The sequence below is a fragment of the Lytechinus pictus genome, unplaced genomic scaffold (genome assembly GCF_037042905.1).
Source record: "Lytechinus pictus isolate F3 Inbred unplaced genomic scaffold, Lp3.0 scaffold_19, whole genome shotgun sequence".
Classification (NCBI taxonomy): domain Eukaryota; kingdom Metazoa; phylum Echinodermata; class Echinoidea; order Temnopleuroida; family Toxopneustidae; genus Lytechinus; species Lytechinus pictus.
The window spans coordinates 16,054,948-16,156,072 of NW_026974140.1; the positions used below are offsets into that span (position 1 = coordinate 16,054,948).

Sequence of the window (101,125 nt, forward strand, 5' to 3'; positions counted from 1 at the left end):
TCAATTCATTACCCTTTAAAGTGAGTCTGTGGCATTGAAAATACCCCTTTTCCCACTTTGATGCATTCTCACTCATCCATGAATAAACAAATCGATTTCATTTTTGCACAGAATTCTGCCCATAGGTTGATAAACATTACTGCCAAATGACATTGCTAAAGACAGCCTTGAAAAAAAGTTCCACCATATTGAATAAGGGATTACTTATTCTTAAACATATGCACCCATAATGTACATATTGTCTATGAGAGAGAAAGTCAAAATTTTAACAAATGTGAAATGAGGGTTTGTTTCATGAACGGTTTTTGTTACTTCTGCCAACAGTTATTTCATGAAACTTCGCACATGGCTTCAGAGTAACACTATCCAAAAGGCGCGCACACCAAAATAACCATTCGATACGGCACAGAGTGGGGCCAAGGTATTGAACTTTCTTCTCATTTGCATAATTTACGAATATTGTGTGCTCACTGACGCATGAAACATCGGAATTTTCATAAAAAATCAAATCAAATGAACTATGCAAGGTTTGTGGCAGATATCCATAGTTACAAATTGCATTTTTTTCAATAACGTAAAAAAGAGCTAATCACATTCCACATGTTCATTCAAGCGTGAATGTTTAATTAAACGCCTTTGAGTCATTGAAACATGTTAATTGGTCATGAACATAAAGCAAAAGTTGAGAAAAGATCATTTTCAGTTACCAAAATGAAACAATACTTGCCTATGATATTTGTAAATCGTATTTTTTTGTTTTCAATAAATGTTCATTGAACCGTGAAACGATGAATATTGTTGAAGATACTCTTCCCAAAAATAACTGTCATCATATTCGATCATTAAATTTTTAATCGATAGAAATGTGTAAAAATCCAATTATAGCAAATTTGGACTTGTGTTTATTTAACCGTGAAATTTAGCCAAAAAAGTTGTATCGTCTTTTAGAAAGTACCTTTTACAAGCCTTCTGACTTTTTTTCATGATGAGAATGTGGAATTAGTTCCAATAAAATGGAATCAAAGTCATGATATTTGGCTTGTGACTTTTGAAAAGTGACATTTTTGCCTTCTGACCAGCGGCGTAACAGGGGTCGGTGGCCAGGGGGGCAAGAGCCAACAATTTCCCGGTCATATCATGTAACAGGCAATGGCGTCATAAGGCAACAATTTTGAGGGGGCGATATGGCGTATCGGGCAAATATATATATATATATATATATATATATATATATAAACGAGCGAGCGAAGCGAGCGAGCAAAATTTTTTGACATTTTTATTGCAAAAATCAAATTTTGTGATAGATTTTGACATAATGTTAAAAAGATGATATCATATTTCACCCTCCTCTCTTTCCTTTTTCCTCTCTTTTTTGTACGCCACGGTGAACAGGATTTTTGTTATGATTGTCAGCATCAGGGCGAAGCTCTATATGCTCGAGGGGGCCGAGTATGGTGCTTCTGGCAAGAAGTAGCTTAATATAGGTCCCGAGCGAGCGAAGCGAGATGAAAAAATCACCTTTTCATGAGAATCTAACATGAAGATAGATTTTAACGTGATATTCAGAAAAATATAATACACTTTCCTTTCTTTCCTCATTTTTTTTGTTTGGTTGTAGAACTTTTGGGGGCCATGGTCCAACTCATCCATATGGGTGGGGTCCAGGGCAGAGCCCCGGAACCTCTTGATATCAAAGCCATTTTAAACCTTACAGATGTCCTCTTATTTTAATCAAATTGCGTGTAGGCCTATATTTATATAGCTTTAACACAACACATAAATTCAATGCAGTTGTATATCGTAATCATCCAAATATTTTGAGGGGCACACCTAGCAAATGTGGGAAAATTTGTAAAAAGTCGCCAGCGAGCGAAGCGAGCCAGAAAAAAAATGGCCTGTTAAAATGAAATTCTAATTATGTGATAGATTTTTACATCATTATAGCAAATATCATGTCATATATTTTTTTTCATTCATCTTATTTCGCTGCCTCCTTTATTTTCATTTATTTCCCCTTGGCTGTGGAACCACCCCCCGGTACGCCAGTGCTTCAACGTAAAGCTTAATGCAGGAAGGGTCCATATAGGGACCCGTTATAGAACCCATTAAAGGTTACAGATGAAGAGCCCCCACTGCACGGGTCTTGACTCTTGGACAGAGCCTTTGGAGATTTAGCAAGTTTATGATAGACTTTCATACGACATTATGCTATATACCATCCATTTTTCTTCCCGCTCGTTATCTCAATCCTCGACAGCCCGGTAGTGTACGTTATCTTGTCCCTATTCTTTATTTTCCAATTTAGATTTTGGCTAATTCCATTTTGCCTTTATTTCCCGCTTTTGTTTGCCTTTTTGTCATCTTTAATTTATTTCCCTGTCTTACTAATCATGCTAATGTATTATATCGGGGCGAATTGTTCTTTCTCACTTGTTTTTTTTTTCCTTCCTTTCCCCGTTATCTTTCCATTGTCCCTTTTTTTATGTTTTTTCTTAGTTTTTCTTTTCCCTTTTCCTTTCCTCTTCCCCTTTCCCCCTTTTTCTTTTCTTTCCTTTCCCTTTCCCTTTCTTCCTCCCTTTTTTTCTTTTTCCCGTTTTTTTTATTTTCCCGGTGAGCTCCGCCAGGGGGGGGCAGCTTGCCCCCCCTGCCCCCCCCCCCCCGCCTGTTACGCCACTGCTTCTGACGGTGCTCACTGAAGCATGACGTAAAATATGTCCATAACATTTACTCAGAGGGTAACTTATAAAATTACCTACACGCTCATCATGCTCATGTACAAATATATTAAAAACTCTCATTGGTTCGGAAATTATTGATGTTTGTTTAAGGGGGGGGGCTTACTTTTTTTGTTGTGTATATACAGTATAATCGATATATATGCCTATACTTTATATTTGATTTGAATAATTCATTCGATGAGCAACTATCTCGTCATCGATAGTCCTTCACGGTGAGTTTTTGCACCCACCAGCCCTAGGCCCCGGCTCTACCCCTCCGGATCCTGGCGACATGTATTAACTGATGCATGGTTTTTATCCATTACCAATTTTTTAAAATTCTAGATCAAATAAATAATAATGAATGGTGTTATATTACAATAAATGGACATTAATTAGACCAAGTGTGAATTAGACCAAACGAAAAATAGACCAAGTGACGATTAGCCCAACTGGGCATTAGACCAATTGGCGATTAGACCAAGTGGTCATTAGACCATTTGGCTATTAGACCAAGTGGACATTAGACCAATTGGATATTAGAGCAAGTGGTAGCGTCATTAGACCATGGACCAAGTGGAGAGACCAATTGGATATTAGACCAAGTGTGAATTAGACGAACTGGATATTAGACCAAGTGAGAATTAGCCCAACTGGTTATTAGCCCAAATGAAAATTAGACGAATTGGATATTAGACCAAGTGGGAATTAGACGAATTAGATATCAGACGAACTGGTTGTAGACGAAATAAGTTTAGACTATGTGAAGTTGGACGAACTGACAAGTAGACAAAGTGGTATTAGACCATCCGATAATTCACCAAATGATGCTCCCAGCATAATCAGTAGACCCTAAGTGCTGAAGTGCTCGATGGGAGTGGGGTTCCTCACCCCAGAGCCCGGTGGTTGAATAGGTCTATTATTTTATATTTTACTTTATAAATTTTTAATTTAATTAAATTCAGATGGCTCGATTAACTGCAGGAGCGAATTTGCATTTACGATTTAGGTCTTAAACCCGGGAGGGGCCACTTTCATTGACGAGTGGATACCATGCGCGACCATGGGGTCTCGAAAAGCACCCTAAACACGTATTTTCCATATTCTGAAAATGCACCCCTTAACAGGTATTGGCGTGTGAAACCCTACCCTTCACAAGTATTGGAAACACTACTATTGGCAAGTATTCCCTGAATTGAACCCCTAAACAAGTACAGCGACATTTCAATTGTTTTAATATGTCACGGACGTCGGTTTTACCTTTACCGAGTACAGCCCCACCTTCCACACCTCGCGCAAATCGTACCCTAAACACGTAATGTTGACTCTTGGGGCAATACATCCTTTATAAAATATTTAGTCTTAATTTTTTATACCCTCGCAAATTTGACCCTAAACACGTAGCCTTCCTAGCGAAAATAGATACCCTTTTTTCATTATTTTAGTGTTTTTGACACCCTTATTACGTTACGTAAGTAACGTGCCCTATCTTGAAAAAGACATCCTTTTTACGTGTTTTTTGGTCGCGCATGATATCAACTCGTCAATGTAAGTGCCCCCCCCCCGGGTCTTAAACCTCAGTGACTTCGCCGCATTAAGTCAGGCTGGAGTCTGGACATCAGTCACAAAATCATTGTTTGATTTGTGCATGGGCGGAAATCCCAGGGGGGACAGGGGGGACGTGTCCCCCCTACTCAAAATAGTAGGGGGGACACAATATCAAATGTCCCCCCTACTATTTTTTGTCTTTTATGATGGTAAGAAATACATCATTCTAAATCGAAATAAAACATGTATTTTGGGACGAGTTGGGACGAAATGACCGTACTTTTGGGATGATAACCTTTTTTTTTGCTTGTCAAATTTTCCCGCCCCTTGTCCCCATAGGCGGATCCAGGGGGGCCGAGGGCCCCCCCCCCCCCTATTGGCGGAGCAAAAAAAGAAAAAAGGGAAAGAAAGAAGGAATAAAGGAGGGAAAAGAGGAGAAAAAGAAGAGAAGGACGACGAGTGCATAAAATAAGATGAGGGGGAAGACTTGGAAAATAAAAATAATCTTTCGTGCCACGATATAAAATTTTCGCTCGCGCTTCGCGCTCGCATTGCCTGTTAGGTGATTTATATATTTTGTTCAATATGGAGCTCAAATATCAAGTTTGGAAGTCAATATACAAAACATATTTCACCTCGGAACTTTCATTATTTTGTGTGATTTACAAATTGATTTTTTAAAAGTGCTCTGTAAAAATGTCAGTTTTATGGTCTGAATAGTTTTATCAACATTTGCTGCTTGCGCTGCGCGCTCGCAAATTTTGATTTATCAGGTTCCTATTATTTTCGTGTATTCCATAAAGTTTTCAAAATATCCCTTTTCAGGTCTGATTGTCAAGACGTATCAGCTAGCGCTGCACGCTGGCATTTTGATTGGCGAGTTATGTATGTTTCAATATTGATTATACAAAAACTACTTAAAATCCCCTTTTCATGACAGTTTATCAAAAATTTTAGCTCGCGATTTGCGCTCGCATTAATGGCTAAAAATATATTAACTGATGCATCCTATTCATAATTACAAAAGTGAAATGTCCAGTTTTTATGCCATAATATCATCAGATTTCGCGCCCTCATAAGGCATTAATAAATATGATATTAATCTAATAATAATTGTCCCTTTTGTTTCATCTCGCACCTAGCAAGAGGAATAGGAAGATAATCATTTACATATGCATGCCCTAAGGATGTCACGGTCCTATGTCAAAACTCAAAGTAATAATAATGAAAATTTTAGCTCTTTTTTTTAAGTGCGATCCATATCCACCTTATAATTTTCTTACAAAGTGCTTGAAATATAAAGCTGTAATTGACTCTTTTTTCAGATCGGAATATCAAAGTTTCATGATTTTCATGATTAAAGATGTATTTAGAATGCCTAGATTCTAGGTCTAAATATGAAACACGCGCGCGCATGTATATTCAAATACTCAACTTGTTCTCTATTTAAATTATTATCCAGTTTCAGATCACAGTATCAAAATTTTTCTGCTCGCGCTTTGTGCTCGCATTATTAATGTAGGAAGACCCCTATTACTCATCCTTTTCATGATTTACAAAACATTGATTTTGATTGATTTATTTTATTTAAACACGTTAAAAAGCCCTCGATCAGCCTATGGCTGTTTACAAAACATGAACAGAGTGGCCCATTTTTAGGTCTAAATCTCGATTTTTTCTGCTCGGGCTTCGCGCTCGCATCAATTGTTGAATTATATAGCTATCCTGTTCACGATTTAAAAAAAATGATTAAAATTTTCCATACTTTCTTTAGAAATTTTCAAAATTTTTCAGCTCGCGCTTCGCGCTCGCATTTTTTGATTGTTGAAATATGTAACGCCTTCATGGCTAAGTGCAAGCGGTCCTTAACAGGTACCAGTTCAAAACGTATATAAAAATTTTCTGCTCGCGCTTTGCGCTCGCATTATTAATACTCATCCTTTTCATGATTTACAAAACATGAATAAAGTGTCTCGTTCAGTAAATATTATAGGACTAAATCTCGAAATTTTCCGCTCGCGCTTCGCGCTCGCATCAATTGTCTTCTTATATACCTATTCTGCTTGAGTTACAAAAAGTGCTTAGCATTTCCATTCTTTAGGTGAAAATGTCAAAAAAAGTCAGTTCGCGCTTCGCGCTCGCATTATTTGATTGTTAAATGCTAACTGCATGCAGTCTTTAACAGGTATCTTTTCCATCAGTTCATTTCTGCTCGCGCTTTGCGTTCGTAGTAATTATTAAGTTGCATACACATTTTTTTCAGGAAAAGAAACATTGCCCAGAATGTTCAAATTTTACTGAGGAAAAAATACATAAAATTTCCAAAAAATTAGCTCGCGCTTCGCGCTCGCATCATATAAATAAGGATGATATTATATATGAATTTATAAGAATAAAACTAAGAAGTGACTAATGAGGACTACCCCTTCAAAGAAACAAACACAAATCATCTTCGAGCTGCCGATCGGGGAAAATATGGCTGAAACCCCCCCCCCCCTATTGGCGAAGGCTGGATCCGCCCCTGTGTCCCCCCCTACCTTTTGGGAGAGATTTCCGCCCCTGGATTTGTGTAGTATAAGTAACGTCACTTTACTTTTTTAACTGAAATTAAAATTAAAAAGTTTCCAATATGATGATTTCATTTTTATGATTATGAGGGCGAAAGTCTCGATTGAAATCGAGCAAACAGTCAAAACACATGCATATTTTCATGTACAACCATTATCTTCACTTCTTATATTCGTGTAATCCTGCTCACTCACTAAGATCGTACCCGATCGGACCCAAGTGAAATTGACAAATCAAAATACCAATCGAAAGCTTATAAACTTATACTACTTAAAGGTCAAGTCTACCCCAGAAAAATAAGAAAGTTATGTCACTTTAAAGTTTCACAAAACAGTGATATACACAACGTGACATGCAAATGAGACAGTCGATGATGTCCCTCACTCAGTTCTTTTTGGTTTTTTCATTGTTTGAATTATGTTTATTTTATTTTTTATTTTTACAGATAAGCACATAGTATTAAACAATGCTAATTCCACATGATTGTTCAGGGATGAACTATATGATTGTTGTTTTACTTGAAAATGAGGAGAAAATGAGAATATTTCATATGAAAATGTACGAAGCTTACATTTACGTGTTAGTAGCTTTAAGCTTTCGATTGGTCTATGATTAGTTTCACTTTTGGTTCCGGTCTGGGCCTGTAGGCCTGTTGTAATCGATTTTTTTTTCATTAATCTTTGTCATAATGTCTTCAGTTTGGGTACCGTTTATGTCTATAACATTATGTTAATATGCCCCGCTTGAGTTGGTATGGCTAATTGGATCTCTCTTGTGTTAATGTAATAATAATAATAATAATAAGAAGAAGAACAATAGGCATTTATATAGCGCCATCTATCTATAAATATTCTGTTCAGGGGCGCGATGTTAATATCATATTACCACGGCTTAGCAATGTATATGAAATATTGTATCTATCTTGTTACTTAAAGGTCAAGTCCACCCCAGGAAAATGTTGATTTGAATAAATAGAGAAAAATCAAACAAGCATAGTGCTGAAAATTTGATCAAAATCGGATGTAAAATAAGAAAGTTATGATATTTTAAAATTTCGCTTATTTTTCACAAAACAGTTATATACACAACTCTGTGGTATGCAAATGAGAGAGTCGATGATGTCCATCACTCACTATTTCTTTTGTTTTTATTGTTTGAATTATACAATATTTCAATTTTTACCAATTTGACATCAAGGACCAACTTCACTGAACCGTAAAATGTAATAATAATGGTAATGCCACATGTTCAGGGAGGAATAAAACTTTGTTTCACAGGACAAGGAGAAAATTAGAATATTCCATATTTCATATAATAAAACAAAAAAAAAGTGTCAGTGGAGAAAAAGAAGAATGCAGTGGTATATAGGTGAGCGAAAAAAAAGAAGGAAACTAGACAAATGTAATTGTAAGAGGTGGAGGAGTTGGTTTTTACATTCGTAATAATGTTGAATACTCCCATGTAACAGAGTTTGATATCAATGAATGCCACGTAGAAGGTATATTCTTGGAATTGAAACTTTGTAATAATTCTATATATGTCACATCTATTTACAGACCACCTTGTCAGCCCATTGGTTTATTTGTTGATTCATTATGTGCAATACTGGATAAAATAAATATGTCTTGTAAAAAACTGTATTTACTAGGGGATTATAATATCGACTTGTTAAAAGTGAATATGAATTATGAGGTTAATATTTTTTTAGACACTTTGATATCTTATTCCCTGAACACTTTAATTCGTTATCCAACCAGAGTCACCGATCACTCTGCGACTCTGTTGGATAACATCTTCACCAATGACGAAAGTGTTTTTTTGTCAGGTGCATTGTTTTCAGACATAAGTGATCACTTTCCTGTTTTTTGTTTAAGTAACACCATTCTTAACTGTAATAAATATAATAATATATCTGGGAAGCGGCGTAACATCACAGATCAAAACATTGCTAAATTCATTCTTGAATTAAATGAAGTTGTCTGGAATGTTGATCATGAAGATCCTAATAAGTCTTATGATAAGTTTTTAGACAAATTTTTACATGCATACAATGTATGCTTTCCATATTCCTCTTTTTCCATAACCAATAAGAATAGGAGCTTTAAGCCATGGATGACAAAAGAAATACAAAAGTTAACTAAAAGAAAATGTAAGATGTATAAGAAATTTATTAAGAATCCATCTGAATATAGGAAATGTGTTTATAAGAAATCAAGAAATAAACTCACAAATTTAATTAAAAAAAAAAAAAAAAAGAATATTATCGATTACAGTTCCAAAATGCCTCTGGTGATATGAAACAAACATGAAAAGTGATTAACAAAACACTTGGTCGTTCTCAAAAGAAAACTGGTCTTGATAAAATTACATACCAGGATCAGGTCTTAACAGATAATAAAGTGATATGTAATACAATAAACAAATACTTTGTTAACATTGGTCCGAAGTTACATTCTGAATTTACATCTAATATAAATACTCAATCTGATTTATTAAAGTATATTACTAAAAACGACAAATCTTTATTTTTGTCCCCAATAACTCCTAAAGAAATATTGGATATTGTAACTGGTTTTAAAAATAATTTCAGTGCTGGTGTTGATGGTATTGATGTCAAGGTTGTAAAGAAGTCAATACATGTAATTGCTAAATTATTATGTGATATATTCAATTCTTCTTTTGTTACTGGGATTTTCCCAGACCAGCTTAAGATTGCAAGAGTGGTCCCTGTTTTTAAATCTGGTTCTCCTGACATTATTTCAAATTATCGTCCAATTTCCGTTTTATCCATTTTTTCAAAAATATTAGAAAGATGTATTTATTCTCGTTTACATAGTTTCATTTCTCAGTGCAATATTCTTAACAATAATCAGTTTGGTTTTAGAAAAGGGCACTCCACATCTTCGGCCTTAGCAGAATTTGTATATAAAGTCACAAGGGCATTAGATAAACAGGAAACAATGATTGGTCTTTTTATTGATTTAAGCAAAGCTTTTGACTCACTTGATCATGATTTATTATTACGTAAATTAAGTTATTATGGAATTAGGGGGGTTGCACTCAGTTTATTTGACAATTATTTTCAAAATCGTAAACAGTTTGTTTCGATTGATAATTTTTCTTCCTCGTTGCAAGGTATAAGATGTGGAGTGCCTCAAGGGTCGATCCTCGGCCCACTTCTGTTTATAATTTACATTAACGATTTAAGTAATGTCTCCAAAATTGTGGACTCTATATTATATGCAGATGACACCAGCTTGTTCATGTCCCATAAAAATGTTCAAACTTTACAAAATATTTTCAATAAGGAACTGAAATATGTATCTAACTGGCTTACTGTTAATAAATTAACCTTAAATGTTAAGAAATCAAATTTTTTGGTTTTTACAAATAAAAATAGATCACAATTCAAATTTGAGGTTTGTTTAAATGATAAGCCAGTTAATGAAGTAACATTTACTACCTTTCTAGGTGTTAATGTTGATAATAAGTTAACTTGGAATGAACATGCTGGTGTTATCTGCAATAAAGTTGCCAAAATCGTTGGTGTTATGTATAAACTCCACACATTGCCGAAGAATATTCTTCTTTTATTGTATAATACCTTGATTTTACCATATTTGAATTATTGCAATATAGCCTGGGGTAATGCCTTCCAAACACATATTAACATAATATTTCTTTTGCAGAAAAAGGCAATGAGAATTATAACTCACTCTTCTTATCTCTCCCATTCTGGACCATTGTTTACATCTTTGAAAATTGTGAATATAATGGATTTGAATAGAATGAATATTGCACTTTTCATGTTTTTCTATAAAAAAGATCTCTTGCCAAATTCACTTAAGAATTATTTTTTATTAAACACATCTGTACATACTTATTCAACAAGAAATGCCCAAAATATCCATATTCCACAGTGCAGTACTTCCATCTTCAAAAACAGCATATTTTATCAAGGACCAGTTATTTGGAACTCAATTCCTTCTGACATTCAATCAAGCCCTTCGGTATCTGTTTTTAAAAGGAAATACAAAACATTTTTATTGTCTAAGTCTTAGATTTATTTTTGGTTCCCCCCCCCCATTCTCATTCGGTTAAGGTTTAGTTAGGTGTTTGTTTGTTTGTTATGTTTTTTTTTTTTTTCTCATTGAATTTGTGATTATATGATGTTTTTAATATTTCTTTAACTTTAAGTACATTTTTTGTTATGGGTTGGCCTCACACAAGGTTTCTTCCTTTTTGGTCATTACCTTCCTCACTTTCTTTAAATTTGATGTTCATTGTATTTACATTGTTTATTTCTTTATGTATTTTTATCTTGATCTCTTGAGGAGAAATAAATGAAACTTGAAACTTGAATTGGGAGTCGTGAAGATGTAAGGATATAAATGGAGAGAATAGAAAAGAGAGGAAAGGATTAAGGGAGGAGAAACCAGGAGGAGAAAAAGAGGAGAAAGGAACAGATCACGTTCATCACATCTTGACATGTACACATCATATCCTATCACTTAAAGATGGTAGCAGGAAAATTGCAGTGAGATGTAAAAACAATAAAAAGTTCAATATATTTACATATTAAAATAGTAAAATGATGATAGCAAACGATGTAATTGAACTGTGGAATCGTCAACATACAAAGTAAAACAAAATTAGATTGATTACATGTTATTTAAAAGATTTACCAAAAAAATGGAAGAGAGATGGAAGAGAGAAATGATTGAATAAACATTTTTTGGGGATCTTAGTCTTCCATTATATTATATTATATAGGCGTATATGGCTGACTGAAAGGATCATTCAAAACATCATTTCACTGAGAAACCAAACACTCTAGATAGAAGTTGCAATATTCTTAATATGTTAAACAAGCCTTATCCGTGATAAGCGAGGATGGGTATATATAGATGCTCCCCTTAATATTATAACGTAATCATTATTTACCCCTCCCCCCACCCGAAAAAAAAATGTCATGATCCTTTTATAGAGACATGACCTATCTTAACAATCATGAATGCAAAACGGTGTATCATTTAAGAAAATGTTACGATACTTTGTATGAGAACTTTATATATAACTTCATGTTTGTAAAATTGATCACAATTCGGCCTTTGGCTGCGATGATCTTTTAATAAACTATTTTATCTATCTATCTATCTATCTATCTATATATCTATCTATTTATCTTATCTCTCCCCACCAAGTTTCTAAATTGTAATACTTTTTTTCGTGACATCATTTTATCAATATATATGTAGCCCTCCCTCCTGGCTGCTATTGTTTCAAGCAGTTTCCCGCTTATTATCGTTGACCTCTGCATTTTTTTTACCCAACTTACTTTTACATGTTTATTTATGATACAGTTTTGAGTCTTATACATTATCCATACATCTTATACATCTTATATCTTATACATTTTTCGATTGTCACACAAATGTATTCATCTTTGTTATTGTTATTGTATGAATTTTTTTATTTGTAGTTCATCTTGAATAAAATGCAGAAACTCCGGCTGCCAAAAAATCGCTCACCGCATTTTTTTTTTGCTTTGCTTTCCGAAACCATGACTCACACATTGTACTCTCATCCTACACAATTTTATCATTCGAAAGAGAAATGACTGTTTTCACTTCAATCAGCTTACTGATTTCATATTTCTCGGAATCCTCTCAAGATAAGATTATGATGTCTTGCAAATAAATTCGTCACAATCCATCCTTATCACGGATAAGACCGTGATTTCGTGAATTTTCATGATATTCATTTTAGGGAAATTTGATTTTCGGCGGTGATTGAGGTCAAAGTCAAATTCGATATAATCAGCCCATTATTAGATTGTTGACATATGCCTACTTACCGAATGGAAGGACAGTGACAATGGCAAGGCTCATTATCTTTCTTTATGTGTCACTGTTTGTAATGAAATAGATATGATCACATGCATATCAGTGAACACAGAGCAATATGCTTCATTCTTTCATATACATAGTTGTCTTTGTATTGTGCATATATTATTGTTGAAGCACAAGAAAACAAGTAATCACAATTGGAACGGTTGAAATTTGAATTCATCACTGGCAGGTTTTGGTATCAATCATTCACTAATCAGTGAGTATTATTATTTCGTTATACATAATTTTCGAATAAAACGGTTATTGTGATGTTAGAGAAATGAATGCAATGTAGGTGGAATAGAGACTTGTTGCTCCCTGTTCGCAAATTAAACTGCGATCCGTTTGGGGTGGCAAATAGTGATTTTACGATATAATATTAATAAGAATTTATATACCCACTCTCGCTTTTTAAAGATAGGTTTGTTTAACATATAAAGGAAACTACAACTTCTATTTAAAAGTGTTTACATTGTTTAGTTTGTTTTCAGTGATCTTGTCAGTCAGCCACATATTAGGTCTATGGTAGACTATGATCAAAATTTATTACCTCATTACATAAAATTATACTTGATAATTTTCGAAAGAAAGGTTATTGTGATAGAGCAATAATGCACTGTAGGTGGAAGATAAACTTGTTGCACTCTGTTTGATAAATCAGACTGCGATCCGTTTGGTCTATATTTAAAGAAACGTTGAAGATGAGTATAATCATGAACCAATATTTCTTTGTTGATGCTAGTGGCAATTAGTTCTGTTGCCCTAGAATAAAAGAAGCTTTAAAAGTTGAAGGGTTATTCAATCTTCCCCATGTTCCCAGGGGAGATAACACTTAATATCTTGTTAGCTCGAGAGCACTAGCGTTTCTTTTAAAAATGTAACTGAAGTTCAAATGTCAGTCATATAAATAATACATGATTTATTCTTGTGGTTTATATTGTAAATTATTAAGTAACTCTTTAACTTAAATTTGACACCTTGCTTGCGTCACAATTGGAACGGGTCACAAAGTTATGGTCATTCGAATGCGAAGGGTACAAAACCTACTTTTTCCAATATTTTTTTCGATGTACGTGCACGAAACCAACTTGTTGCAAGGTTTTGATTTCATCAGAGTTTTCCCTTCAAACTTCAGTGAAATGCTATCACCACTTTAAAAAATTTTGTGAGTGACTGGCATTTACAATATGCTTCAAAAGCTTCAATCTCTGTCAGGGGCGGAAATCTTTCATAAAAGGTAGGGGGGACACAGGGGCGGATCCAGCCTTCGCCAATAGGAGGGGGGCGGAAATTTGTTTCAGCCATATTTTCCCCAATCGGCAGCTCGAAGATGATTTGTTTGTTTCTTTGAAGGGGTAGTCCTCATTAGTCACTTCTTAGCTTTATTCTTATGAATTCATATATAATATCATAATCCTTATTTATATGATGCGAGCGCGAGCTAATTTTTTGGAAATTTTATGTATTTATTCCTAAAATTTGAACATTGTGGGCAATGTTTGTTATCCTGAAAAAATTACTACGAACGCAAAGCGTGAGCAGAAATGAACTGATGGAAAAGATACCTGTTAAAGACTGCGTGCAGTTAGCATTTAACAATCAAATAATGCGAGCGCGAAGCGCGAGCTGATTTTTGTTTACATTTTCACCTAAAGAATATAAATTCTAAGCGCTTTTTGTAACTCAAGCAGAATAGGTATATAAGTAGACAATTGATGCGAGCGCGAAGAGCGAGCGGAAAATTTCGAGATTTAGTCCTATAATATATACTGAACGAGACACTCTATTCATGTTTGTAAATCATGAAAAGGATGAGTATTAATAATGCGAGCGCAAAGCGCAAGCAGAAAATTTTTATATACGATTTGAACTGGTACCTGTTGAAAAGGTACCTGTTAAGGACTGCTTGCACTTAGCCATGAAGGCGTTACACATTTCAACAATAAAAAAACGCGAGCGCGAAGCGCGAGCTGAAAATTTTTGAAAATTTCTAAAGAAAGAATGGAAAATTTTAATCAAATTTTGTAATCGTGAACAGGGTAGCTATATAATTCAACAATTGATGCGAGCGCGAAGCGCGAGCAGAAAAAAAATCGAGATTTAGACCTAAAAATGGGCCACTCTGTTCATGTTTTGTAAACAGCCATAGGCTGATCGAGGGCTTTTTACCGTGTTTAAATAAAATAAATCAATCAAAATCAATGTTTTGTAAATCATGAAAAGGATGAGTTATAGGGGGTCTTCCTACATTAATAATGCGACCACAAAGCGCTAGCAGAAAATTTTGGATATTGTGATCTGAAACTGGATAATGATTTAAATAGAGAACGAGTTGAGTATTTGAATAAACATGCGCGCGCGTGTTTCATATTTAGACCTAGAATCTAGGCAGTCTAAATACATCTTTAATCATGAAAATCATTAAACTTTGATATTCCGATCTGAAAAAAGAGTCAATTACAGCTTTATATTTCAAGCATTTTGTAGGAAAATTGTAAGATGGATATGGATCGCACTTAAAAAAAAGAGCTAAAATTTTCATTATTATTATTTTGAGTTTTGACATAGGACAGGGACATCCTTATGACATGTAATGAAAATGATGACTATCTTCCTATTCCTCTTGCTAAGCGCGAGATGAAACAAAAGGGACAATTTAACTATTAAATTAATATCATATTTATTAATGCCTAATGAGGGCGCGAAATCTGATGATATTATGGCATAAGAACTGGACATTTCACTTTTGTAATTATGAATAGGATGCATCAGTTAATATATTTTTAACCATTAATGCGAGCGCAAATCGCGAGCTAAAATTTTTGATAAACTGTCATGTAAAGGGGATTTTAAGTAGTTTGTTGCATAATCAATATTGAAACATACTTAACTCGCCAATCAAAATGCCAGCCTGCAGCGCTAGCTGATACGTCTTGATAATCAGATCTGAAAAGGGATATTTTGAAAACTTTATGGAATACACGAAAATAATAGGTACCTGATAAATCAAAATTTGCGAGTGCGCAGCGCAAGCAGCAAATGTTGATAAAAATATTTAAACCATTAAACTGACATTTTTACAGAGCACTTTTTAAAAATCAATTTGTAAATCACACAAAATAATGAAAGTTCGATTTCCGAGGTGAAATATGTTTTGTGTATTGACTTACAAACTTGATATTTGAGCTCCATATTGAACAAGATATGTAAATCACCTAAAAGGCAATGCGAGCGTGAAGCGCGAGCGAAAATTTTATATAGTGGCACGAAAGATTATTTTTATTTTCCAAGTCTTCCCCTCATCTTATTTTATGCACTCGTCGTCCTTCTTTTCTTTTCCTCCTCTCTTTTCCATCTTTTTTCCTTCCTTCTTTCTTTCCCTTTTTTCTTTTTTGCTCCGCCAATAGGGGGGGGGGGCCTAGGCCCCCCTAGATCCGCCTATGGGGACAAGGGCGGGAAAATTTGACAAGCAAAAAAAAGGTTATCATCCCAAAAGTACGGTCATCTCGTCCCAACTCGTCCCAAAATACATGTTTTATTTCGATTTAGAATAATGCATTTCTTACCATCATAAAAGACAAAAAATATTAGGGGGGACAATTGATATTGTGTCCCCCCTACTATTTTGAGTAGGGGGGACACGTCCCCCCTGTCCCCCCTGGGATTTCCGCCCATGATCTCTGTTGAACACGTCATTCAGGGATACTTTTTAATCCTTTTTGCACCAAGACCTTCAACGTTTTCACACTACTTTCCCTGGCGACGCCCATAGTCTTGCATTGAGCTTTAAACCACTGCGGGATTGGGAAGAAGAACATCTATCCCATGCCAAATAATTATGTACAAGTCACCAAGATGTGCTCAATCAAAATTCTAGCGAAACACCAGTTATGTGACATTCACTCACAAAAGAATTAAGCAGAATGGATACAATTTCACTGAAAAAAAAAAAAAACCAAAATCTTACAAAGTTGGTTTCGTGCATGTACATTAAAACCAAAAACTTGGAAAAAGTAGGTTTTGTACCCTTCGCCTTCGAACGACCATAACTCTAACGGTTGTGACACAAGCAAGGTGTCAAATTAAAGTTGATGAGTTACTTGGTTATGTGAAGTAGAAATCACAAAAATGAATAATGTATTTTTGATTTAGCTGACCTTTGAACTTCGGTTACCTTTTTTAAAAGAAACACCCTGTACTTTCTTTGCTTATTATTTGATATGGAAATTTCAACAAGTCTGGAATCTTGAATCCTGAATGACTATCCATTAGTCCTATATAAATACGAATCTTGCAATACTGAGATACAATTTTGTGTGTTTTATTCAAACCAATAAGATAAGATAAGATTGATTTTATTTATACATTAAAAGCCCAAACAGTTCACAGACTGATTGGGGCCATGTGGAACATAATATACAGTTGACATAATAAACATTTTAAAACCAGTATTTAACGAACAATATAATGAAAAAAATACGTTAACCTAAACAGAAGCATCAATGAAATATTACAAATGAATCATAGAAAGGTGAAGAGGAAGGGAGAAGAAAAAAGGAAGAAGAAGAAGGGAAAATGGAGAAGGAGAAGAAAATGACAACGGAGAAGAAAAAGACAACGGAGAAGAAAACAGAAGAAGAAAAGAAGAAGAAAAAGAATAATAATGATAACAAGAAGAAGACGAAGAAATGATATACCGTTCTCAAAAACATCAATGATATACAAAATAAAATATCTATCGGTAATTCGAACAAAGCGGTGCATACAAGCCTATATTACAAGGTAATAGTAAATGTGAACATGAAAAAGTAAAATGTCAAAGTAAATTCATGTTTCTACATAATGGACAATCGAGCACAAGAAAATTAATACATGAATTATCAATGTTAAAAGCTAAACATATCAAAATGACTGGAAAATTTATGATAACTGAACATGCACTGAACATAATTATAAAGCATTAAAAACTTGGTTTACTGAAGCTTGCCATTACAATTTTATTTCAAGGATAATCATCAATGATTGACAATAATTTGAGGAGATATAGCGTCATCTTTAGTCTACTAACCAGCATTTCAGTCATTGACTAATTCATTAGAATTAAAAAATAAATCAAATTCCCCTTCCGATTCAAATTTTGTGCACAATTGTATAAAATCAGTAACTTTGTTGAAGTATGCTTGTTTCTGTATAATGATCATACACATTGAAAAATATTTGTAATAACGCTGGTAATATTTTTTAATTTTCATAAATGTATTATTTTGGGGAAAACAAATTTATGATCATGATGAGGATTTAACCATACATGCAAACTTATCGCCAGTGATGTTACTGATGGACCCTACTTTATATGAATTCATTTCCCTTCTAATCTGTAATCGCTTACAGCAATGCCACCCTTTTCTCTAGTGACATTGGTCATTACCACACTATTGGTCCTATCATCCAAAGGATGTACTGCTTGTAAATGCATTCAGATAGCTGATGAATCCAAGATATGCCTCTCTGACTTTGGTAAGTGGAAATAAACAAAGTAGTATATTATATATATATATATATATATGTGTGTGTGTGTGTGTATATATATATTTATATATATGTGTGTATACATATTCATTTCAGCTTCTATGTTTACACGAAAGATGATGACACACAAGGAGCCTCGGAGGCGGGGATGACTTTTTTTTCAAATACCCCTCGACTTGTGATGAATGCCCCTTTTCATTAAAAATTTTACTTAGATTTGCCTTTATGAAAAATATCATACTTTACACCGCATGCTTCATTTCTTTTTGATAAATTGACATCTTTACCTCTGATTGTCATAATTATATTCCATATTCTAAAAGGGACCATTTTAGCAAACGGATACTTTTTTTAATTATTCAAATTGAAAAGTGTCCCATATCTCCCACACCTTCACATATATGATCGAGTTCCATATTTACACAAAACCATTTTGTTTTTGTGCATGTGTTTAAAAATATTATAATAATTATTGCCATTCTGATGATTTTATAAGTAAACCTGCATGCAGCTATATAAAGTTATAGCTATAATGTCCAACTTTGAATTTGGAAACTTTACATTATGAATTCCTTTATCATATCATTCCTCATGGCAAAAAATGAGATAAAATGAAATAAAATATTAAATTAGTAAAAGTATAAATTTTATTTTACAAAAAATCAGAACAATTTATTTAAAAATATCCACGTAGGTTTGATTAAACCCTTCCTCACTAATTGTATAGGCCTACATGCATACAAGTTCGGATTTGTTATTCATTACGTTATTATTGAAATCAGTGAGCCCGAATGAAGGCTAATCTTCAATCCGGGGGGGGGGGGGGGCACTTCCATTGACGAGTGGATACCAGGCGCGACCAACGAAACGCTTAAAGAAGATTTTTTTTTCAAGATCGGGCACGTTACGTACGTAACGTATTAAGGGTGTCAAAACACTAAAATACTGAAAAAGGGGTATATATTTTGCTAGGAAAGATACGTGTTCACGGTCAAATTTTTGAGGGTATAAAAAGACTAAAAATGCTTTATAAAGGATGTACTTTTTGCCCAACATGCACTACGTGTTTAGAGTACGATAAGCGAGGTGTGGGAGGTGTGGGAGGTGGGGCGGTACTAAACCCAGTGTAAGTATTAAAAGGTAAAGCCGACGTCCGTGATGATGGCCTACCGTATCATAGTAATTAAAATATCACTGTACTTGTCAGGGGCGGATCCAGGTTTTTCCAAACTGAGGGGGGGGGGGCGCATTTTTCCGAGGAAAAATTTAACAAGCAAAAAAAAAGAGGGTTTTAACCACTAAATCAAGCGTATTTCGTCCACGAAAAAAAAATTGACAAGCAAAAAAAAAAAATTCAAAGGGGGGGGGGGGGGCACACCTATTTTTAACAGCATTTTTACATTACAATTTTAATTGTACCTTTCAAAGGGGAGGGGGGCACGGGCCGGCTTTGCCCCCCCCCCTGGATCTGGCAGTGGTACTTGTTTAGGGGGTCAATTCAGGTGTACCGTTTTGTTTCCAACACTTGTTAAGGGTAGGGTTTCACACGCCAATATGGAAAATTACTTGTTTAGGGTGCTTTTCGAAACCCCGTGGTCGCGCATGGTATACGCTCGTCAATGGAAGTGTCACCCCCTGGGCCTTCATTGCTTTAATAACTTTTGAAACTTCCCAATCTCTTTCTTCAACTATTGTTGACCCATACAGCTATCTCTGGCACTCTTCTAGAGACGAACTCAATAGTTGGAACAAACTCATCCCACGACGACCTGATCGACTACCGTGTCTCCGTCGGTAATGTACATCGTAGTTCTCGAACACTTCCTTCTGAGATGACCATCCGTACAGAAACACATACATGTGGATTCACCGACCTCCAGACCAACAGAACTTACTTCATCGCTGGACAAAGTAATATATTTTGATATTTTGAAAGGGTTTCAAATTGCTCTTTTGTCTCAACTTTCAGTATGGAATAAAATTATGATTTTGATTAAGCTTCATTGCAAAAGTTTGGTCTACTTGCTCAATTCAGTAAGAAAATCCTGAAAATTTAAGCTAAGTACATATATTTTTCAAAACAGTTTTCCCATTCTCTTTGACAGCCCCGCCCCTAATCTTACATGGATCTGCTCGCCATTACGTAAAATTGATTAGATTCCAAGGTCAATTCATAATAAGCAGGGGCCGCGGAATGGTTTTCAAAGTGGGGGGGCTGACCATGCTAAAAATCACAATCGTATGGTCATTTTTACATTTTTGTACAAGGTTTTGGAAAAATGTGGGGGGGGGGGGCTGAAGCCCCCCCCCAGCCCCCACCCCCGGTTCCGCGGCCCCTGATTAGGTGAGGGAAGAATTTGAAAATAATAAAGAAAAAATCTTTCATTTCGCTATATAATTTTTTTTGTAGAGGTATAAACGAGGTTCGCGCTTGCATAGCATGTTTGATGAGATACATAAAATTCTTGCTCAATAGGCTGATATGGAACTCAAAATATCAAGTTTTAAAGTCAATATACAAAACATATTTCAGCTCCGACATCTTTGTTTGATTTACAAATTGATTTTCAAAAAGTGTTCTGTAAAATGTCCGTGTATTGTCTCAGTATCAACACTTTCAGCTCGCGCTGCGCACTCACATTATTTGATTTGTCAAGTACCTATTCTCTTCGTGTATTCGTGTATCGGGGGGAATAGGAATAGGAATTGGGTGCGTCGTGGTCTAGTGGTTCTGACTCTCGCCTTTGAAAACAGAGGGTCGTGGGTTCGAATCCTAGCCATGGGGTGTTTTTCTTCAGCAAGAAATTTATCCACACTGTACGTGCCGCACTCGACCCAGGTGAGGTGAATGGGTACCCGGCAGGAGTAATTTCCTTGCATGCACTGAGCGCCGGTGATGGTAGCTCGAGCTAAAGCCGGGGTAATAATAGCAGCGCTTTGTATCCTTAGGCAAAAAGCGCTTTATAAATCCAGCTATTATTATTATTCCATAAAGTTTTTAAAAATATCCCTCTTCAGGTTTGCTAATTGCCAAAACCTAAGCTAATAGGGCTGCGCGCTCGTATTTTAATTGGTGAGTAATGTATACTTCTATTAAAAAAAATTACCTCTAAATCCCCTTTTCTTGACAGTTTCGGCTCGCGATTTGCGCTCGCATTAATTGTGAAAAATATATTTACCCATGCAACCTATTTATAATTACAAAAGTGCTTAAAATTTCCAGTTTTCAGGCCTTAATATCAACAAATTTTGCGCTGTCATTAGGCCTATTGGATTAATGAATAAAATAATAACATTTTCATGACTTCCTAATAATCAAATTGTCCCTTTTTTCAGAGAAGGAATATCGACAAGTTTTATCTCGCGCTTAAGATGAAGAGGAATAGGAAGATATCATTTTCATAATATAATGACAAAATGTCCTTAGAATGTCCCGGTCTTAGGTCAAAACAATAATAATAAAAATATCAGCTCGCTCTTCGCATCATTTATTAAGTGCGATCCATATCCACTGCACAATTTACTTAATCAAATATTTTCAACTCGCGCTTCGCACTCGCATTATTAAGTTATTTTTTTTTTGGGGGGGAGGCCCCTCTGGTCTTCCTTCCCCTTATATGTCTGTCTCTCTCTCTATATATTTTTTTCGGGGAGGGGGGCATTGATCCTTCGCCCCCTTGATCCTTTTCTCTACCTTTAATATCCTTCTTTCCTCTCCCACCTCTTCCTTTTATTTTCTTCTTCCTTCCCATTTCCCGTTTTTTTTTCCTTTTGTCTCGCCTGCGTAGCGGAGCGAGACATAGGTATCACTATTTCCGGTGTCGGCGTCGTCGTCGTCGTCGTCAACCATTGTGTTGTACACCCAATAACTTTATATAGCTTCGAGGCGGGATCACCAAATTCATACCAGAGGTCCATCTCCTGAAGGCACAGGTCAAGTTCGAATATGAGTCGAATTTGAATAAGGTCAAAGGTCAATGAACTTTCCATGACTGGCACTGTGCTGTGTTGTACACATAAATAACTTTCTATATCTTCGAGGTGCATGGGATCACCAACTTCATACCAGAGGTCCATCTCCTGAAGGCACAGGTCAAGTTCGAATATGAGTCGAATTTGAATAAGGTCAAAGGTCAATGAACTTTCCATGACTGGCACTGTGTTGTGTTGTACACATAATAACTTTGTACACCCAATAACTTTCTATAGCTTCGAGGTGGGATCACCAAATTCATACCAGAGGTCCATCTCCTGAAGGCACAGGTCAAGTTCGAATATGAGTCGAATTTGAATAAGGTCAAAGGTCAATGAACTTTCCATGACTGGCACTTTGCTGTGTTGTACACATAACTAACTTTCTATATCTTCGAGGTGGGATCACCAAATTCATACCAGAGGTCCATCTCCTGAAGGCACAGGTCAAGTTCGAATATGAGTCGAATTTGAATAAGGTCAAAGGTCAATGAACTTTCCATGACTGGCACTGTGCTGTGTTGTACACACAATAGCTTTCTATATCTTCGATTAAGGATTGCCAAATTCATACAAGAGGTCCATCTTTTGAAGGTGCAAGTCAAGTTCAAATGTGAGTTGAATTTGATTAAGGTAAAAGGTCAATGAACTTTCCATGACTGGCACTGTGCTGTGTTGTATACATAATAACTTTTTATATCTTCGAGGTAGGATTGACAAATTCATACAAGAGGTCCAACCATGGACCTAATAGGTCCATGGTTGTACACACAATAACTTTCTATAGCTTCGAGGTGGGATCGCCAAACTCGTAACAGAGGTCCATCTAAGTCATATAGCATACATGTAGTTTTGACATGCAGTCTCTTCATGACTGCAATATGCAGGCGAGACAACGCTTGGCGTTTGCCTTGTTTGTTTGCGTCTGCCTTTTTTTTTGGGGGGGGGGGGTGAGAGGCCCCTTTTCTCTCTAATCTTTCTTTTCTTCTTCTTTTTCTTTCCTCCCTTTCTCCCCCCCCCCCCATTTCCAAGGCCTTCTTTTCTTCTCTTCATCTGTCTGTCACCCCCTTTTTTTTTTTTTTTTTTTTTTTTTTTGGGGGGGGGCTTCGCTTCCAGCCCCCTGGATCTGTTCTCTATCTTTATTTATGTTCTTTCCCCTATTTCCCCCTTTCTTCTTCTTTTTTTCTTCTGCTACTGTCTCTCTTTTTTTTTTGGGGGGTGGGAGCAAGACCCCTCTGCCCCCTTCATCCGTGCCTGTTTAAACCAACTAAACACTGGACAAATTTATGCTTTGTTCTTTGAAGGACCATCATAAAAATTGGCCCGCTGGCTATAGCTTCTACTCCACTTACACGGCCGTTTAATTTTTGTCCACATGGCTCTCCATTAATTTACCGGAAACTTACACGCCACTTAGCAAGACCAGGAATTTATATCACAACAAAACCATTAAAATATAGCAATCGAAAAAAAAAATCGTCATAAGCATTTAACTGGAAGATGGTAGTATTATAAACACGGTTAATTATACCCCCGTGTATACCTTGATGTGTCCCCAAAATTTTGAATGTTTAGGTAAATATATAGCTATCACTCCCCCCCCCCCCCCCCCCCCACTGATCGGACCGGATTTACACCACTCACCGGCGGCGATCCTGGGGGGCACTGTGCACTTTTTGAAGCACTGAAAAGTGCCTTTTTACGCAAGAAAAATGCCCCCTCACTAACGTGTAATTTGTCCCTTTCACCCGATGAGGACCCATTTAAGGTGTTACCAATTGCCCTTATCGTATAAGTGCCATTTTTTTAAAGCAAAAAGCCCCCTCTCGAACGTGTTCTGTGCCCCTATAACCTGAGAAGGACCCGATTTATGTGTTAGAAAGTGCAATTTCTCGAAACTTTGCCATTTTTTTTTACCGAAAATGCCCCCTCTCGAAAGTGTTCTGTTCCCCTTTCACCTGAGAATGACCTGTTTTATGTGTGAACAAGTGCCCCTTGCCTTCTTGTAAGTGCTCTCTCTCTCGAATCAGTGCCCCTTTTTGCCCAAGAAAGGTGCCCCACACGAACGTGTTCTGTGCCCCTATCACATGAGAGGAACCCATTTTACGTGTTAACGAGTGCCCCTTTGAAACATGAAAACAGTATTTTAATTTGTATATGTTACTACAAACTTCTAAAGATAATCCTACGTGCCTTAAGCTTCATTGGTCATGTGAGTGGGGTAGATAAACAGAGGCGTACAGATGGGGCTCTTGCCCCATCTCCAAATGTTTCACAACCAAGGAAAAAAAGGAGAAAAGAGTGAAATATTATATTATTTTCGGAATATTAGTTGTCAAAATCTGTCACAAAATTTGATTTTCATTATAAAAATGTCAAAATTTTTGCTCGCTTGCAGCTTCTTATAAATTTACGTGATACGACATATCTCGCCCCTTCAAAATTTTTGCCCTATTACGCCACTGTAAATAAGTCTTTTTTTAAGATAGTGCCCTGTTCAAAATAAAAGGTGCCATTTTCCCCTGTGCCCCCCCCCCCCCACTTTCAACTTCGCTCCGCCGCCCCTGACACCACTGGATTCAGATGTTTAATCAACTTTTCCATAAACCACTTGCCACCACGGCAGTTTATAATCACTCGCGTCGCGTGCGGGTTCGTAATCACTCGCGTTTTCAATTTTTGGCGATTTTTTTTTTATATTTCGGTGCGATTTTTTTTAACGGTGTCTTCAATGGGACAGACATGCAGGGAAAATAAAATGAAATTGAAATTCGAGTTTCGTTTTAAGCCGGCAATTAAGTGCCTTAAAATAAAATGTACTCGACTACTGTTTTAACATAACAAACAAGCAAATCAGCCATGTGGCTCAACTAACTTAGAATAGATCCGGACTTCTACTGTGTCTTATATACGAGGACTCTGAGTCGGAACTTGCCATATCTGCCACATCGATATTACATCGTATCATTCCCATATGCGGACATGCCTGCATGCAATGGCCACAAGGCGGCCGGACCCGGCCGCGGTCGGACACGACGTGCATCGGTAGCATGGAGCAAGCTAACGTAAGTCGAGCTGAGTTAGATCCCACGTTATATATGAGCGCCGATTGTACCAATATTATATAGAACAATTATTTGTTATATAATCATTATTCATTAAATAATAACTATTATTTATATATAATTTACATTCTATTTGTAAATAATTACTATTATATAAAATAACATTTCTAATTATTTATATATAATTCCAAGTAATACTTCATTACTTGTAAATAATAGTTCGACATTTCATTATTTATAAATAATGATTATTTGTTTTTCATTATCTATAAATAATAATTTTTGTGTTTCATTATTTATAAATAATGACACTGCATACTTCATTATTTATGAATAATTGCAATTCGTTTTTTTATTATTTATAAATAAGTTTGTCGAGTTTTCTATTATTTGTAAATGATAATTATCTATTAACAATGCCAGTGCACATTTCTTTATTTATAAATAATTTGTTGAGTTTCCCATTATTTATAAATAATGACAATTCATCGTGTTTCATTATTTATAAATAACATTTTTGTTTGAATATCCCATTATTTATAAATAATAGAATGTCGAACTATTATTATTTACAAATAATGAAGTATTACTTGGAATTATATATAAATAATTAGAAATGTTATTTTATATAATAGTAATTATCTACAAATAGAATGTAAATTATATATAAATAATAGTTATTATTTAATGAATAATGATTATGTAACAAATAATTGTTCTATATAATATTGGTACAATTGGCGCCTCATATGTAACGTGGGGTCTAACTCAGCTCGACTCACGTTAGCTTGCTCCATGCTACCGATGCACGTCGTGTCCGACCGCGGCCGGGTCCGGCCGCCTTGGGGCCATTGCATGCAGGCATGTCCGCATATGGGAATGATACGATGTAATATCGATGTGGCAGATATGGCAAGTTCCGACTCGGAGTCCTCGTACAAGACACAGTAGAAGTCCGGATCTATTCTAATAAAGTTAGTTGAGCCACATGGCTGATTTGCTTGTTTGTTATGTTAAAACAGTAGTCGAGTACATCTTATTTAAGGCACTTGCCGGCTTAAAACGAAACTCGAATTTCAATTTCATTTTATTTTCCCAGCGTGTTTGTCCCATTGAAGACACCGTTAAAAAAAAAATCGCACCGAAATGAAAAAAAAATCGCCAAAAATAAAAAACGCGTGTGATTACCAACGCGACGCGAGTGATTACGAACGCAAGTGAATATAATAAGCCCTTACCACTATCATGCTCGTTGTAAAAGTTGTTAGCGTATTTAATTGTGTAATTAGCATTTCTAATACGTATATTTTGTTTCTTCTTTAAAATCATGCATAATTCATAGTTCAAGATGGACTGTACAGAATCAACCGTTGTTCATCAGTGGTGGCTAAATACGGTCCAGACAACGTCCCTTATCGTTACTCTGATGTAAAGGTCAATGTCAATGTCACATGTCCCATAGAGGAGGAGGAGGAGGAGAATAAAGAAAAGGAAGAGGATGATGGTGACAACTCAGCTGTTCTTTCAACATCTAATTTTGGTCTTCTGACTTTCTTAGTTTTGTGTGCCGGGATTTTGAAGAAATTCTAGATCGACCGTCATGATCATCTTGATAGGACCACAAAAATCTAATTAATTGTTTTACTTTTAATGTGTTTTCCCGAGGTAGCTGTATATCAGCAGTAGGGGAAGGGGTGTGAGTGCCCTTATATCTCTTCAAGTTGTGAAAAAAAAAGGAAAACAGGTGGAAATAGAATAAAGAAGAGGATATAAAATAGGCTAGGTAACTTTGTGATTGCAAAATAATATGACGTCACATATAGGTCGGTTTGCCACCCTATCAATAATCCTGGCCCTGTCTCGAGGTTTTAATACAGTATAAGAATTGCCGAATCAAAGACAAATTAATTAACAACCGTGATATGCCCTACATTTTACTCCCGAGTCATCGCAATATCTATATATCATGATTGATGAATATTATCATGCTGTGTAGGACACAGATTCTGGCTGTTACCAATGCATTGTATTGAAATCTATTTTAACATTTACCAGGGTTTTTTTTATTCGAAATGTGATCTTTTAAAAGACCATCTATGGCCAAACAATGTATTCTGATTAAACACGCAATTGAACCACACAAAAAGTTTGAGAAAAATCAAAATATTATGATAAACGCTTCTCTCTCTATTTGCCCCCTCCCCCCAAAAAAATGTTTTGGGATATAAAGTATATATAGGGCCTAATCAAAGAATGAAAGAAATAAATAAAAACTCAAAATATAGGTAAGTGCATGTTTAGAGAGAAAAAGGGAATGAAAATTATTTTGCCTAAATTAAGAAATCGGAAATTTGTATTTTTTAAAGAATGTTTTATTTTGTAATACTGTACTTATTTTACTTTATATCCACAATGCTATATAGGCATGGGTATACCTGTTCGTCGATTGTAGTCTCTCCTCTGGTGGTAGTACACTATCCATTAAATTGATTATAAGTGTATTTGGTTATCTTAATCCTACAAACTTATAACAAACATGCAACATGCACCGACATTATATCTGACTTAGCCTTGCAGTAAACAATTGTGATCGGAACATTTAGATTCATCGTGGTAAACAAAGTGAAAATTGTTCTTGTAATATCATTTTTTTCAACAGGAGTTGTGAAAAAAATCAATTAAATGGTTAAAAAAACTATTGATAAAAAAAACTTCTTGAGTTCTGATATTACTCTATGAAAACATAATAAACAAGGGCAAGGTGTAGGCTAGGCCCTTACTATATGTGCATTCAATAAATAAAATTTGAAAGAAAGTGAAAAAAAAGTTGGAGAGTAAAAGTTTGGGAGAGAGTGGAAGAGAAGGGGACAGAAAGGAAGAGAGAAATTCGGGGTAGGATCTGAGAAACTCGAATATCAAATTAAAACAATAAATTAAGTCACAACATTCCAGGCAGCTGTTGAAGATCATCTTCGCCGGTACTGCTAATCTTCATAAGCCATCTCTCTCACCCGGTGTACTATACCAAAACGGTCCTGCACTGTATCCATGATCCAGAACAAAGATTTGAACTTTCTTTATGTTGATTTTTGCTTTGTTTTTAAGCTTTGTTCTTTCATCAACAATTAATCTTCATTTAATTTTATAGCCCTAAAATTTTAAGCAAAAAAAAAAGATGAAAAGCAATTCAAGTAGAGATACAGGCGCCCACTTTAGTATCAAACTAAGAATGAGTATTGTATATAAATACATGTAATGAGAAAATGTAATCCCTTGAATCTCGAAGTATCCTTGAGAAATCCTTGAAAATGCTCATTTAAAAAAAGAAAATAAATAACAAAAACCTTAAAACTTATGGAAACTCCTGATCAGAAGTGGAATCACGTAACTGGTATCATGATTGGGCCTAGTATTAGGCCGAGTTGTTCCCCAACTCCGCCACAAAAGAAAGAAAAAAGAGGAAGAAGGAAAAAAGCACAGGGACCGAAATTGAAAACAGCTGTAGATCTAGATCCGTAACCGATAGAGCGAGCTCTAGCCACGGATCCGGAAAGAAAATGAGCGCGAGCTAAGCTATAGCTTGGTGTTGTTATAGCAGCGACTATGGCACACCAATGGCGGTGACGTGGAGGTGTATTTAGCACATTGAAATTATTTGAGTTTAGACCAAGTTATTTTATAAAAAGCAATTCAAAGCAGATCAGTTCAACCTCAAACTATTTTATAAGGTGTAATAATAGAATTATCAAAGGATATGATGAAATTTAACTTTTAGTGAGAACAAAAAGTGGATATGTCCAAATTATAAACTTGCGCTCATTTTAAGCTTACCATAGAACAACAAACGATGTCGTCGTGGTGTGCTAAAAAAAGTTCAGTTCTTCTGCCTGGCTTTGAAGTTGGTTTGATTGATGCGAATGCGGGTGAGTAGAAGGCCAAATGTATAGTAATTTCATTTTCACAGTTACTTATTTTATATTTAGGAATAGCAACACGTTCACCTTAGCCCGTGAAATATGTTGACAGCCAATGTTCAAATATGTGAGCCGACAGACTAACGTTATACCGTACGGGCACGGCCACACACTCACACTGGCCAGAGAGTAGCATAGGGCCGAGGCGAGGGGAAGCTCTTCTCGTCAGCGCCAGCCGCCGGCATGGCGAGTGGCAACAAAAAAGGAGGTGAACAGAGATAGGCGAGGGCTGTGTTAAGGAGTGTGAGCATGGCCATGGATGGTGACTGTAATCTGTGTATGTGTTAACATAATGGGCGCTAGTGTAGTTTCGCACCTCCCCGTTTAATGGTTTTCAAACATGTACAATCTCACCCTAAATAATTCACAACCTAAAATACTTGCATCTGAGCCTCCAAAGTCCAGTAGAAGTTGAATATTTGCCGTTTTGACACTTTTTTTTTACAAAGTTTTACACCTATTTCGGAATCACTCGGTCGCTTGAAGCTCAGCGCTGCACATAACTCATAAGCAGTCGGTACGCGTACAGTACGTACCACCTAGTGAAGTGTGTGTGTGTATTTGAGTTTTGTCAGACGTGTATCAATCAGATATGATTATTTACGTCTGGGACCGACCTTTAACGTCACCATCCGAAAGACGTGACCAGGGCTCGAACCTCTGCATCAATTTGTAACTTCCCCGCATAGCTTGGATTACAGGCGCACGCCACAACGCCCAGAAGTGCAAGAAGAGCGAGTTTTTCTATGGTATCTTCAAAAAGATTTTTTTCCCCTCTTTCAGCTTGCACCAAGTATTACGGTAGTGGTTGATGTTTGTTGTGTGAAGGTGTGTGTGGGGTGTGCGTGTGTGTGCTTGTTTGAATGAAATAAGAAATGTGAAAAATGTGAATACAAGTAGATTTAGCGATGAAATAAGAAATAATAATGTAGAGCCTTGTTTTGAACTCTAGCCTAGGTCAGAGAACTTTCAACTGTATTCACATTTTTCACATTTCTTATTTCATTAAAAAAATCACACACACGCACACCCCACACACATACCTTCACACAACAAACATCAACCACTCTGCACAACCACTACCGTAATACTTGGTGCAAGCTGAAAGAGGGGAAAAAATCTTTTTGAAGATACCATAGAAAAACTCGCTCTTCTTGCACTTCACTAGGTGGTACGTACTGTAGCTGTACGCGTACCGACTGCTTATGTGCAGCGCTGAGCTTGATCAAGCGACCGAGTGATTCCGAAATAGGTGTAAAACTTTGTAAAAAAGTGTCAAAACGGCAAATATTCAACTTCTACTGGACTTTGGAGGCTCATATGCAAGTATTTTAGGTTGTGAATTATTTAGGGTGAGATTGTACATGTTTGAAAACCATTAAAAGGGGAGGTGCGAAACTACACTAGCGCCACATAATGTACGATACCATGGAAAATTGCACTCATTCAATGAACAAGGCTATGTCTATGAATATGATATAACCTTGTTCTCAGTTATAATATCTCCATGTGTGGCAAAATAAGGATGGCAATGTTTGGCTTATTTTCTCTTTTTCTTTGGGATAAATGCTTGATTTCTTTACACTGACAGTTTCCATTACACCTATTCGTCATACAACTTGGCCCTTAAGTAAATTTGATTCTTAGTTTAAATTATTTTTTTCTTAATTAAAAATAGAGATAAAAAAATGAAAATTTTCTTGCCATATTATTTTCCACCAATAGAGGGCGTACACAAAAATATGCCCAAAATTCAAGTTTTTGAGCGCTCTAGTGAATACAAAAATTATTCCCAAGTTACAAATGAAAAATAAATCGCAACTGTATGGAAATTAGTAATTTTGGTCACAAAAGTGATATTTTAATCATTTTTTAAAGTGTGTGCTCTGTACAGCATTGGCATGCCATAGTCCAACCTGTAGATTCCCCACAGGCAGGGTGGTTGCTGTGAACAAGTGGAAAATTGCTGTATTGTAGATCTAGCTATGTTCTAGACTGATGGTGAGGATATCATGGCCGGCAAGGTCAGCATGTAAGGTCTTTTTGCTCTAATTTCAAACTACCGGTAGATCTTTGACAGCTCAACACTGGAGCCAGGAATCAATTGTAATTTGTAGATTATATTTTTTTTACTTCCAGGTTGATTTGGAATTTAAATTTTGAAGTTAATTATTGATACCTTTTTAATTAAGAAAATGAACTCCTCGACCCTGTTGGAGTCTTACATTGGATTTGTCATCAGATAGAGCCATGATAAAGTGGCTCTATTATTTGTTAAGCTTTGTCAAACACACATGGCTTGTTCATTGAATGAGTGGTTGAACACATAAAAGAAAATCAGCAAAATTGTAGATCCAAGTCAAATGTTTCTTTATAACTAATTATAGCACTCATTCAATATAATGAACAAGTGTGGTCTGCCTCTGGAATACGCTACCATCAACAGCGGTGTTGGCCCTGTCCATCAAGGTCTTTAAGAACCGCCTCTTCAGTCACTCTTCCTTCAGTGACGGATGATGATTTTTACTTGCTAAACAGCAATTTTTATTTAGTATATTGTAAAGTACATCACTGCGATTCCTTTACATGTGTTTCCTGCGACTGCATCTTTTCTGCACAAGTAGGACAATACTCTACAAGAGGGATTTACTCTAATGGAAGAAGAAGAAGAACAAGGTTATGATATAACCTTGTTCTCTTAGTGTTACTGTTAGGACTCTCTGTGTGCACTTGCTCACTGCAACCATTTTCATCCTGCCTGTGGGGAATCTACATGTAGGACTATGGTATGCCAATGCAGTACACAGCACACACTTTAAAAAATCATTAAGATATCACATACTTTTGTGACCAAAAATACTAATTTCCATACAGTTGCAATTTGTTTTTCATTAGTATTTTGGGAATAATTTTTGTATTCACCAGAGCGTTCTAAAACTTGAATTTTTGCCATATTTTTGTGTAGGTACTCCATTGATGGAAAGTAATATGGCAAGATAATTGTCATTTTTCAATCTTTGTTTTTAATTCATAAGAAATAATTAAAAGAATCAAATTACTTAAGAGCCAAGTTATATGATAAATAGCAGTAATGAAAACTGACATTGTAAAAAAAATAAACATTTGTCTCAAAGAAAAAGAGAAAATAAGCCAAAAATTGCCAGCCTTATTTTGCCACACATGGAGTAGTAACAGAGAACAAGGTTAAATCAAGGTTAAATATCATAACCTTGTTCATTGAATGAGTGCCTGTGTGGGGAAATTTTAATATTGGCAATGTCTTGCTAATTATGTTTTCTCTTGTTGGGGACAAATGCTTGATTTTTTATTTACACTGTCAATTTCCAGGCTACAACTAGTCATATAAATTGAATTCTTTCAATTATTTCTTTTATAAATTAAAAATAGAAATAAATATTTTTGGTTACAAAAGTGACTCTGCATACATGAAGATCTACATGTAAGATTCCCCGTATAGGCAGGGTGGTTGCAGTGAACAACTGGTAGCCAGCATAGTTCAGCCAATCGTAGAGACTCATATTGGCTCATAATTTTTCCCTTTCTGATTTCATTCAGGGTAAGGGCTGCATGATACTTATATATATTATATTATATTATTTCAAGAAGTGATATTGAAACTTCAGTGAATGGACATTACTTTTGATTTGATTGTTGGTGTTGATATTTATACCAAAACTTCCTCAAAAATCAATCAACACAGAAAGACTATGAACCCCAAACATTTCCTTGATCCAGGATGGTAAAAAAAAGGTAATAAGTGTCGGTCAACTTACATGTAGTACCAGATAATGTAATAGCATGTATTGCTGTGTTCCAGAACTGCCTGTTGATTGATGAGTCCCCCTCTATTTGCTATGTGTTAATGATTTTACCCCCTAATTTTCTACCTTCTAGGCTTTTACAGCTATTAGTTATCAGTGAGAGCCAGGAGTCTTTGACAAAGTCTATACAAGGCCAAGAATATGGAGTTCATGGGTGCAAACATTACCGCTCTGGCAAGCTTGCTGAAAGATGAAAAAGAAGATGAAAGTGATGATGAACAGGTAGGAAAAAGATATAAAAATCCTATTTGTGAAGTTTTGTCTATCATTTTAATTGTTCCTACTTTCCCTCAGATATAATACAATATTTTGTATTGCAGATATCCTCATTGTACTGGTAAAATGTAATAATTTTTTTTTTTATAGAAGTATAAAATGACTGCGAATTCCCATGTTCACTTTATTTCTTTACTAAAAAAATATTTACTTTATTCATTTTTTGTATTTATTTCATTCATTTATTGATTTATATTGATTTATTCAATCATTTGTTTATTATTTTCTCTTTCATTTATTTTTTATTGGTTTTCTTCTTTATTCATTCATTCATTCTTTCATTTTTTTTAATTCAATAATTTTCTATTTGTTCATATCAGCTCTCGACACAGAAGGCTTCCATTGGACCTGGTTCAATAGGACCTCCAAAGAAACACCAACAAAGTAAAGGTGAGATATATCCTTCAAACTTTTTTAAATCCATATTAGCTGTATACTAGTTTGACAGTAGTTGGCCACTCAAAATGTATTGAATATTTGAAGGGCTTTGTAATTTTTTTTCTAATTAAAATGCAGTAATGCTATATTGAGTACATTAGTTTTTGTCTCGCCTGCGTAGTGGAGCGAGACATAGGTATCACTATTTCCGGCGGCGTCGTCGTCAACAATTGTGTTGTACACATAACTAACTTTCTATATCTTCGAGGTGGGATCACCAAATTCATACCAGAGGTCCATCTCCTGAAGGCACAGGTCAAGTTCGAATATGAGTCGAATTTGAATAAGGTCAAAGGTCAATGAACTTTCCATGACTGGCACTGTGCTCTGCTGTACATACAATAATTTTCTATAGCTTCATGGTGGGATCGCCAAACTCGTAACAGAGGTCCATCTAAGTCATATAGCATAGTTTTGACATGCAGTCTCTTCATGACTGCAATATGCAGGCGAGACAACGCTTGGCGTTTGCCTTGTTTATTTTTTATTTTTGAAATATATTTGTGTTGCAGTATCAGGTGGTGGTTTCCCTTGGAACATACGTGTAGTTTACAGATATTCCAGTGTACTAATAAGCAAGTTCATACCTCACAGTGCTAGATTATATCAGCGATGGCTACGTCATTGAAGTGTAAAAATTAAAAAAAGTATATTTTCTGTGTCATCTGAAGAAAACTGTCCAGGGCTCCGTAACACAAAGGTTTGCGATAAATTGCATATATGAAAGAATCGCACTGATTGGTTCCTGATCAGTATTTTAAACCAAATGAGCGTGTAACATTGATATTGATTGGTCAGATCATTTAGCGATTGATCGCTAATCTTTGTGTTATGGAGCCCTGAATTGTCAGGTTATTAAATGTTTTTATCATCAGATGAGAATTCACTAGCCTGAAGCTAACAATCCATTGATTACATTTATTTTGGAAAACAACTTGATTTAATCAATGTAACAATGTCTTTATGCAACTGATACTTCCATGACCATTGATTAGACTTTAGACTAGTACATTCTGTTGAAATGAATGGGCCACAAGTAGCAAAAGTCCTATATTATTACTTTGTTTCTTTGATTGTTCAGCTGATGTAGGTAAGAAATCTAGCGATACAAAGGATATCTGGGATGCTGAAGCTGTTCCTGAAGGATCAGAGTTTGAAGATATCTATGACCCAAGACCAGAACCAGAGTAAGAATACTGGATTTATACAATTTTCTTATTTTGTGTTTGCTCATCTCTCCCTCTCTTACTCTTCATTTTCTCTCTTTATCTCTCTCCTCTTCCTCACTTGCTCTCTGTTGTTTTACTAATGCCCCCCCCCCATCTCCCTTTTCTGTTCTGCCTGCATTTCTTTGTAATCTATTTCCCTTTCCCCCATTTTCCCTTGTTTGAAGCAATTTTTCGTTCTTTTTAAAAAAATTTTGCACTCTCTGTGTAATCCCCCTTTTTTTAATATTCCCATCTTGTCTGGAAAAGCCATACTGTTGGTATACTAACATTATATCAGTTCAAATTGATTTATTTTAAGATGAGTGTGCATGAAAAAGCACTTTTATTTTTTCATCTTACCAGGTACTGCTTCATTTTTTTTTAATTTAAATTAATTCATTTTTTTATTGGGTGTTCAAAACTGATTCACAAGGTAGAAATTTAGGTTTAAATGTGCTGCTTAACTTCTTCATAATGTTTTTTTGTTAATCTGTACAGACTCATACATAATTAATTATACTTCTTTTCATGGGCATATCATGTTATAAACTAAGTTTTAAGCTGCATTATATTTAAAATTGTATTTCCTTGATTCATTTATAGATATGACATCATCTTCAAGCAAGCTGTTACCTCAGAGGATATGTTCCTTCAGATGGGTAGAAAAACACAGGCCACTTCATCATGTGAAGATCTTGTGGTAAGAAACAGCATTTCATGAAACAAACTAGTCAGTGATTGTAACTGGCAATTGTTATAAGCTACTGAAATCCTTTCATCTGATTGGCTCAGAGCCAATTTTATCCGTGAAATTCATTGACAAGATGCTTCATGAAACTCTCCAATGTTGACTACGATTTTATTTTGGTTAGATGCATCTACTGTTAAAGTGCAGTTTGTATGTATATGTTGATTGAAGTTTCAAGTTTCAATTTATTAACGATCATTCCAAATACATTTTTTTAACAAAGTCATTTTCAATTCTTGAAGAAGTGAGGCATGGAGATTATCAAAATATTCTCTTTTATATTTTCCATGGTTAATATAACATTAATTTACATTACGAAACTTTGTGTTTAAGAATGGATCTCATCTGACACCCCAATTTCAAATTCCAAGCTACTTTCACTCGCCCCCCCATATCAACAAGGAATGGTTATCCTTAAAGGAGAATGAAACCCTTGAAACCAGCTGAATCCATATCAAAGAGAAAAATCAAAGAAACATATTGTTGAAAGTTTGAGGAAGATTGAATGAATAATAAGAAAGTTATGAGCATTTGAATATTGAGATCACTAATGCCATGTAGATCCTCCTATTGGCAATGCGACCAAGATCTGTGATGTCACACACGTACAACTCCCTCATTACTTTAGTACATATTTCACTTATATTCTCACTTTTATAGAGTCTATCACAAGGTGAGGTGTTCTCTTTATGAGAGGACAAGTACAGAGGTTTCACAACATTATATCATTGATGAATCGTTTGTCATATGATTAGAATGAGCAAAAAGAGATGTTTTGGGGTATATTTTCAGTCTCCAAAAGGGGAGAGTTGTTCATCTGTGACATCATAGATCTTGGTCGCATTGCCAATGGGAGGATCTCCATAGCATTAGTGATCTAGACATTCAAATGCTCATAACTCTTCTATTGCTAGTCCTATTTTACTCAAAAACTTTTGTTGATCTTATTCTTTGATTTTTCTGCTTTCACAAAAGCTAACTTGCTCCAAGAGTTTCATTCTCACTTAAGTAAACAACCACGCACTCTCCCAGATAATGTTGTTATGTTATGTTATACCGAGGTTTTACCTGACTGCTAAGAAAGCACGAATGCCTGTGAGCAAGCAACCAGAGGACCGACGGCTTAAGGTCCTCCCCAAGGAGAAGTGACCTTCATAAGGCCTGGCAGAGAGAGAGAGAGAGAGGGAGTTAACTGGGGGTGATTTTTTAAAACTTATTGTCATTTTGCATCGTTCAAAATTTCAGTTCGATCTCCATCTAAATTTTGAATCATTTTTAGACATGCTAATGTCCTAAAACAAATAGAATACAAATTTATTCTTTCAAGATTACTGTCAGCCAGGAAGCTCTGAAGAGTTTGTTTATACTATTACGTAACAAGGACAGCTGCAATCCCACTCCATGCCGTTCATCAGCCTGATGTGGTGGCATGCACAGTGTTTATCGGCTCTTATCAGCAGCTGCAGTCACTGAATCAACCCCACCCCAGTTTAAAGGTCTAGTCCACCCCAGGAAAATGTTGATTTGAATAAATAGAGAAAAATCAAACTAGCATAATGCTGAAAATTTCATCAAAATCGGATATAAAATAAGAAAGTTATGAATTTTTTAAGTTCCACTTATTTTTCACAAAACAGTGATATGCACAACTCAGTTGCATGCAAATGAGACAGTCGATGATGTCCCTCACTCACTATTTCTTTTGTTTTTTATTGTTTGAATTATACAATATTTCATTTTTTACAGATTCGACAATAAGGACCAATTTGACTGTGTCATATAGTATTAAACAATGTTGATTCCACATGTTCAGGGTGGAATTAATCATTGTTTCACTTGACAATGAGGAGAAAATTAGAATATTTCATATTTCACATAATAAAATACAAAAGAAATAGTGAGTGGATGACATCATCAGTCTCCTCATTTGCATACCGACCAGGATGTGCATATAACTGTTTTGTGAAATTAAGCGAAACTTTAAAATATCATAACTTTCTTATTTTACATCCGATTTTGATGAAATTTTCAGTGTTATGTTTGTTGGATTTTTCTCTTTTTATTCAAATCAACTTTTGTTGGGGTGGACTTGTCCTTTAAACGAGAGAAATGAAACTTTTCCCCAAAACTGAAAGTGGGGTGTCAATACCCCACTTGAGCTCCCATTGACTAACACACAAGGCATTTTCAGCAGTCAGATGAACCCCACCCCAGTTTAAACGAGAGAATTGAAGCTCTCCCAAAATCTGAAATTGGGGTTTCAAATACCCCACCTGAGCTCCCATTGACACAACACGCAAGGCAATAGAGTTCCTGTGTTATAAGCTGGTGGGGTATTTTTTAAACACAGGATTCGCGTAATGAGTTATCCACAGTTGACCGTTTCCATACATGATTTTGAAAAAATAATTAGATAGATAAATGGTGCTATATGAATTCTTATCATGATCATCATCATTCATTTCTCTTATTTTCGTTGATAACATTCAACTGGAGTTTATTAAGATGTAAGTCAAAATCAGTGATTATCGTTAATATTTTGCAATTGAAACTAGATTTGAAGCGCTACTCATCAAACTCCACAATTTAGAATAAGATATCTTGCTAGATAAATAATTGATGATGGGAAGGAGTAATAAAACATGATTCCCTTTTTGTATTGAAGGTCAAAATAAAACTACCAGGAGTAAATTATGCAGAAGTTGAATTAGATGTTAAGGACAAGTTTCTTGATTGCAGGACACCAAATCAGTAAGTATTTTTTAGCTTACTCATATTTAATACATGAATTGATAAGGATTCCAATAATATGTTTGGGGAAAAGTAGGTTTATGATATATTAGAATCTTAGAATATACCGTAAGAGAATTTGAGATAGAGAACAAGCCTGTACAAATATTTACTTTCTAAAAAAATAATTGGTTAATTGAGAACATTTAAGATGAAATTATTCCTGCATTTTTCTTCCCAACATGTATGTGTATACAGTTGATTTTTCCAGTACAAGCTTGTTTTATGCACCTACTTTTTGTTTTCAGATTTATTTACTGTATTACATGATATTATACAATGTGTTCGCATGGGTAGCTATCATGAGAAGGGGGTGGCGTTTCCTCACCCAAATTTCAAATCCTTAATAGCAACCTGTGGGGTAGGGACCCTTGCCTGAACAAAAAAAAATATAACAAAATCATTGCATGTGGTATGTATGTAGGATCACTTATCACAGTGATAAAATTAATATTGACTGCTCAATGGATGTTTTGCTGATACTCTAATTAAAACTTTTGATTCCCCATTATTCCTTTTTCAGCAAACTTGGTCTCCATCTTCCTCATCCTGTTGATAGTAAGAATGGTAAAGCCAAGTGGGATGGAGATAAAGAAATGTTGACTGTTACCCTAAGGATGACCAGGGAATATGACTTTGTCAATTTCTGATGAAGAATCTTTGTAGACCTATGATGACATTGATCTCGGGAGGATTATATCATTTAGGAACTGAATGTGGAGAGATCCGATTAATTTCAGATGACGGAATATGACTCCACTACATTCTGATGAAATTAACCATTTTGGACCTATGATAATGATGATCTCAGAAGAAACATTTCGATTGATTGAAAGTCTGTCATTGTTTTTGGATCAACTTCTAGCAGTTACTAAGGTGAAAAATATTATTCCGTCCATCTACAGCCACCAGGAACTTTCATTTATATTTCCAATCATTCAACAGGGAGTGCATTGTGTAGTACTTGATTTGACGATGCATGTTGGTCAATGAGCTTCATTGAGATGACTGATTGCCTGCCTAGTTGACTAATGATACATCTTACATGTGAAGACATCTAAGGAGATACATTCCATTGACTGACTGGAATAGTTAGGAAGAAAGAGACGATTCATCTATCATGTGTAGTAGTGAATGAAACTTTCAAACTAGAAACAGGATGCAGCATGTTGCTGTGCAGAAAGTTTAAACTGATAAAATATCTTTGAATTTCTGTAGAACTCATATTAATTTCCATCGAAATATGAGGCATTTGAGTATTCTATCATATTTTCTCACCCACTTGTCACTTAATTGATTTTCCACAAGGGAGGGGGGAGGGTTTGGTGTCTTGTAAGAACTGTTTTTAATAAATATTTCCATTAAAATACATATAATTCTGACATGGAGGCGATTATTGAACTTTGGATGTTTAAACCCTATACGAAATCAATGGTAACCAATGCTGTCCAGGGAATTATTTTTTCTGGTACATATACACAGTATTGCATTTCAATAAGCTATGTTTTCAATAACTATAGTACACCCAATATGTTGCTATGAACTTGTGAAATTGCTTATATTTATTTTCCACTTCTACTATTTACATTTTAAATGTAAAATGATTCCCTTCCAGTTTCTTTTTTTTTTCTAAATTACATGTAATTATATGAAATAAATATTACCTTTTTGTAAACTTTTTTATCATCGTAATATTAGAATGCATATTGATATTTATTAAATTTTAAAAAACCATCCTATGTAGTCTGAATAGTTTTTTTTTAAATTCAGGTTCTACTGAATCCAAGGTAATTTGTAGGTAACGATTCTCACTATTCCAATCTCATCACTTCCGACTTGAGAAATCTAAAAAACTTTCAGGGGGGTGTTGCAAGAACGTAATTTGCTATCAATTGCAAATATCAATTATAAATTGTCTATTTGATCAATAACATTTCAATTTCAGTAAGAACAAAAACTCACTTTGTTGCAAGAAGCTGACCAATAAATGCAATTAATTCTGAGACCTTAACCTGATTTGCAATTGATTGCATATATCTTCAGCACTCCTCATCACTGTTAAATTTCTATGAATCACACTTCAATTCATTTTCTTAACAAAAAATAGAGATAAGTCATGGCATATCTTAATAAATTTGTATTATTAAGAATAAGCATAAAAATCCCCTTATCAACATTTTGCTTTATATTTTGAAAAAAGAAAAACCCTAACATTCCAAATGAATGACATTGAAGATAATATCACACAATACAGGAAAATGCATTTTTAAACATTTTATTATGCTAAAAGCAATACAGAATACAATCAATGTCTAACATATTGCACAGCATCAAGATGTAAAAGTTTCAACCAAATAAATAAATATGCTACAATAAATAACTACATGTACAACATTAAGCAGCTTGGAAATTAAGACTTTGTACAGCATAATAACATTATTTTTAGTACAAAACATACAAGGTGAAATGTCTAGTATGATGTGCCTATAAATTGATAAAAACTCCTGCACAAAGACAGATAACTTGTCCAAGGTTCGAATAGAAATGCCCTTACGATATGTGAATGCCTGACACAATTTTGCGCATTTCACAATCTTTTTGCCCATATTGTGACATCACTACATTATTATTTTTTTCCTAATTTAAGTGAATACATACCATTTAACACTACACTTTTGCAACTGTTATTTCATCAGATTAATCTACATTCTTCCCTGCGATGGGATTCCTTGTTCTCTTGATATTAATTCAAACTATCCATTCTCAATCGCAGCTGTTCTTGGAAAAGTTGCTGAACCTGCAAGTGGATAATTAGGTCTGTCATGATAATGAACATTGATGGCGCTAGTATTGTGAAATGCCGAATTAGGTTACTTGAATATATAACCCTCATCTGCTTCTGTACAAGGTGAATAGCTTATTGTCTAACATATTGGCTTGTAAATCAATAGATGAATGCATTGTATCCAAATATCCAAGGTTCAAATGAGCATCATTAATAAGCCTCAAACACAGCTGTTATTGATTTGTTTTTAAAGAATGAATAAATGTATTTAACACATAGGGTCAACTAAAGCATGTAAACTTACAACCAAGAAATTGAAAGAATACATAGATACGTAATGGCTCAAATTGACAAAGGAGATTAAAAACATACTTATTTGTCTTTTAGTGTACACACACGGAATCTTTTGCAATTATCAATATACTCTACATATGGGAAATGTGTGCTTACGATATTCTCATTCTATTACACTTAATGATTTAGGAAGGAAGTTTAAGCTGCTTTTGTAATCTTAACATATTGTCTGAATTCAATATTTCTACTTGGCACAAATATTCACTGCTGAATGATACGTGCCGTATAAGCTAAAACAACAACAACAACATACTTTTCTAATATTAGCATTTAAAAGTACAAAAGACATATTTTAGAAGTGTATCAAAAGCAATAATATTATATACCGACACATTTATTTCTCTTGAAGAATTATTAATGAGGTCATCATTATGTTATTATGAGGGTATTTTTCAGGTGTAAGTTTAGTACCAGTACTGATTAGTTACAAAATGCATGGGTATTTAAAAAACAATTTTGATGAAAAAAATAAGTGCTGCAAATCTAAAATTTATATGATTCACATGTAAATCAGCGTAATGATATCTTGAATACACAAATCAGTTTAAAAAATACTTGAGTCCTGAATGGCATGCATAATGTACATGTGATACCAATTGAAAACAAAACCCAAAAATATGAAAGTATGAATACATAATCATGAATACATAAACTTTCAAGCAACAGTAATACTATAGCTTATACTTTCTCACATTTGGCACAATCAGTCTGCAAGAACTTTTCAAAATTTCTTTTATAAATATATCATATTTTCTCATGTAATACTCTATGAAACTTTCAAAGAGTGTACATTCATCTGAATAATAATGAATAAGATATTTAAGAAAATGAGCAAATGTTTATAGCTACATACAAGAATAAAGTCAAAATCATAAATCAATTACATCGTGATAGGGATGCAAAAAAAAATTGTTTCTCTGGTCCCAAGTCATATTTTCTCACTTGGCAATAGTATAACCAGATTTGCCCAAAAGAAAGAAGAAAGATAGAATCCCATTGTTTAAAAATATTCTTCTAAAAAATCTCCTACTGATGATAAATGATGAAAGTTTCAATACATTTACCTTTGAAAATGTTGGGGAAACTACGGAAGATGGCCTTACTAGAAGGGAGGATGCGAATTCGCTCTTACAAAAGAGCATTTCGAGCCGCAAATGAATGTGACTTTTGAGAGACACTGTCTTCAACACTTGTTTCAACAAGCAGACGAATCAATGGATCAGTTTGTAACAGATTTGAAAACAAAAGCAAAGACATATGCCTTTGAATCGCTTAATGACGCTCTCATTAAGGATAGAATTCTTGTCCGAATTAAATTTCATGCAATAGGGCTCAACTTCTTATAGAGAAGGTTTTGACACTTCAAAGAGCTATTGACATATGCCGTGCTGCAAAAGTGAGACAGATACAAGTCACCAAGTTGTAAAGCCCAAGTTGGCTTCACAGACCCAGGAGAAGAAATGGACATAAAAACACAAAAAATATTGCAACAGATGTGGAAAAGTCGTGGACAATTAATGTCCAGCATCTGGAAAGGAGTGTCACAAATGTGCATTGGTAAAATGAACCATTTTGACAATGTTTGCAAAGTGGCCATTCATATGGAGTCACATGTAGATAAAGTACATGATGTTGAGCAGATAAGCAGAGGAGATGAGCTGTTTGTTGATATTATCCAGGCCAGAGCACAGAGAGATAGGGCAAAGTTATGGTGGTGACTCTCGACATAGAAGAGAAACCCGTAAAACTGATGCTTGATAGTGGAGCTCAATATAATGGGCTCCCTATGTCTATACTTTCAAAAGCTCAACCATGCAAAATTGATTGAGTCCAGGCGGGCGTTTCATAAAGCTGTTCGTAAGTTAGGAGCTACTTTAAGAACAAATAGTAATCCTTTCTTATGGTATTCACCATTAATGTTCATTGGTGATTATTTAGTGCGTAAGAAAGGTTCACCAGTCGTTCTTAAAGTCGCTCTTAACTTACAAACAGCTTTATGAAACAGCCCCCGGGATGAGGATTTCCTGCTACTCTAAGCAATGGACGGACCCAGCAGGAGAATGCACCTTACTTGGAGAGTTTAAAGGATGGCTACACTGATTGGAGTTCTTTGTCATGGCTCAGGATGTGAAGCCAGTCCTTTAAAGATGTAAACACTTGTGCCTAGAATAGTGATCTTCAATTTTTTTAATGTTGCAAATTTGAGGATTTGTAGATTTTGCTGCCGAAAACAATTTTTAAGAGCCAAACAAGGGATCATTTTTGTCATGTATAAATTTTATTTTCCCCCTTTATTTAGTATATATTCCAAATTTGTTGGAATAGCTTATCAAGAATTGTTGTGGGGGGGGGGGGTAATTTTTCATTAGTTTTCCCCCCAGGTGGCTCACTCTTGGAACAGCTCTTCAAATGCTCATTCAGTATTGCGAACCCTTGATGGAATTTTTCCAAAGTCAAGCAAGAAAAGGAAAGCGTAACCTTCAGCTTCTGAGATGAAAAATCCAAAGAAGCCTTAAAAAACCAAAGTGAAGGGCAGTGCCACCACAAGTAGCTTGTCAAGCAAAACTGGACAGATCAAGTCTATGTCTACTGCATCCAGTCCAGCTAATAAACAGTTTGATCTTGGCAAATATCTTTTCAATCAGCAAGATAAAAAACCCTCACAAACCAGAAAGCTACATGTAAATCATAAATAGTACACAGCAGAAATGGTCAAAGTTATTGCCTAAATAGGAAAGATCTTGTTGCAATATTGTGGCTGCGAACTAGATATTAACAATGACACTGATGGTGATACACCTGTGACACAGGCTGCACCACCAGAAAGGGCAGAACCATCTGTTGCCAAAACAAGATATGGTAGAATAGTGAAACCCCCTGCATCCTTTGTCTTCCCTGCATTCTACTTGTATCAATAAGGTTAGTAAGCTGCAAATATATTAATTCACAGAGATTGTCAATTCAATGAAATACATGAGCATAGCACTGTAAACATTAAAGTGGTCAACCAGAAAATGGATTGTCAACAAAAGTGCAATAATCTTGGCTACCTTGTGTACCCTAAATGTGAAAAATTTCCTAATTTAAAGTATGGCAAGAAAGGAGCTACCCTATCAAATAGACAATCATTGTGAAAATAAGCTGCAGAATAGCTAATAAATACAGGTAACATAGATTGATACTACAAGCATGGATTGGTCCTGAGTTTGCCACATGGATGAGAGAGGCCTGGTGGCGCCGTCACTTGGAACACTCTACCGGTACCACCACACACACAGAGGGTAAGTCCCATGCCTGTACTATGGGTACTAGCAGTACTTTTCCTCGGTAAACTGGTGGTGTTGATATAAACCCCTCCTCCTGGACCGCCCTCCAAGGATAGGGTGTTCAGCTGTCGTAAAACAGAATGAGGTATAACATAATAATAGGCAAGATTTATTACCAAAATGGACTGTAAATTGGTACGAGATACTGTGATATTTTTCTCCACTCAATCATATCCCTATAGAACCCTCAAGTAATGATGTCAGACAAATAAATACAAAAGTTTAAGAACCATGATCCCATCAAACGCAAACAAGTCATTAATTCATGAACATGGTTATGCACAGGATCATCACACTCTACATCTGAAATTCATTCATTTTTTTCCTCCTGTTAATGTGAACCATATTTAATATTCAGTCATGGTTTACATTATATTTCAAAAGGCTACCGGTATATGCTGATGTTACATGAAAAATGAAGCAAAATACATGGAGCAGAAACATAATTTTATAATGTCTACAAAGGTAAAGAAAGTTAGAAAAGTACATTCATAGATCTACTCATTTCAGTCCACTAACAATTTGACCTATTTTCCAAAATAATATTCAAGAAATGTGACTCCCTTTTCTGACCCCCTATATGCAAGATAATTTGACAAGATTTGTCTCTGCCTTGTGCTTTACATGAAAAGTGTAACACTCTCACATTATCATAGGTTGAGTCGTCCACGAAGTGATGAAGTAAAAATTGAGTAAGTTGGTGTAAGATGGACAAAAAGGTTGATTATTTCATGGAATCATTGAGAAGAAGATTAACTAAATTAAAGATTAACTTCTAACTTTTCTTCTTGGACAAAATGGGAAAAGATGTAATTGCTGATGAATAAATATTACATTAATCATACAACTTTCTGTTTGAGGAACACATTTCAGATATTCAAAGTTAAAGCAAAATGCTGTCAGTGGCAAATCCCTTCCAAGTATGAGTCATTAAAATATTTGGGAAGGATTCCACCCAAAGCATGGTAGGATAATGACTTACAGCATTTAAGAAGATACTAGATCCAGACATCTCAATAGCTTCAGCACCAATGGTCAATCCTTCGTTACCTTGTATGGTCAATACTTGGTCAGTCGTAATCCTGAGGTCATCAACAATATTGGGGACCACCTTTGTAAGATAAAAGGAATTGTGGCATTTTGGAATGTGATCTTGGCTTGTCACATCTGGTGTAAATCAGTTTAAAATGAATTAAAAATTCAGCTATAAAACAGTCAAATGGTGTAGAATTCAGAGGATATGTCATAAACCACACTACTTGCTTACATACAAATCTAAATTACTTACATGGTATCCAATGCAATTTTAATTTTCCGTTTTAGAATAATCGATCATACCTCAACTTCTCTTGATTAGCTGAATATCTATGAACATGGGTTATTTTTCACAAAACTTATTATCAATAACATTTACAAATGCAAGAATTTGATAGCATATTCAACAACACCATTATAGCGGCTTATGTCAGTAGCTTGTTACTTCAAATTCACTACTTTTATGAAATAGGGCACTAATTACTATTTCACACAACTTTTAAAATTTATTATAAATGTTAAAAGCACTTGGAATGAAGTCCTTTGAATGATGGATAAGAAATCTCTCACAACATTTTTTTTTTGTATTTCTTATGGTATCAGTTTTATCACACAGGACTTTATAAGGTTTGTGTAAACTAACCTTTGTTGTGACAACCTGTGTTGTATTGAGTTGTTTCATGCCAGTAGGTGATGGTATACCGCTATCATTAGCTGTGTGTAGGATAGTGTTCCCTGTCAGTGGGTCAATGACATGGAGTCCTTCCTGTGATCTCAAGGTTGTGTTTTCACCATTAAATTCAACTGCACAGAAGGAGATGACAGAAAAGTGTGGCAAATCATATTAAACAGGATTCGTTTCTATTCACTCATCATTTCAAAATGCATTAAGATGTGTTAAGAAATACAGTAGTAATCACTGTAATTAAAGTAAACTTTAATTACAGTGAACTTCAAAAGAGAGTATTCCCATTCCAGTATAAATCTAAACAACAACAACAAGTGGAATGCCTCTGGCCGTCTCACCTGCATCACGCGATTCAATATAGCAGCAGTGCTGATTTTGAAAACTACTATAACTCGCACAAGATGTTCAGTGATACTTGGTTACTCTTATTTCCACGTTTTATGAACTAGACCAATACACTTATAGAGATATGATGGCAATTCAACAAATACCCCCAACGTGGCCAAAGTTCTTTGACCTTACATGACCTTTGACCTTGATCATGTGACCTGAAACTCGCACAGGATGTTCAGTGATACTTGATTACTATTATGTCCAAGTTTTATGAACTAGACCAACACACTTTCAAATTTATGGCTGTAATTCAACAAATACCCCAATTTGGCCAAAGTTCATTGACCCTAAATGACCTTTGACCTTGATCATGTGACCTGAAACTTGCACAGGATGTTCAGTAATACTTGATTACTATTATGTCCAAGTTTCATGAATCAGATCTATAAACTTTCAAAGTTATGATGGTAATTCAACAGATACCCCCAATTCAGCCAAAGTTCATTGACCCTAAATGACCTTTGACCTTGGTCATGTGACGTGAAACTCATGCAGGATGTTCAGTGATACTTGATTAACCTTATGTATAAGTTTCATGAACTAGGTCCATATATTTTCTAAGTTATGATGACATTTCAAAAACTTAACCTTAGGTTAAGATTTTGATGTTGATTCCCCAACATGGTCTAAGTTCATTGACCCTAAATGACCTTTGACCTTGGTCATGTGACATGAAACTCAGGCAGGATGTTCAGTAATACTTGATTAACCTTATGGCCAAGTTTCATGAACTAGGTCCATATACTTTCTAAGTTATGCTGTCATTTCAAAAACTTAACCTCAGGTTAAGATTTGGTGTTGACGCCGCCGCCGCCGCCGTCGCCGCCGCCGTCGCCGCCGCCGTCGGAAAAGCGGCGCCTACAGTCTCACTCTGCTATGCAGGTGAGACAAAAACTATTAAAAATGTATGCATTTTATAGTTTAAACAACAAAAGAATGACTGTCAATAATGTAAAAAAAAATTGCAAAACAGATAATTGTTTCATCATACTTACCAGAAGATCCATGTCCAATCATGTGTTGTAAAATAACCTGTAAAGAAAAATCAGAGATGTAAACTCTTTCAATGCAATGTAAGAAATGTACAATAAAAGCACATCAGATAAAGGGGTGTATCGAGCAGTGAGTGACAACAAAACTACTTGCACTTATTGCATTGTGAAAGATAATAAGAGCTAGACAACCACAATAACAGAAACCCTGACTCATCAGAGATTTAAATTGTCTTATATACATTTGGTAACTTTGTAGAAATGTAATTTAATCAATATTGATTTATATACACACCAATTTACATATTCCAGGAATTACTACATGTACATCCAACTAATAGCAACGAATATACCCAATTTATGTCATCTTCACAATATCTTTTGACTGAATACTGCTAAAATTATAATTCATAACACTGGAATGTAATGGAGAATGAGTATAGCATTTCTACATGTAGTCATTTATATATTTTCAATATTTGTGACACACATACTAATACTGCCTTAGATTTTTTTTATCTATCAAGGCAATATGAAAATATTACAAAGATTTGAAACATGGAAGGTTGTACAATTCAGTTTTCATCAGGCCTTTTCAAAGACTCTAATTTACTAATAGGGTTAGAAAGTACATTAAACTCTTTACTACTATGTGATAAGCTATGCACTTTATAATTAGCGGATTGGATTAAAAAAATATTAAATTTTTACCGGTTGACCATCACCATGAATCTCAAGATCTTGTCCTTTGTAACCACCAAACTCTCCTGTATCTGATAAAACCATTTCAGCTTTGACTTCGGTCTTATATTTCACACCACCCTCTCCTAGAAACTCCATCACATCCGATCCATTCTGGTCTATACGCAGGGCTAACACTATCAGAACTGTCAACTGTTGAGAGATTATATAACCATTAATGAAACAACACATTAAAATCATTCGGGTCATGTTGGATAAAATGGTTCTGCAGCCACCCAAAATCAAGTTTCCATGGTAATTGCTAAATAATGTTATTTGCAATGGGACCCTCCTTTTGCTGTAAGTTCAGTATTAATGGAGAAACTACTAAATGGGGAGGTACTTAAAGATATAGGATTAATCTATGGCATGTGAAGCGTGAAATTTTGAACATTTTTATAATTAAAGTCAAAATGATAATTAAATTTTGACATCACTTTAGTATTACCTGTACAGGGGTTAACAAATGGCTATAATGCTTACTTAACACTGGAAGAATATAAAGCAGCATCAATTGTGCAATGAAGAGGGAGGGATTTTCACCCCCAAAAAAATCAAGGAATTATCGTCATTTTTATCCCTTAAGAATTATTTCAGTGAACAATTTTAAAATGAATTCTGAATTGTAGTTTTAAAACATAAAAATTTTCAATAAAATAAATCTAGTACATATTCAGCGAATAATCTAAATATTTGTGAAAATTGCTCCTGAATGGGGAAAGACCGTGAAATTGAAATAAAAACAGAAATTGGACCAATTATAATTTGGTTAATTGTACTTGGTGTACTTACCACTAGATTTGCTACTGCTACAGCATAAATCAGGAAGAGTAGGAAATAGGCAAGAAAACGTTTGCGCCCTCTTAGGCCCGTCTTATGAAGGTGCTCTTCATGGACAGCCACATAACCAGCTCTAAAGTTACTGTTATGTTCTTTGTTGACTCTCCGTCTTTCTAAGGACTTGTCCAGCATAGACAGCCTACTGTTGGATCTCTGCATGTAAAGGGAAGAAATGGAAACAAAAAAACGATTAGTCTCATGATATCTTATTTCTAAAGAAGTCTTCATATCCTGTTCTGCCACTGGGAGTTTATAATTCAAGGTTGGTATTCCTTTAATAAGCTATTCATATTGGCTTTACATATGACTGGTGACCCTTTCTTGGAACTGAATTAAGATTCCCAAGCACTTTGTTTCCTATCAGCATTTAAATCTGAGCTTTATACATGTATAAGAAAAATTATCAGCAACAAGCATCTAAATATTTTCCAGTTGAATTAAGGTCATACATGTATGACAATAATGACATAGGCCCTATATACTCAAATGTATGTTAAAACTTGAAAAATATTCAATTTCAATCTGTATTTCACAAATAAGATAAAATAAAGTGACATCAATAGTGACACATATCGGACATCTCATTAAAGCACAAGAAAGGGTCACCAGTTGTGTGTACACATGAGTGTAACTTACAAAGAGCATTAGGAAACATCAGTTATTAGAAACTGGGATGCAGTGTGCTTGTGTGTCCAGACACTAAGACCATCCTCTAAGTTCTTAGTTCGGATTGCTCTTTTATTCAACACTTGATGTAGAAATTAGAATGTTGTTTTCTTGATTTATTGTTGTGAGTTATCTCTATTATGTATTCACTACTTTAATATGAAATGCAATTTTATTTCAGTAAAATTCATGAAGATGCATGATATTGTGACAATCAAAAGAGGTTCCTTCCCGTGTTTATTTATAGATAAAAATCATTATTTGACAAATACTAAAATTTAATACGTGATTATAAATAATTAGTAGTAGCCTATATATACTAATAATCACGTATTAAATTTTAGTATTTGTGAAATAATAATTTTTATCTATAAATTGTTCTTCAAAACGGCATCGCTAATCGGATGTACGTCATCACGAAGCGGTTCAAGGGTCAGGTCTATTGTCTTTGCTTTGTTGACAAACAGATTGAGGGATCTACGGGAGATCGGTCTGGTAAGGAACGTCTCATTTTTACCATTTAAACTTAGGCCTATAGTGAACTAATTTTTATCCCTTTAAACGCATTAGGCGCATGAAGGTTCATACTAAAATTCACCCCTACAAAAAAAAAAAGTACAAACCGATTTCACCCTCTATGGATTTCCTAGGGAAATCCATCTGGGTGTGTAGGTCTCGCTGCAGCTTCTAATGACTAATCTATGCCTATGGAACGAGTGTCAAGACTCCATGATGAAGAAGTAGGCCTATATGTCAAAATATTTAAAAAAACATCCTCAACTCAACGTCTCAAGACTAGTCTAGGCCAGGGCCAGGCACAGGGGCTGACCACGACTTGGATGATCGATGAATTAGATTTATCTTTACACTGAAGATTACAATTTACATTGATTAAACTGTATCTTCAGTCACAATGAATCAGCGACCCCGCCCACCTCCACGCATCAAGTTGGAGATGCACGATGAAAGCGGTTGGAGCAGGGCCAAGGGGCTGGGACGGGGGGTCGCGTCGCTATCATCCGCACCACGGAACGAACCCGCGGATCCCAGCGCCAGCTCGCGATCGCGCTCGGCAATCTTTGGTTTCCTAGCTTCGACGCAGCGCACTCATACTCGATAAAGAGGCCTACTCTAAATAAAAAGAAATCTTCATGATATGATCGGTGAATACACGGGCATTCGGTTAAAAACACTTACTCTGAAGGTTGTATTATTTTCCTCCATTTTGCATTTCGTCTCGACCTTGGGATAAAACTTCCGGTGGGAACAAGTACAATTACTCAATGCGCATGCGTAGCGTCATTGCAACCAGCGGTGACGATGACGAAATTATTTTTCACACACAATCTCGCAAAGAGTATACTCGTACATCTCTTTTCATAATTAAAAACACTGAGTTCCATCCCAGGCGCGGATCCAGGAGGGGGCCGAGCCGGCCCCGGCCCCCCTATTTTTTGACAACCTGCAGAAAAAATGTACTCTTTAACTTGATAGAAACTATGAAAAACAGAAAGAAAAGTAAGAAAGAGGTATTATACCAATGATGTGTAATTTACAGCCTCGTAACAGCCGGCCCGACCCCGAAAGGAAACAAGAAAAAGGTGAGGGGAAGAATTGGAAAATAGACTTGATATAAAAAATTCGCTGGCGCTTCGCGCTCGCATTGCCTGTGTAATGAATCCCATTCAAGAGGATTAAATGACACTTAATATATCCAGTTCTGAAATCAATTTGCACACGATATTTTAGCTCGCACATCAAGCTTTCATTATTTTGTTTGATTTACACAAATTGTTAATTGATACCAAAATTTTCAGCTCGCTATGCGCGCTTGCATTGTTTGATTTGTGAGATACTTATCCTCTTTGGAAATTCTTACCAAAATTTGTAAAAACACTCCTGTATCATGTCAGTATATCAAAAAATTAAGCTCGAGCTTCGCGCACGCATTTAATTGTTTTAGACACACAGCTTGTTCTTTATTTTAATAAAAACGCGCTTAGACAGTCCAGTTCTCAGGTCGGAATATCAAAAATTTTGAGCTCGCGCTTCACACTCTCATTATTTAATTGGTGATACTTGTATCCTCTTCATTAATCACTAAAAACAATTGAGTCCCTTTTCACGTTACTATAATAAAATTTCGGCTCGCGCTTCGCGCTCGCATTGTTTAGTTGGATAATATTGCATTGTTAAGTTGAACATATCTTTGTTCATGATTACAAAAACTGCTCAGAATCTTCAGGTCTAAGGACATAAGATATCAAAGAATTTGAACTCGCGCTTCGCACTCGCATTATATATTAATACCACATGAGATATCTTGTTTATAACAATAAAAACTAACATATACTTAAAACTTCAGTCTTTAGTTCGGAGTACCTACTGAACCCCCCCCCCAAAAAAAAAAAAAAAAAAAAAAAACAGATTATAGCAGCCAATCGAGGAACATTTTGATGAAAATATTTTTCGGCCCCCCCTATTGGCGAAAGCTGGATCCGCCCCTGCATCCGATTATCTTCAAGTCCAATCTACATAAGTAACGCAATTCACAGTCATCACAATTAGGAAGTTGTAAAAAAATGAAATACTGAAATAATTCCTGCGAACTCGGGTAATTTTGCTTTAAATTTTTCGTTGAAAATATAAAAATATAGGCGATTCACAGAATAGAAATAAGAAATTAAACATCATTATATCGTTAACAAAATGTTAATATTTTTATCGTTATCATTTTCGTTGGTTATCTTGTTCAATCATTTCGATGTATAAATCCATTGTTGTGTTTTTGAGACTTGGCAATTAAAATCAGTTAAAATTTATCAACTTCGATCAATGAATTGACTAAGTTAACTTGAGTGCAGACTAAAAAACTTTACACCTTAGAACTACTAATTAATGAAAGTATTTGTCATGAACACAACTGAAAATTTTGGCCTTTTTAAATGAAAACCTAACTTCACATTTGTTTAATATTGTGAAAACAATAATCAAATTTTATATTTCCCAAATTTTTATTTCCCCCCCCCCCATTTTTTCGCTCTTTTTGCTTGTTCGTGGAAACTTTGGGTCCAAGCCCCACCCACGTACAGTGCCGACAATATTAAGGCCTCATCGTAGAACTGAAATCAAAGAGTCGGAAATAAAACAGAGAAAATGATAAGGGGATCAGTATCATGGAAAAAAGAAGTTAATGGGAACAAGAAATGTGAATTGAAAAGGGAGATCAATCAGTAAAGAGAGAAAGTGAAAGAAATGAAGGGGAACTGCACTGCAAAAGAATGAAAAAAAAAACCAGAAAAAGTACTGCAAGTGTACAGAACTCTTTTAGACCTATACCAATAATTATTGCTTTATGAGCAGGATTCAGATTTGAACTTTAGTTTTATCATATACATTTATTTTGAACATGCTTGTTCTTTTCATCCCCATTTTGAAATACAGGTGCGGTGGAACTGGATCGAGGATGGGCAGGGTGACTTAAAGGAATAGTCCATGCAGGCTGAAAGTATTTATAGCTTAATAAATAGAGTAGAATTCAATTAGCAAAATGTCAAAAATTTCATCAAAATCGGATAACAAATAACAAAGTTATTGAATTTTAAAGTTAAGCAATATTTTGTGAAAACAGTCGTCATGAATATTCATTAGGTGGGCTGATTATGTCACATCCCCACTTGTTCTTTTGTATTTTATTATATGAAATTAGGTTTATTCAAATTTTTTCCTCCAAAATTAGAACTAGAAAAATTGGATTGACACTCTGATTTAGTGCATTAGATATTTATTGCTGCAACTTATTTCACTATAAGGGAGACATATTATTCACACAAGTATAAAATAATGAAAAAAATTATGAGTTTATGTAATAACATAAGAAAACGGAAAGTGGAGGTGTGACATCATCAGCCCACCTAATGAATATTCATGACGACTGTTTTCACAAAATGTTGCTGAACTTTAAACTTTAATAACTTTATTATTTGTTATCCGATTTTGATGAAATTTTCGGCATTTTGCTCAGTGAATTCTACTCTATGTATTAAGATATAAATATTTCCAGCCCGAACCATCCCTTTAATTGCTCACCCAAAGTTCAACCCAGTAGGGTCAAATAAAATATACCTTTCTTTAAATGGAAAATGCCACTTTTTTAAATGGAATGTACCCTTTTTCAAAACCAAATACCCTTTTTGAAATAAAACATAATACATTTTTTGTTATAAAATCGCATAGTTTTGGGCTCGCGCTTCGCGCTCACATCAATTATTGTTTAGTAAGGTACCCAACATGTTCATGGTTACAAAAATGCGAATGCTTCAATGTCCAGTTTTCATGCAGGTTGGAATATTACAAATTTTTGGCTCCCCGCGCTCGCATTATTCGATTGGTGGGATATGTATCCTAATCATGAGTCACTATAAGTACGGTCCTTAACAAGCTCTTTTTCTTGAGTATTGAATATTTCAGCCCGCGCTCGCGTTAATGCTTTAGTTAGATTCACATGTTTTTCCTAATCAAAAAGTTTGAGCTCGCGATTCACGCTCGCAAAGATGCCCTTTTAACTGTAATTAGTGCCATAATTGACTAATTTACCAAAAGCGAGTTTTACAACTTCGGATCATTGGAAATTTTTCAAACAAATAAAGCCTAAATATAATAGGCCAACTGTATACCTTCTCAATAAAAAAATCACTTTAAAAGGATTTGATCAAACACACCCTTCACACCTGCAGATGATGATCTCCTTTTGGAAATATCCGTTTGCCCCAAAATGTCAATTTTGACATATAATTATATAAGTGCCCTTTTTGGCATTGCCCCCCAAACATAGATGGCGGAAGTGGGGGGGGGGTGGGACAGGGGGACACGTCCCCCTAAATTTCAGGAGGAGGGGATAGTCCCCCCCCCCCCTAAAAAAAGAAAGAGAGAAGGAAAAAAGGAAGGAATGAAGGGAGGAAGGAAGAAAGGAAGAAGAAAGGAAGGAAGAAAGAAAGAAAAAAAGAAAGAGAGAAAGAAAAGAAGAAAGGCAAAGGAAAGAGATAGGTAAACTGAAAAGCTGAAACAAGAATTGAAACAAAAATTGCAGTTTTTACTATGGAAAATACACAATTTTTTAACTCACTCCCAATGCGATTTTGTTCAGAAAAACTTGACAACCAAAAAAAAAAGTTTTTTCGCACCAAAATAAAGGAGATTTAGGTAAAATCTCTCCATTATAGTTAAAGCCAATTAAAAAAACATATTGGCGGTGACTCTATTATACACCAATGCTTCCCAGGGCGAACGGGATTTATTTATTATCCTTCATAATGTAATAATGCAGTAATTCAAGTGTTACCGTTTCAAGTCAGTATATCATTTATTTTAATCTCGCTCCTCGATCGCATCGATTGTTTAGTTAGATGACCATCCTGTTCATCGTTTAAAAAAATGCTTAGAATCCGAGCTTTTGGGTCAGAATATATTTTTTTTGCTCGCGCTCCGCGCTCGCATCAATTGTTTAGATAGACACCCATCGCCTTCATGGTCACAAAAATGGCTTTAGAATCTTAAGGTTTGGGTCGGAATATCAAAAATGTTCAGCTCGCACTTCGCGCTCGCATAAAATGTTTAGTTAGATAGCCATTCTGATCATGATTACCAAAAAGTGCTTGATGTCCAACTTTAGGTCAGAATACCCCAACAATTCACCTCGCGCTTCGCGCTCGCATCGATTGTTTGTCCTGGTAACAAAAAGTGTTTTTTTTTAGTTAAGTATCTCATGATTTGGGTCGGAATATCAAAAATTTTCAGCTCGCGCTATAAGCGCCCGTATAAAATCTATAAATACCCATTCTGTTTATGATGACCAAAAGTGAATACGGAATTATAGGTCGGAATACAAAAAAATTTCAGCTCGGGCTTCGCGCTCTCTCAATTGTTTAGATAGATAACCATCTTGCTCGTGGTCAGTTTTGGATTACAATTAAACAAATTTTCAGCTCGCTCTATATACGCGCTCTCATAAAATTTTAAGTTAGATACCCCTTCTGTTCATGAATATCAAAAGTGCTTAAAAGTTGATATCAAAAATTTTAAGCTCGCGCTTTGCGCTCCCATCAAACTTAGCCTACCCATCCTGTTCATAGACACAACTGTGCTTTAATAGAATGTCTAGTTTTGTGTTGAAATAAAACAGCTCGCGGTACGCGTTCGCAAAACATTTTCTGCTTGATGACCAAAAGTGCTTAGAATGTCAAAATTTTAGGTCAGAATATCAAATATTTTTCAGCTCGCGCTTCGCGCTCGCATAAAATGTTTGTAGATACCTTATCCTGTTCATCATTCATGTTCATGGGGACGCCATTTTTCGAAAAGTACACAATTGGCGCCAAAATCAGGTAGGGCCCACGGGGCGGACCACGGGGTGCAAAATCCTGTAGGCCTAATGCCCCTCCCTTATTAGATATCTCATCAGACTCATGTTATGTTATACCGAGGTTTTTACCTGACTGCTAAGAAAGCAAGAATGCCTGTGAGCAAGCAACCAGGTTACCAACGGCTTAAGGTCCTCTCCGAGGGACCTGGTAATGAGGATAAATGCCTTACCAAAGGGCACTAGCGCACCACTTGGGAATCGAACCCGGGTCACCGGAATCCGAAACCCCCGCTCTACCGACTGAGCTATCTCATCTTGTTACTCTGTAAACAAAAATATAAATAAAATCAGCTTTTACTTAGCATGCCGATTTGGAAAATGTAGGTGAAAATATTTGTTCCGTCCCCCGGTCCGCCCCCGCCCCCCTAAATTTTTTACTTCCGCCACCAATACCCCCAAACGAAAATATGTTCCCCCGCCTCTATACATAATGACTAATGGGGTGTTGCAAGAAACTTGCGATCAATTGCAAGTCTATTTTTGGTCCCTAAATCAATCATATGTCTAGCTTGCAGTTTATTACAAATTAGTTATTGATTGCTAATCTGCTCCTTGAAACAAGAAGTTTAATCTGATTTGCTATTAACGTTGATCTATCAGTTGTAAAACTGCAACAGAATATTAAAAATTGATCGTAAATATTTTCTTGCAACACCCCCTAAGTGTGTTTTATTGAAAATCTGCATATAAATTTCTCAATTTGCTTTTTAGTTGCTAAAACTAGAAATAGGCATATAATACACTCTAACATTGTGAAAATTATTACCTAACGAAAGTAAACAAAACTAAATTGATTGCCATTTATCAATTGTCATTCTTGACTATAGGAAAACGGTGGACGAGCTGAAGGGAACTCTGTAGAAAATAGAGGTGGGCGTGAACCCTTCGGCCTTGAGTGCCATGCTCGGGGACAAGCTGTGGTTTAGAAAATAATTGCGTGATCAAAACACTCGAGATCGAGATCTTAGCTTCCGCATATCGCAGCGCTAGCGCTATAGCTAGCGTCGTATGCTATTTATATTAAACAACTGTGCGACACAGGCAGCAGACGGTAGGATATTCATTTTATGAATAGAGTTTTGCCTGTCTTTGACTGACAAGATGGCAGAGTCACTTCGTAGACTGGTCAAAGCTGAGACATACTCCTTGCTGCAAGATAAACTGGAAAGATGGAACAACGATTACTTGGTAGGCCTAAGTAAATAAGAAAGTCATTATTAGGGCCCTACTGTTAGTTACTCACTTAATAAGGCAAGCTCCGCCTCCGGACTGGGAGTTCAGCCTAGACTAGTCTTGAGGACTCCATGAGGATGTTTTTTTTAATACTTTGACATAACGGTATACTTCTTCATCATGGAGTCTTGACACTCTTCCCATACATGTATTACATGCATAAGAGACTGACCAAAACAAAGATGGATTTCCGAGCTAGGAAATCCATCTTTAGCAAGCCGTCTGTGTACGAGGAGAAATAAAAAAAAAAAAAAATGTTAAAAACTCAAAACAGACGGCTGCCAGCTGTCTAATTGCAGCCTAACATTTTTTTAGCTAGTATGAGTATGAGACGCGTATAGAGGGCGGCAAAATCATGAGCGGTGCTAGATGAAAAATAACTGCATTCATTTGCCGATAAATATCATGAATCTCACCTCGAATCTGCTAATATCCCGCGCGCTTTTCAGGACGATTCTTTCAGATGCTTTACACTCTCATCTGGCGTAGAGAATGAATTGGCTCGTGTGTGTGCATACATGTACAAGTTGATTTCAGTTTCACCTCATCCCCCCCCCCCCCCCTCCCATAAAAGCCAAAGCCAATGCTCGAGATTACCGTAATTTTTGCATATTCTAAAATTAACTTCCATACACTTTATGTTGATTTTAAACCATGTTGAGAAGTTAAAAACAAAACCTTTAACATTTTAATCCCTGTGTAGATCTAGGCCTAAAAAGAGAAGGGAATTTCTTGGAGAGATGACACACCCTTAAAGGTCCTTTTACTCCTCTCCCCTTGACCTTTAAAAAGAGGAACATAAGACAAATAACAAAAAAAAACATTTTAAAATGGGTCGCCTTGTTTCCAAGTGATTTCTCAAACAAAATAACTTTTTTTTTTTTAACATTTGAAAAAATCCTAGTGTAGAAGAGGCACAACATACCCCAGTAGAATAAATATTTTCAAGTCACTAAATCTGATACTTTTCATTGGTTTTTTCCAGTTTGAGAGGAAATGACGTCCTCTGCACAAAAATTTATAAGGAAACATACATCGATTCTTCTAAAAATGTTTGCAATATGTCAACTGACAGGATTTTTTATCTTGAAAAAAGAAAGAGTTATGATCATGAATTTAAACACTGGGAGTCAATCGTGGCTCACAGCAAGGTCTGAAAATATAATGCATTAATACATTTAATAATTGATACATGTAGTCATGCATGCATGACTGATTACTTTTTGCAACTAGAGGTGAAAAACAATGGCTAAGCCTATTATAGACCACTTTTCTCTTTCATATGATGTGCAATTCATTGGATTTTATCACAACCTGGGGGCCGTTTCATAAAGCTGTTCGTAAGTTATTTAAGCGACTTTAAGAATGACTGGTGAACCTTTCTTACATGCTAAACCATCACCAATGAATATACCATTTACCAAAAGAAACGATCACTAGTCGTTCTTTAAGTCGCTCTTAACTCACAAACAGAAACACCCACCTAGTTGTGATGGTTTAATAGTTCATCTTCTCAATTTCCAGTAATTATATTAAGTGTATAAATATTGATAATTCATTGGGACGCAATTTCCTTTGATGGTGATCTATTTATATGATTTGATTATGAATAGTATCCATATAGCCTTACACCAACTTCTGCAATCATCATTGTAATGGAAGTATATTCCTGCATCATTTTAATCATGATTAATCATACTAAATAGGTTCATTATTGCGGATTGAAATAATCGCTAGAGGGTATTCATTTGTCTCGCAATCTACTATGGTCAACAAGGAAATTCGTGATCACTCTCGCAAAAAGTGTTCACTGGCTTTCTAGGAAATTCGTGATCACTCTCGCAAAAAGTGTTCACTAGCTTACAAGTTCACGAGCTTTCGAGTGCCGCTGCAACTCTTTATCAAGTGACGAAAATTATCTGAAAACCTACTCTATTTATACTAATCTCCAGGACCGTACGCACGAACGCGAGAACAATAGGTGGGCATTTTGTCTAATTTGCATATTGCCGACCCACGGCGTATTTGCATATACCCCCGGCTTATTTGCATATACGGATTACCGGCCGCACCGCATACCGACGCAACGGATCAATGCCCACCTATTGTTCTCGTGTTCGTGCGTACGGTCCTGGAGATTAGTATAAATAGAGTACGTTTTCAGATAATTTTCGTCACTTGATAAAGAGTTGCAGCGGCACTCGAAAGCTCGTGAACTTGTAAGCTAGTGAACACTTTTTGCGAGAGTGATCACGAATTTCCTAGAAAGCCAGTGAACACTTTTTGCGAGAGTGATCACGAATTTCCTTGTTGACCATAGTAGATTGCGAGACAAATGAATACCCTCTAGCGATTATGATTAATCATGATTGCAAGACTATTTTCATGGTGGCTTTTATAAATTCAAATACAAGCATTAATTGATCTTTTTAGCATACCATCACTGCCATGTAATTGACAGAATCGTATACATGTATGAGGTCAGTCTGTTTGATCTTTAAGATTTCTATAGGAAAACACTGCAATACAAAGTACTGGCTTGATGTAAAGTCTTCACAGCAAACCTCATAGAGGGTTCACTGATACTGTATGTATGGTAGCATTCCTGTTTTTTACCAAGTCTTGTTTACATTTCTTGGTCTTTCTCAATTCTTATTTACTCTGATTCTTAAGCATTGTTGAACAGCAAATAAGGATATGAAGCAGAGTCTGATTCTTTATATTTAAATCTAAACATTTTTTTTGAAAGGTTGACTTCAGTGATCAGTGTAGTGTTTGCTCTGGAATTATTTACAGGGTATCCCACTCTTCTATTCACATAGACCTGATAATAACATTTGATAGATGTTCTGATATTTATCATCATTTACCCTGCCAAACATCTGAATGTTAAGTTGTATATACTGGGATGCCAGAAAAAGTGAATGGTGGATTTTGAAATTGCCTTTCTAAAACATCTGAAAGGAATGACACCTAGATAATTTAGTTTTCTGCATAATTATTTTACTTTTGTTCAATCTTTTGTTTTTACCAATTTATTATTTGATATTGATTTTTCTTACCTGGACTCTGTAAAATTAAGTTTTGCAATTGAATGATATACATGTAAGGCAATGGTCAATAAAGATCATTGCAGCTTGCACATTTTTTCTTTCATATTTTCAAATCAAATCAAATCAAATAATTTATTTCCACAATAATATAAAAACATTACAAATATGTACAAAAAAGGAAACAAACATAATTGAAAAGGAAAGGAATGTGAATCGAGTAGGGTATTAAAAAATAATACAAAGAAATGTACATTATTGTGGGGGAGTCAAAGAAGACAAAATAAGTCTTTAAATCAGGCACCCAACATAAAATAAACAGATTAGTGCTATCAAAATAGACATTTCTTAACAATATATAGCATGTGAATATGGGTCTTATTCATAACTTTCAAAATAATAGTTAAGAAAAATCAACACAATTATAAAAAATCAAATAGCGTTACATATGAAAAAAAAAAGAATTAAGAATAATAACATTAATAATGAAACAATACAAAAAAAGAAAAGATAAGTTTGATTTTTAAGCTCTACTGTTGTTTGTTAAATTTGAATCAATCAGTTACTTTTTTAAATTGTGTTTGAAGGAATGGAGTGATACTGAGTTTTTAATTTCTTTTGGTAAGGAACTTCACAGTTTAGGGCCAGTGAATAAAAGAGTGGATTTTGCATATGATGTTCGAACCTTTGGAAAATGAAAGTCATTGGCAGATCGGATTTCATAAGAATGTAAATCTAGATTAATAATGTAAATCTAGATAATATTCCAGATGAACTTAAATTATGTCCGACTTTGTTAACCTTTAAACGTAAATATAAAGCTTATATACTGCATGTAGATTTTTAATATACTTAGCATGTTTTTTCTTCTTTGTAATCTTATCTTTCATATCAATTCTCTATTCTCATCTTTTTCCTATCTTTCTCCCTTTTCTTTCCAATCCCCCTCTCTCAAATTTCTGCCTGTCTGTCTCGCACTCCCTGTCTCTCATGATATAAATGTGGTTTTTTCTACTCTTATTCTGGGATTGCCCTCGATATAAAGCGTCTTTGGCTTTTTGGCAATTCCTCCGTATTCAGATTACATATGTTCTGCTTCTTTGGTTGTTGTTTTTTGTTGTTGTAGCTTTTGGTACTGGTATTTTTTGTATTTTATCATTTTTAATCAATCTTTGTATTTTTTATCATGTTTTTTATATTGTACGATTTGAATTTGAATATGGAAATAAATGAAGTGAATTGAATTGAAATATATCAGAAATATGAGAAAGGTGGAGACGATGTTTACATTTATACATAAAAATTCAAATTTGCATTCCATTGTAAATCTTTGACCTACTGGGCCAGTATTGCTTTATTTATGCTTTTGTTTTTCTTCTTTGAAGTATTCCATTCATTTTGTAATTCTTTTCAGGTAAACACTTGTGATCAGAATGTGGGTAAATGTTCAGAACTGATTGAAATGACATCCCGACTACAGGGGGAGCTCTTCACAATCCTCAACCTGTGCTGTGCAGAAGGTAGGTGGATAAACAGCAATTTTCAGAATAGAAGAATAATTGAAGTAATTTTATAGTAAACTGTTTTCTAGCTTCTCAAGAAGTGTCTCAGTTTTGCTGGATGCAAATATTGAGGTCTTAGTTGTTTGTATTAACTTTGGTATTTCCGACTTTGCTTTCTACAATGTAATGTAGGAGGCATGTATGGAGGATGCAGTTCTCTGAAGAATCGTTTCCTGCCTTGGTTAGCCAGAGGGTTTGCAGCATCTAACAATGGCGTTACCGTGGATACCAGTCTATCCATTATGGCCGACGCTGCAGAGAAAGAGAGACAGATGGTTGAGATGCAGCAGAGCTATGAGAGACAGTTAGATGAGGTGGAGCAGGATCTTAATACATCCCGGGGTGTGGCATCTGATCTACAATCTGAGTAAGTCAAGTGTTGTAGGATACAGGAGGAGATTGAGGGGCAAGGAGGAGGAGGAATAGGCAGAAGTGAGGAAAGGAGGAGACATAAATGGAGAGGAAGAGTCAGAAGAAGGAGTGTGAATGTAGGGAGGAGGAAGAGGGTAATGAGAAAAAAGAGGAGGGTAGGAAGGAAGAGGAGGGGGAGAGGAGTAAAAGTGAGGTGGAAAAATGTAAGTAGGATGAAAGAGGGGGGGGGAGATTGATTGCAAGAAAGGGAGAAGGAGGAAGAGTTTGATGGGGATATTCTTGTGCTTTTAGATAAACTTATCTGTGATTCATTTTTGTCTCGCCTGCATAGCAGAGCGAGACTATAGGCGCCGCTTTTCCGACGGCGGCGGCGGCGGCGACTAACCTAAGGTTAAGTTTTTGAAATGACATCATAACTTAGAAAGTATATGGACCTAGTTCATGAAACTTGGACATAAGGTTAATCAAGTATTACTGAACATCCTGCCTGAGTTTCAGGTCACATGACCAAGGTCAAAGGTCATTTAGGGTCAATGAACTTAGACCATGTTGGGAAAATTATTTTCAAAATCTTAACCGAAGGTTAAGTTTTTGAAATGACATCATAACTTAGAAAGTATATGGACCTAGTTCATGAAACTTGGGCATAAGGTTAATCAAGTATTAGTGAACATCCTGCTCAAGTTTCAGGTCACGTGACCAAGGTCAAAGGTCCTTTAGGGTCAATGAACTTTGGTCAAGTTGGGGGTATTTGTTGAATTACTATCATAACTTTGAAAATTTATGGATCTAGTTCATGAAACTTGGACATTAGGTTAATCAAGTACCACTGAATATACTGTGCGAGTTTCAGGTCACATGTCCATGGTCAAAGGTCATTAAAGGTCAATGAACTTTGGCCGTGTTGGGGGTATTTGTTGAATTACCATCCTAACTGTGAAAGTTTATGGATCTAGTTCATAAAACTTGGGATATAAGAGTAATCAAGCATCACTGAACATCCCCTGTGAGTTTCAGGTCACAAAACCAAGTCAAAGGTCAGTTAAGGTCAATAAACTTAGGCCATGTTGGGGAAATTGTTGAAGTGCCATCATAACTTTGAAAGTTTATGGATAGAGTGAATGAAATGTGGACATGGGTGTAGTTGACAGTCTTAAGTCTCCGTTCAAATGTCATTTATGGTCAATGAACGTGGTATTATGTCATTATATGAATAATTATTTTATAGTAGTTTTCAAAGTTAGCACTGCTGCTATATTAAATTGCGTAAAGCAGGCGAGACTGCCAGAGGCGTTCCACTTGTTATATTAGTATTTTAAATGAAAAACAATTACTTGAAAACTAAGTTAGATTCGCCTCCGCATCCATCCAAGCTCACCAAACAAGGTGTTATACAATCATGTGCTAGAATAAATTGTAAAAAGATAAGTCTACATATGGGCATTTTCACCACAGATGGACAAAGAGGCGAAAAAATCAAGTTGATATTCATGTCAAATGCTTTATGTTTTTTAATAAAACAAGACCTGAAGTTTGTGAGACAAAATTTTTTTCCGACTCTGGCAGCCATTTTTTATTTCAAAATGGCTGCCAAAGTATGGATACAAATTAGTGTTGAAAATAGCATATTGATACATATTTTGTTTTGACAGATTTTTAAAGAACAGGTTTGATCATGATGTTTTCGCCTGTGATTTAGCTTGCTATTATAACACTTTTCAAAATCCCACAGAAAGAAACACCAGTAATTCATTCATCTGATAAAAAAACATTGATGAACTATGTGATATGGTATGTAATGTCAGTTACCGAAAACATGAACTTTTTTTTCTCATTTCCTGGAAAAGAGGATATATTATATGAAACTTGGTAGATTTCCTCTCTAGGTAACACCCCTCCCTTCTACACCAAAATTAAAGATTACCAATTAACAATGAAGCCATAGGGTACCATTAAATATATGTAATGTCAGTTACCAAGTGGAAAATGTAATGTCAGTTACCGAGATGTAATGTCAGTTACCATGATAAAACGTTGGTTACCAATATTGAAATGCAAATATGTGGTCAATTTTATGGTGAAGAAATATTGTATACTTGTTATTTAAGTCTTTCACTTTAAAAGTCACACCAGAAGGAGCTTGCTATTTACTTTTAAAAGGTATAGTTCACAAGGAATACTATATGAAATTATGAAGGAAGCTGCATTCCAATTGTGCAAAAAAAATTAATATGAAATTGTTTTGTACATGCACTTACCAAGTACCTAATTGTTTGTATCAGACAATTTTTTGTTTGGTTTGGGGGGGGGTAGGGAGTACTTTTCCCAACCTATTGCCTAAATCTGCAACATTTTTTAAGCTTAACATTGTGATGAAGGGGATTTCCAGGGTCCCTTTTTTTAGTTTCTAGGATTCTTTTGAGCATTGCCTCGCTAAAAGTAAATTCCTGGTTTTTATACCTGGTAGTAGTGTGGATGTGTGATGCAATTTTGTTTTTGGTTTACAAGTATAGATGAAAAGTGAAATTTGACAGTTCTGATCAATGTTGCATGGATCTACTAAAACTGTGGGGTTTTTTTCTAATTTACAAATAGTTCAGTTTCAGTTTAGAAGCTGGAGTTTATTTTTTGTTGACAGCTTAAAAAAGAAATTAGCAAAGAAAATGATTAAACAAATTATGAAGAGAATTTAAATCCGACAGATATGAACAAGCTTTGCTTGCACTGACCAGAATAGAAATCAACAAAACTACATGGCTGCATGAGATTCGGGGGAGGGGTATGTGTAGCCTAGGGGAGGAGACCCTTATTCATTTTGCCTTTTTTGATGGGAGGGGGAGGTTGGAGAAGGAAAAGGTTTAAAAAGTCGATATAAAACTGATGAATATATTATGGGTGTATAGTCAGAAAAATCCATGTGTACAGTCAATGCAATATTAAATTACTATAGGAAAACATGTAGCTGCTATGACCCCCCCCCCCCCCCGAGTAAGTAAAACATACATTTCTTATCTTTTGATAATTAAAAATGTGAAGTATTATGAAACTTTTATGATTTTAAAAAGCCTTACATATAAGTACCAAGAAAATTATGCCTTTGAAAATCATATAGCACTGGTAAATGTTAATGTGTATTGTCAGTTACCGACAAGTAATGATAAAAATGTTCAAATCAAAGAAAGGAATTAAGAAAAAGAAAAAGTTTTTTCATTGAAATGTTCCTAGAAACTCTGGTATACTTCCACATCAAGCTCACTTTAATGTGAAGCCCTGCACAGAAGATACAATGCAATGATTCCACACATTTGACTTCCATGTGTTATCTCTATGGCAAATTAAGTGTAATGTCAGTTACCGTAATGTCAGTTACCAGCATGGTTGTGGAAAAATTATCATAGCCCCCAAAAGACAAAAACGAATTGTTTAATATTTTGACACAAATTAACCTAGTAATGGAGGTATATTTACATATTCAAATTATTACTCTATCTACTCAGGGACATGAGATATTTCAATTTTAATGAACACCCTGAAATTGCATGTCCTTTTGCGTAATGTCAGTTACCGACACATTTTTGCTTGCTGATGCGTAAAAAAATGTGGTTACATAGGAAAACTTAGTATCAGAGTATACAGCAAGGTTCACTTTATCAACTCTATCAAAAGCAAACTCCCATCATTTGTTGTTTTAGAGATACACACAATGAAAGGTGTGAAAACATTGTGCTGTGTAATGTCAGTTACCGTGAAAATGCCCATATAGACATTCTGTGGTAAGCTCGTTATGATTGCCAATTCCCCTTCAACATTTCACCCAGGCTAGAGAATACTAGGTCAAGACTGGATACAGAGCGCCGGATGTCAGAAGGAGAGGCTCTGGTCAGCGATGAGTTTACCATTGGACTTAAAAACAGGTTTGTGATCACATTTTAAAAATTTTACATGATAAAAAAGAAATTAGGATACATACATTTATTCATGGATTCATACTGAGATACCCACCCTGGCATTTTTGTCTCACCTGCATAGCAGAGTGAGACTATAGGCGCCGCTTTTCCGACGGCGACGGCGGCGGCGGCGGCGGCGGCGGCGTCAACACCAAATCTTAACCTGAGGTTAAGTTTTTGAAATGACAGCATAACTTAGAAAGTATATGGACCTAGTTCATGAAACTTGGCCATAAGGTTAATCAAGTATTACTGAACATCCTGCCTGAGTTTCATGTCACATGACCAAGGTCAAAGGTCATTTAGGGTCAATGAACTTAGACCATGTTGGGGGATTCAACATCAAAATCTCAACCTAAGGTTAAGTTTTTGAAATGTCATCATAACTTAGAAAATATATGGACCTAGTTCATGAAACTTATACATAAGGTTAATCAAGTATCACTGAACATCCTGCATGAGTTTCACGTCACATGACCAAGGTCAAAGGTCATTTAGGGTCAATGAACTTTGGCCGAATTGGGGGTATCTGTTGAATTACCATCATAACTTTGAAAGTTTATGGATCTGATTCATGAAACTTTAACATAATAGTAATCAAGTATTACTGAACATCCTGTGCAAGTTTCAGGTCACATGATCAAGGTCAAAGGTCATTTAGGGTCAATGAACTTTGGCCAAATTGGGGTATTTGTTGAATTACAGCCATAAATTTGAAAGTGTGTTGGTCTAGTTCATAAAACTTGGACATAATAGTAATCAAGTATCACTGAACATCCTGTGCGAGTTTCAGGTCACATGATCAAGGTCAAAGGTCATGTAAGGTCAAAGAACTTTGGCCACGTTGGGGGTATTTGTTGAATTGCCATCATATCTCTATAAGTGTATTGGTCTAGTTCATAAAACGTGGAAATAAGAGTAACCAAGTATCACTGAACATCTTGTGCGAGTTATAGTAGTTTTCAAAATCAGCACTGCTGCTATATTGAATCGCGTGATGCAGGTGAGACGGCCAGAGGCATTCCACTTGTTTATGTTTGCCTTTGGGACTCAAAAGGATTCCCTTAGATATAGACAGCTACCTCATGTGGAATACTGTATCTGCCAAAGTAATCCAGCACTTACATGCACTACCATTTCTCAAACTTTTACAGCTGATATTACCCAGGTCATGCGATTCATGTTTGACAGTATCAACACATTCAATATCTTACAGTTGCCTTCAGTTTATAGTAGTCTAATCACATAGAATTAACAAGTCTAGATCATGATTTGAATTATACTCTTTCATATTGTCCGTTGATGGAGTAGACCTATAGTAAAGATGTGTGTGATAAAATAAACAAGATCTGATGACTTGCGCAAAGGAATAATCCTGGTTATTTCATGTCAACATAGGATTGCAGCCCTTGAAGATGAACTGCGTCTGTATCGTGTCCGGGTAGGCACTGTTGATGATCATGAAATTGAAGTCAGACGTCTTAAGGATGACATCAATCTTCTCAAAGAAGAAAAGTTCATCCTGACTGGCAGGTTAGTCACTATTTGGTTTGTTTTCTGATTACATTCATAGGTTTATCAGGAAACAGAGGTATTACAAGTTTTCTCATGTTGTATGATATCTACTGTGATTATAGCATTTTGCTGATAACATGGTGTTTTGTTTTGTTGTGGCATTTCATTTTGTTTGAAAGCAAATTACTAATGATCAACAGCTTTGACACTTCTCCTAGGGACATGGTGATGAAGATAAAAGTTGATAGTGCCCAAATACCCATTGGCACTTATCTTCAAACCCATGTCCTTGCTTTTTCAATACCTCTGTTCTCTCACTCATTGATTTTGATTTTACTTACCAAGATCAAAGAAACGGATCATGGAACATTATTCCCATCACAAGGATTGAATACTTTATCACCTCTTTTGGATAATAGAAGATGTATTGAATGTTAGGCACATGCCTGTAAAGACCTGATATGTGATATAGATTCATTCTTTCATTGTCTACTTAGATTTTGTCCTTAGATTCCATGTTAATTAATCAAGAGATGCATATTTCACATTCCATTGTCATATTGCACAGGAGCGAGTATTTGGCCCCCACACCTAGTCTCTCCACCAGCCTGAAGTCTCCACGCACCTCAGCAAGTAGCGACGTAGTCCAACGTGTTCGTCAAGCTAACCTTGTGACCCGATTCAATGATCTGTTTGCTCAGAGTCGCATGGATGCTATGGATATCTTACGCAATCACTGTGATGATCATGAGCTTAATCAGAAGATCATTTTTACCTGTGTCCAGGTAGGTAAAGATTTTGATGAGTCCATGCACAAATAGATCCAGGATTTTAGGAAAGATGGGGCATGTGAATCTAAGAACGTATTCTGTCACTAAAAAATATATCTCTAAAAGATTGAGTTCTCTTCACAATTTCTGGGATGCATTGAAGGGAGATGAATGTATAGGGCTCTGCCTCTCCAAAAGATTTTGCGCTTCTGTGGAGCGTTGTGGCCCAGTGGATTAGTCTTCTTACTTTGAAACAGAGGGTCGTGGGTTCGAATCCCAGCCATGGCGTAATTTCCTTCAGCAAGAAATTTATCCACATTGTGTTGCACTCATCCCAGGTAAGGGTACCCGGCAGGATTAATTCCTTGAATGCATGAGTGCTAGAATGCAGCTCGAGCTAAAGCCGGGGTAATAATAATAATAACAACACGCCTCGGAATAGAATATTTCTAGATAGATGGCGCTATATAAATGCCTATTATTGTTATTATTATTCTCTAAAGGTGGGGTGGGGGAAGGGGGCACTGTTGAGCAGAAAGGGAGGGGGTGTGAACTTACATCACTTTTCATATGCTCAAGGAACATCATCTTTTCAAATGATTCCACCATATTTTTTCTCTATTTAAATCTATTCATAACTCCATGCTTGCTGATATCTAGGCCTTCTGCTTTGTCCTTTTAAACCAGTAAAATAAAAGTTCTCAATACTATGAGATCTTTCCTTATTGCTTTTCATTTCTTTTGTTTTGAGACTATAGTTATCATTTCCATAAGAATGTTTACTTTTTAAAGTCCACATCTGCAAAGCTTCTAGTTTATTAGACATCATATTTCTATATATTGCTATGGATATCTTACGCAATCACTGTGATGATCATGAGCTTAATCAGAAGATCATTTTTACCTGTGTCCAGGTAGGTAAAGATTTTGATGAGTCCATGCACAAATAGATCCAGGATTTTAGGAAAGATGGGGCATGTGAATCTAAGAACGTATTCTGTCACTAAAAAATATATCTCTAAAAGATTGAGTTCTCTTCACAATTTCTGGGATGCATTGAAGGGAGATGAATGTATAGGGCTCTGCCTCTCCAAAAGATTTTGCGCTTCTGTGGAGCGTTGTGGCCCAGTGGATTAGTCTTCTTACTTTGAAACAAAGGGTCGTGGGTTCGAATCCCAGCCATGGCGTAATTTCCTTCAGCAAGAAATTTATCCACATTGTGTTGCACTCATCCCAGGTAAGGGTACCCGGCAGGATTAATTCCTTGAATGCATGAGTGCTAGAATGCAGCTCGAGCTAAAGCCGGGGTAATAATAATAATAACAACACGCCTCGGAATAGAATATTTCTAGATAGATGGCGCTATATAAATGCCTATTATTGTTATTATTATTCTCTAAAGGTGGGGTGGGGGAAGGGGGCACTGTTGAGCAGAAAGGGAGGGGGTGTGAACTTACATCACTTTTCATATGCTCAAGGAACATCATCTTTTCAAATGATTCCACCATATTTTTTCTCTATTTAAATCTATTCATAACTCCATGCTTGCTGATATCTAGGCCTTCTGCTTTGTCCTTTTAAACCAGTAAAATAAAAGTTCTCAATACTATGAGATCTTTCCTTATTGCTTTTCATTTCTTTTGTTTTGAGACTATAGTTATCATTTCCATAAGAATGTTTACTTTTTAAAGTCCACATCTGCAAAGCTTCTAGTTTATTAGACATCATATTTCTATATATTATATAAATGGTGTACTTGTGAGTTCATTTGAAATCTTATATCTTTTCAGGAATGTTTCCATGCTGCTAAGATGGCTTTCCATCGTTACCGTAGCAAGGTACAGACCCTATTGGCTGACACACACACTGGACTGGAACCACTCTCAGAGGCAGTTCAGAATTACATTAATAAGAATGGAACCCTACTGGATGTACATACCATAGTCGAGGTAAATTTACTTATAATAATAATAATAATATAGAGTATTTATAAAGCGCCAAATCCACATTGATTATGTGCTCAATTATTGCAGAAATATCTTACAAAAATTGATATATTAATAGAATGATGAAGCATTATTCTTTTATGGGAATATGATGGGGGAGGGGGGGGGCAGTTGCCCCTTCCTGAGAATTTCGAAAACTAAATTTTTTACTGAAAATTTTCACAGAATTCACCCAAAGTCTGCACAAATTTCACTTTAGAAAATTCTTAAGTACCCTCATATCAAGCTCAGTTCCTTGGTTCCCTCACATTTTATTTTCATCTCTACATTTTGTAAGTTAAAGATGTTTTTTTCCTTCCCTCCATGAATTTTTGCTTTAATATGCAGAATTTTTCCTCCTTTGAAAAAAAACTCTTCTCCATCTATTCCACAGGATGTATTGTTGGCAATGAACCGTCATCCATCTATCTCGTTCCCTGCTGAGGTGGATTTCCGTGTTTTGACTCTCTTCATACGGGAGATGGTCAAGGTTGCATGGTCAATGAGTGCTCTACCTTCTTCTCTGGACATTACTGGGGCTAGGGATGGAGAACTATTTGATGACCTCAAGTAAGTGGCAGGTTTTCTCCAGTTTATTTATCAATTTTGTCCCAATATATTTTGTACTAAGATATAATTACTTTCACATATTTCCTTTGAAGGTATAGCTCATTTTGGCTTTGTAATTTTATAAATTTGTCATATTTTGTGACTAACTAATTTTTTATAACTGATTTATCAATTGATTACCTCACAAAGTTAATTATTGTTTATTGAAATACCTTTCGCTAAGAGACATGTATCAATAATTTTACATACTATTTGCTATTAATAGCTTATTGTTTCTCTTTCACCTTATGAATAAAGAGAAGCCTTTTTGTCCTCCACTCATTTCATCACTCCTGTGCATTTTTTGTTTGTACTTAATCACATAGGTTGAACATCTCACCAAGTATTTCAGTTATTTTTAGTTGCAAATTGATGTAGTTTTTTTTTTACTTTAAATTTATAAATAAATGAAATCAAACACTGCTTGGTGCTGACCATTCAATCAGGGATAACAGTATCACATGTCACATTAGTCAATAGTGTGATCATTGCCTAATGGATCAGGTGGCCCATATATACAAAGCCTGTTAAAATGATAGAATTCAGAAGTCAGCAAGTCAATATTTTAATTGAAATACAAAACATTTTTTGGATAGCTTACTGATACAAATTTATTTATTTTAGCTTCAATTTTATTCTGTATCAAATTTCTATGTTTCCTGTAGGTATCGTCGAAGCTATGACTCGGAATACTCTGCTCCACTGGTCAGTCATTATATCTGGCCATCCTTGGTGGATGTAGCTGGACGGGTCATTCTCAAGGGTGAAGCGGTCACTCGCAGAGGTGGATCATTGGTGAGTCAACACATTCTTTATATTGTATGAAATATATTTCAATTTAATTTTAGAGGGGTGATATCTAATCTTAATTGAAATTTGAATTACATGAATCTTCTACAAGTCACTATTCTTTTATGGCAAGGCCAATATTGGAAACTAAAATTTCAGGATTTTGAAATTTGTCAGTTATATGTAGCATGCTTTTCTAGGAACCATTTTTGAAACACATGAGCATTTCAGATTTGATAAATGTGTTGTGGTCCAAGTTTATAGTTTTGATGAACATCTATTGATTGTCACCTCTTGATTAACATCTTGATGAATATCTATTACAGGCCAAGGGATGGTAAACAAATATTCTAGTAGAGGTTATCAACAGATTTCAACAACTACAGTACTGTAGAAACCTGTCAGTGAACTTTTCTGCTGGACTTCGTAATTCCGTATTTCATACAGTTCAGCATAATGCTTTATCTTGAAATATGATGATTGTTGATTACATATTTATTTGTATTTGTATTTGTTTATCTATTTTTTAATCAATTTATTAGTTAATTTTTTTACATGATTCTTCTTGTACATGACACACAACTAATTTGGAACAACTATTGATTATCTAGGCATCTCCAAGACGTAGCCGAAGTCCATCAAGGGCTAGTAGCCCATCCAGGGCCAGATCTCCTAGTCCAAGACGTAACCTGAACAGTTCCTTCAGTACAACATCAGGTAAGAAAATGATGAATTTCAATATACCTCTCACAAGGCTGGTACAGTTATGATGCAATAGTAATTAGCCAGAGCTGAATACATTAATGATCTTAATAAACCTTTAGCAGATGAATATTTATTAGTCCTGTATTTATCATATACTTGCCCTCATACAATGTGTGCACATAGTTTAGTCTCTTGGAAATATGCCATCCATTATATTTTATACAATACAGATTTGAAAATTACTATCTTACTGTCTGCATCCTAACAATTACAAATTTAACACTTAAAGGAGAGATTAGCAATCTCAATGAATATCTTGTTTGAAGATGCTAATACCATGGTAGGGTTGAATCCTGCGCTTAGTGATCCATACTACAATTACCTATCCACAAGACTAAATAATCTACATCGGTAATCCTGCTACAAATGCATTACAAATAAATGCATCTGTTAAAAAAAAAACTATATTGACTTCATGACTCTTAACTCTTGGCTATGTATCTAACTGTGTCACTGAAATTGGATATGCTCAACAGCCTAAACATTTTACAATTTACCTGAGTGTAAAAAGTGATATCTGATGTTTTCATGGCATAGATAAACAAAATAAAAATTATCAGTGCTAAATTGTTTTGTGGCCAATTTTTATGTACTAAATCTGCACCATGGTTTCTCCTTTTCATACAAGATTGGCTGTGAGTGTAGAAGATACATCTCAAAAGATGTGTTGGTGAGAATCAGTTTGTATTTAAGTCGTTGATCAAAATATATTTTTATTTCTGATTTAGCCTAATCATGTTGAAATTTGAGGTAAGCCTTCTGTGTTCAAAGAGGGTCATTTTGTTTGACTAAATGTGATCCTTAACCTTAGAATGACCAATGAAAGTAAAACTGTTATTTTTAACATTTAGAAACCGGACAGATGGTATGGATGGGTATTTAATATTTGAAACATGCAAAAAGTAGCAAAATTACTCAGTTATTTGTCATGTATTTGGGGTAGGAATGGTATAGAATCAGGATAATAGAATTAAACTTTACTTTGCTTTAAAGTGTTTGATAAAACAAAAAATTATGTAAGTCTTTAATTTCAGCAACAGAGATAATACTGTAGTATTCATTGCTATATGCAGATTCAGACACTGTTTATCTAATAATCTTATCACCACCTTTGATTCAACCTGTCTTGTAATGTGAATTAAAGGCAAAGGTCACATTTGTAGAAATCCCTTTTGTAAAACAAGGCTTCAACATTTTCAGGAAAATAACACATTTTCTATTCTTTCTGATATTTTCAGGGGATGTCAAGAGTATTTGAAGGGATTTTTTATTTTCAAATATAGCAAACTATGTATCACTATTAAAGGTCTAGCTCATTGGTCAGTTTGGTGCAGAGGATCATTTTGGTGCTTTTAGTGATCTTTAAATTCATGTTGAACTTTTGCTACTCTTTCCTCTTATATTATACTCTAACTGCTTTTATTTTTGGATTGTTGGATTATACTTCTACGGCATTCTACCAGATCACTTCCAAACGAAGCATTTTTTTTTAAAAGAAATCAATGCTTCATTTAGTCAGTATGCCTAACTCATTGATCCACTTTACCTCTGTATAAAACTACACACAACCAAGCAGTTAGTATGTGTTTGCTAAATGTATTTTTTGTTTTGTTTGACAAGCATAGGTCTATAACGTACGTATGGTGGTACAATCAGCTGTGCTTTAATTGAATTGCAAAATTTGAGTAGTAATTATACTTTATCTTGATAATTTCCATTCTGAAAGGAGTACTAGTACATGCAGTTATTTTCATGGTTCACTTTGTTTGTTTGTTTTCTTTAAACAAATTTGAGCTTTTGTACATTAACAACCAGTTTTTTGTGTGATCTATTTAATGATTAACTCCATCATATTTATTTCTTTACAGTTGATTTGTAGTTTTTTTTTTAAGGTTTTAACTTTCATTTGAAGTTGTTTGTTAACTTTGTTATTGATCTAAAGTTCATTCTTTGTATTCATGACATGCATATTTGGTGGGATTTCTTTCATTGGAAGTCATATCCAGCTAAGAACTGGCATTGTACTCAACCAAATTCTTAAATCAGTAAAGCAAATCTACATTGTTCGTGGAATTGCCTTGCCAATTGATAATTAGCTACCCTTTAAAAGAATACTGGATAAACTGAATATTTTTGTGTTGGTCTTGTTTTAAAGATTTTGCAACTGATCAACAGCAAAAAAAAATCTGGCATTCTACATGTACAGTTGAGCCCAAAAGTTTACATACACCCATGGAATTCAGTGAAATTTGTTCGCTTGCCAAGCATCGTAAAATTAACTATATCTTCAAAAATATAAATACTACCATGGCGAATTTGGTATCAAACGAAAGAGTGTATAAAGCTCTTTCACATGATTGGGATGCCGTTGGGATTAAAGTATATTTCAGGTGGAATTTTCTTTAAAGAATAAAAAGTAATATTCATGCCAAATGTTTCTATTGTTTGATATTATATTTTCAAACATCATTTCATAGAAATATATGAATGTCAAATCTATGATTTGTATTACATTTTCTATCATGATATGTCACCACTGAAAAAAAGGTGTAATCTTAAATGCTTGTGTTGAGAACACTAGGTCAAATATGAAATGTTCTTGTCAAGGTTTTATTTCTAATTTTTTTTTAATGTTAAAGACCCTGACCGGTGTAAAAACAGTCATATATCAAAATAAAGGTAATGATTCATACAATACAAATATACCAAAAATATTACATATATCTCCTTCCATTTCTGACAAATATTAAATAAAAATCAAAGAAACTGCTCCTCCAAAGTACGCTTCGATTGAGCACCCCCACGTCGCCTGGAAATGATGACGTCACGTTGTGTCAGGAGGGTTGTGATTCCATAGGTTTGTGTACAAAAGCATTGGGTATTTTCTTCCATTTCCATGTTATGAATCCATATTTTTTTTTCGTTTTCAGATGAAAATGGCACTCAAAATTATTCACTGTTCAAATTGTTGTAAACCTACAACTATTCACTACCTTTTTTGTGATTTCTTTGTTTGGCTCTTATTGGGCCTAAATTGCTATGTCAGGAAAAGTTGTTATACATAATCTAAATGCAGATAGAATTGAAATCTGCGCCAAATAAGCAGGAAATAAAATATGGCAAAAACTAGTTCAAAACTGTAGATTTCATAAATTCAAGCTTGTGGGTAAAAATATATGTGATATCCCTCTGTGATAGAAGTGAAGAGAATGAAATGCGTTATCTGGAAAGCAAAAAATCACCCAGTTTTTCTGTGTACAAACCTATGGAATCACGACGCTTCTTACACAACGTGACGTCACGGTCTCGAGGCAGGTGAAAAGCACAATAAAGCCTATTTTCTAAGCGGGGTTCGAAGCCCGATAATTGGAATATTCACAAGCAAAATACTCAGCTGGGAAGCGGTGAAAATGCATAAAGCATACCTTGCTGTATTTAGTAGCTTATAAGCTTTCGATTGGTATATAATTTATTAATTTCATTTTCGGGACCGGTCTGGATCTTTAAGGTTTTGGGGGGAAAAATTACACCTAAATATTTTTCAGCGGATGACAAAGCAATGTGATGAGGGGGCATGACATACTCATTTGTGTGATATCAAATTCGTCATGATAGCACAAATATTTTATAAGATACAGTTAATTTATGGCAATTGTCAACTTTTCTTTGAATTTCCTGAGTGTATATAAACTTCTGGCCTCAACTGTACACGCAAAAAAATGAAAAAAATATAGTAAGATATGAACAAACACACTCTTATGAATTTCCATTTTTGAGCAAAATTCTGAAATATTATTTTATGAAATACATGGATTTTTTTATATATTGATACAGGTTCTCGTCCGACCAGTAGCCTGTCAATGAGGAGCACCTCTCCAAGACCTAGCAGTTCACTCTCTCTCTCACTCTCTAATATTTGATGATACACACTGTATTCCTCAGCTATTTATGCTCACTCTCTAATATTTTGAGATACCCTGTACCTTGATTGGTATGTCCCAGCAGCTTTCTGTCACTCTTCAATCATTTTTGAGAGGCCCCATTCTTAAAACATCTTTTAAGCAGCCACCTAATTGTAACCAGTCACCTCAAAACCACCAAAGTGTTTTTTTTTTTGGGGGGGGGGTGTTAGGTAGCAAGTTTTGTAAGAGCAGATTGTCACAGAAGGAGAGTTAGCTCGTTGGATAGTTTTTTCTTACTGGTATGAAGAATATAATACCCAGTCCCAAATAATACCTTTTTTTTAGGTCATAGGGTGTAGAGTTTGCATTCTATTCAAGCACTCTTTTTATAAGTATTGTGCAAGGTAACAAAGCCAGGTGGATTAGAACTCAATGTAACTTCTATTAAGGGCTTGTTTGATTATCTTGGCACCCCAGTTAGCCATAGCCTGTTCATTATGATTTATTGATTTTAAAGTCTAGAACTTATTGCAGGTTTATTTTCTAAGAGGATTAAGTGAATAATATTTTTTTATGGGTGTAAGCAAAAATAACATTGGATTAAGAAGAAATACAGAACTGATTAACTCCGTCCACATTCATACCTTCAAAATATATTTTACAAAATATATACTGGTAGTCTGATCTCCATGATATAGAAGAAAAAAAAGACAATCTTCACCTTGTCAACTAAGAATACCTCTAATGAGCTGCAACTGATATCACAGTGTGACTTATTGGTGGTTTTGTGACGCCAGGTCACATTTTATGATACACCTTGTAATTAAATGATCACATGCTTATCTCTCTTGCTTTCTATGTTATTATGACATGACCTGTACCTTGATGAACAAACAATCCCAGTATTCAATCATTCCATCCGTTGTAGTGAATAGTTATTTTATTGGATGTCTGATGTCACTTCAATCTATCTTCATAAGCTCATTAGATTTTAAGTGCAGTTATGAACCACACAGTTGTGTCTTATCAATCCGAGATCTGCAGTGCATTTTGAATTGCAATTGAGTGGAAATGTGCAGTGGATTGCATTATTGACAGTATTCATTTGCAATGAACAATATTTGGTTGATAATCTGTAGTGAAATTTATTATTAACTAGGCCGTACTGCAGAGATAAGAATACAAAATTGATAAATCCAGATGACTAATTGCTGTTATAATTCGTAGATTGAATCGCTGATTGATAAATTGCAGTTAGAATTGTTTTTAAGTGGTGTATAGTATTAAGAATTGTATTTGGCAAAATTGGCAGACTGACTGAGGTAGAATTATTGATTCATGATTGAAATGGAAAGTGTGAGGTGTAGTTACAGATTTGAAGATTTGTGAACATATCCAGTATAATTCTTGTTAACAGAGTTTTGACTTTCTGGATTAGGAATCGGAGATATAGCTCTCTATTTATACTGATACATGGTTACTCTATTCAATAAATTGCAGTTAAAACATATATCTGCCAATATTTTTATGCTAGCAGGTGGCTGATTTCAAAACATTTCCTAAAGAAGTAAAATAAGTTGCTTTTTATTGAAAAAAGGAAGATGATATTTGATGATGTCTCCTTTTACTCACTGTTTGTTGAGAATTGCTGTTAAAATGTTTGGTAATTTTTTCCAATCCTATTGTAAGAATATGGACCAAATCTGTATTTGATATTGGCCTAAGTGGATCCCAATATCCCTCCCACCTTTATAAGTTTAACTAAGATTGCTAATTTGGAAGTATTAACAACCAGCAGTATTCAGAAATTCAGGGGATGTTTTAAGTTGTAATTTTGATGATTTGGTGCAGTTATATTACGACTATCTTTTCAAGTATGAAACTGAAATTGATTTTTAAGAACATTCCATGGATGTTGAATATTGTGAAATTTTGTCATTTGATACAATTATTTTACTGTATTTATGTAGAGTTATAGATGATAACTATATGCACCGTTATAGGGGAAGGGGTAGATATCCCCTAAAATCTCATGAAAGAATTACAGTGTACATGTATTGTATTTTTACAGCTTTAACTTTATATGTGAATATTCTGCCGAATATATTAATACTGAAATTAATTATTTTTTTTAACCCTATCCAAAACTTCAGTCACTTCAGAATTTGAGGTTCATAAATCACTGTCTCTTATGTGCCCTATTACATTTGTATGACATTTTTTACTGGCACAATCCTTCAAAATATGATTAATCAAATGATAAGCAGTTTGATTTAAGTTCCGGAAACAACAATACTAGTGACATTGGAATGTATCAAGATCTTGTATACACTGTGCAGATATTTGAATGACATGTGAATATGTAGAAGTACACGTTTTTATTATTACCGGTAGTTTGTGAAGAAGAAAACTGCATAGACTGAATATTTAAAAAATTGAATAATAAATAATAATTTGAGCAAATCTTTATAGAGATAGATGACAAGATATGTAAAATTGGAGCGAACCTGAACAAAAAATAAAAATGCTGCAAACCACACTTGCAAATATTATATACACAATTATTTATGTTTAGATATTCATAGAATCTGTCAGAAATAAGCTCTAAACAAAGAGTGTATATGTTGTGAGTTATAAAGTTTGTTGTCTTATGCCTATTCAGAAGCGAAAGTACAGAGTAATCTTTTAACAGTAAATGATGTTTTATGATTATTTAAATAATTGGACAATAGTTTTATGTGTGCTTGATGTGACATTAGTAAGTGTTATAGCTGGTCTGATGTGCAGATTGCAGTTAAGTAGAAATTGGCTGGCTTTCATGTGATTTGTTTTAAAGTATTTATCAAGAATCCTTGATAGCAATAATCCTGTCATCTTGAATATATGGAGTGATTAGAAATTATTCATGTGTGCACAATTTCTGTATTTAAATCTAATTGTGAATTCTATTTCTGTAAAAAGTACTTGTGTATATCTACAATTTTGTAATTTATGTTTGTACGTCTTTTACGTCTAGTTCATTTATGTCAGGTCTAGTTTGCCAAATTCTTCTCTGATTTACCTTGAAAATTGTGAATCGATGTTGATTAATTTATTTTGATTATTTTAGACCTATTCTGCAATTAGCCAAATCAGGGTAGTTGAAGAAAATATCCAATAACTGTAATATTGTTTATAATGTGTAGTAAGTGAATATGGTCAATATGCTGTGCTTCTTTGGTGTTGTCTTTTAAAACTTCACCAAATTCTCTTAGAGAAAACAAAGTGCTATTTTGTTGTGTGCAGTGTTTTTGTGTAAGCATATAAATCTATACCAATACATATTTGAAAATATAATCAGAAGAATGTATTCATTATATGGTTATTGTTGTCTGGTACAATTACATTGGCTAAAAATTTCTACATTTCAGAATAATATTCAGGGATGATTCTTCTGCATATTTTAAATGCTGTAAATTCTGTTCATAATTTCTTAATGAATATTTTCTATTCAAATGATGAAATATGATAAAACAAAAGCCCTTTTCAGAGAGTCAACTGTTTGACATAAATAGTGATGCTCAAAAGTTAGTACAACCCACCAGAAAATGAACTTATTTAACATGTTCAAGTTCAGCAATGTTTTTGATATTTAATTGTGAAGTCAGGTGATAAAATATATTCAATGAAGTTCGTTTCTCTGGGGCTTGCTGAACATTGTAGTGTTGTTGTCTACATTCAACACTCAGCATGGAGGAGAGCACTTTGTGGTGGGGTTCACTAGCTTTTCAGCACAACTTTAAAAACAATATATATATACAATATCCCTGAAGGATTGTTAAGTCAAAATGTGAGAAAAATTTGCATGACATACTACGAAGCACATAGACTTTGTATTCACACATCAATGATACCTAATTTTGAAGTATTCATCTTTGACATATTTGGGTTTATTTTTCTTTATTGATTTATTCAATTTCATGTCATATGGTGTTACCATAAGTGACCTTGTTTCAATGTAGAAATATCAAAGTGCTGGATATATACTAAATATGTATTATATTACAATCTATGCAGAAGAGTATTATTTTGCGTGTGCCTTCAAGATGTAGATATATAATAATCACTTTTTTTCTGTCTTTCTAAATTGTTGATGAAATAAACCTGTCCACTGACGTAATGAAGTATGTTTGAATGAGTTTTTTTTTGTGTGATTTATTATATTCCAATGTGAGGAAGAATGCATGAATGTATTGAAACATCAGGCATGAATATTTTCAGCTGATTTCACTTAAAAAATAATTAATTGTACAATTTTTTATATAGCATTTTGGGGGTTAACTCGGCCTAATCTAAATAAATTCGACCCCTTTTGTTTTCTTAGGACAATTTTCATGGCGGATAATATTTGGCATGAGTATAGTTTATATTCATTGGCCCGTATTCTGAAGTTGGGTTTAATTTTAACTCTGGTTTTAAGTTGTGATTTAACTATGAATAGTCCATTGTGAGTTAATTCATCTCTAACGGCGCATGTTTATACGCTCATTTGGCCATCAAATAATGAATAATTATCTGTAAATAATAGCTATTAAACAGTTGTCTTAATCATTAAAGCATGATGAAAGAGCACAGTAAACCTAAGAAAAATACAATGTAAACATTTTTTATTTTATTTCCGGTCTCCCATAGTTTTAGCCCAAAAGTAGACCATGGCGTAAATTAAATCGGACTTCAGAATACGGGCCATTACGATCAGAACATTCCATATGTGTCAAGAGAGCGACGCGCGTTATATTTTTTTCAACTATGACATCACAATGGACATGCGCATAAACGACTACTGAGTATTAATTAGTTTTTCTGGATTCTGACATTTCCTGGAACCCCAAACTATTTGATATCTTTTAATAATTTGTAATTCTTCCGACTGGGGGGGGGGGGTGTCATCCTTTCAATTCCGGTAATTCAAAAAGTTATTATCGACACTACTGTATTGATCTTGACGTGACATGTTGACATATTAATATCCACATCAAATTCAGAAGGCCGGCCCGCATCCAGGAACCCCATGCACTACATCATTATTACAACAACACAAGCAACAATACAAAAAGCAAAGAAACAAAAGAAACTTGAAAACGAGCAAGAAAACTACGTGAAATTTACAAAATGGCCTGAAATTATATCATACCAACCAATGTTCCTGAACTAAAGGAGGAAAAATAATGAGCATCGCGGGTAAAACTGGACACACTTTGGCGTTTATGCCAACATTCATCATAAAAAGTTTGGGGAAATCTCAATAATGCCGAAGGGGAAGAGGAAATCCAAAAAGCGGGGTAAGAGAATCAAAATTGTATGAATCATTTTTCCCGTTATTATTTTTTTGAGGTGTGAAATGAGAATAGTATATCTTTTAAAATTGTTACTGCATAATAATATTGAAGATGAGTCGAAATGCTTGGCAAATGGTAACTTTAGTCGCGACTTCTGCTACAATTTTAAAGAGTAATAAAAAAGAGAAGGATTTTGGCTTAACTCTAGGTATGATTATTATCGTCATCATCATCATTACTACATGTATCCTTATCGCTTCCAACAACTTCAGCATCATTATTTTATTAGACCGTATTATCATTATCGCCATGACGATGATGTTAATTCTAAAATGTAGAAATGCAACTGACAACATGAATATTTAAGTCTATCTGAAAATAGTTCTAAGAAATAATGAAAGAACAGTGGTATTATGTTAATACGGCTGAAATGGGCAATCCTCCATATTTTATTTGACGATTTTTCTTTTTTAATTTGATCATGTATATATTTTGTTTTATAGGGAAATAAATACAAACAAACAATAAATGAATAATCTAAAGAGCAAAAGAGAGTCAGCATATAATGCATCTTGACATTTAGATTTGAATAATGGCCAATACGCATTTTTTTCTCAAAAACAATGACCAGGAACCAAACAAATTTGTTCATTCATTCTTTCTTATCCGTCGTACACCTTGTGTCGATTATTGACATTTCTTTGATATCTATATATTAGTTATGTAATACGTGTACAAGGAAAAAGAATTCAAGGGCGAAGGCGGGGGTGCAATGGGTGCACTGTGCACCCTCCCGCTGAGGCAGAGGAGTTCCGACACTAGCAAGCAAGACGAAATTTGTACCCCTTCTTCTGCTTTCAACAGCTGATTTTCCCAATTTTAGTTCCACCTCTCCAAGATAATGTGCACCGCCATACCACTTTAGTTCCACCTCCCAGGCTCAAACCAGCCTACCTCATTGAAGATCATCCATTAAAATAGTAATAATTGAACCACGATCGAGTATATAATTGCATTTTGATAGTTTGAATACAATTCCCTTCACTCGATGTCAACAATATCCTTTTATCCCTATGCGTTCAATGGCACTATAGATAAGAGTGCTCGACTAGTATTTTCTTTGTAATGATACTGTATAAAAAATAAAGATCAAAGCCTTATCTGAGACTATATATGCATGTTGAATTCCCTACGAGAGAGAGAGAGAGAGGGGGGGGGGGGAGGGTAGATAGAAGAGGGAGAGAGACAGAGAGGGGGGAGTACATTAAAAAAAAACGATTTTCTCAAATTTGAATAAACATGTATCAGCTGGCACTCATAGAAATCGGACAAAAGACACGAACAGATTGATGAAGGGAAAAATTGTATTTCAATAAAGATAATCTATTCATTTTGACAGGAATGATTTCCATAATAATTTCGGTGGTGCCCCTTTCAAAACAGTACGCCATTAATGTGGTGCAGTATGACTGAAAATCCCTAACAGGAGAATAAACGAATATGCTTCAAACTTAAAAGGTATCGTAATTCCTAATTAGTATTAATTTTGAATCCCTTTCGAGTACTGTATATGGAAGTTGCTTCGTCTGTGCAGGGATGTGGCAACCCTATGTTAACCTTGGACGACGGAGGACGTCGAGCATCGTTGAACAATCATGTGCCCTTGAGAAATTGGTTACCATGGAAACAAAAACAAACTCAATAAAGACAAAATAAAAACTGATTAAAATCGGGGTCGACAGATTATTTTATTTTAAAGAAGAACATAAAGATTCACCCATTTTTATTTATTATTATTATTTTTTTTTACTAAAGAAGGGTGAACATAATCGGGGGCCGGGGGGGGGGGGGGTAGTCACATAGTGATAGACGGACATGTTCCGGGGACATATTCCCCGCTAACCTAATAAAGTGGTAATCGTAATAATAGGTGGGTTTTTCAAGCACAAAACACAAACACAAAATGACTTATTAAATCCGATGATCGGGGAAATAATAAATCTGTAAGCACTGAAATATGGACAATATCTTTAGCACAATGTAAAGAAGCGGTTTATTATATTGATCATATTAGATAAAATTGACTAACGAACTATGTTTCCACCAATTCCTTTACACAAATTGTTCTGGATTTGTACATTTTAGCAGCAATGTCCCATTCCGAAATGAAGAAAACATCACTTTAGAAATGTGTGGGTCCTTATTTTAATTGTTGTGAATATAATTATGAAAATTAATTAATGCTATAGTATCAGTGAATAAATTAATGATACAATTTGTAGTTTATATCAATATTTTATTCATTGTCATTTTATCATTAAATGTCTAAATATTTGTGTATTTATGTTAATAAGTATATTGCCTAAATATTGACTCAAATCAAGATTTTATTTACAACTACGATATCGATGTTATTTATTGTAATCGTGAATAAGTTTTCATCAGGTCATTGATGAAAAACAGCTTTTGCTGATCTTTTGTAGCTGAATATATATGTCAAATTCGTCCGTTACATTATCATATATATATTTTATTTTACATATTTTGGGCGAGTGCAGGTGGCTCTTCTTGCTGTTCTCTCGTTTTCTTCCCCCCTTTTTTTTGGGGGGGGGGGTAGTCCCGGGGGGTAGTATATGTTTGATGGACAATGATAAATACGATACTACACTGTACTCATGACGAACGCGCTCTCTCAGTCAGATAGTCGCGTGTTCGTGATGATGATTTAATGATTGATCAGAAGCAATACGATAGAGGTCAATCCATGCCATCACACTGACTCATCTCATCCAGGCTCTAATTGGTCAATTTGTAATCCCATAGATGCGATAGTGCATTTGCAGCACGAATGTTGAACTCTGACAGATATAGGAATGCAATAAGGGTGCGCAAAAGACCCCCCCCCCCCCATAAAATTACCATCTTTAGAAAATAATCGAATATGATTTTTCCCTTTATATTCCCACCTCTGCTAATTCCGATATACAGATAATCATAGAAACAGTTACGTAGTGAACATTAGGAAGGGTCAGAAAATGGAGCATGGGGATAAATTTTTGGATAGTCTTGAACGAGCCAAAAGAAATCGACTTTTTGAAAAATTAAAATCTAATTATGTGATAGATTAGTATGATATCTTCATTATGATTTCATGAAATTACGCTTTTTTTATTTCGGTCATGGAAATTTAGGGAACGAAGCCCCCCCCCCCCCCCGTCATGTCATAATTATCTCTTTAAAAAAAAATCTTTAAAATATAGAGAACGGGATGAAAAACGTATTCAGAAGAAGAAGAAAAAAGGGAAGAAAAGGAGGAGGAGAAGAAGAAGGAGAAGAAAAAGAAGGAGAAGAAGAGAAGGAAGAAGAGGAGGATGAAGAGGAAGAATAAGAAGGAGAAGGAGAAGAAAAGAAGGAGAAGAACCCTTAATCACCAAGTTGAGAAGCACTGTGTCTATAATTATGCTTATAGCAATGCACGAACCTACCCTCTAGAGTCTTTCGATTCGTAGAATGAGGAAGGGCCAAAGGATATATGAACTGATATTAGACATGATTCCGGATGGAATTATTGATCATCATAGAACTTTGACCTGAGCTAAAATTAGCTCCTGGAAACGGAATCATCTCTCAGAATAACTTGTTAATCAGAGAAGGAGATAAGTATTTGAAATGTGTCTGTAGTCAGGATATTATCCTCGTCATGGTTGTTCATAGAATAAAGTTCAATTTCAAGTTAGATTTATTAAAAAACCAGACATATAAGTACAACTAAATGAACAGATAATACAAAAAGATAAATAAAATATATGAAAGGTTTTCGAGGACCACTAAAAAACAGAGCTTGTGAGTGGGGCCCTACAATAAAGGAGATGTAAACAATGAAGGAACATACTGTACATTAACAGTTGCGTAACTACGGGGGGGCATGGGGGGCACGTCCCCCCCATCTGCTGGCAAAAAAAAAACGAAAGAAAAGGGAAAAAGAAAAGGGAAAAGTAAAAAGAAACGTAGTGGGAGAAGAAGAAATTATTGGATATTGTATTATATCATTTAGATATATTATACCATATCACACCAGATTTGTTCATAACTTTATGAAACATTATTGCTTAGGGCCTATGTGTTCATCTTTCCTGGAGTTCGCATTGTCTATTCAATCAATCCTGTTGTACTACAAAACATCCCGTTTTCACGTCAATATATATCAAATATATATCCTCGCACTTCGATTATTATTGATTTTTGTCGTGACATATGCTTTTTTTCATGACTACTAAAAGTGATTGCCCCTTTTAAGGTCTGAATATAAAACATTTCCAGTCCGTTTACGTTCGCATTAGCCCATTGGTGATATTTGTCTACTCTTTATGAATTCCTAAAAATAGTCATTAAATGCCCCTTTTTCTGGTCTGAATATCAAGAAATTTAGCTTGCGCTTCGCGCTCGCATCGTTTGGTTAATGAAATACGTATGGTATTAATGAATTCTTAAAAACATGCCTTAGAATGCCCCTCTTCAAGTCTGAATTTCAAAAATTTTCAGCTCACGCTTCGCGCTCGCAATGTTTGAGATGCATACCACGTTCATGATTACAATGACTACAATAAGTGCTTCATGTGTTTCGTTTTATTTCTAACAAAATCAGCACTATGGTGAAATTATGGGATAAGTATGCTCCTAAAATAAATAGTCCTTAAAATAACCCTGTTTGGGGTCATTAATATTTCAGCTCGCGCTTCGCGCTCGAATTATGAGATACATATCCGGATAATGGCACCGACATTATCCTCATCATGTCAACTGAGAAATTGCATAAAAATATGTATGAGAGGAATGAATTCGTAAAAAAAAGTTCCAGCATTGGTATACGGAAAAAGAAGAAACTCAAGAACTTTGAGAGTTTCCTTAATCACCCCCCTCCAAAAAAAAGCTTTCAATTGAATAACAGGATATCGATATTTCAGAATGATCTTGCTCATGAGCACATCAAAGTATAATAAGTAAATGATATACGCTGGACTTTGTATCATTTCACAGCCCACCTTTATACCCACTTTTGGTGAAATTGGAAGCACATTCAACACTTACCATATAATTATGTATGCATATTCAAGCAATAATGAGACGAAAGCTAACAGATAGCGAGCAAATACAACCACATAGGCAGATGACATCAAATATGAATAACTAAATAAAGATGAAGATGGAACGTTTGCAGACAATATTGATCGTAGTATATTCCTCATGACATGCAGCGCAGGGACTCTCCCTCATTATGTCGTCACAGCCATACCAATGAGACAGACTCCAAACAAACTAGATGTATATATTAACATAAAAGCTCTGGTCGAAATAGAGTCGGTTTCCATCGGTGTTTATCTATGCGCAACTAGATCATGGGATGAGCTGATTTTGCAATGAAAAAAGTTCATAAGATTATTAAAAAAAAGAGCTCCCAAATGGCAGAATGTGGGGCAAAAGAACTCCTCAAATTTCCAAAATGTTGCCTCATTATCAAATAATTTTCCTTTCTTATTTTGATGACAATCTATCACATCGGGGGGGGGGGGGGATGGGTGATTGGGGGTGAACTTTTCTATTCATCCTCTTTCATGCACCAGTACAAGGAAGTATAAAGCAATGTAACCTCCACCCAATAACAAACATTGAAATAAAAACACTCTTTAATAGTCACTTTCATGTGATGTCAATCCCTATACATTCTCAACATGAATCCACCCACTATACAAACGAGGAAGATATCTTCTCGTACTTGGCCAAAATAAATTTTGATGTAAGGTTACAAATACAAATCAAAGAAAGAATGGTGGCAGTCATTCTTATATCAACTTTAAGTCGGTACTTTCTTCCTTGTTAGAGAGCAATGATCTTAGAATTTCGTGCTGTTACGAGGAGGAAATTAGAATGAGGAGGAGGAAAATATATCGTGACTGAAGCCATGATTGTCAAAAAAAAAATCATGGCCGCACCCACTCCTCAACGTTAGTTCAGGTAACACACAGCTAATTATTTCTTCATAGGTATTTGCCATTCTCCATTAAATGAGGTCTGATAAAATCATTAAAAATAAGTGTTCATAATAAATAATATAGCGCTTATTACAGTAGTTTCTAATAATGGCACAATTCATAACCGAGAAAAAAAATGCTGAAAAACTCATCTTTATATTTTCCGGATGATATTGGATGATAAGCCATTATTGACACTTTTTTTTTTTCAAATGGATTTTCACATCTCATGTTAAACCATGGACCAAGTTGTAGGTCCATTGTTTAACACAACTTGGAGATATGAGAGGCGTGTGATAAAGCCATATGTTATGGTGACATCCATTATCTTTTCATTAATTTTCAACCAGCGTTTCGCTTTGTTTAATATCACCATGGTTAGGCCTATATATTTCAACCCCCGGTTTTAACCTCTTCTTCAAAATAGTATACCACCAGTTATAGTGGATAATAGCCCCACTTTCACCCAACCATGCATCCAAGTATAATAGCATACATCTACATAGCAGGAATTTTCACCTACAAATGACAAAAGTATAGAAACAGCAACATAAGTAAAATATTATAGAACAGTAATGTAGCATAATGGAAGACGTACTATTGACATCGTCGAGTATATTATAGGCCTAAGCATTACGATCCAGAAAACAATTACAGCAACCATTTCCTTTCAACGATTTTTTATTCAACAGTCGTTCAAAAAGAATGCAGCAGTATCTTTAGCATACTTTTAACTTAATTCCCTGCATGCTGATTCTTAACATAGCTCTTGTTTGAAGCACTTAAATCAAGATCCTAGCTTGGTTTCTAATTCATGTTTACCAATAATACTAACGAACCACTTGTTACTCGAATCTCTGGCCAACATTATAGTTTTGAAGAAAAAAGCGGATAAGATACGCATGAATAGTAATTTTTGAATGGGTGTATAGATTAGGCATAGGCCTACTTTAATGACGAGGATTAATTAAAGTGGTGTATCCCCTTATCGCACCCGTCGCTGGTAGGCTATCAATTTGTATAGATCTTGACGCATCAGTGTAAACTTGAGTCTGGGATCATCCGCAAGGGATGATTGTCAGCTGATACATTCTATTCGCGCGCGTAAATGCCCCGTCACAAATAAACAGTTTCCACAAACGTCTGTCTGCTTCAGCTTTGTGGATGTGCTGTTGAATGTAATGGTAACACGTTTCATAAGGAAAGAAGACCCGACTGTGATCCCGCCTCTCACCAAGCACCACTAAAGATCTTCTTCTTTAGGCAATCGTTCGTCTTTGATAACAAAGTGATGATTGCCAATTTAATGGTGATCGATACCAAGGTTTGTCTCAGATTTTATTCCGCATCACTCCCCGCGGCCGCTTGAAAGCCGAACATTTTCTTCCGAGGTTTGCGCCGTTCTGAAATCAGCTGCACTCGTTTCCTTGTGCGAATAAAACGCATCTTCTTATTATCTTTCCTCAAAGCTCAACATCGGCTGATATTTGTCTCTCGCTTTGGCCATAATTGTTTTCTGATATTGATTCAAATTCAAGACCATGGGAGAAACATGCAACTTAGAAATGTTTTCCCAATTTTCTGAAGGCTACAAAAGGAGGAAGAGGACTGGAATATTTTGATAACGCACCATTTCCCAAAAGTGCAACTACTATCGCATCAGTGATTATTGTGGTTTCCTTCATGAACTACACCAAAAATAAGCAGATGATTACCCTATTTAACGGATACTCTGCTATTTTGTTTCATTGCCGTGGTTGTTGAAAATATCCATGTTAATGATTATCTAAGATTTTCCAGTGAACAGTACAGCTGCGTTGATAGTTAGTGGATAATGTACAGAGGACTCATTCGTCATATCACCCGTGACTTCCGTACCTATCCCTATTTATCCGGGCGAGCTCTGGGGACCAGCGTCTGTTTAAATTCATTTCAGGCTGTCTAATAAAAAAGCTTGAGTGGAAATATTTTCCAGGATTAAAATCAATAATGTGACTTATCAATTTGAACTATCTCGCGATAATGGAAGCTGAAACAGAACGAAGAGAAGGTAAGATTTAACTTATTTAACCAACTTGATCAATCATAATGGAATGATATATCAATACCATCTTTTATTTGTTTTAATGCATGAAATTGATATTGAAGTTGATTTATATGAAGCGATTGTACTGTTTGAAATATTTCTATACACGTTTAAAGTGCTCAACAACATCATTGTGTTATCTGACAGATGTTTGCTACCTATACTATGTTGTCTTAAGATAACACGATTAATAATTATACAAGTAGCAAACATTCTTTATGATGTTCTTTAAAGCCCCTTTGGTCTATATACATTGACATCGTGTCTCACTTGCTTTTGCAAAAATCTGCAGTCTGGATTCAAATAAATGTTATAAAAATCCCAAATCATCTGCATAGCCCAATTCAGCCCTTCAATATTAATTAACAATTTGGCATTGAGGTGTCAAGATTTTGATTCTCATTTTCCGGGCCATCGATCAAAATAGGGTTTGAATGAGTCACGTTAACGCTTGGTACTCTTTATATGCATATCTTTTTATTAAATTTGCCAGTTAGTGATTCACATCTCCACTGTTGATATTCCTATAAGATAATCTTCGCCGACATACATGTACATGGGTTCAAGTTCCAAATTTGTATTAGTAAATGGGCATTCTTGTTTAATAACGCATCCTCTTCATACAAAATATGTTCATCATAACCATGATAACCTGCCGGAAAGCTTGCCAGACATTATATTGAGGGTAATGGCTTGCAATTGACCCAGAACGTATACATCACCAAAATGCATGAAAATGATGAAAACTCGTGTCCATAAAGGCCCTCGGCTAATTATATGAATATATTTGCAAACTTAATATCGATACTTTTTTCGACTCATCTACAATTGTATCCCTGACATGACTGCGACTAAAAGGCTATCTCGATCAAACTAATAAGACTGCCAGATAGATCTTCGTAATTTAGACTCGCTTATTCTGAATGTAATGCCTTTATAATGAGCTGCAGTAAATTGTAAGTGTATATCATTCATCTGGTCACAAAATTATAATGAAAGGTGGAATACATGACATGTTTCATATTTTTTCAATGATTAATGGATATCATTAGCCGTCAGAGGCATCATGCAAAGGTGCAATTTGATACTCAAGCCAAAGAAGGGCGGATTGTGTACCTGTAAGGGTTTATAGCTATTTATATCCTATTGAGTTTTAACTTCCAAGGAAGTGGTAAATTAATACCCTTCTTTAAATGCAAAACTTTCTGCACCCTTGATCATATTAAATTCAATGGTGCATTATGATTTCAGGTGCAAGTCGGCCTACTAAATGCATCTCTGCACTTTCATAGAAGAGGGATATTTATAAGCATGCACCCCTGCACTCTAACAAAAAATCTGTCAAAAATTACGAGTTATTAGGGTCAGATGGGTGCAACTGTTATTCTAGTCATATTTGACTATTTTCTCGTCGTATTTTACTAGAACATAGTTATTTCTGACTAGAATTTATGTCAGAAATGTGACAAGACATATCAGTTGCACCCAGCTGACTACTTGCCTAGTCATTTTGACTAATTTGTTTTAAGGATGTGGCTAAAATTGATACTTATTATATGTCAAAATGCATGGAAAGAGAATGAAAGGGGTTTTATAATTTTTTTTTGATTATTTTTTATACATTTAGACGTAAGAATAGAATGTTTTTGATTTGACCCTTTTTTGTCTTTAACTATTTATATGAAAGTCCTGAATAAATCTAAATTACACTGGAGCGATTTTATACTTATAAGATTTTAAATAGATTAGCAATTATTCATATCGACTTTCATTTTAAGCGGGGAGGGAATATGAGATTGCCCGAGGTTCTCCCTACCTATACTATACAAGTACATGTCTTTTCTCGACATCACTCTGGATCCTAATGATAAAAATCCTCACTACATTTTAGATGCATGACAAATATTCACAAGGGGTGAATATAGCATTTTAGATGCATGACTCTTATCTCGAGTCCCCGATGTCAACATCATATCGCCCGAGGTTTAGCAGATCAAAATTATTCCAAGTCTGAGCAAACCTCTATTTTTATTCAAGGCGAATAGTCATTAGGATTATTATCCTATATGCGATTGTCATTGACAAAAAAATGTGGTTATTGCAGAGAGCTCACGAAATTAGGAAAATAGTTGTCTCATAACCGACTTCCTAAACCACAAAAATGACCGTAGTTCAATTCTAATAAATTGAAACAACTTATAGTGATACTCCAAATATATATATATATTTTTTAATAGGTGTCATGGTTGGATACATGACTGCACCATGGTAGGTATAGATTCAGGATTTTTAGTGGTGGAGGTCGAAGTGTTGCAATTGGGGTATCAAAGTCTTGATTAAAATCATTAAGTAAATATGCAAAATACTCTCTGCGATAAACAAAACTGAAACAAAAATACGGAGATCAATACAAAATTTACATCTATAATTTTTTGTTATATAATGTTATTGGTTTTATCGATAGACAACCAATTCACTATGAGTTTCAAGTTCCTGATCACGATGACAGCATTATACATGTACATCAAAATTCTTAGAAACAGGACATGGCACATGGATTCTTTATGTCAATAGATTGAAAAAAATGAAAGTGATCACACCTGCTATTGAATAGATTTACTTAGTAGAAGCATGGACCATGGTAGAAGGGGAGAAATGGAGGATAGCAAGAGGGCGAGTGGGTGGCGGAAAGAATTTAAAGTAAAAAGATAAGAATAAAAAATTAAGAATGAAAGTGCTTTCTTTACCAGATGAGAGTACATCTCATTTATTTCAGTCGCATCTTTAGATTAACCCCAATTGCAATTTGTGAAAGCTCTTATGTAGCGCACGATCAATAGTGATATTTTTTTTTAATTCAAGTCACGTCGAGGTGTTCAAAAGCGGCTGTAAGAATAATTATTAGGTATTCCTGAATAAAGCGAACTGCTGAGGGTTTAAGGAGTCTAAAATATCCCCTTTTAATCCCAATCTGATGATTCATGCACAGTTGATTCTCTAGAAAATCAATTAGATCTATTTATGTACATGTATATTTAGAATGACAAAATTGTGGTTTGTCTTTTCGTACTGAACTTGAAAGCGGTTGTATATAACGCCAGGCAGATCCTATGCCACTGAGTAATAATGTGCATTATGACGGCCACTTTTAAGGAGTTCATTGTTTTTTAAGGGTTGTTTCCGACAGTTATTTTAATAGTCATGTTGATATCGACACTGTGGTCTGCATTTTTAATACGATGTATTTTCATCGTATTTCACAAAAGTATATACATTAAAAACACTGTTTGAAATATTTATACAACGCTCTTTGCTGTGTAGTTGTTGAACAGTTTAATTAGATTTTAAAATCTTAAACAACAAAGTTTAGTTTTTAATATTCAATCTTCAATAAATTAAGCACGTTTTTTATGTTGTAAACAATGTTGCATAAAAAGCGCTGTATAATTATTAATACACATGCTGAGACGATTTTTGTTGTTGTTAGAACATCGTCAATATCTTGAAAAAAATCTGGAGCCCCCACCCCCCATCCTGCTATCATTCTAAACACGACGTTGAGTTGTTGTGCAAGAGCATTTTAATGGTGCATTCTGTACAGTTGTTGATGTCCTTGTCATGCTTGTAGCGCTCTTTAAAACCAGTCATCAGGTCATGGCTAGCATAAAGAGGCAGCGTATCCCATCGATATATTCTATTCCATGTACATTAATGTGTGTTCATAACGGTAATGATGATATTTATGACGGCAATGATAATGGCAATGGTAACTGTAGCAATGTAATGACAACGACAACGACGATGATGATAACAATCATTATAAAAGAATGATAATGAAAATGATGGTTATTATCAATTATCATTAAGAATGATAGAATCCAAAAAATAAAGGTAATAAAAATGATAATCATCATCATCATCATCCCCATGTACCAGTACTACCCTCATTATCGTCATTAGCCGTCATCCTTCATTTCTCTTTTCTTTATGTTTTAATTTGTTTGTATGTTTCCACCCTGAATGACTTCATTACTTTTACTTTATCTATTTATTTCATATGGATGTATCCGCTATGATGTTTCGTATTTGATTGTAAATTCATGAACATCGTTATCTTATATATAATTTTTTTTTAAATTATTTTTCATTTGTGTTTAATGTGTTTTATTTCGTGTCATTTTATGTTCCACTTTTTTACTGTATAAAATGTACATTGACCTTTTAAAATGTTAGCTCTGAGTCAGTAGAAAGTGACATTTTCCTGATGTCTGGAAGTAAATACATTACAGATAGCTATCCAGCACTCTAAATCCAAGTCAAGTGGACTAGTTAAGAACCAATCGAATTATGGATTTAGTTTGAATCCTGCAAACTTATTTCTAAATCTTTAGGGATTTGAATGGAAATTCTTTGAGATTAAAAACTAATAATCATTAGGATTAAAACTTAATTCAGAATTTGATTGGTTCCTAACTCAGTTTTCTTGGATATACTTTTAATCCCTGCGATTTAAAGTAAAAACCTTTTTTAAGAATTCAACCGTACGTTGCCTAGATATCATTGTTTCAAACCCATCTTTGCTATAGAGAGTTAATGCAGACAAAGTAATTAAATAATGAACATATTATACATTTATCAATCTCAAATCTATATCTGAGACAATAACTGTACATATCAATGCCTGGATTTTAACAATGTTACTGTGTTAATAAATTTTGAAGCAATAGCAAACAAACATTATGAATTGTTTATCATAGGTTTTACTTGATTGTATGTAGTGGTCTATACAGTTATTTGGAACATTCGATTTCAATTTTTTTTAATCTCAACTAAACAACTTTACAGTTGATAAGTTTACTAAACAACAGCACAACCAGTGTTGAGAAGTTTAATCAACTGTTCGTAAAATATATATTGTTAATAAACTTTCTGTTTCAAGTATTTGAAACCTATATATCACTAAGAGGGAAAAACTCAATGAGACAAAAACGAGAGAGGCGGATATAACTATATTAGATTGCGACATTTTGTGACCACAAAATCGAATTGGAAATCCATTTTTAGACGTCGGATAAAGTGTCCACTTTCGACGTTTCCTAATCGTTCAATAGCTATAAAGGAAAGTCCACTCAACACATTCAACACGTTTGAGTCAAACAGATTGCACTTCGATCTGATGTGATGAGATATTTTAAGGGAAAATATAATGGACAATAACAATTGGGGCACCATTATGTTGGTGCCCCAATACTTTTGGGGGCACCTTTGTTTAAGGGATGCCCTTGATGCACCCGGTTCACACGATACACCACCGCCTGGATCACCCTGTGTCTGTCTTTCATTGAACGTGCATTAGAAGAAATAAGAAGTGTCAGGCGAGATGTAAGGGCTAATTACAGTCCAGACAACTCTCACATCCCACCTCAGAGTTCAGCTGATATCCCTTTCATAAACCATAGAGGTCCATGCATAAACAAAGGTTATTAATACATCTAGGATGCCAAGGTGATCTAAATAAAGGACCAACACCTAGTTCTATCTATCATAGATATATGAGATGCCTGTAAGTAAGGTATCACAACATAACCCTGATTAGTACAGTCTTAACTGGGACATTGAGGGATAGTATTCACAGGTACCCTCTTATTCAAGGTATATGCGTCAGTCACATCAATGAAACCGACTCCAAACCGACCGATGGTCTGACATTGGTATTAATGTAATAACTTTGATTGGTCTGGAGTCGGTTTCACCAGTGTGACTGCTTGTTGGCGGACTGGGGTGGACGTGAATAGGTGAATCTGAATTTTAGTTTTGAACTTAGAGTAGAGTAGATCTTTCGTTCTATATGAAAAGGTAAATTTACCTATATGACGAAAGATAAGGGGCATTTATTTTTCATGTTTGTAATGGGAAATCAATTGCTTATATAACTTTATAAACACGTAAATGAAAAGGAATAATGATGAATACATATATGAATAGATGAATGAATCATAAAACAACAAACACGAACCAATTTATTAATGGATAATATATAATTAAAATGAATAAGCAAACAAGATAAGCCTAATAAGTAAAAAAAAACAATCAGTCAATTTGTCTTCCCTTTTATCTGAATCGGGCTGATAGTGACAGTTTTAAATCTGTTGAAGGAATGGTTTGGATGATTTAATTCTGCAAATTAAGTATTATGTTCTATGACATTCGTGCTGATGACCATATTCCAGTGTGATACGGTATACATATACCTTACTGCATGGAGGATATAAAGTGTGTTACAGGAAATGGGGGAAAAAGCATACATTTCAAACAAAATATACAAGACTAAAAATGTGTCAAGGATGAGTCAAACACGATATACTTTCGTTTCCTTTATTTTCCATTGAATAAAATTGTAAGAAGCGAAGCATGGATGGAATCATATACGAAATATTCCGAATGGTTAATTTGATCTATTTTAACGCAAGCACACGCCTTTGTGAATTATTTGGATACATACTATTTTTTTTCGCCTATTCATGAATAATTTGATTTCAGTGATCAGAATGTTGAATGTAACGTGCCGTACGGTAGGACTATTGACGGTGTAAGTTTTATTTATTTCCAAAATTACATTCTAACATGGATGATTTACACGTCAATATGTTTTGTTATCTCTTCTATAAAAAAACACCTCTGAAATAATACATTTTTATTATACGCCCGTCCTACGGGACGTATTATGGTATCACACTCGGTGTCCGTCCGTCTGTATGTCTGTCCATCTGTTAACCTTTCCTTTTAAACGCGATAACTTCAGTTTAACTTTATCTAAGCTCATATTATTTGGTGTGTATGATACAAGTATAAATCTCAGGAAGCCTATTGATTTTGAGGTCAGAAAGTGACAGGTGAAGTCGCCACCTTCCACTTTTCTGACCAATAACCTTAGCGACACTCTTGTCAACGCTTGAACGAGCACTGTCTGTTTTTGTCAATTAAAAAAATGTAATTTCCACTGAAATATAAAGGAGAGGGTGAGATATTGGGGGGGGGGGTACACCGACTCAGTCAAAAATAATGTTGATTTGTGTTTTCTTCGAAGGTATACTAAATAATAAATACTCAAATACTCTTTTCATACAAACAATCCATATAACCATAGGGTTACAGACATGTGAAATTGTATATCTACAACCAGTATTATGCAAATGTATTCATTGAATTTGACTCAAATCAAACAAAAATGAAATAATATCTTTATCGCAAGACGAGAAAAAATTGGACAGCAATCGACAAAAACAATTAATTTGGTAGCAATATAAAAAAAGAAAACATCAAAATCAACGGATGGCTCTCGAAAGAAAATGAATTTATTGAAAAATATTTGGTCCGCAAATACTGCTTACATTGTAGGCATATATACATGTAGCTTATAATATTTCGATAAATACGATTATACAATTTTAAGTATATAAGAGACGAAAAAAAATCCGCACTTTTATACAATTATTCAAAATAGATAGTCGGGCTTACCGAGGGAAAAGTATCATTCAATCTTAAATTCAAATAAGTTTCGGAAGTAACTCCGGGGGACTATATCGCAGACAGTTCGATTTATTGCAATCCAAGCCCCAAGCACTGGCAAGCCGTCGCCTTGCTACTGAATTCATATTAATATTGTAATCGAATCTTCTAAACAATAGCTGTGAGACCATCACTTATGGAATGTTAGGTGATTGAAGATTGAGGCCTTCAAACACCCTGACGCCATCTTGAATTACGCTAGGACAGAGATATTCGTGTAAATTTCATGTAACTAATCAATATGAAAATGTAGTCGTTAAAACAGACTCATCTTCCGGGCTCATCTTTCATCATTATCATGTTGTCTACAATGTTATAAGCACATTTCATATTTCATTTTCAAGTAAGTGATTGTAAAACGGATTGGGAAATCAACAAAAATAGAAAGCCCAGACTTTATCAGTCATAAATTTACATAAAGCTTTGAAATCTTTCTATATTTCACAGACTTGCATGTAACCTCTGATGGCACATGAGGAAGAACAGTAGACCTAAATATACAAAATGCGCATTTTATGACAATATCTTTAATAAATACAATAAAGAGTATTTATATAAGGTTTGTCCTCAAAGTGCAGGTGAATATACTAAACTGATACCACTCCAAATTATTAACCAAATTTACGGTTTTATACAACGATTACCTCAAACATAAGGCTTTTTAGTAATCATTAACATTATTATGATTATCAATCATAAACTAACGGGTTTATGGATTTATAGTTTCTATCGTTCACTCTTTTCCCCTTTTGTGTAAGATGAAGCGCAGTTATGAGCCATGATTTAGGTAAGACCTACATGATTGTAATCCCCAATTCATCATTTTATTCAGCATTTGTAATTTCCTCATTCATAAGATTGGCGATGTATAGAATAACACATGCATTGTGCAAATGTGTAAAGAAGCGTCCAAAACTGATAAACAAGAAACATGTCTTATTATGAAAATACATTTCTCTGACTGTTTGCATTTCTTGTTGACTTGTTATGTTGTCCTTTTACAAGTGGGATGAGCATCGTTCCCTTTAAGCCACTTGCGACCAGCTTGGATGATCGATGATAGAGGTGTGATGTATCTTGGTTGAATAGCTGGGCTACTTCACATGTCATTCTATCAGTCTCATGTCTTAGTCTCCTGATACAGACACTAATCATTCATAGCATGTTATCTGGGTCTGAGGAGTGAGACTTTAGGAGGTTCCTCCGTGGAAGAAACCACACTCCTCAGATCCTGGAGGCCTACTCATTATCAAGATTAATCAAACAAGAATAATTAATTTTGTTGAAACCTGTGTGATAGGGTCAGTTGACTTAGACTAATCTCAGGCGGAAAGACCAGTCAGATTCATAAAGTGGTCACTTCAAAATTTGAAATACAAGTTCATATTGATATTTCAATAATGGATTTGCCATCCACATGGTTCTTCTTCGAAGTTTTTGTTGAGCGTGTCAATATCAATATAATTCCTATTATGGCATATAATTTTTTTTTCTAAGAAAAAAGGTAGCACAAACATCATTTGGCTCAGAATATGATAATTATAAAACAAACCAAATTTTCTGACATTGCAACGAGTAATTTTTGTAGACTGAATGGACTTGTTTTCTAACAGAGGTCTATATACATTAAAAACAATTCTTGTTTCCTTGTCAACCTGAAAATGAATCAGCCCCACCAACATGACTGTATAATAGCTCCATGATGCAATCATGGTAATCAGTGACATACTGTAAGTGACCTAAAAAATTGAGGGGGCAGATACTGACAGATGGAGGAAAGTTCTAAAAAGATGCGAGCGAGCGGAGCGACCAAAAGTTTTGACATTTTTAATACAAATATATAAATTTAGGATAGATTTTGACGTAACGATCAGAAAATAATATTGAACTCTTCCCCTTTCCCTTTTTTGGTCATTTTCTCCTCTTTGGGGCATGACCCACAAGCGTGCCCACAAACCCCCTCCCCCATCTACGCCAGTTATTTGTAGCCAAACTGGCTTAGTCTTAATACTGCATTCATTGTGATAGGTTTACAGAGTAATCTCATGTACTAGGTTCAGAATGAAAGAGATGTCTATGAATTTTAAAAGCTTATTAAACATGTGCTTTCTTTTCACTTTATTTTTGTTATGAAGTAGACAGAATTACTCGATGCATCTATTTTGAGAGTCGGAAATTGTGGTAACCTTGGTTGTCACCTCAATTATTACCATATCACTAGAATGCAATCTGGGTCCCGCAACACAAAGGTTAGCGATTATACGCGTGGTTTTCACTGCAATCAATCGTAGAAGAATATTGCTAAGTTCTGTGTTACGGGCCCTAGCACTGGAATGGGGGGGGGGGGTTCGATTTGTCGATTATATTACATTCGAAGCTATGTTTAATTTGTGACATTATAAGCAGTATATTCACTTTTAAAATAATAACAATTTCCTACGATATCGCTATCCTATGGCTTCTTGTTGTATAATAGGAAAATATGAGTTTTATTTGCCACGTCACTGACGTGAATATTTAGTCTTTATGACAATTACAAAAAAATGGTTTCGTCTGCGAGCATCAATAATTCTTGTTTTCAAGTGAAATTATGCAGTATTTGAAAGAATCAGTAAAGCGTAATCTTATTTATTAAAATTGCTAATCTTCCCTGAGGTTTGTCCCTATAACTATATGATTTACAATGAATTTCTAATCTAAGAATTTTAGAGTGTGCAACAAGATTTATGATTATTCTTATTAATATTTCTTGATAAGTGCAACCTTAGACATGTCAAAGCTTGCTTTCTGCTTGCTAGACGGAGAAAAGTTATGTAT

The 101,125-nt window shown here is 35.0% G+C and overlaps 4 protein-coding genes across 6 annotated transcripts; 3 read left to right on the forward strand and 1 right to left on the reverse strand.

Annotated features, from left to right (window-relative positions):
• Positions 1-12,739: 12,739 nt before the first annotated feature.
• On the forward strand, positions 12,740-27,993 carry LOC129259930 (uncharacterized). The gene is made up of 4 exons (XM_054898050.2): positions 12,740-12,941; positions 18,116-18,241; positions 19,961-20,164; positions 26,633-27,993. Exons 2-4 carry the CDS (start codon positions 18,118-18,120, stop codon positions 26,878-26,880), a joined length of 576 nt encoding a protein of 191 aa, XP_054754025.2. The 5' UTR covers positions 12,740-12,941; positions 18,116-18,117; the 3' UTR covers positions 26,881-27,993.
• Positions 27,994-28,797: 804 nt separating this feature from the next.
• On the forward strand, positions 28,798-40,300 carry LOC129260810 (dynein axonemal assembly factor 6-like). 2 transcript variants are annotated; one of them, XM_064114201.1, is made up of 7 exons: positions 28,798-29,213; positions 33,180-33,328; positions 33,703-33,772; positions 34,902-35,007; positions 35,632-35,728; positions 38,442-38,527; positions 39,090-40,300. In XM_064114201.1, the coding sequence occupies exons 2-7, from the start codon at positions 33,248-33,250 to the stop codon at positions 39,214-39,216; spliced, it is 567 nt and encodes a 188-aa protein (XP_063970271.1). In that variant the 5' UTR covers positions 28,798-29,213; positions 33,180-33,247; the 3' UTR covers positions 39,217-40,300. The 2 variants fall into 2 exon arrangements, with proteins under 2 accessions (XP_063970271.1, XP_063970272.1); XM_064114202.1 differs by lacking the exon at positions 28,798-29,213 and adding an exon at positions 31,171-31,296.
• Positions 40,301-40,825: 525 nt separating this feature from the next.
• On the reverse strand, positions 40,826-51,684 carry LOC129260807 (beta-sarcoglycan-like). The gene is made up of 7 exons (XM_054898781.2): positions 51,584-51,684; positions 49,673-49,873; positions 48,851-49,033; positions 48,143-48,179; positions 46,710-46,870; positions 46,014-46,142; positions 40,826-45,096 (listed from the first exon to the last, which is right to left on the reverse strand). The coding sequence occupies exons 1-7, from the start codon at positions 51,608-51,610 to the stop codon at positions 44,887-44,889; spliced, it is 948 nt and encodes a 315-aa protein (XP_054754756.1). The 5' UTR covers positions 51,611-51,684; the 3' UTR covers positions 40,826-44,886.
• Positions 51,685-57,417: 5,733 nt separating this feature from the next.
• On the forward strand, positions 57,418-81,465 carry LOC129260806 (mitochondria-eating protein-like). 2 transcript variants are annotated; one of them, XM_064114198.1, is made up of 12 exons: positions 57,614-57,995; positions 62,505-62,610; positions 62,785-63,019; positions 66,843-66,938; positions 68,370-68,504; positions 69,055-69,271; positions 71,047-71,205; positions 71,636-71,811; positions 72,516-72,645; positions 73,251-73,356; positions 74,133-74,154; positions 77,239-81,465. In XM_064114198.1, exons 1-11 carry the CDS (start codon positions 57,909-57,911, stop codon positions 74,135-74,137), a joined length of 1,452 nt encoding a protein of 483 aa, XP_063970268.1. In that variant the 5' UTR covers positions 57,614-57,908; the 3' UTR covers positions 74,138-74,154; positions 77,239-81,465. The 2 variants fall into 2 exon arrangements, with proteins under 2 accessions (XP_054754755.2, XP_063970268.1); XM_054898780.2 differs by lacking the exon at positions 74,133-74,154 and having other exon boundaries at positions 57,418-57,995.
• The last annotated feature ends 19,660 nt before the right edge of the window (positions 81,466-101,125 follow it).

Coding starts and splice junctions, on each gene's coding strand:
- LOC129259930 (XM_054898050.2), top strand. CDS start 18,118: ATGCCACCCTTTTCTCTAGTGACATTGGTCATTACCACACTATTGGTC. Junction 18,242..19,960: donor GATATGCCTCTCTGACTTTG/GTAAGTGGAAAT, acceptor TGACCCATACAG/CTATCTCTGGCACTCTTCTA. Junction 20,165..26,632: donor TTACTTCATCGCTGGACAAA/GTAATATATTTT, acceptor CATAATTCATAG/TTCAAGATGGACTGTACAGA.
- LOC129260810 (XM_064114201.1), top strand. CDS start 33,248: ATGGAGTTCATGGGTGCAAACATTACCGCTCTGGCAAGCTTGCTGAAA. Junction 35,729..38,441: donor CATCATGTGAAGATCTTGTG/GTAAGAAACAGC, acceptor TTTGTATTGAAG/GTCAAAATAAAACTACCAGG. Junction 38,528..39,089: donor GATTGCAGGACACCAAATCA/GTAAGTATTTTT, acceptor TTCCTTTTTCAG/CAAACTTGGTCTCCATCTTC.
- LOC129260807 (XM_054898781.2), bottom strand. CDS start 51,610: ATGGAGGAAAATAATACAACCTTCAGA. Junction 49,034..49,672: donor TAGCAGTAGCAAATCTAGTG/GTAAGTACACCA, acceptor ATCTCTCAACAG/TTGACAGTTCTGATAGTGTT. Junction 45,097..46,013: donor CTAGTATCTTCTTAAATGCT/GTAAGTCATTAT, acceptor GTTTTACGACAG/CTGAACACCCTATCCTTGGA.
- LOC129260806 (XM_054898780.2), top strand. CDS start 57,909: ATGGCAGAGTCACTTCGTAGACTGGTCAAAGCTGAGACATACTCCTTG. Junction 57,996..62,504: donor GATGGAACAACGATTACTTG/GTAGGCCTAAGT, acceptor AATTCTTTTCAG/GTAAACACTTGTGATCAGAA. Junction 73,357..77,238: donor TTCCTTCAGTACAACATCAG/GTAAGAAAATGA, acceptor ATATTGATACAG/GTTCTCGTCCGACCAGTAGC.